Here is a 103,454-nt window from a genome sequence, read left to right on the forward strand (position 1 = left end):
GCTTTTAAAATTATGAAACTACCAGGATGATTCTGATGATCAGTCAGGCTTAGGATGTAAACCATTCATATGGTACTCAATGCCTCCTTTTAAAGTGTACATGTGTGAATATATCTTTACTCCCTAACTAGAAAAGCATATTATCTATTACATTTTGTTATTCCTACAGTTCTCAGTTCAGAAAAGGTACCCAATATTTTTGATGAGAATAATGCAGAAGCATAATTCCACTTATCTGTTATATTTCAACTAATGTGAAAGTGTTTTTAAAAATACATTTAACAGAATTATGAGGCAATTAAAAATACCATTTTCAATATATGAAGGGCTAAATGTCAAAAAGTGCCAACAATGATTTTTCTTTTTTAAAAGCTATAGGTATGGCTCGTCTGCAAAGGGCAAGTGGTTAAGTTCAAACCTAAGACTATAGGACTTACGGATGACTCAGACTTTAGAGTCTACAGGAATGAGTAAAAGTAGCATCTAGTGTAAAATAAAGTGTGTGGATAACAGATTCCAAAGAAGCCCCATTTTATTACAAGGAGCATACACATTCCTTTCCTTATAAGGAAAAGTACTGTTCCCCTTCTCCGGGCTGATAGATGTGCCTCTTCCACAGTTCCCAGCTTTCTCTTCTACCGATACTTCCCATGTCGATTAAAGTGTTTGTAGAGGTAGTTTATGCGTTTGTTAAGGTTGTGCAGGTCATCAAGGAACATCCTATTTCCAACCATTTTCTTCTTTCGGATACAACGTTGTAATTCATTCCCCTTCCAGCCTCGAAGCCATTTGGGGCCCTTGATCAGTTCTTTGGGGTGCATTTTGAAGTCTCCTGTGTAATGTGAGAGAACGTATTAGTTCCAAGACAAGAGGGAAGTGAGCCTCAACCCAGTTAAGCCTTCAGCACACAGTTGCACTTCCCTGAGCTACACCTACAGACAAGACATATTACACCACATGTTCAAGAGCACAGACTCTGGAGCCAGGCTCCTTGGGGTTCAAATTCTGGCACTGCCATTTACTGGCTTTGGGAAAATCACACAACGTCTCTGTGCCTCAGTTTCCTTGGCTGTAAAGTGAAGAAGTTATTATAAGGAATAACAGCACCGAACACAACCTAAATAGACACGTACGTGTCTGCTCTTACGATTGAGCACGGCACCATTCCTACACAGGTGGAAAAAAATCTTTACGGCACAAATGCCATTCTGAAATTCTGTGCCATGGAGTCGCGTCTTACCCAGGATCCCGATATTGTCATACACCCCGAACATGGCCCTCTTCTCGTTCCAACGATCAACCACTTTGGGAGGAGGGAGGGTGAGCCTTACGTGGAACATTCTAGGAATACCTAAGGATGGAGAAGAAATGGAATGAATATAAGCCCCTTACAGGCAAGCAGTTCTCGGGGCGTTTTTCTACATCAGCACTTACCCAAAGAGAAGCTTCTGCAGGCCAAGGGCACCCGGCCCCATAGGACCCTTCCTGCCCCCATAAAGAGGCTCCCTGCCATTGCTCTCGTCTCTCCCCCCACAACAGCACCAGCACAAGCATAAGAATAGCGTCGCACGTGGCCTTCAAGGAGCTGACAGGGACCTTCCACTCTAACGTCAGAGGCCACTAGGTGGAGGCAGCCATCTTGGGCCTCACCCCGCCTCGGCCCCTCCTTCCCCCGCCATAAGCCCCGCCCTCCGGGTTCCGGTGTACGAGGCCTTGACACCCTCCCGCCCCGCCTCGCCTCGCCCCGGCATTTCCGGTTCGCCCGCGGAAGTCGTGGACCGTCAGAAGTGCTGAGTCGCTCGTATCGTCGTTGCCTGGGATGCCCCCAACGTGAATTTCAAGAAAATTCACCCTTTCCTGGGGGGTCCCTCAACTGTGAGGGAGATGAAGGTGCAGACCCTGGAACCCTGAACTTCCTTTTTCTGTGCCTCACAGCAGTTTTGCGCTGTAGCTGTTTGTATTACCCCTTTCTACAGGGGAGGAAATCTAAGGCTCAGAGAGTGAAGTAACCTGCTGGACGTCACATAGCGGAGGCGATGGCGGAACGTGGATTAGAGCCTGAGCCTCCTAAACTCCCGGCTTGGACTTGCCTCCTGTCCTGGGAGGGTGACTGAGTGGGTCCCCAGCCCAGGGGCACTACCACTCCCGGGTTAGAAGGGCAGCAGAACCCGGTGGCCGCGAGGCGAAGGGGGCGGGTACTGGACCTAGGCCCCGCCCCTCCCTCGGCGCCGCTGCCCGGCTTCCCGACTCCTACGATGTGATTGGCCGGTCCCCGCAGTGAGTGTCGCGATTGGCCTCCTAACGGCCGTTGAGATTTGAACTCCACGTTTGTGGCTTTGCCCGCGCGGCGCCTGGCTGTGTAGCGGTGTTTTGCGTCCGCCTGCCGGGGATTGGCCGGTTTCTCTGCCCGCTTCCGAGTGCTGCCGTGCTCGTTGGTGCGTATTGTGCACTCCGTGTTTTTTCCTTCGTTTCGGCCTCACGACCTGAGTCGGAGGAGCGGCGGGTGAACTCTTCTGAGGTGTGGTGTTCATGGGCAGCGGGGAATGAAAGACTGGGCGTGTTGGGGACGGGGCAATATGACGCGGTATTAGGCCGCGTAGGAGAGGCGGGGAGGTTCCATGCGTATATCTTTGGGGTAAGATGTAGAAACAGTAAGTTTTACAGATCCGCTACGGAATATGGGCAAATCGCTTAACCTTTCTTAGCTTCAATTTCCTCATGTGTAAATTGGGTTATGTTATTATGCATTCCTTGAGATTGGCATTTGGAGAGCTATATCAGATATGATGTCCATTTTCGTATCCCTTGACTCATTTGATCCTCACAACAACTTTGTAAAATAATCAGAGATTAGTAACTCCGTTTTGCAGATGAGGTTCACGGGGTTATGTGACATGACCAAATGGCAGAGTCACAACTAGAATTAGATTCTAGTCCAGGGTTGATCTCACATCCTCTAAGATAATGTTACCAGCTTGATAGAAGTTTGATATAAGCATCATGTATTGGAGAGGGGAGGAATAATAGAACCAGATAAAAAGACAGGCCTTAGATATAGACCCTGACCTATTTGCTGTTTGGTTTCCAGCCTTGTGAGCCAGTGGGAGAAAGATGTCTCCCCAACTGTATGAGTTCCATCTGCCCTTATCCCCAGAGGAGTTGTTGAAAAGTGGAGGGGTGAATCAATATGTTGTGCAAGAGATACTGTCCATCAGAAATCTTCCATCACAGCTTAGAGGTAAGACTCCATAGCTGCTACTGTGCCTAGCACTTCGAAACAACCTTCCCACATGTAATTATATTGTCTGTCTGTTCCACTACACCACTAAGCTCCATGAGGGCAAAGAACTTGTCTTGCCTAGTCACTGTTTTTTTCCTAGCATTGCTTGGGATGTATTATATGGAGAGTATACACATTGACCTCCTTTCCTCAATTATTCAATAAACAGTCTGCGTGTATGTGGGTACTCTTTGGACAAAAACTTATTTTTGATCTTTACCTCTTATAAACTAAAATTAAGTTCTGGTGGATTTAAAGGTTATAGACTTTCTCAGAATGTGTGGGACTTGACCTGACTTGTTTCAGGTAATACTTTTTTAAAGTCTAGATCTCTTGTTTCCAAGAGTGCACTAATGGGGGGGGAGGGCGGACGACAAATACGTACAGCTGCAACACTGAACAGTGTATGGACAATGAAGGTTATCCATTGAAACCTACAGATGAACAAGACAATTTATACATTATCAGCGAGACCCCATAATATCACTATACTTATTGGAAGTGGTCTTCTATCAATTAGGTTGCTTTGGAGAGGTACATAGAGTAGAGATTTAAGACTCTGGAGCCAAGCTTTCTGAATCTGAATCCTGGCTCTACCACTTTGACCTTGGACAAGTTACTTATTCTCTCTGTGCGTCAGTCTCCTTGTCTGTAAAGATAGGGATAATAACTACTTCGTTTGTTATCTCCTACAACAAGAAGGGTTGGTTAATGCAGCAGCTTGATAATTTAACTCCAGCTTGTTTCCTCTTGGCCTTCCCATCATGGTTGCTAGATGGTAGCTCCTTGCTCTGATGTCCAGAGTTAGAAAAGGTGATCCTTTTTTTTTATCTTATGCTTTTTCTTTTCTTCTTTCCTTTTTTAAAACTTTACCAAAAGCCTCCCAACAGATTTAGCCAGAATTGGGTTTTGCCTGTTTCCCTGACTAATTACTGGTAAGGGAAATGGAATCACCCAGATTGTCTAAATTGATCAAGATTATTATCTAGGAGCCTCCCCAAACCTAGACATATCACTATTTGGTAAACAAAGAAGGCAGAGTGTGGCAGTCAATGGGTAGGTGGCTAGCCAACAGTATCCACTGTAGGGGAGAGGTAGACTGTTCTCTCCATACTGTATTGATATAGGCATCACCAGTTGCACAGGCTACACTGTAGTCAGTTGTCTTTCAGTTATTATAATGCATAATTTTTTAAATAATTACTCTAAGAGTTCTTTTCATAACAATTGCATTGCTTTTGGTGTTTAGAACCCTAACTATAAGTTCTGCAAGATCAAATCACTTGGGCGCCTGGGTGGCTCAGTTGGTTAAGCGACTGCCTTCGGCTCAGGTCATGATCCTGGAGTCCCAGGATCGAGTCCCGCATCGGGCTCCCTGCTCAGCGGGGAGTCTGCTTCTCCCTCTGACCCTCCCCCCTCTCATGCTCTCTCTCTCTGTCATTCTCTCTCTCAAATAAATAAATAAATAAAATCTTAAAAAAAAAATCTTTAAAAAAAAAAAAGATCAAATCACTTAATTTGTTGAACAAGTATTTACTGACGATACACTGTGTGCCAGGCACTGTTCTGGGTACTGGATACACAACAGTAGACAAAACAGACAAGTTGACAGAGTTCTTTCTCTCAAGGTTCTCAAGAAGGAATAAATACAAATAGGGGATTTATCAGATGGTTGCAAGTGCCAGGGAGAAAAAGAAGCAAGATAAACAAGATATGGCATGGTGGGGTAGGAGCTGCATTTCATGTTGGATGATAAGAGAAGGCTTGCTGATAGGTGATGTTCGAGCAGAGGCCTTAAAGGTGAGGAAGTGAACTGTGCCAATTCTCATAGGCATTCTAAGCAGAGAGAAAATCTAGTGCCGTGGCTCTGAGGTGGGAAAATGCCAATATGGTTGGAGTAGAGTAAGTTAGGGCAAAAGAGGTCAGATGAGAAGTGATGCAGATTTCTCTATAGTCATGCTCTTCTAAGTGTGGTCCTCAAACTAGCAACATTAGAATCATGATTTAGGAACTTATCAGAAATCCAAGATCCAACTCGGAACTACTGAATCAGAAAATCCATTTTTTAAGAAGATCCCTAGGTAATTCAGATGCGCATTTAAGTTGGAGAAGCACTAATCTAGAGTCTTGTAGGTCATGGTAAAGATTTAGCTTCAGTGTGAGTGAGTTTGAAAGCCATTGGGTTTTGAGCACAGGAGTGACACAGTCTGACATTTTAAAAGTATCCCTGTTGTTTTGAATAGAGTAAGGGGCAAGGGAAGAAGCGGCGAGACTAGTTGAGAGGCTAATACAGTAGTACCAGGTAGCTTGCCTGGGGCTGATAGCAGTGGAGGTAATCGTAAAAAGTTAGGTACTGAACATATGTTGAAAGTCGAGCAAAAAGGATTGTTGATGGATTGGCTTGAATTTATAGGGTTGGAGAAAGAAGAATCTAGCATGATGACAAGGCTTTTGGAAGAATGGAGCTGCCATTTACTGAGATGGAGCAGGTGTATTTACTTTTTTTTTAAGATTTTTATTTATTTATTTGAGAGGCAGAGAGAGAGGTTGAGAGAATGAGTGGGAGAGGGGCAGAAGGAGAAGCAGGCTCCCTGCAGAGCAGGAAGCCTGACAGTGTGGGACTGAATCCTAGGACCCTGGGATCATGACTTGAGCTGAAGGCAGATGCTTAACTGACTGAGCTACCCAGGCGCCCGAGAGGAGCAGGTTTAGTCTGTTGGTTGTAGAGTTCTGGAGTTCAGGGGAGAGGTGCCAGCTACAGTTATACATTTGGGGTTTGATATTCAGCATTGTAGAGGGCATTTAAAGCTATGAAATTTGAACGTAGATGGAGAAGAAAAGCAATTTAAAAACGTAAGATCTGAGACAGCTTCTGGTAGAAGCTGGGAAGATGAGAAAGAAACCAATAGGAGAAACTGAGGACCAATCATTGAGGCAGAAAGTGAACAAGAGGTGCTAACTGGAGGCTAAATTATGAGTACATTTCAAAAAGAAAGGGAGAGCTCAACTGCAAGTTAATGACTGGACTTCACAATGTGGCGATTGCAACCTTGGGGAAAGCAGTTTCAGAGGAGTGGTGGGGGCAAAAGCCTAATAGGAAGAGGTTTATGAGAAAATGGGAGGACAGTTTAGATAACTTATCGTGGTTGTTTTGCTTTAATGAGGAACAGAGAAAAGGGGTGGTGGTAGAGGAGGAGATAGAGTTGAGGGAGGATTTTTTTGTAAGATGGGTGGTATTGCATGTGTATGTGCTGAATGAATGGAAGTGATCAGAGAGGGAAAGGTTGATGATGCAGGAGGGAGAAGGGATGAGTGTTGGGGCAGTATCTTTAGTAGGTGAGAGAGTGTGTGATCTGGTGCACAGGGGGAGGAGAAGGTTTCATTAGAGCATGGGATAGTTTATCCACAGCAGCAAAAGAGAAGGCAGAGTACGTGGGCACAGATGCAGATAATGCAGGAAGATACGGATCTTGGGGCGGCTGGAAGTTCTCTTCTGTGTGATTCTATTTTCTCCATGAGATAGGAAGTGAACCCTTTAACTGAGAGGGAGCTGGGGAAGAAGATCTTGATCTTCTGAGCAGAGGAAAAGTATGAAATAATTGCCTAGAAGAAAGTGAGTAGGGCTGGGAATTTGTAATAGGCCTAGCAAGAAGTACTAAGGGTCTACTTGTGGTTAATGGGCATAAGTTTAAAGTGAGAATAGTTGGCATGATTGTGTATTTTTGTCAAGGCATTTTTATTTGTGTGGTTACAAGAATGGAGTAAGCAGTCAGTTAGATTTAATCCAGATTTGCCAGGGGAATAAATGTGTTGTGAATTTGGGGGGCGGCATAGCAGGGGGGAGGGGCAGAGGGAGAAGCAGACTCCCCGCTGAGCAGGGAGCCCGATACGGGACTGGATCCCAGGACCCTGGGATCATGACCTGAGCCGAAGGCAGACACTTAACCGACTGAGCCACCGAGGTGCCCTGTGTTGTGAATTTTAGTGGAAAAAATTAGAAATACCATAATGTCTAACAATAGGGGCACTTGGCTGACTCAGTCAATAGAGCATGCGACTCTTGATCTCAGGGTCATAGTTCAAGCCCCACATTGGGCATGAAACCTACTTAAAAAAAAAGAAATACCATAAGGTCTAATGATAGAAGAACAGTAAGTTAATTAAGATACATAGATTCAGTGGAATATTATGTGACCATTAAAAATTATTTACAGGGGCGCCTGGGTGGCTCAGTCATTAAGTGTCTGCCTTCGGCTCAGGTCATGATCCCAGGGTCCTGGGATCGAGCCCCACATTGGGCTCCCTGGTTGGCGGGAAGCCTGCTTCTCCCTCTCCCACCCCTGCTGCTTGTGTTCCTTCTCTCGCTGTGTCTCTCTCCGTCAAATAAATAAATAAAATCTTAAAAAAAAAAAAAAAGGACCTTTAAAAAAATAAAATAAATAAAAATTATTTACAGAGGTTTCATAATATGCTTATTGTAATTTTAAATTTTAAAAAGCAGAACAGAGAAGTGAATATGTGATATGGCCTCAACAGCAGAAATGCTGTGCATACAAAATAGACAAAATTTAGCCAGGTGTTAACAGTGCTTATGTCTTTCTCTTTTTTCCATTTTCTGTATTTTCCAGATCACAGAAAGAGGTTTGTAAGATTAGTTAATAGTTTACATATACTGAGTTACATTGTGTGCTAAGTATTGTTCTGATTGCTTCATGGGGATTATCTCTACTAAGCTTTACCAAAAAATTCTGAAAAGCCCTATAGGTGTGATCTTTTATTACACCCAATTTAGAGAAGCGGAAACAGACTTAGTAAGCTAAGTAGCTTGGCCTGGTAAATGTTCAAGTCAAATGTAAATCTAAAGCAGTCTGACTGTAGACTAGATCAGTGGGTAGTGCTTCAAAGAATTAAAGAGATATGTGGACCAAGAAAAATCATTGGTTGTAATGAAAAAATGGGTAGTTGGTAATCTTTGAGAGAATAGTTGTTAGATTGGTAAATCTCAGAAACAGATTTCAGGAAATTGAAAGAGGAGACACAATTTAAAAGTGATATGATAGCACGGTCAAATGAAAGGCATTGAGCATTTTTGTTTTGTTTGTTTTAAAGGGAGTCCTGGGTGGCTCAGGCGGTTAAGCATCTGCCTTCCGCTCGGTTCATGATCCCAGGGTCCTGGGATCCAGTCCCATGTCGGGCTCCCTGATCATCGGGGAGCCTGCTTCTCCCTCTGCCTTCTCTGCCTGCCGCTCCCCCTGCTTGTGCTCTGCACCCCCCCCCGCCCCGCTTCCAGACAAATGAATAAGTAAATCTTTAGAAAAAATAAAGGGAGGCCTGAGCATGTTGGCACAATAAGAGCAAGTCCTGGACAGGATAAAAAGCAAAGGTGAAAAAGAGGAGATAAATCTTCGGGGCAGTGGGACAGGTTAGCTTTAGAAGAAAGAAACTTTTTGCTTGAGACTCAGGTAAAGAATGGGAAGATGTTGGCAGAGACGTTTGTTGATAGGGAGGCAGGATTACGAGAGAACCTGTGCTTTGGGTCTCGTTCTTTTTGGTAAAGTGGAGAGCAGTCATCTATTAAAGTCAGAGAGGCATAGGGTAAGAAGTATAAAGGAAGAGGAGAATGTGTTATGATTATAGTGCTAGGGAGGCTGTAAGAACTGGAGGAATAAGACAGCTTGTTAAAAATCACAGAGGAGGGGCGCCTGGGTGACTCAGTCGTTGAGAGTCTGCCTTCAGCTCAGGTCATGATCCCAGGGTCCTGGAATCGAGCCCCACATCGGATTCCCTGCTCAGCGGGGAGCCTGCTTCTCCCTCTCCCACTCCCCCTGCTTGTGTTCCCTCTTTCTCTGTCTCTCTCTCTAGCAAATAAATAAATAAAATCTTAAAAAAAAAATCACAGAGGATGGGGCGCCTGGGTGGCTCAGTCGTTAAGCATCTGCCTTCGGCTCAGGTCATGATCCCAGGGTCCTGGGATCGAGCCCCATGTCGGGCTCTCTGCTCAGTGGGAAGCCTGCCTCTCCCTCTCGCACTCCCCCTGCTTGTGTTCCCTCTCTCGCTGTCTCTCTCTCTCTCTGTCAAAATAAATAAAATCTTTTTTTAAAAAATCACAGAGGATTTGTACGTAGTTGGACATCCTAACATTATAATCAGGTCAATGCCAGCAGTGATACTTGGAGTACAAGATTCTGGCTTTACTTTCAAGGCAAACCAACTTGGTATTGCAGAAAAGAAGAATTTGGTGGAATTCTTTCCTTCCCTGTCCTCAGAAAGAGCTTGATGTATAACTTGGGTCAAAACCTAATTCCCATACTGCCTTGTCACTCCTACATGTTGTAAGACATAATTCAACTCTACTCCCTTGATACTGAAGTGTTTATCTAGAAGCGGTAGGATCAGGATGAAAAGAGCACTGGGCCTGAGAATCAAAAGACACTGGGTTTTCAAAATGTAATATAAAGTGGTAACAAATACGTTATAAGTGTTTCACATAATCACATTAATGAGTCGGGAAGAAAAGAACTAACCTACGTAGCTTTGAAAAGCAGTAGTATTTTGACTATATACTCTGGAAAAAAGAACTTTACACAATTATTGTAAGCTAACTTAGTAAACATTTTTTTATAGGACTATAGGTTAGCAATTCTGAAACTTTTTTTTTAAAGGTTTTATTTATTTGACAGAGAGAGACACAGCGAGAGAGGGAACACAAACAGGGGGAGTGGGAGAGGGAGAAGCAGGCTTCCCGCTGAGCAGGGAGCTCGACGTGGGGCTCAATCCCAGGACCCTGGGATCATGACCTAAGCCAAAGGCAGACGCCCAACGACTGAGCCATCCAGGCATCCCCTGAAACTGTTTTATACTAGGATTAAGTAAATATGTAAATGAACTCATTTTTTAATATATACACATATAAAAATAGATGTAGGGGATATGTGTGCCTATACACATACATGCCTGCTATTCTCTACTGAGGGCCTAAAAACTATGATACTCCAATAGCAGTCAGCCTAACTAGTGCCTTGAACTTGGTTTCTAGATGCCTTACTTCCATAAAGAAAACCAGGACTCTGTTGAGCATGGTTGATTCCAGGACTGGGCCAGGGAAAGTACAAGATGAGCCTGGAATATCTTGTGGTACAAGAAACTGGGAGAGCGAAAGTAAAGGGAATATGTTGAAAGGACACAGGTCAAGTTGATGGCACTCCCAATGGTCAAGTATGGGATAATTTGAGCAACAAAATAGATCGTAGGAGGAATGGATTAAAACAGAATAAAAGAAATGTCCATGGGTCTACTCCAATTTGAATAAATAACTGAGGGGAGGGGCACCTGGGTGGCTCAGTTTGTTAAGTAGCTGCCTTCGGCTCAGGCCATGATTCCAGGGTCCTAGAATTGAGCCCCGCCTCAGACTCCTTGCTCAGCGGGGAGCCTGCTTCTCCCTCTCCCTCTGCCTGCCTCTCTGCCTACTTGTGCTCTCTCTCTATCTCTCTGTCAAATAAATAAATAAAATCTTAAGAAAAAAATAACTGAGGGGAAAGGGATAGCTCATCCTTCTAGTGACATTCCCATTAGTGTAGAAGGAATGCTGGAGATGGAAAAATCACCATATATGGGCACCGGGCTGGCTCAGTTGGAAGAGCATATGACTCTTGATCTTGGGGCTGTGAGTTCAAGCCCCGCATTGGGTGTAGAGATTACTTAAAAATAAAATCTTAAAAAAAAGAAAGAAAAAAGAGAAACCACTGTATAGTAAATACCTCAGTGATAATTGTGGCAATCAAGAATCATGGACAGATGCCTAAAATAGTGGGCAAAATGTGATGAGAGACAGGATATTTGCAGAGGTGCAAATATCTCCCCACAAGATGCTTAATTACTGCAAAGGGGAAAATAGTAACTTTACAGAGGAGATACCTACCTTTGACTACCAAGTGGTCAAAGTTAACATACTAATAAGGTATTGATATCATGTACTTCTTGGTATGATGCATTGAAAAGACCCAGCCTCCCTTCTGCATTCATCTTGCCAAAAATGCGTAACCTCAATCTAATCATGAGAGAATAGCAAACAAACCCAGACCAAGGGACATTCTACAGAATAACTGAATAGCACACTTTGAAAGTGTCAAGACTGAAAGGCAAAGATGAGAAGAGACTAAGGAGACATGACAACTAAATGCATTGTGGGATCCTGGATTGGATCCTGGACCATGAAAAGGACTTAAGTAAAACAACTAACAGAATTCAAATAAGGTCTGTAGATTGATTAATAGCATTGAGTTAATGTTAATTCCTTAGTTTAGAATAGATTCTTGTGCTGTAGTTATGTAAGATGTTAATGTTATTAGAGTGAAAAGTATAAGAACTTTGTATGAGGGCACCTGGGTGGCTCAGTCGGTTAAGTGTCTGCCTTCGGCTCAGGTCATGATCCCAGGGTCCTGGGATTGAGCCCCACATCGGGCTCCCTGCTCGGCGGGGGGCCTGCTTCTCCCTCTCCCCCTCCCCCTGCTTGTGTTCCCTCTCTCGCTGTGTCTCTCTCTGTCAAATAAATAAAATCTTAAAAAAAAAAAAAAGAAATGAACGGTCTCTTTTTGTGATTCAAACAATAAAAGTAATTAACTCGATTTTCTGCCGTGAATAGAATTTACCAAAAAGCCCTCTCCTCTTTATTAATTAGTTTCTTTCATCTTTATAGCATTTCAGGCTGCCTTCCGAGCTCAGGGGCCCCTGGCTATGCTGGAGCACTTTGATACTATCTATAGCATTCTACAGTAAGTATAAAGCACCTAGCTGGCTGGTACTTTTAAGAACTGTTCGCTGTCGACCCTAATTTTGCATGTTAGTCCTGAAATTCCAAGTTATAGGTTCACTGATAAAGGCTTTGGGTGCTGATATCTCTACTAATGAGCATTGACCCCAACTTAACACCACATTTATTCAGTTGAGCAGTTTCACAGATATTTTTAAGTATTAGATTCTTCAGGTTTGATCTGACCTAGAATGGGCTCTGCAGTTTCCTGTCTCACCCCCCCACACTTTCTTTCCCTCATAGTCACTTTCGAAGTATAGATCCTGGCCTCAAGGAAGATACTCTGGAATTCCTGATAAAAGGTGTTTATGGGTCAGGGGGTAGGGGATGGAAGGTGTTTGTCGCTGTTTGTTTGTTTGCTTACTGTTTCCTACATTTTATCAGCCACGTGATGATATCAAGGCTGTGGTGATTCAGTTGGTTTGGCTAAGCCCGGGTACCTTTGACCTATTAAGGTCTGTAATCTTGGTGGGCAGTACAGAGTTGTGTGTGTTCGCTGTAAGGGCAGACCAACAAGAAATATTCCCTACTTTTGAACTACCTCTCTTCAACAGAGGTGGTTCTTCCAGTCTCCAGAGAGAAACTGGGGTAGCTGGAGTGAGAGAGTGGGGACAGGGCATGTTCAGGGTATCGAGGTCGGAGGTCCCAAAGGACTTGGCTTGTGTTGTGACCACTGAGAGATGAAACACAGATCTTTGGTAATCTGATGGCTGCAATTGCCGGGTGTTTTGAAGTCAGGGTGTATGAGGAAAGTGAATGAAGCCGACTCCAGATTCTGCCCCTCGCAGTGGTGTCCCGTCATTCCCAGGAACTTCCCACTATCCTGGATGATGCAGCTTTGAGTGTGTCAGATAGGAGCGCCCACCTAAACGCTCTCAAAATGAACTGCTATGCTCTGATCCGCCTCTTGGAATCCTTTGAGACCATGAGCAGCCAGACAAGCCTCATGGACCTGGACCTTGGGAAGGTAATTTGAAGTTTCTGGCTCACTTAATATGGGGACTGGACAGATAGGGGGATGGATGGGAAAGAAGGGACTCCAACAATTCTGGGAGTCCCTTCTGTCCTTATTTACGGTTTATGGGAAAATACTCAAAAGTATCACAGCATATTCTTCCCTGACAAGAAACTCTTCTATATTTTGGAATTTGTTTATGTCTTCTTTGTTAGTTTCTACCTTGTCTCAATACTGGGTAGTTTGGGCACTCAGACTCGCAGATCTTGACCCGATTTGTTTTCTTATTTTTCCCTACATGTCCATATGGTCCTTTTTTAGGGAAAGAAAGCCCGGGCCAAGACAGCCCATGGCTTTGACTGGGAAGAAGAGAGGCAGCCAATTCTTCAGCTTCTAACACAGCTGCTCCAGTTGGACATTCGTCACCTGTGGAACCACTCAATAATTGAAGAGGAATTTGTCAGGTGGGTGGTTAAGATGGCTACGGGTAATTGTGAGCTATGAGGAACAAGTACCCTGTTGCTAGATATGTCTTCTTTCTGAATACTTCATTTCATGCCTCACTTCTACATAACACGTAGAAGTCCACTCATTAACACTGAATTAGGAAGTAGATGACAAATGTTAGAAACTGCCATGAATTTCTCATCTTTAATGCCCATTTATTCATTTATGACGTAGTATTTGCTGAGCATGGCTGGGTACATGGCTGGTATTATGACAGGCACTGGAAACAAAAGTTTCTGCCCTCTCAGAGTTTATATTATAGAGCAGAAGATGATTTTTAAAATAAGTAAAATAGGGGCCCCTGGGTGGCTCAGTCGTTAAGCGTCTGCCTTCGGCTCAGGTCCTGATCCCAGGGTCCTGGGATCGAGCCCCACATCAGGCTCCCCGCTCAGCAGGAAGCCGCTTCTCCCTCTCCCACTCCCCCTGCTTGTGTTCCCTCTCTCGCTGTCTCTCTTTCTGTCAAATAAATAAGTAAAATCTTTTTTAAAAAATAAGTAAAATATATGGTGTGTTTTATAGGTTATTACTGTGGAGAACAAGAGAGGAGGGGATGGGGAGTTTGATGGAACAGAGTTGTGATCTTAAACCAGCTGTTCTAGCAAGACCTCTTTGAGGTGGTGACATTTGAGCAAAGACCCAGAGGAGTCCATGTGAGCCATGAGAGGATCTGGAGGAATAGCAAGGGCAAGGAATGGCACAATGGAACAGCGGGTACAAAGACCCCGAGGAGGGCATGTGTCTGGCACGTACAGATGATAGCAGCGAGGCCAGAGACAGGGCAGTGGGGCAGATGAGAGGGACAGGCGGTGTGGAGCCGACTGTGCAACTGTTTGGCCATCATGGTGACTTTGGCATTTTCTCAGCGTGACGTGGGGCCACTTGAGGATTCCAAGCAGGTGAGGTGGTCTGACTTGGGCTTTAACAGGATCATCGTGCTCTGGCTACTGTTACATTACTAAGAAGGGAAAGGAAGAAAGCGGGACACCAGTTAGGGGGCTGTTGCAGTGACTTGGGCAAGAGATGGTGGGAGTTTAGAGCCAAGAATGGCAGTGGAGATGGGGAGAAATGCATGGATTCTGTACCTGTTTCCCGAAGGTAAAGCTTACAGGACGAGCTGACAGATGTGTGTGAGGTTTGAGGGAGAGTCAAGGATGACTCACGCAGGGTTTGGGCCTGAGCTTTCAGAAGAACGGAGTTGGCAGTAATTGAAATATGGGGAAGACTGTGGGGCATGTTTTCAGGGGGACAATTAAAAGTTCTGCTTTGGATATAAAGTTTGAGATGCTTATCAGACATCCAAGCAATGTTGTCCGACTCTGATGTTGAATATACAAATCTGGAGTGTGGGAGAGAGGTTTGAGCTAGGATACCCATTTGGGAATACAGTGTATTTATATAAATGGTATTTATGGCCCCAAGACTGAATGAGATTACTAAATCAGTAAGCGTAGCTAGAGGAGAGCAGAAATCCTTATTGTACCCTGGGGAGGGGAGTCTGGCATCTGGCCAGATGAAGTGTGTTTCCAGGAGAATGGCGTGATCAGCTGCATCCAGTGCAGCTAAAAGGTTGATCCAGATGAAGACTGAATTAACCATGAGAAGTCTTTGGTTACTTTCTCCTACCTTTTATCATATATTTGGGTTCTGTGTAGGCATCATAACTGGTTGAAAGTTGGTAATTTTGAAAGACAGAGTACCTATCTAGAGTCAGCAAAGCAAAGCAAATTGGCGTAGAAGGTGATTAGTGGAATGAAGAAAGGGACGCCTGGGTGGCTCAGTCAGTTAAGCGTCTGCCTTCATTTGGGGTCATGATCTCGGGGTCCTGGGAACTGGCCCCGCGTCGGGCTCCCTGCTCAGAGACGAGTCTGCTTCTCCCTCTCCCTCTGACCCTTCCCTCCACTCATGCTCGCTGTCTCTTATTTTCAAATAAATAAATAAAATCCTTTGAAAAAATAGAATGACGAAAGCTAGAAGCCCCTGTCTTTGGGGGCAGGAGAGGGAGAATGAATGAGGCAGGGCCCCAATAGAATGGGTTGCACACAGCTGACTTCATCATCTCCCTCCCTTCCTTCTCAGTTTGGTTACTGGCTGCTGCTACCGCCTCCTGGAGAACCCCACCATTAGTCACCAGAAGAACCGCCCCACCCGGGAGGCCATCACACGCCTGCTCGGTGTCGCCTTGACACGTTATAACCATATGCTCAGTAAGTTAGCCCTCTGCTTTGCCCCACGTTTTCCATTTTGCCTATGATTTCTCACCGTTAGTACGTCCACAGGTGCCACTGTGAAGATCATCCAGATGCTGCAGCACTTTGAACACCTGGCCCCCGTACTGGTGGCGGCTGTGAGCCTGTGGGCAACTGATTATGGGATGAAGAGCATAGTGGGGGAGATTGTAAGGTGACTCTTCTCTAAGTTTCTGATTCTCCTCTCCCTCAGGGGGAAGATACAGAAAGACTGGAAGTACATTCTCTGTGCACGGTAGATTTCTTCAGATATGAGATAGCAGTCTTACTTTTCCTTACTAGGAACTGAATTTTCTTGCCGTGGCTGTGTTTTCTTCCCTGCATAGAGAGATTGGGCAGAAGTGTCCCCAGGAGCTGAGTCGGGACCCTGCAGGGGCAAAGGGCTTTGCAGCCTTCCTGACAGAACTAGCGGAACGCATCCCAGCCATCCTGATGTCCAGCATGTGCATTTTGCTGGATCACCTGGATGGAGAGGTACGTGGTCCCCTGGGGATCTCAGGTTTTTCTGGGGACTTTTAAGTCCATTGCTGAAGGCTGTTTCTTTTAACAAGAAGATGGCTTTCCCATGAAGTCAGGTTATCTAAGCATAACTCGGTGGCAGTTTCTTCCTGCAGAGAAGCAGATAAATTTCATTGACTGAAGAGCCATTTATTGATCCCCATTTCAATATCAGTTGGTTTTATCCAGGTCTGATGGGGGGGCTGGCAATTCCGCACCTTAGGTCTAGTGAGAGTCACTCAGCTGTGATTCTGAGTCCCTTCCATTCCTCAGGATGAAGCCCCTTCCGTTCTTCCTACCACCTCGCTCGCCTGCACTCTAAACAATGCCATCTCTCAGTTCTTTCTGCCTGGCTGCCTTCCAGATTGATGCAGGGCACTTCTAGGTGAATGTCAAGGACAAAGATAGTCTACTCAGTCATCTAATCTACTTTAACTTCTTGTGCAAGACCCCATTCTCTGGCTTCTGGCCTGGCAAAACCCCAATCCTTATTCACCTGATTCTGCAGTGGACTTGCTTGGCACCCTAGGGCTTACTTGTGCTTCTCCATGTCTCATTTTTTTGTCAGTAAAATGTGAGATGAGGAGTGGGGGGAAGAGGGTGTTTTATTAGTAAGGATCAAAGGCTTTGAGGCCTCCGATGAAAGGTAGAAATGAATGCTTTTCAAATGTGTATAGATGTGATGAGCCTTATGGGGAAAAATTGTTTGGGGCTCTTGTTTATTTTTTCCCTGTGTTCTCTGAGCAGACAAGGCCCCTTCCAGTGACCTCAGGGGTGAATACGTAAGCAGCTGACCAGAAAAAGTCATAGTGAAGCAAACTTACCCTTAACTTAAGGCCTTGTCACTTGTGCCTCGACAGGCTCAAGAGTTTGGGGAAGGAGAGTTAGGATTGGAGCGCGGAGCCCTCAGACCAACTCTGGTTCTCTCCCTTAGAATTACATGATGCGCAATGCTGTGCTGGCAGCTATGGCAGAGATGGTCCTGCAGGTTCTGAATGGTGATCAACTGGAAGAAGCAGCCCGAGACACCAGAGACCAGTTCTTGGACACCTTGCAAGCCCATGGCCATGACGTCAACTCCTTTGTGCGGAGCCGTGTTTTGCAGCTCTTTACCCGAATTGTCCAGCAGAAGGTGAATAACCTGCATGGTAAAGACATACAGTACTCTGTGTACAGGCCAGAGAAAAAAGGAATCCAGTGTCCCACAGAAGAGTCCAGGATTCAGATTGTTACTGGCAGTAATAAAGGTCTTCCTCTACCAAGGACAAGAATGCCTGGCTCCGTTTAAGGATTACACTGTATCTTAACCACTACAAAGAGAAATTGTTTTATATCTCATAGAAAAGTTTCTTTAGAATGAGCGGGTAGTTATGTAGAGCGTACTTCAAGATCATCTTGAGCAGAATGGATGATGTGGGATGTGAACCCCTCCTTCTCTCCCTCCCCCACACAGGCTCTCCCCTTGATGCGTTTCCAAGCAGTGGTGGCCCTAGCAGTGGGACGTCTGGCAGACAAGTCAGTGCTAGTATGTAAAAATGCCATTCAGCTGCTGGCCAGCTTCCTTGCCAATAATCCCTTTTCCTGCAAGGTAAGTAAGCTTGATCTACCCAAAAGAGAAGGAATTAAATGGAAATAGGGATCAAATTCTCTAACTAGTGACCCTGCAACTCATTTGACCTTGGCAGCTTAGTGACACTGACCTCGCTGGACCACTGCAGAAGGAAACCCAGAAATTAAAAGAGATGAGGGCCCAGAGACGAGCTGCAGCTCCTTGTAAGTAGTTCCTGCGTAGGATTCCTCACCCGAGACATCCGGCTCCCTGCCGTCAGAAAGTCCGAGGAAAGAGTCTAAGTGAGACTTTCTCATTCAGCTGCAGCGCTGGACCCAGAGGAGGAATGGGAAGCCATGCTGCCAGAGTTGAAGTCTACTCTGCAACAGCTGCTAAAGCTTCCCCAGGAAGAAGAGGAGATTCCTGAGGCAATTACTAATACAGACACCACTGAAGATGTGAAAACACGCATCCATCAGTTGCTTGCCAAGGCTAGTTACAAGTATGTGAAAGATTCTCTAATGACCTTTTTATGCTTAGAATTAACTTTTGAGGAACTAGTGTTTCTTTAAGATGAACTTTACTTAGGGTATGCTGCCACCAGGTGATGGTAGGTGTTTTCATTGTAGTAATGGCCTGAACACCAGATTTATGCCAAAGGCATAGTCCACAATTAAGCCATGCTTTTCTACTTTTAGAAATGTTTAAAGAGACTTCACTAACAACTAACTGTAAATAACATTATAATTAAATATGCAAAAGCTCTCCACTCGAAGAAGAGAGCCTATAAGTATAATTCTAGTTCTGTAGTTTCAAGTAAGTTGCTTAAACTTCTTGGGCCTCAGTTTCATTATTTGTAAAATAAGAAATTGGTGAGGGGCACCTGGGTGGCTCAGTGGGTGGAGCATGCGACTCTTGTTGATCTCAGGGTCATGAGTCCGAGCTCCACATCAGGTGTAGAGATTACTTAAAAATAAAATCATTAAAAAAGAAATTAGACAGTACATTCACATGGTACAAAATTTAAAATTATAAAAAGGACATGTATTGTAAAGTGCCTTCCAACCCTATTTCCCATCCACTTAGTTCTCCTTTCCACAGGGAAGCAACATTCTGAGTTTATTGCATATTCTTCTAGAGATAACACAGACATGTTGTGAAACGTATGTTCTTTTCCTCCCCTCCTTACGCAGATGATAGAATTTTCTACCTGCTGGTCTACCACCTTGCTTTTTTTCACTGAACCATGTATCATAGTGTTTTTAATATTTATGCATAAATAGCTGCCTCATTATTTTTTATGGCTACACGGAATCCCATTGTATGGATGTACCATAAGTTAACCAGTTATTGAACACTTATTTTTTGCAAACTTTGACTTAGCAAAGTTTTTTATTGTTATGTTAATCACCATACATTACATCATTAGTTTTTGATGTAGTGTTCCATGATTCATTGCGTATAACACCCAGTGCTCCATGCAGAACGTGCCCTCTTTAATACCCATCACCAGGCTAACCCATCCTCCTACCCCGCTCCCCTCTAGAACCCTCAGTTTGTTTTTCAGAGTCCATCGTCTCTCATGGTTCATCTCCCCCTCCGATTTCCCCCCCTTCATTCTTCCCCTCCTGCTATCTTCTTTTTTTTTTTTTAACATATATTGTATTATTTGTTTCAGAGGTACAGATCTGTGATTCAACAGCCTTGCACAATTCACAGCGCTCACCATAGCACATACCCTCCCCAGTGTCTGTCACCCAGCCACCCCATCCCTCCCACCCCCCCACTCCAGCAACCCTCAGTTTGTTTCCTGAGATTAGAATTCCTCATATCAGTGAGGTCATATGATACATGTCTTACTCTGACTTATTTCGCTCAGCATAACACCCTCCAGTTCCATCCACACCATTGCAAATGGCAAGATCTCATTCCTTTTGATGGCTGCTTAATATTCCATTGTAGATATACCACATCTTTTTTATCCATTCTTCTGTCGTTGGACATCTTGGTTCTTTCCACAGTTTGGCTGTTGTGGACATCTTAGCAAAGTTTTTAAGCAGATGTTTGATGTAAGTAGGTTTGTGACCTTTAAAATTTGGAAAAGCCTTGGGCGCCTGGGTGCCTCAGTTGGTTAAGCGACTGCCTTCGGCTCAGGTCATGATCCTGGAGTCCCGGGATCGAGTCCCACATCGGGCTCCCCGCTCAGCAGGGAGTCTGCTTCTCCCTCTGACCCTCTTCCCTCTCGTGCTGTCTCTCATTCTCTCTCTCAAAAATAAATAAATAAAATCTTTAAAAATAAATAAGTAAATAAAATAAAATTTGAAAAGCCTTATTTGAGTTTCTTGAAGACTATATAGTAAAGCCTTGTCACTTGAGAAACGGGAAAAGTGTTTTGAGCTCTACCCTTAGTAGGTGCTTCTCAGCTTTGTAAGCATGAGAAGTGTTCCTTTTCTTTGGGGCAGTAGGTCTAGCTTCTTGATGGAACCATGAGGTAGGCTCCGTGACAGAAGGCTGCAGTGATGCTTTTGTGGGTCCCGAGTTGGTAACAAGTCAATGTTCTTCCAGGCAGGCCATCCTTGTCGCTCGAGAAGCCATAGGCCACTTCCAGGAGTCTGAGCCTTTCTGTCACATGGACCCAGAGCAGTCAGAGGAGACCAGGTTCCTGAATCTCCTGGAGACTGTCTTCAAAGGTAATTCCTTTTCCTTTTTCAGTTAGCAAACAAAACATTTCAGCTAGTATATGTGGGCCATGGACTTTATGCCAGATGCTGACCTGGCTAACAGAACCCAGTGCTGAAGAAATCCAGAGGAGAGTTTGCAGTGGCTCTGCTCCAGAACGGAAGCAGCCCAAGGGCCTAAGATTGATAGTCATACGCTGTGAAAGGATGTTTCCAAAACCGTAGAGGACTTTAGAAATCTTTATTGAGAAATGAACCAAGATGTTTTAGCGTAGGTTCTAAATGTGTACCTTTGGGGCGCCTGTTGGGCGTCTGCCTTTGGCTCAGGTCATGATCCCAGAGTCCTGGGATCGAGCCCCCACATCGGGCTCCCTGCTCAGCGGGGAGCCTGCTTCCCCCTCTCCAGCTCCCCCTGCTTGTGTTCCCTCTCTCACTGTCTCTCTCTGTCAAATAAAATCTTTAAAAAAAATAAATGTATACCTTCCCACTGTGGAAACAAATATCCAGGGATGTTAGAGCTGTTGGATTGCCCCATATGCCCTCAAGCAGTAACCATCCTGTAATTCTCTAACTCCTAGGCCCAGCAGCTTCCACACAGAATACCCAGGGGCCGGCAGGGAACATGGGCCCAGAACAGACAGACTGTAAAGACAAGCCCAGTGTGTCAGAGTCTGGGAAATCCCAGGAAAACGATGAACTGGTGAAGCAGGAGATGCTGGTGCAGTATCTGCAGGATGCCTATAGCTTCTCTTTGAAGATTACAGAGGCCGTTAGCATCATCAGCAAGATGATGTATGAAAATACAACAACAGGTATATGCCAGCGTCCCTCTCTACAGAGAGGGACTGGGCCTTGGGGCTGGAAACACCAGTCTTGTCCATATGTTACTGATGACTATTTGCTCCTTCAAAAGGCAGGGATTCTTTATTTCTGTTGACTATGTATAGCCCCATGGAGCATGCGCATTTTAACACACAGTATTTCACGATAGGGCCATCTGGGAGTTGACATTCTCGGGGAGAATGAGGAGAGCTGCCACTTCTAGCTTTAAGTACTGGGGAATTTGGCCAAGCAGATGGGTGACATTTGTGTCTGTCCTCTCAGTCGTACAGGAGGTGATTGAATTCTTTGTGATGGTGTTCCAATTTGGGGTACCTCAGGCCCTGGTCGGGGTGCGTCGCATGCTGCCTCTCATCTGGTCTAAGGATCCTGGGGTCCGGGAAGCCGTGCTTAATGCCTACCGCCAACTTTACCTCAACCCCAAAGGGGACTCCGCCAGGTATATGTGGTACTTTTGCCTTTGCCAGCTTTTCTGAGGTCAGCTTCTCATGGGACGTCTGGCAGGGATGGGGGCATCCTATTGGAGGAGTTCCAAATCCAGAGGCCTGTAGATCTGTAATGGGGCTCGGGGTGGGGCTGGACTTCCAGTCAAGCCCATCTTACATAGTTATCCGATGCTGTGGTCAGATAGCCCTAATAACCTGTGTGCCGGGTTCGAACTTACCAGTTTTTAATGACCTCTGCTCTCTGCTATTCCCACAGAGCCAAGGCCCAGGCTTTGATTCAGAATCTCTCTTTGCTACTAGTAGATGCCTCAGTTGGGACCATCCAGTGTCTTGAGGAAATTGTAAGTCTCCTTTCTTCTACTTTCTTCTACTTTCTTTCTCTTCTTTTCTTCCTTCCTTTCTTTCTTTTTTTAAACTTATTTATTTATTTAAGTAATCTCTACACCTAGCATGGGGCTCAAACTCACAACCCCAAGATCAAGTATCACACATTCCTCCAACAGAGCCAGCCAGGCGCCCCCTTACTTCTACTTTCTTTATTCATTGAACAAGTATTAGTGAGTGTAAGGTTACGGTGTGTTCAGCAATTTGCTCAGCCCCACAAAGTATAAGATTGTTTTCAAGTTCCCAACTTAAAAGGAATCAACCGTATAGTGGACAGCCAAACATAAAACATAGAACGATGTAGCACATAGGTAATTAGTGCCAGAAAAAGTGGCACAAGTAACGTTTATGGTAACATAGTAATACTTCTAATATCCCAGGCGCTGTTCTCAGCAGTTTGCTCGTACGAACTTCTGTGATCCTCACACAATCCTATGGGGTGATACTGTTAATGCACATTTTACAGTGAGAAGTCTGAGGCACTGAGAAGTTAAGGAACTTGGCTAATTACAGCTGGTGCGCCGGAGAGACTTGGGCAATAAGAGCTCTGGACAACATACTCTTAACTTCTGTGTTACTCTGATGAGTCCCAAGTGGGAAAGAGAACAGTGTGAGGTAGGTGGTAGGACTTAAGCAGGGTCTTGATGAGTATGATATAGAGAATCAGAGAAAGGAGGGAAGGACGTAGATGGGAAGCCAAGGAAGAGTACAGAGTTGTGGACTGAAGATCGTGTTCGGGCTGGAAATTGTTACCTGGAAAAGCTAATAAAGTGGGAGTGTCAGTTGGAACTGGATTGTAAAGGTCCGTGAAGGCCTTTCACACGTCCTGGACTTTCCTGGTGTTCGCCAGCATTTCACTGAGGCAGATTTGCTTGTGTGGCATTTGGACTGTGGGGCCCGAAGGCAGAGATGGTGCTGACCACTGGCCTCCACTAGGTGGAGTGTGATGCCGGCCGCCTTTCTCTCTTGCTGGGGGAAAGGAGAGCCTGCTGGCAGCCACTGGCCTGAAGTCTTGTAGGCTAGCTCCTGGTCCAGAGCCCCTACCGTAGGCAAAGAAGAGCTATTTCTACAGGATGAGCAGAGGTGTGGCATGAAGAAGTAGCTGTTTGGGAGACTAGTCCAACACAAACACACGGGTTGGTGGAGAGGAGGCTGCTGTAACTGTGCAGTGTCGGGGCTGGACGGGGTGGGAGGGAAAGCTATGGAACTGCACTTAATGGTAGATGGAGTTTAAAGGAAGAATGGGGGGTGTGCCTGGGTGGCTCAGTTGGTTGGGCATCTGCCTTCGTTCGGCTCGGGTTGTGATCCCAGGGTCCTAGAATCGAGCCCCGCATCGGGCTCCCTGCTCAGCGGGGAGTCTGCTTCTCCCTCTGCCTCAGCCACTCTCTCTCTCTCTCGAATAAATAAATGAAATCTTTAAAAAAAAAAATGAAGAATAGGTAAGACTACATGAGAAAAAAATTAGTTGACAGTGAAGTTCTAAGTACATGTGACTGAGAGTGCCGGTACTCTGGGAGAAGGCAAGGAAGGATGGAGCCTTCTGTTTTAGACACGTTGAGTTGTGGTAACAGTAACAAAACCTATTAGAAATCTCTCAGATGTGGTCAGAACCACGGTTCCACACACAACTGAACAAGGTTACTTTCATTATGTTGTCTTAACAAATGTAGTTTTGAGGCCATGTGGGTGGAAAAGTGACAGAGATGAAAATACCTCCCCAAACCCCAACTTCATGATTCGAGCCTCCTCCTTCCTTTGCTGGGCCTAAGTATTGCTTTTACCCACTTCAGGTTCTCTGTGTTCTTTTCAGAGAAGTGGACCAGGGAGGGGGCGAATCATTATTTTCTGGCCTGAGCCCTTTTTCTTTTCTTTTCAGCTCTGTGAGTTTGTGCAGAAGGATGAACTGAAGCCAGCAGTGACCCAGGTGCTGTGGGAGCGGGCAATCGAGAAGGTCCCCTGCTCTCCTCTGGAGCGCTGTTCCTCGGTCATGCTTCTTGGGATGATGGCGCGGTGAGGCTCAGGTCCAGACAGGCAGTAGGAATAAGAGGGGAAGGGAAGGCTCTGAGAAGGTTCCCTTCCCTTTGGCACCGGCAGTCAGGCCCGGCAGCTGTACATGAGTTGGCTACCTCAATGAAAAGTAAAAATAAAATAGTGCAAGTACCAGCCCCCACCACCCTCCCCCTGCCCAGCCCAGCAGAAATAATGGGATTCAGTCCAGCAAGAGGGATTCTGAGGGCCAGCCATATTAGAGCCTCTCCTGTAGTGCTCCAGGGCTCTCAGAAAGCCTTGCACCGAGTGCCATTACCCACTCCACTTGGCATTATCCCCTACAGAGTGCTGTTCCTGACTACCTCTAACTCTGTGGCTTCCTTCCGCTAGAGGAAAACCAGAAATTGTGGGAAGCAACTTAGACACACTGGTGAGCATAGGGCTGGACGAAAAGTTTCCACAGGACTACAGGCTGGCCCAGCAGGTGTGCCATGCCATTGCCAATCTCTCTGACAGGAGAAAGGTATGCGGGGGTCTCCAAACCAAGGAAAGTGGGGGGGTCCTCTTATCCACTCTCAACACATACCCACGTTTTGTCTTTGCTGTTCTCGGCAGCCTTCTCTGAGCAAACGTCACCCCCCCTTCCGGCTGCCTCAGGAACACAGGCTGTTTGAGCGACTGCGGGAGGTGATCACAAAAGGTGAGCTATCATGAAGGCCTTGGGCAGAATCGAGTCCTTTCTCTGCAGTGGGTAACTTCTCCCTTCTCCTCTGCAGGCTTTGTGCACCCAGACCCACTCTGGATCCCATTCAAGGAGGTGGCGGTGACCCTCATTTACCAGCTGGCAGAGGGCCCTGAGGTGATCTGTGCCCAGATATTGCAGGGCTGTGCGAAACAGGCCCTGGAGAAGCTGGGAGAGAAGAGCAGCACCCAGGAAGGCCCGAGTGAGTGGGCAGGCAACCAGATTCTACTGCTTTCCTTGTCAGGCCAGAAGCCGCTGCCAACATGGCTTCGTACAGCAGCCCGACCTGCCCCCAGACCACTCTCTGTCACTTTTGTCACTCAGATCGGACCAGTCGCTACCACCGCCCCCCACCCCCACCTCTTCTTCGCGGCTTTGCGTATGGCCTGTGAGCAAGGGGAAGAGCCTTCAGAACAGGGTGCAGGGTTCTGTGAAACCTGATTTTGTCTTTTTCTCCCTGCTTTCCCTCTCCCCTCCTGCAGAGGATGCCCCCATGCTCCCCACTTTCCTGCTGATGAACCTGCTGTCCTTGGCTGGAGACGTGGCTCTGCAGCAGCTGGTGCATTTGGAACAGGCAGTGAGTGGAGAGCTCTGTCGGCGCCGGGTTCTTCGGGAAGAGCAGGAGCAGAAGACTAAGGACCTAAAGGAGAAGGTGAATAAAGTGCCTGGGCATTTGGGTTTGTGTCCCAAGCCTTGCCCAGATTTGTTTCATGGCCTGTTGTCATTCACATTTCCTCTGGGGATCCCTGCTTTCCTACTGTTAAATAAAATGAGAAAGAGGCTCTGCTCCTTATTGTTGCTACTCTGCGAAAGATTAGTGAGAACAAAGATGGAGCAGTCCGTTCACCATCACCCAGGAAGGAAGGTTTTAGGGAAACACAGGGCACTGAGTTAGGGACCTCAGGCTGGCCCCCAGAGGCGCTGCTTATGAGGACGAGCACACCCCCGGCCCCCCCTTCCCATCAGCCTTCGTCACTGGGCCTGCCACCTGATGGGGACATTGTGTACTCCACTAGAGGCAGTGATGTCTTGCAAACCAGTAAGACACAGAGCCTTGCAGCCGTGGAATAAGGTCTGATCTTTGTGACCTTGAACCACTGTCCACGTGATCCGTCTATTGACCGTATACAGGAAACGACCTGCTTCCCTGAGGATGGGTTCCGAGGTGGAGGCATATGCTTTGGCAACTTGAATATAAATGCCATTTGTTCAATTTTGAATTTGCCAACTCAGATTTGGCAACGTGAAAACAAAACTACAGAGACCTAGTTCTTTTCCTCTGGAATTCAGGAGCCCTCCCTCTCCACAGACACATTTGGCAGTTGTAGGAGGGGTTGTGCAGCACCAGGCTTTCCCCAGATGCAGTCCTGCAGAATGAAAGATAGGCTGCAGTCAAAAACGCTGTCCCGGTTGAGCTGTGATGCCTGGTTTCTTCCCCACTAGAACGCCAGCTCTGAGACCACCATGGAGGAGGAGATGGGGCTGGTGGGTGCTGCTGCTGATGACACGGAGGCAGAACTCATCCGCAGCATCTGCGAGAAGGAGCTGTTAGATGGTAAGACTGGCTGAGGGGCTTGCTCCCCGGCCAAGATAACCCGTCCCAAACCGAGAGCTGTTCTGCTGACAGGCACACAGGTCCTGGCTGCCTTTGTTCCGCTTCTGCTCAAAGTCTGCAACAGCCCTGGCCTCTACAGCAACCCGGAGCTCTCTGCGGCGGCTTCACTTGCCCTGGGCAAGTTCTGCATGATCAGGTAGGTCCTGGGGGCAGGAGCGCCCGCTCTGAGAGGATGGGGATCGACGGTCTCCCTGATGGTCCTCTCCTGGCCCCCTAGTGCCACTTTCTGTGACTCCCAGCTTCGTCTGCTGTTCACCATGCTGGAAAAGTCCTCACTGCCGATTGTCCGGTCTAACCTCATGATTGCTACCGGGGATCTGGCCATCCGCTTTCCCAACCTGGTGGACCCCTGGACACCTCATCTGTATGCTCGGTAAGAGAGCCCTCATGATACTTCTATTTTTTTTTTTTTTTAAGATTTTTATTTATTTGACAGAGAGCACAGAGGGAGCGGCAGGCAGAGGGAGAGGGAGAAGGAGAAGCAGGCTCCCCGCTGAGCAGGGAGCCTCATACGGGGCTCAATCCCAAGACCCTAGGATCATGACCTGAGCCGAAGGCAGACGCTTAACTGACTGAGCCACCCAGGCACCCCCCTCATGACACTTTAGCAGGCCTCACCAGCTCTGGGAGGATGCAGTTCAGCCAGTATGAGAATCACTAAAACTGTGTTTGCTCTTTAACATTACCCTGAACATCTGCTTGATACTTGACCTGTACAGGCCCTGGCTAAATATGGCCCCAAAGGGATTGGCGCCTTTATCCAAAGCCTTGGCTACAAGCTTGGCCTCTTTCCCCAATCCATTTTCTAACTGCTTCTAGGATGTCACATTAAGAAGGGGTAATAGAAGGGCACCTGACTGGCTCAATCAGTAGAGCATAAGACTCTTTTTTTTTTTTTTTTAAAGATTTTATTTATTTATTTGACAGAGACAGTGAGAGAGGGAACACAAGCAGGGGGGGTGGGAGAGGGAGAAGCAGGCTTCCCGCTGAGCGGGGAGCCCGATGCAGGGCTCGATCCCAGGACCCTGGGATCATGACCTGAGCCGAAGGCAGACGCTTAACGACTGAGCCACCCAGACACCCCAAGCATAAGACTCTTGATCTTGGGGGGCACCTGGGTGGCTCAGTTGTTAAGCGACTGCCTTCGGCTCAGGTCATGATCCCAGGGTCCTGGGATCGAGTCCCGCATCGGGCTCCTTGCTCAGCAGGGAGTCTGCTTCTCCCTCTCCCCCTGCTTGTTCTCTCTCTGTCTCTCTCGCAAATGAATAAATAAAATCTTTAAAAAAAAAAAAAGACTCTTGATCTTGGGGTCATGAGTTCAAGCCCCACGTTGGGGGTAGAGTTTACTCAAAAAAAAAAAAAGAAGAAGAAGAAGAAGGGGTAATAGATTCCTGCTGAGGGCCTTTCCTGCCAGCGTTGGTCCCAGTGACTTAAGATTTCATTCTCAGGCTCCGGGACCCAGCTCAGCAAGTTCGGAGAACGGCGGGGCTGGTGATGACCCACCTGATTCTAAAGGACATGGTGAAGGTAAAGGGGCAGGTGAGCGAGATGGCCGTGCTGCTCATCGACCCCGTGCCTCAGATCGCTGCCCTGGCCAAGAACTTCTTCAATGAGCTTTCCCACAAGGTGAGAGGCAACCAGGCAGCTGCTGAGGGAACAGGCACACCACCGTCTCTCTAACGTAACTCTCTCTCCCAGGGCAATGCGATCTATAACCTCCTTCCAGATATCATCAGCCGCCTGTCAGACCCCGAGGGAGGGGTGGAGGAAGAGCCTTTCCACACCATCATGAAGTACGGTTCCCTGGGCCCAGGAGCACATTTTTCATGTAGCACATGCTTAGGAATCAGACAAACCTGTGTTTGAATTCTAGCTCTGCTACTTTTTAGCTATATGGCCTTGAGCGTTGACTTAACCTCTCTGTGCCTGTTCCTCCTCTAGGAAATGAGGCCTAGGATACTTGCCCCTTAGTTCTTGAGAGGATGCAGCACAATCACGTTTCTAACGTGGTAGTCACACAGTGGTCCTCACCATCCGGCAGCTGCTTTTTGTTATAAATTCCCATTCTCGGTGAACATGTCTCTGGGGGTGGGGCGGACCTTTTTCTGAGGGCACAGGAAGAGGGCAGGAGGAATGGCCAGGAGGGTGACAGAGGGCTGGTGCTGGGGGAGGGATGGCTGCCCCTGGGACCTCACACGCCCACATCTCCCCTCCCTCAGGCAGCTCCTCTCCTACATCACCAAGGACAAGCAGACCGAGAGCCTGGTGGAGAAGCTATGCCCGCGCTTCCGCACAGCCCGGTAGGCTGCCGTCCCCCTGGGGCAGCCCTGAGGCCGTGGGAGCCTGCCGAGGAAGGATGGGCCTTTGCCTCTCCGCCCCGCGGCTCCTCACGAGGCCCTTGCCGTCTGCAGGACTGAGCGGCAGTACCGGGACCTGGCTTACTGCGTGTCACAGCTGCCCCTCACAGAGCGAGGCCTCCGCAAGATGCTGGACAACTTTGACTGCTTTGGGGATAAACTGTCAGATGAGTCCATCTTCAGTGCTTTTTTGTCGGTCGTGGGCAAGCTGCGGCGTGGGGCCAAGCCCGAGGGCAAGGTGAGCCTGGCTGCCCGCCGCCCTCCAAACACTGGCCCAGCCCGCCTCACCTGCCCCAGCCCGCACTGCAGCCAAGTCACCGGCACCGCCTGAGACTGGCTCTTTCCGTCTCCAATTCCCGTTTGTTTCTTTTTATCTTTTTTAAAATAAACTTTATTTTCTAGAGCAGTTTTAGGTGCAAAAGCAAAATTGAGTGGAAGGTACAGAATTCTTCCATATGCCCCCTGCCCCCACACATGTACAGCCTTCCCCACGATCAACGTCCCCCACCAAAGTGGCACATTTGCTACAATTGAGGAACCTGTGTTGACACATCATTATCACCCAAAGTCCCTAAGTCACTCTTGGTGTGCATTCTCTGGGTTTGGACAAGTGTGTAATGCCCTGTGTCCATCATTCTAGTATCATACGGTGCAGTTTCACTGCCAAAGAAGTCCTCTTTGCTCCCCCACTGACCCTCTGTCCCCCCAACCCCTGGCAACCATTTATTTGTTTTACTGTTGCCACAGTTTTGCCTTTTCCAGAACATCCTATATTTGCAGTCATGCAGTATGTACCCCTCTCAGCTTAGGTTCTCTCGGTGATCTACATTTAAGTTTTCACCATGTCTGCATGGACTTGTCTCTTTTCCATCATAGAAGTAACTGTGTCTCCAGGCCTGCTCTTCGTCTCTTCTTCCCTTCCAGGCTATAATAGATGAATTCGAACAGAAGCTTCGGGTCTGCCACACCAGAGGGTTGGATGCAGTAGAAGACCTTGAGGTTGGCCAAGGGGGTAGCCAGAGAGCCCCATCAGCCAAGAAACCGTCCACTGGTATGTGAGACAGCCTCACGGGTGAGAGATCCGGCCCTCCTCTCAGAGGTTCCTTTTTTGGGGACTCGTGTCTCTGCCTTTTCCAGTTTCTAAGCGGCACCAGCATCTGGCTTCTGCAGCCTCATCAGACGGTGACTTTGTCACCCCCAAGCCCTGCCGTATTGCCCATCGGCATCAAAACACTCAACAGCGAGTTTCAAAAAAGAAACCCAGAATCGTCTTCTCGAGTGATGAGTCCAGCGAGGAAGGTATGATGCTCCCTCCCGGCCTTGGTCCAGAGGGGGCGTAATTTGGGGGGGTGAGGCCGGTTCTGCTGGGGTCCTGCTGTGTAGATTGTCTCCACCCCCTCCCCCGAGGTGTCTTCCCCGCACACAGTTTGGGTTTTGTTTCTGCTGCGTGGTCTGGGGCCGTCCCACTTGTTGCCTGAGATCTACTTTTCACCATCTTTGTGACTCAGCTTTTTCTCATTCCTCCAATCCTCTGAGTAGAGCTTTCAGCAGAGATGACAGAAGATGAGACACCCAAGAAGACCACACCCATCCGCCGAGCACCTCCTCGAAGGCACAGGCCCTAAGAGGTCATGTTGCCTGTTCCTGTCCCTGCTGTGCAGGGTGCCTTGTGGTGTGACCTAGAAGTCCATTGCTCTTGTAAAATACTTGTTTGCCTGTCTTCTTGTCTTTTTAATATATAATGGTCTTTATAATGTAAAGCGTCTCTCTTAAACTAGCCCAGCTGAACTGAATTGAGCTGCTTTCACTGGAATATATGTCTGCCAGTCTCCTTGTTTCCTAGTGAATAAATGTTTTTATATACTTTTAGACATTTTCCTAGGCTTGTCTGTTTCATCTTTCACATTGGACCAGATGCGGGAGGCAGGGAGAGGATTATCAATCCAGAAAGAGGAGCCCCAAAGTCCTGGGGCCTATCTCAAGATCGGATAAGCTCCATTCTCCCTCGGTGCCTCACCTTCCCCTTCTCGACCTCCCCACACTGCACAAGTGACAGGAGCAGCGAAGCACGCAGTGTCTAGTCTCCAGATCAACGCGCTCCACCTGGGGGCGGTTTTGCCCTCCAGGAGACATTTGGCAATGCCTAGAAATTTTTTTGTCGTCACAACCTAGGTGGGAGGGATGCTGTCTATCAGCATCTAGTGGGGAGAGACCAGGGATGTTGCTAGATAAGGTATCATGCAGAAGACAGACCCCACAACAGAATGATTCAGCGCAAAGCGTCAATCTGTGGTGCTGAGGTGGAGAAACCCCTCTAGACCAGGGGCTGGTCTCTGTGCTCCCCTCCCCCATTTGTGCTCCCCGAGTCCGACTCTGGGACAGGTGACTGACAGGTGACCACCAGGCCGATGGAAGATCAGGTCCCCTCCACCATCTCTGGAGACTGTCTGCCTACCAAGGCATCGCCTGACTGTTACGGGGTCTGTGGGAAGTCAGCACCTCACACAGGCACTGCTTTAGCCTGCCCACCCCCTCAGCTCCCCAAGTCTGCTCTGCTGAGTCACCTGGACCAGGAGGCAGCAAGTGTGCTCTCATGAAGACACTGGTGTCTTTGCTGTCATGACAACGGCAGACTGCATCGGTAATGCTCCATGGGCACCGAGCTCCCTTTTTGGCAGAAGACACTAATGAGAAAGGACATGCATGTGGCAAAAGGGGAGATGGGAGCTCAGCCACACATTCTAGGTAGTGTGGGAGCATGGAGGGGCTCTGAAGGGAAAGGGTTAATGGTCCTGGTTGAGCCTGAGCAGGAATGGAAGGTTAGCAGCTGAGTCCCTACCCCAGGCCCCAGCCCATTGCTTGTGGCGCTTCCCTTGTCCCATCACCATTAGGTGCCCTCTGGCCCTGCTCTTGGGGTTTGTGAAAAGCCTGGGAACTGACCATGCACATGGCTGCCAGGCAGACACAGATTTGGCTCTGGGGCCCCAAGGAGGGAGGGCAATCCCAGAAAGGGCAGGGACTGGGGGGTTGGAGTCGGGGTGCGGGAGAGCAAGCTCTCTGCCTTTTAAGCAAAGGTTATCACCAGGCGGGCTAAACTTAGCCGCAGACTCCAGCTAGAAAAGGGGGCTGGTCTCAGGTTACGCTGGGCCAGCAAAGAGGTCCCTGGATCCCCAGCCCCCAGCACCTGCTGATCGGCCATGTCCATTCCACCCCCCCCCTTCCAAACCCTCGTTCTCGGCTCAAGCATTCTGAACGGAGCCCTTCTTCCATCCTCAGCTGGCAAAACCGGCACAGCTGGGGCTCCCGATTGTTGGAAGAGAATGGATCCCTCCCTCTACCTCGCGTGGGGCTGGGGGCCGGTTCCCACCACGTGCCCAAGACCTCCCAATTCTTTCCCTCTTCTGGACTCCTCACCCTGCCCCCAACATCCCCGGGGCGCGCAGGCAGGAAAGGGGAGTCCCTGGCTCTGGGGCTGGCCGGCACGTCCCAGGATGGGGAGGGACTTCCGCCCTCACGTCCCCCTCTCTGGCCGGGGCTGGGGACGGTGAAAGGGGCACTGTCTCCCGGCCTGGGCAGCACAGCACTCAGGTCTCCCAGCAGCGACTCTGTGGGAGGCCTCCGGCCTTGCGTCCTCCCCCTGCGGCCCAGCCCCGCCTGGGGGAGAGCAGCTGGTACAGCTGGTGCACACAGGGCCTGGTTTGTCCGCCCCAATTATCAGCTCTCCCGGCTGCCCGAGCTTGCAGGACAGCGTGACCTTCAGTGCAGAAACCTCCCCCCAACCCCCAGCCACCTCCCGAGCCTCCTTCCTCTCCAGGCCCCCGGCCCAGGAAGGCGGGGAGCCAGGGCCTGGAGAGGGGGAAGTGGGGGCTGGGCAGAGCCCGGCAGGAGGCAGGCGGACCCCTCCCGGGCCTTTTCCTCTGCGGTTCCCCCGCCACTACCGAAGAGACTTGAGGAGAAGTTCCTCAACCTTCCCGCCTCTCGGCCTCTGAAAGAAAGGGGACGGGAAGTGGCCGCGTGCAACCGCGAGGGGTCCCGGCTCCGGCTCCAATTCCCCATCCCACCAGTTCCCAAAATCCTCCCGTTTCATCTGTGCAGCAATTTTGATGGCCCTGGCTCCCGGAGGCTTTCCGTTGTCACCAGGAGCCCGGTCCTGGGGTCCAAAGTCTCCTGCATGCCCACAGGATGCCCACGAGTGCCATTAGCGATCACCTCCTCCCCTTAGGCTGGTCTCAGTCCCCTCCCCCACTCCGTCACTAGCCCACACGTTTGGTGCGTGCACACGGGAAGAAGCGGGCGGGTCCAAAAAAAAAAAATTGGGCCCGGCTACTCGAAGCTTTACGGGCGCACGTAGCTCAGGGCCTCCGCGCCCTTGGGCCCCGACTGGGCGAGCCGGCGGGAGGCGGGGCCCGCGCCCCCACGCCCCCTCCCGCCCCGCCCCGGCGCTATAAATTGAGACTGCAGGCTCCGCTGGTGCTCTCTGCTCCTCCCCGTTCGACAGACAGCCGCAAATTCTGGTGCAGTGCCAGGTAAAGCCCGGCTAAGCCAGGCGGAGGAGAGCCGCGAGAGGCCTGGGCACGGCTCCGAAGGGGGCCCGGGGTGCTCGTGGACCCGGGTTGGGCTGCGCGGCCGCGGGTCGGGCGTGCCCGGCCGGACCTCCGCATTGCAGGGGCGGGAGGACGGACGTGCCCGAGCGCTGGGTGGGAATGGAGGCCTGGGGGGAGGGGAGGGCAGCGGCCGGACTGCAGCCGCCGTCCGCCCCCGCCCGCCCCTGCGCTCTAATGCTCGCCTTCCTCTCCCCGCAGCCGCGTCCCTGAGACACGATGGTGAAGGTCGGAGTGAACGGGTGAGTTCGGGCCTGGGGTGGGGGGCATCGAACCCTGCGGCCCGGGTGAGCGCGTGGGTGGGGGACGTGAGTGCGGTGGTCCTACCCGCCCCCCGCAAGGAGAACTCAAGGTCGGCGCTCTGACCTGAAGGAGTCTCCCGCCGCAAAGGGCCTCGTGGCCCCCACCCCATCCCCGGCTGTGGCGCCTCCCGCAACGCCGCCCCTGCCGGCTCGAGCCGCCCGCAGCCTTCCCCTCCCACCTGCCTCGGATCCGAGGGAGTGCCGCCCTCCCGGCTTAGGATACATCCCCTTAATCCCCCGGCCGGGGCTTCTTTCTTTGCTTTCGCGCCCTGCGGGGTCACGTGCCGGGGAGGCGCCCCTCCCCCCCAGCCTCCCCTCCCCCGCCACCTCGCCGGCGCGGCCCCGGGCTCCCGGACCTCGGCTGGGTGCGCAGCCCGCCGGGACCGCTCGTTTGCGGTAACCCAGCCGCCATGTTGCAACGGGGAAGGAAGTGAAGGAACCACCGTTAGGAAACCTCCCGTAGCTCTTTACTGTTCCTCCTTCCTCGTCTATGACTAACGCTCCTCGGCCTGCCTCAGTGGGGTGGAGTCGCCTCTGTCCTCTAAGCCAGGTGAGGCAAGGCTTCCCGCAGCCTTGCTCTCGAAAGAGCTGGACTTCAGAACTCTGACCACACACCATCCCCTAAGCTGCCAACCAGATTTCCCTCAGGGATGCTCTTCCTAGATGAGCCTCTGATGAATCAGAAACCTGGCTATGGGGGAGTCCTGTGTTTTTTTCTTTTTTTTCTTTATGCGGAGAGGTGTGGTAGCTGCAGCTTAGTGCCATGTTGGGGGAGCTGAGTCATGGGTAGTTAGAAATTTTCCACCACAAAATGGCTCCTGTGGTGGCAGCCCCTGCCATCACACTGGCTCTCCTCCAAGCACCCTTCTTCCTTCGATGCCTAGAGCTGACCCAACCCTAAGGGCCAAGGCTATAAAGGTCACGGGGAGGATTAGGTGTCTGTGAGCCGTGGGCATCCTGCCCTTCTCCCCATTCCATCTTCCGGAAATCAGATCCCCACTCCACTCTAATCTGGGGTTAAATATAGCTGCCTGACCTTTCTGCAGCTGGGGGCCTGGGCTTCTACTCTCTTTTACTTCTCACAGACACACACACACACATCTGTTGCTTTTGCTTCTGATTTTTAGAAGAGGGCTTGCGAGGACAGGTAGCTTCGCACGCTAAAGCCCTGAGATTGGGGGTGGGGAAGTGCTCCTTTTACTCCTCTTTCCGTTTTGGAGGAAGGGATGGGCTTTCCCCATCCAGTTAATTTCTGACCTTTACTGTTGCCCTTTGAGCTTGGTATTGCTAAGTGTGCAAGTCTCTGCTGCCTGCCCAGAGGGTGTATCCTGAAGCTGCGCCAGACCGGCATAAGCATTCTCCGGGCACAGATAGTGGGGGTGGTAAATGCCCAGTGGCCAGACCATGTCCTGCACTGCTGTTTCTCCTGGTAGGACTTGAAGACGCTGGGGAGTTGGGCAGGTGTTTGAACCTAATCACCTCTTGGGCAGGCTGTAAAGCCAGGCTGTCCCGGCGGGTTTCGCAGGATAAAATTAGATCTTCTGGGACTTTTCTGGTGCCCAGGAAGTGCCATCCTCTAACCCCTGAAAGAGGAGGAGTTGGGCTGCCTCCATGCCCAGGAGGATTCCCCCCCCCCCCGCCCCCCGCCTCATTCCTCCTCGCCCCTTGTCTTTCTCAGATTTGGCCGTATTGGGCGCCTGGTCACCAGGGCTGCTTTTAACTCTGGCAAAGTGGATATTGTCGCCATCAATGATCCCTTCATTGACCTCAACTACATGGTGAGTGCTGCCCCTGCAGGCGTCGGAGCTCTGCAGAGCCTGGCTGAAGTGCCGCCCCTCACTGCCCCTCCCCCTCCCCGCCCTCCAGGTCTACATGTTCCAGTATGATTCCACCCATGGCAAATTCCACGGTACAGTCAAGGCTGAGAACGGGAAGCTTGTCATCAATGGAAAGTCCATCTCCATCTTCCAGGAGTAAGTGTGGAAGACGGAACAGAAGAACTTGGCTTTGAGGGAGGTACTAGGTTGGGAGGACCCCCTTGGGTGCATAGTACCTCACGTCCCTGAACTGGGCGTCTTGCCTGCCCTTGTAGGCGAGATCCCGCCAACATCAAGTGGGGTGATGCTGGTGCTGAGTATGTTGTGGAGTCCACTGGGGTCTTCACCACCATGGAGAAGGCTGGGGTGAGTGCCAGGGAGACTTAAAGATGGGAGCGGTGACCCTGGGATTTGGTACAGCGGGAAGCGTGGGGACTGCAGGCTCAGACCAGGAAAGGGAGGGCCTGGATTGTCATTGTCATGACTCCTCTGCTGCAGGCCCACTTGAAGGGCGGGGCCAAGAGGGTCATCATCTCTGCTCCCTCTGCCGACGCCCCCATGTTCGTGATGGGTGTGAACCACGAGAAGTATGACAACTCCCTCAAGATTGTCAGGTAAGCTTGGCAGAGGGGAGAGGAATGGAGAAGTGGCCGGAAAATAACTGTGTGTGGCAAGATGGACCTGCTCGCCCTTGACGTGCCTCCCTCTTTTCAGCAATGCCTCCTGCACCACCAACTGCTTGGCTCCTCTGGCCAAGGTCATCCATGACAACTTCGGCATCGTGGAGGGACTCATGGTACGAGTGCTGGGGCAAGCGCGCAGAGCCCATTGATTTCTCACCCAGGATTACGTCTTTCTCTCTGCTTAGGACACGGTCCTGGGCTGGGTGGGGGGCTGGCCACGGGGCCCTGGGGGTTCCAAGGTCAGGTCACTCTGCCCCTTAATTCTTCCCAAGGGTGGGTGAGGTGATAAGTACTGCACAGGCCCTCACTCTTTCTCCCGCGCTTGCAGACCACCGTCCATGCCATCACTGCCACCCAGAAGACCGTGGACGGTCCCTCTGGGAAGCTGTGGCGCGACGGCCGAGGGGCTGCCCAGAACATCATCCCTGCTTCCACTGGTGCTGCCAAGGCTGTGGGCAAGGTCATCCCTGAGCTGAACGGGTGAGGCTCCTTGCTGCTTTCCTGCTCCGGGGGTCTTGGGGGGGGGGGGTGGGCGGAGGACTGGTGCTGACCCCGTTCTCCCTCCTCCCCCCCTCCCCCCCCATCTGTAGGAAGCTCACTGGCATGGCCTTCCGTGTCCCCACCCCCAACGTGTCTGTCGTGGATCTGACCTGCCGCCTGGAGAAAGCTGTAAGTGGGGGTTGGAGAAGGTGGTGCGCTAGGGATTGGCGTCTGGGGGAAACGGGCAAGATTGGAACCTGAATAACCATCTCGGTTGTACCTTGTCAGGCCAAATATGACGACATCAAGAAGGTGGTGAAGCAGGCGTCAGAGGGCCCCCTCAAGGGCATCCTGGGGTACACTGAGGACCAGGTCGTCTCCTGCGACTTCAACAGTGACACCCACTCCTCCACCTTCGATGCCGGGGCTGGCATTGCTCTCAACGACCACTTTGTCAAGCTCATTTCCTGGTATGGGGCCGGGTGTGGAGCAACACCTCAGGATGTGACAAGCGTCTGGCGCCCTCTGGTGGCCGGTTCGAGAAAATAGCCTTTCACTCTTGATCTTTCCAGGTATGACAATGAATTCGGCTACAGCAACCGGGTGGTGGACCTTATGGTCCACATGGCCTCCAAGGAGTAAGAGCTCCCTGGACCACCAGCCCCAGCGAGAGCAAGAGGAAGAGAGAGGCCCTCAGCTGCTGGGGAGTCCCTGCCCCAACTTACCCCGCAAAACACTGAGAATCTCCCGACCTCCACCGTTTCCATCCCAGACCCCCTGAAGAAGGGGAGGGGCTTGGGGAGCCCTACCTTGTCATGTACCATCAATAAAGTATACTGTACCCAGCCAACTCTTTGGGTTTTCTAGCTTATTCCGAGGTCTGGGATAAAGGGGAGGGGAGCTAGGCTGGGTGCCCAAGAGAAATCAATCTTGCGGACAGTACCCAAGAAAGGCCCAGCATACCCCAACCAGGCATAAGCTCCACCGGACGTCTTGGGCATAACCGAGAGCATCCCTCACAAAGGTGCGTGCACTGCACTCACTTCTAAGAGCCATTGGGCTTGGTCTTCACTTTGGCTTAGTATCCCCCCAAGGCCCCTAGGTGCTACATGGCCCAACGTGACCACATCAGAGGGCAAGTCCATTTTGTCACCAGATGACCTGGCTGCCTCTGTCTGAAAGCTGTTCTATCTGCAGCCACCTGGACGGTAACCTTGGCCCAGGAAGTCGGGCTCTGGAACTGGGCTAGCAAGTCCTGCAGCCTGACTGGCTCCCTGGCTGCCAATGGGCAGCTGCCGGGATGCAGACTCCACTCTGCCTCACAGTGGAGAGGTCTGCACGGTCACTTGCTTAGTGTGCCCTAGTTCCTCCTATCTGGGAAATGATAGGCCAGGCCCAGCCCCTCCGGGTCCTCTAGAAGGATTCTATTCGCATCAGCTGAGCATTGTGTAGCCCGTGATCAGGAGCACGAGGGTGACCCCCACTGCCAGGACTTCTGGGGTGTGTGAAGGGGAGCCAGCATCTGTGGGAGGGGGCTTCAGGGGCGGCTCACAGGCCGCCACCAGCCATGTGGGCAGAGGCCCTGCATCTACTGTCTACCTGGGGCTCAACCTGGGGCTCAACCAGGGCAAGTTACTTACAACCTCCCCAGCTTCACTTGGCACCTGCTTGTGTGTCAGGTGACGAAGAGCAGGGCCTTACCCCCCGGAAGGGATCAGGTAGCTGCCACCAGAAAGTGCTTGAAACAGTGACACAAAAGTGTTCGATAAATACTCTCCAGTTTGATTATTATTAAAGATTCCGTTCCAACGTCAGCCCAGCCTCCCTCAAGACAGGCAGACTGATGTGATGTGTCCTCGTTTGCGCGCCCCAGGTTCCCCCAAGCTTTTCCAAGTCCGGACATCTTAGCCTGTTGCTCTCAGTGCGTGACAGACACGGAGGAGGCACATCTTCAGCTGATACTTGAAGAGATGGAGACCCTGAGCGCACACGCACGCACGCACACCCGCACGCACAAGTAGCTTCACCTTTTTCTCTGCCACTCAGCGCTGACTGGGAAACAAGCAGGGGCTTCCATCTCCCTCCACGACGCTGCACCCAGTCATTCCCAGAAGCCACCCAGAACGGAGGCACTAAGGGCCCCCGAAGGCAGGCACTGCCCGGGGGAAGGGCGGCCGCCACATCGCTGCTGTCCCCAGTCCCCAGGCAGATGGCCGCGAGCACTAGGCCGACGGAGGGAGGACGGAGGGCACTGCCCAGTCCGTCCTCCCACCTGCGCCAAGGGGGGGGGGCGGCCCTCTCCCACAGCATGTGTTGCATAAGCCATGCAACCTCCAGCCTCACCCACCTCATACCAGTGCCTGGGCCAGGTAGCACCAGTACAGAATCAGACCATAAACTGGCTGAGGCCACAGAAACGGAAGGAAGATCTGACGATCACATTCCTTACTCAGTGGAGAAAGTAAGGGACCATGATCGCTCTGGCAGCATTTTAAAGATGCGAAAGTAGCAGCCACCCACGCATGAAGGCAGGAGAGCCCCAGCTGTGGTGGGAGTCACCTGGGACGGACGGGCTAAGCCTCGCTCCAGACACCTTAGAACCCTGGAGGCCAAGGTCACAGGCAGGAAGCCCGAGGGAGGAGCGCCCCAGTCCCCAGGGGCGAGGCTTGGTGCGGCGAGACGGATGATGTTCCCCTGCTGTGAACCCCCCCACCCCTGCCTCGGTGACTTCCCAGCACGGCGGGGCCCCAGGGCGCTGGAGGCAGGTCCCTATCTCATGGAGCTATCAGATGAGACATCGTGATCGGAGTCCTCAGCCTCGCTTGGCGGCGGCGGCGGCGGGTCGCTAAGCGGGACCGCAGTGAAAGCAGGAGACTTTCTAGAAAAAAACACCAGTTGTCACCCTGGGGCAGGCAGGCATCCTGATGAGGAGGGCATTCCTCTCTCCCGTGGCCTTAGTCTCGGGCAGGCCGGTGAACACCATCTCAGGCAAGGACAGGAGGGCCCCCTGGGTGAGGGTGGACGCAGGGTGAGGGAAGCCGGGAAGGGGAAAGAAAGCTCTCACTCCCCGTCCTGATGGGGGATATGGTCTGTGTCTTTATCTTGGAGACTCTAGGAGGCTCGGAGTCCAGAAATATCTCAAGTCACAGGGGCACACCTGCGTGGCTCAGTCGGTGCCCACATCTGACTGTGGCTCAGATCATCTCGGGGTCTCGCTTCTCCCTCCTCCTCTGCCCCTCCCCCCACTCGTGCTGTCTCACTCTCTCTCTCTTTCAAATAAATAAAAAAAAAGAAATATCTCAAATCGCAGTATGAGAGATGTTACCCGAGCCCGACCGCACAGGCTTGATGGCCCCAGCTTTATGTCTATCTGTAGTATTTTTGTGACTTTTTAAAATTGACTTTTTTGTAGAGACAGAACTTACACAGGGTCAAATGCACCAACTGCGGGCCTGACTTTAGATAAAAATCTGCCCCCACGCTTCTGTCCCTTGGCAGTTTTGAGCTGCTTCTAACCAGGGGAACCCCAGAGCTGGCGGCACTGGGGGGTGTCAGCCCGTCCAGCCACGAACGGACACCCACCCATCACCCCACTGCTGAGGGAGAGAAGGCTGCCGGGCTGGGCCAGACACACCAGGTGCCCTCCCACAAGAGCCCCACGTCGAGATGGGACTGAGTCTCGGGGTGCTCAGGGCTTGCCCACCGCGCTCCCTCCCTGCATGCGCCCCCGGAGGAAGACACACGGGGGAAGGTGGGCCGGGCCCCAGCCCCCAGGAGAGGTCCTCACCGGTCTCCCGACTGGGTGATGAGCCGGCGACAGGTCTCCATCTGCACGTCCAGGCCGCGTTTCATGCTGCACATCTCCATGTACTCGTGCAAGTGGCGGTTCATGTCATTCTTGGCCGTGGCCAGCTCCAGCTGTGGAAGGGGCAGGGCAGGGCCGAGCAGGTCAGCAGGGCCCTGGCCCCGCACCCCCAGGAGGCGAACACACCAAGAACACCGCCAGGCGGGGGCCCAAGCAGCCGTGGGCAAGGGCTCAGATCTAAAAACCAGTCTGACCAGCCAGAAGGCACCCCAGTACCATCATTCCTCCTAGTTTTCCCGGGAATCTTTGCCTTCAGAGGAAGGCGGAGGTTCTGCTACAGGCCCGCATTCTTACAACAGAGTCTCCCTGAGGAGAGGAACCGAAGTGTGGGCAGGACAGAGAGCCCGCGGCGCTCCCTCCCCAGGCTTCCCGCGGCCCACGTGCAACGCTGCACTCCCTCACTCATTTGGGTGCTTCTGGAAGGCCGGCCACGGCTCTGACTCATCTCTGCCTGTGCAGGCCCAGCACCACGCTGGGAAATGACTTCGTGAACGTCGAGAAGTGGCGACGAGCCTCCCGGCACAAGGGAGACCTGCGTGCCTGCTGCCAGAGGCTCGACCCTCCCCTGATCGCTTGTCTATCGTGTGAGCCCCCAGCGCCTCACGGAAAGACTGCTGCCGCGCCCAACGTCAAACAGCTGAGATGTATCCCAACTCAAGAAATGTTCCGTGTGGGAAACGTGGCCTCAGAATCAAGGAAATACGGCCTCCCTCGCAGATGCAGAGCTGAGAGAGGCCGAAGGCGGGAAAGATCTGGGCCAGAGACAATCTGCTGCCTCTCTTTGTTTTGGGTACAAAGGACAGGGGCCAACCGAGAAGCTAAATAAAACTGCTTGGAGGTGATTTGCTTGACTGCCTGGGAGCAAAGAGAAAGGGTAGGAAACTACCCGTGAATAATCCGAACTGGATAGAGGAAACCACCCAGAACTAATCCAAACTGGACAAGGAGAGGATGGGAACTCAGGGGAAAAAAGTCACGGGGTCACAGGGCCAGACGTTAGAGATGGCGGCTGGGAGGGGGGGGCTCGGGAGCCCTAGCGGGGGCAGCTTGCACAGCAGCTCTGGCTGCAGAGCCGGGACGCGGGAGCGAGCCAGGGCAGCAGGACGTGCGACTGCTCAGCCGGGAAGACAGGCGGAGGTCCCCCGCTCCTGTGCAGCCTGGTTGCTGCCCCCACCCCAGCTTCTCCAGCTCAGGCGAGCCAGAGGGGAAGGGGCTAGCTTCCGGAGCCCACCCCTCGCGAGGACGGGAAAGACGGAAATGAAGCAAATCTATTCTATCCAAAGACGAGGCTAGGACCGGCACCCGTTGCCTCTACACATCTGTACATGTCCCCTTCCTTCACACGCGAGGGAAGGCGGCCACCGCATGCTACAAGGTACCCAACAGCCTCCCCTGAAAACCCCAGCCTCGCGGTGGGACCGGAGGCCCGGGGAGTGCCGGGACTCGATGGAGAGGAAGGAGACAGGACGGCAGGAACTCCCTCCCACCTTGCTTCCACCTGGGCCCTGGCTTCACTGCTGATAATGGGCAACTATCAGGGCCAGCAGTGCACCCGAAGCCCCCTGCTAGCTCTCCCAACACCTCCTAAAGCCATCCTCCTGCAAGACAAGAGGGAGACCGCCAGATGGGTGTCCGGGAGCGGACAGAAAGCTGCTCCCCCCTCCCCTCTCCTCAGTGGGGAGCAGACACCCCGGCTGCAGGCCTTTAAAACTCAGCCTGTCTGCCTGGGCAAGAAACAAAAGCAGGTTTAGCTTCAAGGAGCAGGACCGTGTGGAATGTGCAAGTAGGAAAATCATCTGTCAACTTCCTTCTCGAAATGCCCGGCAGTGCGAGAGCAGCAAGGGTATAAACAGGCCATGTGGGCTTGAAGAGAGGCCGAGAGTTACAGAAGCCCACGCAAGCCGGGGCACTCGGGGCTCAGAGAAGGGCCCTCTCCAGGGCCAGGAGGCCGCCGAGAACCGTGTCCCGCCCGCCCCACCGCCCCTGGGCCCAGGGCGCCACAAACCCACCACCCACGGCCCTGCAGACCTAGCTCTAAGTTAGAGCACCAGCTTCCCTTGCCCACCCAGGAAGCTCCCTGCAGGCTAGGGAATGACAACAGAGGGTCCTCCATCCACTGAAAGGCTGAGCTGAAGAAACAGCAAAGTTCGAGTCCACTTCTTAGTGGTCTCTGCTACGGCACGGACAGTAAGCTTCCCAGGAGACAGGCACTGCCTTCATCGGATATCAGGCAAGCCTGTAAGGGACGTACGATTAAGATCCCACCTGACAAATAAAGAAACAGGCTCAGAGGGGGTAAGCAGCCCGTTAGAAGTTGGAGGCGACAGGGCTGAGGCTGGAACCCACATCTGTCCGCCCCCCCCAACCCGCCGCCAGAGCCTGAGGTCTGAAGGCTCCACCCCATGAGAGAAAGGAGAAGGCCTGGCGTCTGGGGTTCCCGGGACCGCAGCTTCAGAGACCACCAGCCTTACCTCTATCTGGTCAATGGTTTCCTGATATTCTTTCTCCCGGGTTTTGAACAGGGACTCCGTATCTTTAATCACCTTCTCCAAACTGTCTTCCTGCTGCTGGTGCAGAAAAGGGAAGCAAGGGGGAGGCCAATGGGGAGGGTGGGATGGGGGCATTCCACAGGGCCGAGGTGGGGAAGAGAGAGAGAGTCCGGTTAAAGGAGACTGGAGAAAGCCCAGAGAAAGAAAGGATAAAGGAAGAAGGGAGAAGCAGGTGGAGGGTGGAGGCCACAGAGGGAAAGCAGCAAGGAGTGCAGGGAGGCGAGGGAGGGGACGGGGAGTCCGCAGGACTGGCGGGGGCCCTGAGGCCGGGAGGGGCCGTTACCTCTCCCTGCGCCTCTGCGGCTGCCATGGCATAGCCTGAGAAATCCTCCCAAAGCAGCAGGGTCTCCTCAGTCTCCTCCCAAGTCAGGCTGTCACAGTCGTCCTCAAAATCATACTCCCTCCTGAAGACAGGGAACCCGCCGTCAAGGAGGGCGGGGGGCCTTTCTGCCGGGCTGGGGGGGGCCTCCGGCCTCGGGGGGCGGGGTGTGCTGCTGAGGGCTGGGCCTGCGGGACTCGGGACTCACAGCTGGTTGAGCATGCGCTGCATCTCCTCGTTGATGCTGAGGGCTGTGCTCTCCTCCTCATCCCCATCGGGCTGGCGGGGCCCGTCACTCTCCGACAGGGAGGTGTCCTCCTCGATGGCAGCCTTGCGCTCCCGCTTCCGCCCCCCCATGGATGGGACCTTAATGGGAGACAAGTGCAGAGACTACAGAGACGAGGCCGGGTGCGTGAGGAGAAGGGCGGGTGGGCGCCGGCAAGGCGGGGGGGGGGCGCGGGGGGGGAGGCAGAGAAGCGTGAACCAGCGGCGGGGGGGGCGGACAGAGAGAGAAGACACAGTTACGACAACAGGAACAGAAACCGGAGTTACCGAGAGACAGGCAGACACACACGGATGGGGCAGGGCTGCAGACTGAGGAGGAAGTAAAAGGAGAAACCGGGAAAATAGGGCGGTAAGATCAGGGGAGAAATGGCCCGGGGTGACCACATCAGATGTGCATAATGGCCACAGAAGATTTGTTTTCTTAAAAAAAAAAAAAAAAAGCCTTTCTAACGAAATGACTGAACTAAAAGGAAAGTTTTAGGCTGCAAGGAGGGGGAGGACGCAGCATACACAAAGGAGAACCTGAATCACACATCCAGATCTGGGGAAGCCAGAGGAGAAGGTGTAGAAAGAAATGAAGCAAAGAGGGAACAAGGTAGAGAAAAGGGGGAAGAGCAAGGAGAACGGAGACAGGAGAAGAACTCGGGGCCCAAAAGCCCAGCAGGTCAAAACTGACGGCCAAAGGCCCGGGTGTGGCTTAGAAACTGGGACTGGGATGTTAAAAAGCTTGCATGAGAGCAAAACTAACCAGCTTCTTCTGGGGAGAAAGCAAGAGAAGATGAAAGGAAGAGAGGAGAGGAGGCGGACAGAGGAGAGGGAGAGGGAGGGAGGGGAGAGACGGTGTTAGAGGCAGCTTCCGAACCTTCTCTTCAGAGGCTGTTCCTTGCCCCCCAGCCGAGTCCCACTGAGGGCCCCCAGTGCCAGGGTGAGGCTCCCCAAGAAGGAAGGGCCAGGGCCTGCGCCCCCTCCCGTGAGGAGCTGAGGCACTGGGCAGGCGTGGGCAGGGGCCCGGAGTCTGCGGGCAGCCCCGTCCCCTCACCTGGAACATCTTGATCATGTCCTCACAGTTGCGCTGCTGAGCCACATCGCACAGCTTGGCGGTGATGTCGATGCGGCGACAGATGTCCATATCTACCTTCATGGCCTTCTCCTGGATCTTTGTGTCCAGCTCAGACAGGTTCTGTCCAGGGAATGCGGGGCACAGTGAGGCGGCCGCCGGCACCCCAGACAAGACCAAGACCCTCATCCCTGCAGTCGCACACCACCGCTGCCCCCCTTTCCTGGATGCCCTCCCCACAGCACTCCTGGGCTGCTCAGGCCACTGGTCAGACGGGGAGCCCCGGAGGGCACGGCCCAGGACCTGCAGGGGCTCCCCCCTGGAACTTATGCAGGGAGTTACAAGAGTGGAGGAAGTATTGCAAGAAGAAGGATGGCCGACACTTATTCAGCATGAGGTCTGGGCCAGCACGGTCCTAAGTGCATTATCATCTCCGCAACCAGTCCGCCTCTGCCACGCCAAGACTTGCGCACTGGTTTGCGGTGGACGCACGTCTAGTGAAAACCCTAGTCCGATGCAGCAGACCCTGCCTGTGGCCAGGGGGTGCCTCTTAGCTGCTTGTGGTCCTAGTCTGGGAGTTCTGGAGCCTGGGAGATGCCGCTTCTAGTTCCCAGCCACCGGATGAACGGATTTCTCCTACTCTGATTTCCCTCGCCCTTGGGGTTTGGGTGCCTGGGACCCCCAGGGTACATGCCTGTCCGGTCCCATTCCACAGAAGAGGGCACAGAAGGCCTTCACCAAGGCCACCCTGCAGGCAGCTTGCAAAGCCGGGGTCCGGCCCCTTAACTAACCGCTTGACAGGCCATACTGCCTCTCGCGTATGACACCAACACCCAAGCATTTGTTCCTTCCTTTCCTCTTGAATGAGGGTGGGGTGGGGGGCCGGCCGGGGGGAGACGGAAGCACAGCAAGGTGGGTGAGGGCTGTGGCCAGGAAATCCACAGGCCCAAGCCAGAAAGGCCTGCTCTGCCCGGTCGCAGGCGTGAGGGGGCTGCACTCACATTGCTCATGAGCCCCTTGAAGACCACCAGCTCAGCTTTCAGTTGCTCCACCTTCATGGCCAGCTCCTCTTGGCAGGCATCGGCCTCCTGGGCTTCCTGCAGTCAGGGAGAAAGCCCCGTGAGCGGTGCTGCCCACGCGGGAGGCAGGTGCCGGCAAGGAAGGACCCGGAGAGGCCCGGGTGGGGGGGTGCAGCGGGGGTGGGGGGGGGCCAGCCCTCACCTCCTGGAGCTCGTTCACTCGCTCCTGCAGCTGTATCCGCACAGTGTACTCCTCTTCCCACCTGGCAGACATGGGGGACAGGGAGGGAGCCTAGGTGCAGGGTCCCGCCCCGGCGGCTCCCCGCTCCTCACCCCTCCGGCTCAGGCCTCTCTCCCACTCTAGCTCTGGTGCCCGGGGTGCACAGGGGCCATGGGTAAGGACCAGCCGGCCCGTGGGTGGCCAGCCACAGCTGTCAGGTGGCTCCACGCTTCCTGGCAAGTGCAAGCCCGCCTCCTGCCTGCCCGGCAACTCTGGGCCGCGCCCCAGGAACCGTGTAAGACTAACTGCTGCCACTCTCCTCCCTTGCAGCGCCCATCCCGCTCGGGCCCTGGCTCAGCCAGCTGCCCAGCTGGCCTCCTCCCCGCTCAGGCCCGCACCAGACCCCCAGGCCACCTTCAGGGGCACAGATCCGGTCTCCCGCCTCCTGCCCACACCAGCCCAGGGCTCCTCCCGTGGAGCCGTGTCACCCTGAGAGGCAGCTGCAGGACACACACCACATCAACAGGGTTGGTCAAGAGCCTGGTAGGAGACACTCAAAGTCCATCCCCCCGCAAGCTCCAGAAACTGCCCTCCCGGAGCCCCGTCCAGGAGCCCTGGAGAGGTGATGGGGCTGCTCCTGAAGCATGAAAGCAGTGGGAAGCAGGAGCCTGGGGGTCCCAGGCACCCAAACCCCAAGGGCGAGGGAAATCAGAGTAGGAAAAATCCGTTCATCCGGTGGCTGGGAACTAGAAGCGGCATCTCCCAGGCTCCAGAACTCCCAGACTAGGACCACAAGCAGCTAAGAGGCACCCCCTGGCCACAGGCAGGGTCTGCTGCATCGGACTAGGGTTTTCACTAGACGTGCGTCCACCGCAAACCAGTGCACAAGTCTTGGCGTGGCAGAGGCGGAAGGGCCGAGCTGGGGGCAGCACGCTGCTGGGGGATTCAAGACTCTGCGAGGGTGCCCGGGCTGGGAGAACTTCTCAGACCCCATTCAGACAACCCATCACCTCCTGCCACTTCTTCCAGGCTGAGAAAGGAGGGCACGGGACCACAAGAGAAACCGTGGGATCAGAAAGGTGGCCAGAAGCCACAAAGAGGACAGCAAGGAAACGAAAGCCTGACCAAGCAGATTCTGCAGACGTGGGACTCTGTCCTCCCTCCCCCGCCTCCATCTCTCCCCCACCTCGCCCTCCTCTCTCCTCTGGGCTCTGACCACAACCTCTTCCCTCCATGCCCTCCTGCTCCTCACTGGGCTCTGCACTGCAGTGTTCCTAATAATAACTCCTCTGCGTCACCCACTGCCCCTCCCTCGTGGGCAGGGGCGAGGCAGCCAGCCCGGCCGCCACCCTGCCGGCCCGTCATGCAGCCCAGGTCCTGGGCCCGTTGGCTCTCTGCCCACCCTTCCTTGCTGCCCCCCTGTCCTTCCTCCTTTTGCTCTGGTATTCTCCATCAGATGGCTGGGGCCGGTGAGGGGCCCTAGCAGCATCAAGTTATATATTTTCGTAGATAAGACATATTTATCTTTTCTGGGTCTGTGGTTTCTTCATCGACAACCTGAAGGCATGGGATGTGGTACCCTCATACCCCTGAGTCTGTGAGTCCCTGGAGGAAGCAAGACTGGCAAGGGGACAATGACCCTGGGCAAGATGCATCAGGAAGGGTAGGAAGCAACAAATTCAGGTAGAAATTTAAGTAAGGAAGTTAGGGGAGGATTGAGATGAACAAAATCTTACAGAGAAAAAAAAAAATCTGAAAATAAATCATCTGGAAGCTTACTAGAATTCTTTAAAGTTTATTTATTTATTTATTTTTAGTAATCTCTACACCCAGTGTGGGGCTCAAACTCACGACCCTGAGATCAAAAGTCACATGCTCTCCTGACTGAGCCAGCCCGGTGCCCCTGGAAGCTTACTAGAATTCTACTTGTTCTCCAGCCAGACTTTCCCACAAATAGGTTCCTTCTGACCTCCATTCAAATCTGGTCTCACTTACAAGGTTCCCTTGACATGAGTAGGATTTGAGGAATTTCCGTGTATTCTACCTTTACTAAAGACCTCCCTCCCAAATAAACGGTATCCTTGAGCAAAGTGAGGAAGCAGGGTCCATTCCTACACTGGAGAAAGGGAGGCCAGGAGGAAGAGATCCACCCAAGGTTGCACATAGCAGGGGAGCTGAAAACAGAACCCAGGAGGCCTCAGCTCCTTCCCAGTTTAGTGCTCAAGCTATCCCCATGCCTTCTGGGCCACGGACAGGAGCCACGGTGTTTTAAAGCGAACAGAACGAGGGCACAGGATCTGGGGTGGAAGAATGAGTAACTGCCAGTGTCACGTACCATACAACTCTAGCTGCGGGGCCCTCTGCACAGCAGCATGCTGCAGAGCGATGAGCTCATCAATCCCCAAGGAATAACTCTCTGCTGCCCTGGACAGCTGGACCAAGGACAAACACTCTTTCAGTTAAGAAAAAACAAATACCCGAGAACAGCAGTTGTTTCTGTGGTTATGGATGCATTCCAGAACTGTCCGTGTTCTGCTGCTGACCGTGTTAATTAACTCCTACAGGGGCAGGGGCTGGGGCAGGCTGGTTCTGGGTGGCATCTGAATGACGGCTTTCAGAGAACTGGGACTCCCAGAGGCACTTATAACATGGGCTACGGAGAAGGGAGCCAGCCCGAGGACAGGACTCACCCTCAGAGAGCCTACAGATCTGAGACCTGCTGGACTCCGGCAGACCCAGAGGCAAGCTCCTGGAACATGCAGCCAAGCCCCAGCCAACGCACCGGCGTCCGCTACCCAGGGCTGCTAGGGTAGTTTCCAAGCCTGCCCACAAGGGGTCAGAGGAGCCCATTAAGAGGTTCAAGCTGATTGCTCCCAAAATAAAGCCTCCTTCTGACCTGTCATCTCCCTCCTCAACCATGGCATCCGTCACGGAGTCTACAGAGAGCTGGCTGTGCTCACGCTCCCTCCTAATGGCTGGGTTATCAGGCCTCTAAGGGAGCCACTTGGTATACAGCCAGCACCGGCATCACACGTCCCTTCCCCTGGCCCCCTGTGCTACCCTGCCAGTCCCCTGCAGAAAGCCAAATCCTCATCCTCGGAGAGCACTGGGCCTGCCCCCCAGCTGCCTTATCCTCACAGGGTGTGTCCAGATTCTCAACTTTCCCCCACTCAGTTCCTCTGCTGGCTTCACCCACATTTTGTCATCCTTTGGCTCTTTGCACATTCAGAGATGCCCCCAGCTTCCACAAGCCCTCTGACAACTAGCAGTCCCTTCCCCTTTCCCTAGGGAATCCCTTTTCCCTTTTTTCTTTATTTTACTTTTCTTTTATTGACTTACTTCAAGCAATGTTCTGAGGTCCCAGAGCCTTTCATATGGAACTGGAGTAGGTACCCAGTTTCCATCGACATCACTTCGGGAAACCCGGAGCAGTGGCAGGATCGCCCACTGCCAGATGCAGCGCCCCTGCCCCCCTCACCACTCCCTTCTAATTTCACTTAGATTCCCAAATGAAAACGATTTATCCCTGGTCTCTTACTTTTGATCAGTAATGTGGAGCATCTATCACAAAACTGCTCTGGGGGCTGAGCCTGGAGAGGCAAAGTAGTACCCCAGATGTGACCTCTCAAACGCGTGTCCCTTTCACACGGCACACAATCCCACAGTGAACACAGTCATCCAAACACTGCAGCCTAGATGAGACAGAAAGAAAAGCCACAAGAAAAATATGTATGCCCCACAGTACTCCGCTCCGAGTATCGTTCTTCCTGTCACGAGTGCGACTTCTGCATTCCCTATGGATCCCCCGTCTTCCTGTACCCAACTCCGTCTACTTCCAAGCTCCTCCTTACACAGCAGGCACTTTACTCTCATCTTATTCCTCCCTGATTCTTGGGCCGCACTGCTCTCTCTCTCGGATCCACACCTGATCTTGGCCCCACGTGTGGCATGACACTGAACCCCGTCCCCACCTTCCCGGTCCCCTACCTCCGCTTGTACTCGTCCCGCTCGCGCTTCACTTTAGCCAGGACGTTGTAGAGCGCGCGGATCTCGGGGGTGATGGTGTCGATCTGGACGCCCACCCCGTCGGGATGCACCCACGACAGGCCAGGCCCTTGCACCAGCGTGGGCTCCAGTCCCGGACCGAGACGGCGGGCGTGAGAGAAGGACCAGATGGTGCCGGGCATGAAGCGGGCTGACGAGGAGTAGGAGGTGGAGGTGGAGGTGGAGGGCGACGAGTGGCAGGCCGCGGAGGGCACGAGGGGGCCGGCTGGCGAACGCGCGGGCGAGCCCAGCACCCGCGCCGAAGGGGTGCAGACGGCGGCGGGCCGGGCGCTCAGGGGCAGCCCCAGGGGCCGGATGGGGCTGACGAAGCCGGTCTGCACGGCCTGGTCGCGGCGAGCCAGGCCCCGCCGGCCCTGCTTACCCTCCTCCAGCGCCTGCTGCAGCTGCTTCTCCAGCAGCCGGTTGCGGCGCTCCAGCTCGTGCACCTTGGCCAGGAAGCAGCGAAACCGGAGGTTCAGGGTCTTGAGCACGTTGATGTTGGAGCCCAGGTCGTTGCGGAGAGCCATGGCGGCGGGGGGCGCCGGGCCCGGCCCGGGCGGCGAGTAAGCAGCCGGGCCGGCCGGGGCGAGCGGCACCGGGGACACGTCCCCTCCCCCGGCGAAGTGGTCGCCTCCCAGAGGGTCCCCCAGCGGCCCGGCCAGGCCTTGCTGCTCCTGCTGTAAGAGGAAGAGGTTGGGGCCGAATAACGGATTCATGGCTGCGTCTTCTGCTGGGAGACGGAGACCGCTACAGGAGCAGGGATGGAGGGCGAGGGAGAAGAGCCAATGAGGCGCCAGGGGGACGCGGCGCAACCAATCAGACGGCTCGACGGAAGGGACAGAGGTCAGGAGGGCGGGGCAGGGCAGAGAGGAAGCCAATGAAAGGTTCAGTTGGAGGCTGGCACCTGGACCTTTCCGGGTCCGACGCCGAGCGGACCCCAGTCCACATGCCCGCATGCCAGGGTGGCAGAGAAATAAAACCCAGATCCCTCAGTATTCCATGGGTTCTGGTGGCAGGATGACCATCCTCCCTACACCCCTATTGCCCTCCTCTCCCCAGAGTCCAAACACCCTAAGCTGACTCCAGGACTCTCCCTCCCTGGGACCCTGGGGAGACCAAGGGAGCCCAGGAGCCTGAAACGGATTTCTCAGTATACCAGTTTCCTCTCTTCCGAGGGGCCCTGTCCCACCCTCCCACCACTACCCTTAAAGCAGCAAAGCCAGTACCCAGTCCCTCAAAAAACACAGTGGCCAGAGATTATAAAATGTGTATTAGTTTTCATATACACAGTGGGGATGCCAACCTCACAGAGGTAAGAGTTCCAACCCAGTGCCCACAGCAATGAGCCACCCCAGTCTAGTTTCAACCATTCATCTAAGACAACACTGGATGGCTGCTGCCTCTAGACTGAGACTTTCTCCTCTTTGCTGCTGGGGGCCGGCTGGAACCACGGGAGGACATGGTGGAAGTCTCCAGTCCCTTGGGGGTGCCATTCTGTTTCTGGAAGGCAGCTCTCCTGGAAGGCTGTTCTGGCAACTGCTGCTTTACCTTCTCAGCCCCTTTGGCGTTTTGAAGGGACTGATCACAGTCCTCAGGCTTGAGAGTGGCCTGGGTCTTGGAAACGGACACTTCTGTGTCCGTGCCCTTAGGACCATTCTGCTTCCGGAAGGCGACTTTCTTGGAGGACAGTGGCGTAGCTGACTTTTGCTTTAGTTTCTTAGCCGCCTTTGATCTCCTGATCACTTCAGCTTCTCGAGCTGGCTGCCTGCTGTCTTGGACCTTGGAAGAAGCTTGGGACTTTGTGTCACAAGATACAGGGGACAATCCTGAGTCTGTCCCTTTGGAGATGCCATTCTGCTTCTGGAAAGAGGCCTTCTTGGGATGTTGCCGTTTCTCCAACTGCTGCTTTGCTTTCACAGCCACTCTGGCCTTCTTGGCAGGCTGGCTGCTGCCCTCAGGCTTGGGGGTCACCTGACCTTTCACCTCAGGCAAGTCTAGGTTTGTAGGGGTGGATGCTGCAGAATTTCCTGGGTTAAAATTAAACATGTGGCTTAAGAAAATGGGCCTCATCACTGGGACTTGATCTTAGTGGAGAAAGTAAGCAGCGGTATCAAGATAGGGAAACTGCCTGACTACTGTCAGCCAAGTGTGCCACACAGTTGGGGTAGTACCTAAGAGCAGACTACCTACATTCATATTACTTCATATCACTTGGCCTTTATTCAAGTCACATTTGAACCTTGTATTAAAGAGAAAGGGACCAAAAAAGTAAAGAATGAAAGAGAGAAAGAAAGAGAGGGGAGGGGAAGGAAGGAAAGGAGGGAAGGAGGGAGGGAGGGAGCGAGGGAGACCATTATTGATCCTTGGGCAAAAAGTTTTCAGAGGAAGCTGTGCCCCCTTGAGGACAGCAGGTCACATGACACTCTAAGGAGGTGAATCCTGAAAAATCCTAAAGCACTGGGCTTTCTTTTTAAATTAGAGTTTTTTGTTGTTTTTTTTTTTTAATGTGGATTTTGATGAGATGTGAGAAAAGAAGTCACACACAGCAACTAGAAACAGGCCAGTAAGGCACAAATGAGAAATGACACTAAATACGTACTTTTAAAGGTAGAGTGGAAAAAAGTTACAGCAAATTTTGCCAGTTCTTAAGGTTTCTCTTAATATTCAGATGTGACTTCTGTGAGGAACATTATTTATAAAGAGAAAAAAAAAATCAGGGTGCCTGACTGGCTCAGTCCGAAGAGCATGCAACTCTTGATCTCAGGGTCATGAATTCAAGCCCCATGTTGGGCAGAAATTACTTTTAACTTTTTTTTTTTTTTTAGATGTTATTTGACAGAGACACAGCGGGAGAGGGAACACAGCAGGAGGAGTGGGAGAGGGAGAAGCAGGTTTCCCGCTGAGCAGGGAGCCCACTGTGGGACTCGACCCCAGGACCCCGGGACCTGAGCCGAAGGCAGACGCTTAACGACTGAGCCACCCAGGCGCCCCTTAAATAAATAAACTTAAAAAAAAAAAAAAAGAAATCAACTCAGTAAGTCACAGTCTGTATTCAGAGAAACTCGCCTCTCCCTCTTCCAACTAAACCCAGGGTTCTATCCCAGCATGCAGAACCGCGACGCCTGTTCCAGAAAACCCTACCCTTCCAGAGATTCAGGCCAGACTCAAGATGGCTGAGAAAAAGATCTGCAATTAGCGTGATGGACTCAGAGAACTGCTGATGGTTCCGAGGAGTCTTGTGCCAACCTGATGCTGACAATGCTGGACCAGCAGAGGTCCGTTACCAGGAAGGCAGCCCTTGGCCAAGAAGGAAAAGAAACCACAACTGCACTGGGAATGCATTTAGTGCTTAAAGACTGCAGCCACTTGGCTGAATCAAGCAAAAAGGTCCCCATCTGTACGAATGCTTTCCCATATACTAAAATGGGGTACAGGCTCAGGAACGATTCTAAGTGGGATGAAAGAGGCCTCTCATCCAAGCATGCAAAGGCTAGGATAAGGGAAGCAGAAGTCCCTTCCTTCCCTGCAGTCAGACGCCTCCTGAAAGGTAAAAAAAGAGCAAAGGTGGTGATGAAGGGCAGAAAGAGCAGACTGCTTACCTGTTTGGGATTGGGGGAGAGAATTAGAGAATTTCTTGAACTTGGCAATAAAGAAACCATCCATATTGTGCGTGTGAGGGTAGAAGCGGCGGGTAGAACGCAGGGTGGGGTGGAAGCGCCTTTCTCGAAAGCGAGTAAAACCCTCCTGGCCAAAGTCTAGACCTGTGGGCACCAACCGCACGTTCCTCTTTTTCAGGGCATAGTCTACCACCCACTCATTCTCTTCCACCTGGACATGTGGGGGAGACAAAAAGAAGGAAAAGCAGAGCTGGAGCTGAAAGGAGCTCTAAGGGGCAAACAACCTCCTAGCCCTGTCCCCTCAGCTCTGCCACAACAGAGGCCTCACCATGATGGAACAGGTGCAGTAGACTAGGTAGCCTCCTGTCTTGGACGTGGCATTGACAGAGTCAATAGCACTCAGGAGCAACTCCTTCTGAAGGTGAGCACAGCGCAAGATGTCCTTCTCATCCTGTCCCAAGGAGAGACGGATGCAAGGGTGTCAAAATTTCAAAAAGACAGCCTCAGGAGAAGAGATGAGCTATTAACTGCTCAGAATGCTCCTCCACCTCCCATTCCAGCTCCGTAAGGCCCAGCCAGACCTCTCAGCTGGTCCTGAGCCCCACTCCTAGCCCCACCCCCAACTCCTCACCTTGTTAGTCTTCACAGCTGGGTCTTTGGAGATGACCCCAGTGCCACTACAGGGAGCATCCAAAAGTACTCGGTCAAAGCCCCCCACCACCTGGGGAAAAAAGAGTATAAGGTTAATTAGGCATTTTTGGCAATCTGAACCACACCATTAAATTTCCCAGGGGCAAGTCTAAACCTGTGAGGTCAGGAAGGGGACAGTGAATTGGAAGACGCACAAGACAGACGCACAGAGGGGAGCCGCACCTTGGGAAACTGGCGCCCATCGTAGTGGCTGATGATGGTGTTGGTGACTCCCAACCGGTGCAGATTTCCCACAACACTCTTGAGCCGCTCAGCATTGGCATCGTTGGCAAGAATCACACCTGTGTTCTTCATCAGCTGGGCTGAAGAGAGAGGCACAGTGCTCACCAGCCAGCTCCTCTGCCCCCACACCCGCCAGCCACCCTCCAGCCCAAGAACCCACAGCTGAATTCTCACCACTGCAAAGAGACTTCACTCCCAATAAGCCTCCTCCCCACTGTCTACTGTACAGGTCTGTCAACCCGCACCCGCTGAGGAGCGTGACTGCCAGTGTGGTTTGTTTTGTTACTGAGCACCTTTCTGGTCCTACAGACTAACTTACTTCTTCTAAGTCATAACAACTTAATAAAATGGTTATGACTAGTTATGTGCCAAACACTTTGCTAAGGACTTCTAAAAGCTTATCTCTCAACCCTAACAACCCAGGTACGATATAACCGCCAAGCCAAGCACAGTTGCTACCCCATTTAAAAGAAGAAGATCAGGGGCTTGTCCGAGGCCATACAGATAATTGGTGGCACATGGGGCTGGAACCCAGGCCAACTCCAGAGCCTATACTCCTCCCCACTCTGTGAATTGCTTGTGCACTGTTTTCTTGAGCACTAGAGAGGCAGTGACCCCATTTACTTCCAGAAGCAGAGAGCCAAATGGTTCCTCCTCCTGCCTGCCCTTCTCATACCTATGTAGCTAGTCTTTCCTCCAGGGGCACAACACATGTCCAGGATCCGCTCGTGCTCCTGGGGTGCCAAGGCCATGACCGGCAGCATACTGGAGGCTCCCTGAAGCATATAGTGCCCAGCCAGGTACTCGGGGGTTGCACCTGTGGAGGAGGACCTGTCTGACACGCTGGGACAACGGCAGGGGCAGAAGGGGCTATCGGGCCGGGAACACTTACCAATGGGCACAGAAGAATCATATACCACCAGTCCAGTCTTTGACCACTTGCCCAGGGGATCCAGGTTAACTCCACGATTAATCAGCGCCTGAAGATAAGAAAGATAAAGATTTTAAAACTTTGTAGGCTACTATACCCAGAAAACAGGTGGAAATATGAAAATGTGGTTGTACTGAGGCCCATGGCATGGCAACTTCCAGAGCTTGTAGTTACAACACAATCATCACAGACTCTTTGACCTCAGCCTCTCCCACACCATCCTCTGATGTCCTCTCCCTTAGCCTCAGGCTCTAACTCAAGGTCTGAACTCTATCCCAGTGGAGCCAGACCGCCAGCTCCTATCCTTTTGCTTCTCGGAACTGAACTCTGATTTTCCAATAGACTCAGCCCCTTACCATCCTAAAATGTAATGTCATTGGCTATACCACATGAAAGATCAGGATCAGGTAGGTTACCTTCGCACCCGGAGAAAGACTACACGTAGGGCCACACCACTGACCACAGAACAACAAGCAGTCCTTAACATGGGGTCCCTGAACCCTTGGAAACGATGAGTTTAAAATACTGTTTGTGCATGTGTATCACGTCTTTTTCTGGGGGCAGGAATCAGTTTCACCAGCTCCTCAATGATCTAAAAGGCAGACAACTCCCATTTCATTCTGAGGCAGAACTTTTATCCTGAAACAGTGTCTCAACCCTGTCACAGGGAGCAGAGGCTGAAGGGACAAGTCTCCCACTTCAGAGAGGTCATCCTGGGCCCCAAGCCAGTCAGATAATTCCAGCATGACACTAGGCCTACCTGGGTTTGCCTCTGGATCATGCTTGTACCAAGAAATGCTTAGGTACTAAGACCCTACTCCTCATCCCCTGCATCAAAGTGAGACAGGGGTGTCTCTGGGGTTAGAATCCCTGAGATAAATCTCAAAATCCACCCCTCACCTGAGCAAGGTCTCGGCGCCGGGTTTTCAAGGTATTGGTCCTGAGGGTGATGGGTCGAGGCACCTCATTAGCTTCTAAGAACTCCACTAGCTGGGAAAGCAAAATGGCAGGGAGCAAGTCAGGCTGGCCAAGGAGCTCAGCCAGATGACAAAAGAGTAAGGAGGCTGACCACCTTCCTCATATAGCGTCCAATAAAGAAGGTGAGAAAAGAGAAGCAGAAGTGGCATTAAATTAGCAATTCAGTACCTCAGACAGAGGAAAGAGGTCCATGAGCTTGCCAAGCAGGAAGTCTCCATAGGAGTAGTAAGTGGCCAGATCCTTCTGAAGCCGGTACAGATACTCAGAACGAGACCGACCTTCCTCCCGCTGAGTCCCAAAATCACGCAGCACTCCCACTATATCCTGGATGCGCTTGTGAATTCGTTGCAAGTCTGGAGCCTGGGCATGTGGACGTGTTAAGGAACTGTTTCATGAGGCCCCAGGGCCTGAAAATCCGCTCTCCCAAGCACCTGCCCCCTACTCCTCCACCCAGCACTGGAAGGATATCCTGCTCCATCTCCCCAGCAGGGGGCAGCACAAAGGGCTCCTCCTCATCCACATTGATCTGTAAGCCCCCATCTGTCTCATCATCCTTTTGGGGGCCTGACTCAGACGACCCTTTCTCCTCTTCCTCCTCCTCCTCAGTCTCCTCCTCACTCCACTGGCCCCTAGGAACAGGTTCAGAAACAGTGATTCACAGATGAAAACAGACACCGGCTCCTCCCTCAATTCCTTCATCCCAGCTGCTGCCTGGTCCCCACCCTAAGAGTTTCAAAAACTTACCCAGCCACAGCTTCCTGGGCCTTTTGCTTTCGAGCAGCCCTCTCAATGGGCAGTAGCTGAAAAAAGAGACAAGGGGCTAGTAATGCAAAGCCTGCCCTTCCACCCTCTCAGATAGTATTTTATCTCGGAATTTTATTGTTTCCTAAAGGCAAACGAAACACTCTCAGAAGAAAGTATGGAACTTAAAGAAGCTAATGTAAGATTGGCAAAATACTGACCACTGTTGAAACTAAGTAACAGATTAAAAGTTCAGAACGTGGGGCACCTGGGTGGCTCAGTCCTTTGAGCAGCTGACTCTTGATTTCGGCTCAGGTCACGATCTCAGGGTTGTGAGACTGAGCCCCTGCAACGGGCTCCGCGCTCAGTGGGGAGTCTGCTTCTCTCCCTCCACCTCTCCCCCTGCTCGTGCGCACGCGCACACTCTCTCAAATGAGTATTTTTTTTTAAAGATTTTATTTATTTATTTATTTGAGAGAGAGAGAATGAAAGAGAAAGAGAGCACATGAGAGGCGGAAGGGTCAGAGGGAGAAGCAGACTCCCCGCTGAGCAGGGAGCCCGATGCGGGACTCGATCCTGAGACTCCAGGATCATGACCTGAGCCGAAAGCAGTCGCCCAACCAACTGAGCCACCCAGGCGCCCTCAAATGAGTATTTTATTTATTTGGGAATGAAACAGAGAAAGAGCACGTATGCACAGGCAGGGAGGGGGAGGGAGTAGTACACTCTCCTGCTGAGAAGGAAAATGCAGGGTTTGATCACAGGACCCTAGGATCACAACCTGAGTGGAAGGCAGATAGTTAACCAACTGAGACACCCAGGTGCTCCTAATTAATCTAATTTAAAAAAATTCAGAACATTAATATGCCCCCATGTGTATACGTATACCATATGTATACAGAGGGGACAAAAATTGTCCCTGGACATCCATTTTGACACATTTCTTCCAGACATACTATTTTTCACAAAGTTAAAACTGTGATGCATTTTCAAATTTGTTTCCTGCCTTTTCTCATTCACAGATCACCAGCATTTTCACAGACACAATGGCCAAATATTAACTCAGTGTATAAAGGAACTATAATTTACTTAAGCATATTTGTTATTTTGGCTGTTTCCAGAGTTTTGGGCATTATGGCCCACAGGGTGCCTGCAAATCTCATAATAGCAACTCTGTATAGAAAAGGGCAAACTGGGAGAAAGGGTGCAAATGGGAACTTCCTTTTCATCCTATACAACCCCGTATTGCCTGAGCTTTTTTTTTTAATATTTTATTTATTGATTTATTTGTCAGAGAGAGAGTGTGAGCGCGCGCGCGCCCAAGCACAGGGAGCAGCAGGCAGAGGGAGAAGCAGGCTCCCAGCTGAGCAAAGAGCCCGATGCGGACTCGATCCCAGCACCCTGGGATCATGAGCCCAGCCAAAGGCAGACGCATAACCCACTGAGCCACCCAGGTGATTTTTTCTAACATACTCATATATTAACTGTATACTAATATAAATAAATAACTTTTTTTAAAGTAATCTCTATATCCAACATGGGGTTCAAACTTCAAACCCAAGATCAAGAGTCACATGCTCTACCGACTGAGCCAGCCGGGTGCCCCTACGTAAGAAGTTTTCTTACACCTCAGTAAATGAATCTCTGTCCACATCCTGCATCCTCTTCTGAAACAGAATTACTAGGTCAAAAGGAAGAAATCTTCTAAGGTTCTCAGATACCAAATGCTTTATAAAAGAAAAAAAATGTGTACACATTTCTATTCCCCTCAGCAAGGGCACTCAAGTCTCCACCTGACCAGATCCTCACCAGCACTGAGCAGTCTCAAATTTCAAAATGCTCTACCCTGGGCGCCTGGGTGGCTCAGTTGGTTAAGCGACTGCCTTCGGCTCAGGTCATGATCCTGGAGTCCCGGGATCGAGTCCCGCATCGGGCTCCCTCCTCAGCGGGGAGTCTGCTTCTCCCTCTGACCCTCTTCCCTCTCATGCTCTCTCCCTCTCATGCTCTCTCTCTCAAATAAATAAATAAAATCTTTAAAAAAAAAAAAATGCTCTACCCTACAGCTTTTCTACACTTGTGTGTGCACTGAGCAAACACAGATGACAGGAAAACAGTGATGGAACACTAAAACCCCTTTTCTCTACTCAGCTCATCCTTATCACTGAGGGCTAGTCTCAAGGACTTGGAAAGACTAAAAGGCAAGGATCCCTTCCTAAACACCCAGAGAGCTAAACCTCACCTCTTCACCTTCATCCTCGTCCTCCAAGTCGGAGTCAGCGCCATAGTCATCTATCATGTCGGCATCACTGTCCTCGGAGCCCCACAGGTCTCCCTGGCTCAGCACACCATCCTCTTCAGAGTCTTCCTCCTCCCCTTCCTCCTCACTGCTATGGGCTGGTGCTGGACGCTTCTTGCCTTGAGCAGCATGAAATAAGGACTGGGCTCCCATCCTTCCGGGGGTCTGGACAGCTCCTCCAGAGATTCCTAAGGGTTTGAAGAATTCTGGACTGATGGTAGCCACACACCGACAGAGCCTGCGCTTTCTACCCTTAAAAATGTCCTCTGGCTGTTTCTTTCACTCCAGAATGCTCAGCAAGCCCTTCCCTACCCAGGACACAGAGGACTCTTCATGTAGCACACAGCTCCTATATTCACTGACCTTTGGGTAGCTTTCCAGGCAGTGGTTTGGCCCCAGGGAACTTCTGCGTCTCAAGGGCTTCAGCAGAACCCAACCTCCTCTTGGCTGCCCTGAAAAGATATAAGGAGTGAGGAAATGGAACATACCTCTAAGGCTCTGCCACAAAAATGGGACAGTCCCCAAACAGCCCTTCCCATCAGTATGAGCACATGTGATTATGTGACTAAAGATGAGCAATACCCATTTAATCTACGTAAGTCTGGACATCGACACTCACCTTTTTCGAGCACGACTAGACAGCCTCTTAGAATTTTCATCACCAGCTGTATTAAAGAAAAAGAGAAACAGAACAGTATGTCACAGGGAAAATGAAAAAGAACATTAGAAGAGAAAATAAAAGTAGAAAAAGAATACACTAATTAAAGGGGGTAGAATGTAACTCGCTCCACAGAGCTTTATGAGGAGCTGGATGAGAGACGTAAAGGAGATGATCTCTATGTGGTTGTTCATCAACCAAATCCAAACTGGGGGCCTCCCTCCAGACTTCTGATTTAAATAAATAGCATTACCACAATCCTGATAACAAGAGAGATTCAAAATTCTTCTTTTCTCTCTGGCTTTGGACCTGGTTTGTGGCAACATGGCTAAACCCACCCTCAGGAAAATAGTGAAGAAAACTGAAATAAGCCAGCATGCCACATACACTTGCTCCTTCTGTGGCAAAACCAAAATGCAGACTGAGCTATGGTGGGGCGCCTGGGTGGCTGGCTCAGTCGGTCGGGCACCTGACTCTTGATTTTGGATCAGGTAGTGATCTTGGGTCATGTCATGCACTGGACTCCACACACTCAGCAGGGAGTCTGCTTGAGGATTCTCTCTGTCCCTCTCCTTCTGCCCCTCCCCCTGCTCGCACTCTCTCTAAAATAAATACATAAAATCTTAAAAAAAAAAAGTCGACAACTGAGCTACAGGAATCTGGCACTGTGTATAAAAACAGTAGCCAGCAGTGCCTGGACCTACACCACCACTTCTGCAGACTGAAGGAATTGAAAGACCAGCAGAAGCTCCACCACTGCAAACACTGCTAGTCTGTAATAAATGGATTTATGTAACAAACAAAACTGTCTTTTCTTCTGCTTTCCTTTACTCTCAATTTAATCAGTAACCAACCACAGATTCTACCTTTGTAACTGCGGTTTTCCATACATTCTCCAAGAAATAAAAGGCTTATTAAATCTCAGCCCTGTCACTTACATGGCCAAGTTGCTTAACCTCTCAGCATTCATCTCCTTTACAATGTCTCTCTCACAGAGCACTAAGAAAATGAGGTAACATAATGTGTCCAAAGGATTCAGTATAATGCCTAACACTTTTTTTAAAAGACTTATTCAAGACAGAGAGAGAGAGCATGGGCGCACACAAGGAGGAGGGGCAGAGGGAGAGAAAGAATCCTCAAAGCAGACTCCCCGATGAGTGCAGAGCCCCATGCTGGGCTTGATCCCACAATCATGACCGAGATCATGACCCGAGTAGACATCAGGAGTCCGACGCTTAACCCACTGAACCACCAGGCACCCAGTGCCTAGCAAGCACTTTCTAATACCTCAAAAACCTGCATCTTTTAACTAATGCCCAACACAAACTACCTGTCCACTCTTCTCTCCCACCCAGCCTTCCATGCAGTAGACTATTAACCATGTGGGAACCAGATCTGTGCCTTCCCATGCCCACCTCCTCCACAATGTAGATGATGGTGACTGGTCTGTTCCCTTCCCAAATTCCACTTACTAAAATGTCAACCATTTTCCAAAACCCAGATTAAAATCTTTTTAAACTTGGGCCCCTGGGTGGCTCAGTCGGTTAAGCGTCTGCCTTCAGCTCAGGTTGACCTGAGATGAAATCAAAAGTGGGATGCTTAACCGACTGAGCCACCGTGGCGCCCCCATTCACACTTACTTTCTAATAACTCATACAATATATTCTGGTTTCTCCTCAAACGTATAAATCTGATAACTCATCCAAAGAAAATTCCGCTCCAAAAGAGAGTGAACAGAGAGACTAAAAACGGAGGAGCATGTGATACAGGTTTAAGAATGGTGCAAAACCTGGATAACTGAGGGGGAAGACACGCCTAACCCTTACCTGCAGGCAAGAACCTTGCTAGTTCGGTCTCAGCACCCTTCTGTTTCCGGGCCTTACGGCCTGGCCCGCGCTTCTCCTTCTTCGTAGGGTCCAACTTGCGCCCCATAGCACTGGAGAAAAGAAAAATGGGAGAGGGTAGAGTCGCGCGTGTTGGAAAGGGCAACGAAGACCGCAGACTTAGCGTATTAGAGTGGGAAAGAGGACCGCCTCGAACCTCGACTCAGCAACCCCCAAAGCCCCTCATAGCATGACCAAACCTCCATTCCACGCTCGACCCGGCCCTTGGATCCCACGCCATTTGTACTGCGTCCCCCTCCCAACGCCCCAGTCTGCATCGGTGCAGTCAACCTTCCCCGACTTCTTCCACACCCACCCGAGGCCTCGGCTCACCTGAAAAAGGGTCCAGGCACGAGAGACCCCCTCGGTAAGCGGCGCGGCACTCCACGTGCACGCCGAGGCTATGGTTCGGACACCACACTCCAAGGTAACGTTCCACGCAGGCGCACAGAGGCGCGCTCGCCTCGCGGCCCCGCCTCTTCCGGTCGCTTCTAATCGGCCGCAAAGCCGGAACGGACGCTCGGCGGGAACGCGCGCAGGACTGGCGGCGGGGGCGCCGGAGGAAATTCGACGGCGGACCGCTCCACTCACTCCCCGAGGGCGGAGAGAGCAGTCAGGACTGAACCGTTTTCAACTTCCCCGCCCTTCCCGCAAAGCGTTTGGCTTCTTGCCTCACTGCAGTCTTAAGTGGGATAAACTGGTACCTATAACCCGCGGTCCTCCTTCTGGCACTCTCCACCCTCCATCTAGTCTCAAGATCATGGAATCCCATGCCATCCACCTCCTCCCAATCCTTTCATTAGGAAACCCGCTTCTTCGACCCTACCGACCCCTGCTCAGCCCGTCAGGTAAGGTCTCTGCCTGGCTTCACATGCGTAGAGGCCGGAGGAAGACCTCCTGTGTCCTAATTTCACACAAGTTAAAAAACTTCAGCCTTCTTTCAAATAAACACTAAGGTTGGTGCTTAGTAGCTGTTAAAAACTTTTCCAAGCACTTTACTAGTTTTATCTTCCCAACTCTATGAGGAAGGTATCTTTATGAGAAATCTACAGTCCAGGTAACTTCCTCAGATCACAAAGCCATTAAACAGTGGTACAGGGTATGAACCCAGGTGTAGTTTTGGAGCCCCTCATTTTCCAAGGGGTGGTCATCCTTGGTCCCAAGCACAGAAGGCACATGCACACAGAACATGGCTCCTCTGTAGGATACCGGCACACAAGTTAACCCCCTTCGTTTTCAGGTAACACATTTGCCAGAGCTGCCGTCCATACACACTCATCCACCTGCACCTACACCCACACTGAACCAGAGCACTAAAATACAAGGAAACTTTTATTTTCAATTTTCATCAAGAAATTTGCTGTGGTTTTTTATGCTTTTGGTTCTTTTCCTTTTTTTTTTTTTTTTTCCACTTTATTTCATTCTAGCTGCTCAGTGGCTGGAGCCGCTGGGTTCCTGGTATTAAAAAGATGCCAACAGAGGTAGCTGTGTCTCGCCCAGGGGCCCGGCCCACTCTGAATACCCCAAAAAAGGAGAAAAGAAAACACAAAATAAACCAACAAAATAAAACCAAAAGGAGGAAGAAGTTCAGATCATTTTCTTCAAGCCTGGCGGGAACCCACAACAGTCTGTGTGTAACAGGCGTTACAGTGGGGAGAAGCCAGGGCCCAGAAGAAGGCCAGCCCGCCAGCTCCCTGCAGATGGCGCCGGCGCTACTGCTGCATGTCTCTCCAGCAGGAAGGGCACCACTGCCCCTCGCTCCCTCCCCTTCCCCAGTACACGGGGGGGCTGTTCCTTTACAACACGGAAGATGGGGCAGAAGGAAGGAGAGAGAGGGTCTCTCAGGCCCCCAGGGGAGAAGCTGGGCAAGGGAAAGTGAGGAAGGTCACTGCTCAGCGGTGGAGGTGGTATCATCGATCCGGGTCTTCACTGCTGCTGGGCTACCTGGAGGAAAAGAGAGCCAAGGGAGTCAGAATCCCAAACCAAGGGAAACTACCCAATCCCAAGGGAACTCCCTGGTAAGAGCCCCACCTGCCCAGTATATGAAACTCAGGGCAGACAGCAAAGTTATGAGTTCCAGAATGGCTCTTCTGAAAAAGCTGGCCGGAAAAAAAGGGTCTACCTGCTGTGGAGTAGGTTCAGGTGCTCGGTTTGCCAGGCGGCTGAGAATGTTGCGCTCTGACATCTGTAGCCTCACAGCAACCGGGGGAATCCGGGCAATAGTGGCTGGGAGTCGGGTCACGTCGGCTTTCATGTCACTCAGCAGTTCTTCTAGCTGTTTCAGAACTGCACAGAGGGAAAAAACAGGCGGTGAGCTGTGGTGGTCAAGACAGATCCTTCTTACCTCGGTGAACCCGGCCCCTCGTTTATTCTCAGTGACCAAGCGAGTGATGTGCTGGAGTGCTGAGTATTGTTTTAGTCACTGAGTCGCCTGACCCACCTCGGCCACACTCGTTCCTATTCCTCATATTGCAGTTCCAACTGTCCATGATGCTATCTGTTTTTACATCCCCTAACCCTCACTGTACCTTGCTCCGTACTGTCTATTTTCTCCACTCCCTGAGAGAAGATTTGTTTCCTTTTCTCACCCTCTTGGCTTTCGGAACTGTCTTCTCCTTCCTTTGAACCAGGCTCCTTTTCCTCATTTCACCCTCCACCCCCCTCATCATGTTTTCATTTTAATTAGAAATGTTGAAAGGGGTCTAGAATTTGACGGGATCTTAAGTTACCAGAGGTTACCTCTGCAATATCCCAGATAACACTGTATTATTCTGCTTTCCTTTCCACCTCCAAGAACCTGAATATATTGAGTTAAAAGAGGCAAAGAACTACTGTCCTCGACTGCCTGCTAAGGTATTAGCTTTCCGAGGAAGAAGGCAAAGATCCCCAGCACATCCTAAGTGCCCAGACAGAGGGGCTCTGAAAAAGGTCTAGAAACCAGCAGTAACCGTGTGTTTGGGGAGGGAGGGGGTGTAGCGGAAAAAGGCTGAGTCAGCAGGAGGCAGGGGAGCCACTGGCTACCTTTGTGCAGGACCGCATTGGCTGGCTTGTTTCCGGCCATTGACTCCTTGGACAGGTGCTGGTGACTCTCCGCCAAACACTCCACCTCAGCAAAGCGCGTGTTTAGGGCCATGGAAGGGTGAGAGGGGTCCTCTGACATGTTCAGGTAAGCTGCCCGGCGCAGCTGTTCCTCAATCACCAGGGCTTGTTCTAAGAGCTAGAGAAGGACAAAGAGGAGAGGGGAGCTGCACGGACATCAGCTTTGCTTATTTCTGATGGGCCTCTCCCAATCGATAAAGAACCTTACTGATGACTCCCCCACACCCAAGCCCTTCAACATCGCGTTACTTTGTTTACTTCCATTTAGAAGTTCATGTTTTTAAAACTCTTTGCCCTTTATGGATTCGCTTATACAAAAATGATTAAAAATTCAGTCTAGAAAATAGATCGTGTAAAAAATTAATATCACAAGTAATTGCACCTCTCAGAGATACTGTTAACATGTTGAGGTTTTTCCTTACATCTATATTTCTTAAGTAACTGAGGTCACTCTATATACCTGTTGTGTTTTCACTCAAAGTTCCATGGCAAAAACCTTCCTTTATTATAACTGCCCTTCATAAAAGATGATTCTTAATGGTTGCGTGGTAGTCCGTCCTATGGATATACCTACCACATCGTATTATTTGTTTTACTTTTTAAAAGTATTTATTGTTTCTTTTGTCTCCATATCTCACTCCCGTTCCTTTCCGTCCCCAACAGGCAATGTTTCTACTATACTTACTGCGTGGCTTCGTGCAGCTGTTCTTGAAGACTGAGTTTTGTTTCATGTGCACTTTTCTAATTTACAGAATGTTGTTCTGTACACATAAAAAGGCTTTTATCCCTTTCTCCACTTCAGATCTTTTCAAAACGTTCAATTTATGTTGTTCTAACACATCTATTTCGTTCCTTCTAACTGTTGCTTAAAATGCTCCATGATGTGAATCCACATTTTACCTATCCACACTCCCAGTCAATGTCCCAGGTGAACAGCTAGGTTACCTCCGGGCCCCACCCCCCAAAATCATACTGCAATGAACACTTACACAAGTCACCTGACGGAGCTACGTAAAAGGTTCTTTGCAATATATTCCAAGAGACAGAATGTTGATTCAGAAGTTATAAGACTTAATTTGCTCAAGTATCCATCCACTGGTTCTTAAAGACAATAAAGCCATTAGGGGTCAGGAAATAGGACAGTATGAGAATAATGGGCTGTTGTTTCTTCCACAAGACATGCTCCATCGAGCAGAGTAATTTATCCCCAGACTGACCAAGCATCTACTTTCGATCTACATACCCTGTCTCCTTCACCAACTGCCTCCTCCTGTCCCAAACTATGAGCTTTCTCCAGGATCATCGGCCCTTGGCTTGCTGCTGTTCTTTTAAAGAACTCCCTTAAGTGATTTCTCCTCTCCCAGGTTCAGCCAGCCCCTCTGTGCAAAGGGATCTGATGCTTTTCGAACCTGCATTTCAAGCACTGAGTGTTCTGATCCCCCTCATGTGTGGTTGATCACTCTTTGATCCCACTTGTTTATGGTGTGAGGGGGTAGGTAGTGGAAGGATATTAGTTAGGACTTTTCTAAACTTGAACTTTACTCTTTCTACAAACTGCTCCCTCTCCTCACTTCCCTGATCTGTCAATAATTTTTCTCAGTGACTCAGGCTCAAAACTTAGTTTTGTATCTCAAATCCATTGAGTCAAGAGTCAGCAAACTATGGCTTATGGGCCAAATCTGGCCCACTGTCTGTTTTTGTATGGCCCAAGAGCTAAGAATGGTATTTTTACATTTTTAAATGGTTGGGAAAAAAATCAAAATAGTTTGTGACACTTTATAAAAAATATATGATGTTCAAATTTTCCTGTCAACAAATAAAGTTTTATTGGAACACACTCATACTTCGTTTAGAACCTGTGGCTGCTTGCACCCTATGACAGAGTATTTGCAACATGTGTGTCCCACAGGGCCTGAAATAGTTATTATCAGGCCCTTTAATAGAACAAATTTGCTGGCTCTACAATAAAGCAGTAAATCCTATCAATTATTTGGTCTCTTGCCTCCTCTACCTTATCCTTTTCATTTTCTACAACCAGCATCACAGCCCAGCCCTTACTACCTCCTGACCACTGGACAGTTCTATAATCTTGTGAGTGTTTGGTTTCCATTTCTCTTGTCGTATTAAAACTCTTCATGAACCTTGAATGGCTGCCCGTTAACTATACGGTAAAGCCCAAACTCTTATCTGGTGCCAAAAACCCACCTATTAACCTCTAGCCCTTACCTCACTCTCTAATCTACCTCCCACCATCACCCAACACAAATGTTTTCTACAGCCCAACTGGGCTACCTGCTGCCTCCAAACACCATAAGCTCTGCTGCCCCTAGGCCTTTGCCCTCCTTAATCCCGTTGGTTCAAACAACCTTCTATTTCTATCCAGCTATCTCTAGGACATTAATTAAAACTTCATTCCAATACCATCTTCTCCATGAAGCCATCTGGGAGCTCTCTCCAGGCTCCCCAAATTCCCCCGGAGAACTTCCGTATGGATCTCTCCCAATACACAGAGTGGCATTCTTTTGATCACACATTTACCTCTACCTTAAATCAAAAGCTCCTTGAGAACAGGCACCACGCCTTATCTTTGTGCTCCTCGTTGCTTGGCACATGACGTTCAAAGGTTCACTAGTGTACATTTCTTATCCCCCCAATGATACTCAGTTTAAAACTCACATGTCTTGTCTTTGTGGTATCCCATTTTGATGGTCTGCCCACAGTTGCCCTCAACATATATTTGCTGAGTTCCAGACTGAGACTCCCCTCAGTCCTGGGTTTACTAACCCTAGTGATTCGGAGAATGAAGCTCTACCTTTGCATCTCCTCTTTGCAACCACCCCTACCCCCTATCCACGCAGGGGCTCTCAAACCCACTGACAGCCCTCCCTCTTCAGAAGTCCGATTTAATCCCACCTCTGTGTCTTTCCTGAATACTCTAACCTACAGTGGTTCCCGACACATACACTGCATGTCTGTGTCATTTATTAGTTTTCATTTACTTATTTTTAAGTAGGCTCCATGCCCAATGTGGGGCTTGAACTCACAACCCTGAGATCAAGAGTCACATGCTTTACTGAGCCAGCCAGGTACCCCTTCATCTGTTGTCATTTATCAGGCATGGTCATCTTCCACCCTTAAAGAGCTGGTTAATTTTCAACTCTGTATGTCTTGATTTCTTTTTTACTTTTTTTTTTTATTTATTTTACGTAATCTCTACCCCCAACACAGGGCTCAAACTCACAACCCTAAGATCAAGGGTCACATGCTCTCCAGACTGAGCCAGCCAGGCGCCCCTGTTAAGTCTTGATTTCTAGTATTTAAGATAGTTGGGAGCACAGCCCTTCACAGAATACAAAGAGTTAAGTCAAGTACACTGGAGAATATACTAGACAGTATATCTGCACGACCAGACTCCCTCCTCTCTAGTCCCTTCTGCATTTCAAAGACTGTCACTTCAACACCATATTCCTCCCCACCCTGCTCACCTTGAACCTTCGGGCTAGAAATTTATTCTTGATCTCTAAGAAATTGCCACGATTCATTTCACCCTTGAAAGGTTCATTGAGGATGGCATAGCGTGGGTCATTCTGGATGTCCTGCCACCGGGCATAGCCATGGCTATTGGAAAACTGTTCAGGAAAAACAAAACTAGGAAAAGTGGGAACCTCACACAGTGGGACCTTTAGAACCCTTCACTGAGAATCTCAGCCTAGACTCAGGCAAAGGATACTTTATGATGCCAGCCAGCAGCCAGTAGTCATGCCGCCGATGCCAGATCTCATAAGTCTTCTTGGTGACAGTGGCTGCCCGCTCCTCATTCTGCCAAAGGGAGTGCAACTCTGAAGAGGAATTTGGGGAAGGTTGAGGAGAAAAAGAAAGGCAAATATCTGTGAGAATGCAAAAAGCTATTTATTCCTGCCCCCACAGATGCCATCTTAGCAGTACACCTCTGGTGTACTGGGGAAGGTGCGATCAACTTGGCAGTCCCTCATCTGGTAGAGGTGAAGTCTTTCTACCCTTGCTTTTGACTAGAACCCTAATTTCACTTCAGATCCTTCTAAACCCCAGTTGGTCCCTCATTGTCATACCAGTAAAACCACCATCTGCGATGTTGAACATAAAACGCTGTTTAATATTTTTTTTCTGCTTCTCATCATTCAGGTCCTTGGGGGTCTCTCCATTCTGAAGCATCACCTCCTTTTTCTCTTCTTCTTCTTTCTTCTCTTCTATAGGATATGCAGGGAAAAAAAAAAAGTCAGCTCCGGGCAGAAGCATAGCACCTGGCCCTTACCCACAGCATTCTATGCTCTAAGTATCCAGCCACCTCCACCCTTTCTCCACACAGGTATTTCTCAAACCTGGAAAAAGGTGCCACTGGCCCATGACAATCATATGTAGGGACAGATGGAGTCTTTAAGCTTGGGATAAAATAACTATCCAGGTGTGGATGGGGAGAAGCCAGCAGGGTGTCCCAGAGATAAAGCCCTTGCATGTAGTTTGAGAGTCCTTTACAATCACAAGCAGCTTTCTCCAAACACTCACCTTTGTCCTCTACCACAATGGGGGTCAGATCTACTGCTGACTTCTCCTCTACCTTCTCCACGTCAGCAACACCTGGGGGGGAAGAGATGGCATTGAGAGTGTATAAAGAAGAAGGTTCTGGGGTGCCTAGCTGGCTCAGTCAGTACAGAGCATGCAACTCTTGATCTTGGCGTTGTGAGTTCGAGCCCCACGATGGGTACAGAGGTTACTTAAAAATAAAATCTTTTAGGGGCGCCTGGGTGGCTCAGTTGGTTAGGCGGCTCCTTCGGCTCAGGTCATGATCCTGGAGTCCCAGGATCGAGTCCCACATCGGGCTCCCTGCTCAGCGGGGAGTCTGCTTCTCCCTCTGACCCTCTTCCCTCTTGTGCTCTCTATCTCTCATTCTCTCTCAAATAAATAAATAAAATCTTTAAAAAATAAAAAATAAAAAAAAATAAAATCTTTTAAAAAGAAAAAAGGAGAAAAAGGATGTTCTCCTCTGTCCCACACCGTAGCCAACTGGAACAGTCTTAACCCTACATCAATGATTAATGTCATAAAAGATGTCTTAAGGGGTTAAAAACCCTCAATTTAAAATCAAGGGTGGAGGATTCTCCAGTGTGTCACTTCCTCCTGATATGTCCTTAGCCCAGCTAGAAGTCCAAAAGCTTCACAGGGATCTGGATGTAATAACTTCAAAATGTGGATACCTTTGGGCTCTGTCTCCATCGGTTCCTCCGTTCTCTCCTTCACCTCTGCCTTTTCCACTTTCTCCTCTCCCTCAGGAGGTTCAACAAGGACTTTTTCGTCCTCTGAGGCAGGGGCAGGGGGTTGTGTACACTTCAAAGGAAAAAACACAGAAGCTGAGGCAGATGGACCAGCAACCGAAAGGATGAGTGGGCTTATCCGTTTATTCTCGGTATGGCATCCAGTCACCCCCTAGCTCTTACCTCAACAGTGGCCTCTGGGGCTGCAGACTTAACCTCCTTCTCTCCTTCTGCACTCTCTTCCTCTTTAAGGCTATTCTCTTCTATTTTTATCCCATCCTCTGCAGACCAATAGAAGTCAATTAATTAGGAAGAAGGTTCTACATCAGAGAGAAGGTCACACCTTCTCAGCTGGTCTCATCTTCAATTGTCCTCTCGTGCCTTTAAGAGCCAGCCCTATTCTTAGGACGGCTCTCCTAAACTGAGAGGGAGATTGCTGTGTGTCCTGCCAGACTCCCCTGTCAGAGCTGAGCACAAGAGAGCAGAAAAAGCACTGGCAAGGACAGAAAAGGACAGTACAGGCAGACTCACCAGCAGGTGGAGCAGGTGCAGGGGTATTGGGTTGTGTGTCCCCTGGAGTGGAGGGTGTAGGAGTCTTTGGGGAAGGCGAGCCTGGCTGAGACATTTTCTTGTTTTCTTCTACTTCAGCAAGTTCAGGCATGCTCCAGCGCCCATTGACATGTTCAAACTCCTGAACCTGTAGCAATGGGACAAGAAAGTAAAGATCCAATTCCAGCCTAGGCTCCTTTCCTGTTAGCCCTCTAGTTTCCCCTAGAAACTCTGAACAATGCAGAGGGGCTCACCTTCTTTCGAATCAAGGACATGACACCAATCCTAGTAAGGACATGCTGGCGAGACAGGCCTTCTCGGGGGACACCATCAGCAAAAGTCTCAGCCCCATCTGCTCCTGGCTCACATAAATGTCGCATGAAAAGAGATACATAAGCCCTGTAGTAAAGAAGTGAGAAGTGAGTTAAACAGCAATAAGGCCAACTCCTAGATGAGATCTTTCCCACTTATTCTAGACAATAACTCTGGCTCCATCTTGACAGAAAGCCTGCCATCACACTGAAGGCCAGTTCTCCAGACCCCACACCACGCCCTAGGTTCTCCTCCAGGGAAGCTAGGAACACAAAGAACCCCATTACTAACAGCTACACCTGCCAGCTTCAACAGAGAAACTGCCAATCTCTGCACAGCCTGGACTAATACCGTGGAATGACCACAGATCAAAAGCTCTTGCTTAGGGTGCCTGGGTGGCTCAGTTGGTTAAGCGTCTGCGTTCAGTTCAGGTCATGATCCCGGGGTCCTGGATCGAGCCCCGCTGAGCCCCGCATCAGGCTCCTTGCTCTCTCTAGCTATCTCTGTCGTTACCTCTGTCTCTCTCTCTCAAATAAATAAAATCTCAAAAAAATAAAAATAAAAGCTCTTGCTCTCCATCAGTCATTCCAGCTCTCAACTTACTTGAACTCTTTCTCTGATTTGCCTCGCAGATCTCTCACAAGCCACTGGGTGGTGAAAGCATCCTGAGGTGGCATCCCATATCGCATAATTGCATTAAGAAAGGCTTTTCGCTGACGAGCATTAAAGCCAAGTACCTAGAGAACGAAGGAGCACAGGTGAGAGAGAGCAGGCCTTACTCCATCAAAGACCAAAAATTTAGCACTCACCACCCCCTCCTTAGACTTAGATGACACTTACTTCAATATTCCCACCCACACGGGCCAACAGAGGAGGCAATGGCTTATCTTTATCGTTCCGCAGGCCCTTACGACTGGGCCTGCGGGGAGCTGTAAGAAGAGAAGAATGCATGAGTGACACTGGTAGGGGTGTTAATCAAAGTGATGTTTAAAAAGCTAGCAGAAAGGCAAAGCTCTCACCTTCTGACCGTTCATCAAAGTCTTCATCACCTTCCTCTGAGGCCACTGAATAATCGGACTGGTTGTCGGACTGGTCGTCCTGCCAATCTGGAGGGAGAGAGGGCAGATGAGCGGGGCCCACTGCTCTAGTGGAACGGCCCATGGGTGGGGGGCGGGGCCGGCCACACACACCTCGGTCCTCCTGGGAGCCATCATTGTAGTTGACCTGTTTACGGATTCTTTTTCCTTTGCCCAGATTTCGGGCTAGATCTTCTTGCTGCTGCTCATAATGGTGCCGCAGCAATTTCTCCCAGTAGTCAGGATCCACACTTTCTTCCTGTTTTATGATTTCTCGTTCTACCTCCTCTTCCTCCTGGGACAGAGGGAGGGCCAGGACTCAGAGGCGCTGAAGTCAGCACCGCCAGCTACCCCTGGTCCTCACAGTTCCCATGCTGCTAGCTCCTTTTCAGGACTGGACTCTGAAATACTCAGTGTGCCTGCTTGGACCTAAGAACTTAAGAAGAAATTTAATGCACAGGACATGGCTCCTCATAATTACATATAGATTAGCAGTCAACATAACTAAAGAAAAACACGGGATGACGCTGTTATCACAGAAGAACGAAGAGACAGTATGCTTTCTTCTAACCCCTTTGACACCTACACCGTTGGGAGACAGCAAAATGTAGAAAAGAGAGGTTAGATAGCAAGGCAGAACGGAAGGGCTTCTGAAATGCTGCAAAAGATTTCTTAAGACATAAAGTAGAAGGGCCATAAGCTCTTCTGTTCACTACTTCATAAAAGTTTGCCAACTATGTGCAAAAAAAACAAAAAACCCGAACAAATTATACATATACATCCTCCTATGTCCCAGTAATGTTTATGCTCCTCTGAAATTCTTACATTTTTTTCATATACTTCAGGACCAGTAATTGATTCCAAATCCCTCACATTAGAACTAAGCCACTACTAACAGCATAACAGAAACAACTTAAATGTCCATCATTGGGACGCTGGGTGGCTCAGTCGTTAAGCGTTTGCCTTCGGCTCAGGTCGTGACCCCAGGGTCCTGGGATCGAGCCCCGCATCGGGCTCCCTGCTCCACGGGAAGCCTGCTTCTCCCTCTCCCACTCCCCCTGCTTGCGTTCCCTCCCTCGCTGTCTCTCTCTCTGTCAAATAAATAAATAAAATCTTTAAAAATAAATAAATAAATAAATAAATAAATGTCCATCATTATGGAACTAACCGAACAAATTCCTGGGAGTGGGGAGTGGGCAAAATGGGTGAAGAGGGTCAAAAGGTACAAACTTCCAGTTATAAACAAGTCCTGGGGATGCAATACACAGCTTGGTGACCAGTTAATAACACTGTATTACATACTGGAAAGTTACTCAAAGTAGATTTTTTTTTTTTTATTTGTTTGAGAGAGAGAGCGAGAGAGAGAGAACGCACGCACATGAGCAGAGAGAGAAGGAGGCTCCCCACTGAGCAGGGAGCCCGATGTGGGACTTGATCCCAGGACCAAGATCATGACCTGAGCCAAAGGCAGACGCTTAACCGATTGAGCCACCCAGGTGCCCTCAAAGTAGATCTTAAAAGTTCTCATCACAAGAAAAAAATTGTATTTAGTATGCATGGTGACAGCTGTTGACCAGACTTATCATGGTGATCATTTCACAAAATATACAAATATTGAATCAATTTGTTGTACACCTAACATTAATGTTGTCTGTCAATTATACCTCAATCTTAAAAAATAAATAAGTTACAGTACTTCCAAACAAGGACATATAATGCAGCAAGAAAAAAGGAAAGGGGAACCTGGGCTGGCTCAGTCAACAGAGCAGGCAACTCCTGATCTCGAGGTTGTAAGTTTGAGCCCCACAGTGGGTGTAGAGATTACTTAAAAAAATAAAATCTTTAGGGGGCGTCTGGGTGGCTCTGTCTGTTAGGCATCTGCCTTCAGCTCAGGTCATGATCTCAGGGTCCTGGGATCGAGCCCCCCATCGGGCTCCCTGCTCAGCAGGGAGTCTGCTTCTCCTTCTCCCTCCGAAGCTCCCCCCCGCTTGTGCTCTTTCTCTCACCCTCTCACTCGCTCTCTCAAATAAAATTTTTTTAAAAATAAAATCTTTTTGGGGGCGCCTGGGTGGCTCAGTCATTTAGCATCTGCCTTCGGCTCAGGTCATGATGCCAGAGTCCTGGGGTTGAGCCCCGCATCAGGCTCCCTGCTCAGCGGGAAGTCTGCTTCTCCCTCTCCCACTCCCCCTGCTTGTGTTCCCTCTCTCACTGTGTCTCTCTCTGTCAAATAAATAAGATCTATTAAAAAAGTAAATAAATAAAATCTTTTTTAAAAATTAAAAAAAAAGGGAGGGAGGTCTTGGGCGCCTGGGTGGCTCAGTTGGTTAAGCGACTGCCTTCAGCTCAGGTCACGATCCTGGAGTCCTGGGATCGAGTCCCGCATCGGGATCCCTGCTCAGCAGTGAGTCTTCTTCTCCCTCTGACCCTCCCCTCTCTCATGCTCTATCTCATTCTCTCAAATAAATAAATAAAATCTTTAAAAGAAAAAAAAAAGAGGGGAGGTCTTTATGTACCAATGTGGACTAAATCTCCAAGATTGATTGATTGAAAGATTTTATTTACGGGCGCCTGGGTGGCTCAGATGGGTGAGCGTCTGCCTTCGGCTCAGGTCATGATCCCAGGGTCCTGGGATCGAGTCCCGCATCAGGCTCCCTGCTCCTTGGGAGCCTGCTTCTCCCTCTGCCTCTCTCTCTCTCTCTCTGTCTCTCATGAATAAATAAATAAAAAGTTTAAAAAAAAAAAAAGAAAGATTTTATTTACTTGAGAGAGAGAGAGAGCAGAAGCAGAGGGTAGTGGCAGAAGGAGAGAGGGGAGAGGGAGAAGCAGACTCCCCACTGAGCAGACAGCCCAATGAGGGGCTCGATCCCAGGACCCTGGGATCATGACATAAGCCAAAGGCAGACGCCTAACCACATGAGCCACCCAAGCACCCCTTATTTATTTATTTTTAAAAGATTTTATTTATTGAAAGAGAGTGTGAGCAGAGGGGGGAACAGGGGCAGGGAGGGAGAGAGAAACCCAACAGACCCCCTACTGAGCTCAGAGCCTGGTGGGGGGAGGGGGGGCTCGATCCCACAACCCTGAGATCATGACCCGAGGCAACATCAAGAGTCAGATGCTTAACCAACTAAGCCACAGAGACACCCCTAAATTTCTAAGATTTATTAAGTGGACAAAAGCAAGGTACAGAATATTATGCCTAACAAACCACTTTATGTTTAAAAGAAAAAGGGAGGGGCGCCTGGGTGGCTCAGTTGGTTAAGCACCCAAGCAACTAACTCTTGATTTCGGCTCAGGTCAAAATCTCAGGGTTGGGAGATTGAGCCCCACGTCGGGCTCCATGCTAGGCCTGCTTAGGATTTTCTCTCTCTCTCCCTCTTCCCCCTGCCCCCCTTTGTGCTCGTGTACTCTCTCTCAAAAAAAAAAAAAAGGAAAAGGGAAAAAGGTGTTTGTGCGTGTATGTGAGCACATGCACATGTGCACATATATGGATAGATATACATATAATTTGTATGCACATAAAATACCTTTAGAAAAACATACAAGAAACTGAAAGCATCAGTTATCTCCAGGGAGGGAACTAGATGGAAAAGAAATACCTTGTATCTTTTGAATCTTGACCATTAAATCACTCTTTATTCAAAAAATATGATTTATAAAAGGTAAACAGCAGCTACAGTTACTTATGAGAGAGGGCCACCTGTATACCTGAGTAGCTGAGAGCAGAGGTTATCAATGGGAGGACCCCCCCGCCCTTCCCCCAACACTCAGCATGTGCTGCCCCAGCCAATCACCCCCATGCAGCCACAGCCCTGACAGAAACCCAGAGCACCTTACAGGAGGGCTGCTGCAACGGAATACCACTGGTCCACAGACCGAGGTCAGAATTTTCAGCCACAGTTACACACAACCGAGGCTGGCAGCACCACCTCCCGAGGAGAACAAAGATAATGGGTATATATGAGAAAAACATAGCAAGGGGGATGGTTTTGAGTGAGAAGGATGACAAAAGATGGCAAAGACTACCAGAAATCTCTACCAATTCAAAGAACACTGAGTTGAGGGGTCTAAAGGGGGAGAGCAGAAGAGAAAGCAATTTTGTTTTTTTCATTTTATACTTCACTTCTAGGGGGGAAAATTCTTAAAGAAGCCACACATTTATCAGTTTTCGATTTTTTGTTTTTGGTAAAAAAGACCCAGAAAAGGAAAGGAAGAGAAAAAGGGAAAACAATTCTAACGTTTTAAAAAGTACAGGGAAGTAGGCTGCTTAGACATGTATCTCATCTCTTGCCTTTTCTCCAAAGAGACTTGAGATAGCCATCAGAAGTTTATTTGTAGGGTTAATAAAATACGTAAGCAAAAATGAGATTCTGATAAGGAAGAGCTAATATAGATAAAAGTTTTGAGTGTGAAATTTGGCTGTGAGTTTCCGGACAGCCACAGCAAAACTGAGAGCATGACTGCCCATATGTGATAGTATTTATTTTCAAAGGAATAGATATATCAATTCATCAACATACTTACTAACTTACCTACAGATGTTTTCCTCTTGTCTCAAATACCATCCTGGTCTCAATAACAATTTCCAGACCAATCACCAAGCACAGCATTGCCTTGGACTCATACTCACCCCCATCTCTTCTTCCCGTACCACGTACTGGGCCACTTTAAACGAGCTCAAATATTCATTCATGCCCTGCAATTCTGTGTCTTCTGTCTCATCCTGATTACGGTCCAGAAGTCGCTCAATGGCCTTGTCATCATAGTGGATAACACTGCTATCTTCTCCCTCTTTGTTGTCTCCTCCTATAAAGAATCAGAGGTCCACACCCTCAAAGTCAGCTTCAGCAGCTGCAGTGGTAAAAAATCCCACAGGACCCTAGGACCAAGTCTCAGGACACTAAATATCAAATATATCCTTTCGAGAGGCCAAACCCTACACCAAAACAAGTTTTCCTGCTAGCTTACCTCCATCTGTGGCTTCATCCTTAAATAGTTCCTCAGTGCCAAACTTGAGGATGTCATCAAGCTCCTGTTTGGACATGGATCCAGTCTTGGAGCCCAGACCGGGCCGAACCACTAGATGCGTCAACATCATCTTCTTCTTTGCCACCTGCGTGATGCGCTCCTCCACTGACGCACGGGTCACAAACCGATATATCATCACCTTCTTATTTTGCCCAATACGGTGAGCTCTGCTAAAAGCCTGAAGTTGGGCACAAAACAAAGTCAGAAACTGAAGTAACCATATTTTCCGGCTTCTGCTCTTGCCCTGACGTCCACATAATAAGCGAGATCCAGCACAAGGCAGCTTGCTTTCACATAAAACGCTAAAACTCACCCCCCCGCCCCGGACCCCACCCTCTATCATGTTACTCCAAATAAGACCACAGCTAACCCAAACTCTCTGGCTCACAATAAGATAAAAGACATAAAAAGAATCTAATGTTTCCCCCTGAAACAACTAATTCCAGATGGTGGAGACTTCGCAGAGATCACTTGCATTACCAGTGGGTTACTGTATACGAAGGCCGCTACCTCTGCTCACCTGGATGTCATTATGGGGGTTCCAGTCAGAGTCATAGATAATAACTGTGTCAGCAGTGGCCAGATTGATTCCAAGGCCCCCCGCTCGAGTGGAAAGCAAGAAGCAGAACTGTTGAGCACCCGGTGCTAAGAAAGGAACCAAAACACCATTAGAAGTGTCTCCTGAGGGGTGCCTGGGTAGCTCAGTCGGTTAAGCATCTGCCTTCGGCTCAGGTCATGATCCCAGGGTCCTGGGATCAAGCCCCGCATTAGGCTTCCTGCTCCACAGGAAGCCTGCTTCTCCCTCTCCCACTCCCCCTGCTTGTGTTCCCTCTCTCGCTGTGTCTCTGTCAAACAAATAAATAAAATCTTTAAAAAAAAAAAAGTGTCTCCTAAATTCCAATTAATAAATGTAGAAGGCATGTCAAAAATATAAAACATCATCAGGCAAGCACCACTGTAGTAATCACTGTAAGCAAGGTCCATAGATGGATGCTGAAATCAATGTGCAAGTTTAAAGAGAAATGGTGCATGCCCATAGTCTCGAATACCTCCCTCATCCAGTTATGGAATGGGTAAGTCATGGGGGTGAAGGGCAGAGCACAGGGAACAGTCAGTGATACTGTAATAGCGTTGTATGACGACAGAAGGCAGCTACTCTCATGGTGAGCCTAACTCACAGTTGTCCAATCACTACCTTGCACAGCTGGTACCAATGTAACACTCGTGTCAACTATACTTCAATTAAAAAAAAAAAGACATTTATCAATATCAATTCTAATGGGAAAACGAGTAAGTTTACCGTGGAGAAACTAAGCAGATACCACCCGAACTGAGTGATCAAGGTTAACATCCCCAGTAAAGGGACATTAGCAACATCATGTCCTCCCCCTGATAGGATGCAATGAAAAGAATACAGCATTGCTTCTATGGCATTCTTGCCCAAAATGTCTACTAAGCTCAACCTGCTATGAGAAAACATCAGACAAACCCAAACTTAAGAGACATTCTAGGGGTGCCTGGGTGGCTCAGTCGTTAAGCATCTGCCTTCAGCTCAGGTCATGATCCCAGGGTCCTGGGATCGAGCCCCGCATCAGGCTCCCTGCTCCACGGGAAGCCTGCTTCTCCCTCTCCCACTCCCCCTGCTTGTGTTTCCTCTCTCGCTCTCTGTCAAATAAATAAAATCTTTAAAAAAAAAAGAGAGAGAGTGACATTCTATAAAATAACTAACCAGTGATCCTCACAAGTATCAATGGCATGAGAGCAAAGGAAAGAATGAAGAACTGTCACATGTAGGAAAGAGACACAACAACCAAATGCAATGGGGGATCTGGTATTAGACCCTGAAATAGGAAAAGGACATTAGGAGGAAAACTGGTAACGTTCAATTAAGATCTACAGTTTAGTTACCAGTATGCCATCAATCATCATTTCCTGCTTTTGACAGTTATACTGTGATTATGTAAGCAGTTATTATTAAGAGAAGCTGAGTGAAGAATATATATGAACTCTGTATTATTTTTTGCTACTTTTAAGTCCAAGATTATTTTATTTTTTTATTTTTTAAAGGTTTTATTTATTTATTTGACAAAGAGAGACAAAGCAAGAGAGGGAACACAAGCAAGGAGAGTAGGAGAGGGAGAAGCAGACTTCCTGCTGAGCAAGGAGCCCAATGCCGGGCTCGATCCCAGGACCCTGTGATCACGACCTGAGCCAAAAGCAGACGCCTAATGACTGAGCCACCCAGGCACCCCCAGAATTATTTTAAAATAAAAATTAGGGGGGTGCCTGGCCGGCTCAGTCGGAAGAGTGTGCAACTCTTGATCTCGGGGTCATGAGTTCAAGCCCCACAGTGGGGGTAGAGATTAATAAAAAAAATTAATAAATAAACTTTCTAAAAACTAACTTAATCAAATTAGAAATAAGAAGGAGGGGGAAGATGGGGAGGAATGGCAGCTATGGAGACAGGTATGCCACGTATTTGCGAACTGAGCTTGGTAAAGTCTTGGTCCCTCTGTGGGACTCAAGATACAACGAAGAGGGTTAAATAAAATGCTCTTCGTGTGGCAAAAAAGAATGAAGACTCCAAAGGAAAAAAAAAATCTGCTAGGAATAGTCCAATACATTCTTTCAATCAAGGCATTCAAAAGCTTTATTCTTCCATTCACAATTGACAAAAACCCTAAAGAACCATACAAAAAAGCAGACAGACAAAAACAAGTGATCCAGGGGCGCCTGGTTGGCTCAGTCATTAAGCATCTGCCTTCGGCTCAGGTCATGATCCTGGGGTCCTGGGATCAAACCCCGCATATGGCTCCCTGCTCGGCGGGGAGCCTGCTTCTCCCTCTCCCACTCCCCCTGCTTGTGTTCCCTCTCTTGCTTTGTCTTTCTCCGTCAAATGAATAAATAAAAAATCTTAAAAAAAAAAAAAAAGTGGTCCATGCAAAGACATGAGTAAATGAGAATGCATGGACTGAAACCACTCCCTCCCACTTACCATTGAAGCGGTCAATGGCCTCTTGCCGCATGTTCCCAGTGATCCCACCGTCGATACGTTCATATTTATAACCTTCATGTTCCAAGAAATCCTCCAACAGGTCCAGCATTTTGGTCATCTGGAAAAGGAGCACAGTTCAATGAAGGGGGAGTCAGATGACAGTTGCTTTCCTCGCGTCGCTGAGGGCGGTCTACTGCTTTCTCCTCAAGCTCCCAGCCCAGCCCACACAATACCTGAGAGAAGATGAGTACACGGTGCCCACCCTCCTTAAGGTTCTTGAGCATCTTCTGAAGCAGCAATAATTTCCCCGATGCTCGGATGAGGGCACTGCCATCATACATGCCATTAGGCATTTTAGGGGCTTCCTGAGAAAAGAAGCCAAAAAGAAACAAACACTGAGCCAAATGGAGCAACTCCAGCGCAGTGGGGGGGGCGAGAGGAGACAGGGCGTACCATCGCAGCCACGGGGAAGAGGTATGGATGGTTGCAGCACTTCTTCAGATCCATCACCACATTTAGCAGAGAGACCTGGTTGCCACCACCTCGAGCATTGAGGGCTTCAAAATTTCGAGTAAGAATGTACTTGTAGTATTTCCTACATGGACAAGATGGAGAATGAAGTCAGACTCGAGAGTCTTTAGAGGACTCCTAACCTTTACGTGACTCAAGACACAGTCCCAAGGTCTGAGATCTTCCTTCCAACATATCTCACTTTAGGACCTAGCACCACCACCAGCACCACCACATGAAGTAAGGTATTTAACTACATAAGAACTATGGCATGAGGTTTCTGTATGATCTCGCTTGCTCCCATCACCAGATGCCTGGAAGCAAAGTACAGGAAGGAATGAGAAACACTCTGCAGACTAGTAGGTGTCTAACTACTTTGACAAAATGGAGTCAACACTTCTATCCCTTCTGACTCACTTCTGCATAGGGCTCAACTCCACGCGCACAATCAGTTCTGTCTTGGATGGCATATTCTTGAACACATCAGCTTTGAGTCGCCGCAACATATGAGGGCCCAGCATGTCATGCAGTTTTTTAATCTGGTCCTCCTTGGCAATGTCGGCAAACTCCTCCAAGAAGCCTTCCAAGTTGCTTCAGAAAGAGAAAGGAAAGTGATATAGGAAATGGGCAACAGGAAGAATTAGAAGCAGAATTATCAGCTGATTACGGAGAAACACACACTTACTGGAACCTCTCGGGAGTGAGAAAGTTGAGCAGATGAAACAACTCTTCTAGATTGTTTTGTAACGGAGTCCCGGTCAGCAACAGCTTGTGTTGGAGTGAGTAACCATTTAACACCCGGAAGAACTGGAGAAGCGTATGGAGAAGGTGAAATTCAGCGAAAACAGAGTTCTGAGAGAGGACTGCAAACCGGAGCTGTTTCACTGCGCAACGGTTAAGCCTCCACCCCGCCCCGCCCCCATCTCCATCTCCCTTTTAAGGCCTGGCCACCAAGGGGAATCACAAGTGAGGAGGGAAGGCAGACACCATTTGACCCTTTCCTCTCCTCCCAGGTCCTCCCCTTAAGGAGTAGGTGGTACTAGAAAACTCAAACTGGGGGCGATAACCTCCTTCCCTTCACTCTTACCTTTGACTGATTGTTCTTGAGCCGATGCGCTTCATCCACGATGAGGCAGGCCCAATCAATGGAACCCAAGATAGCCATGTCAATGGTGATCAACTCATAGGATGTCAGCAGCACGTGGAATTTCACAGATGCCTCTTTCTGCACAAAGAGGCAACCTGGTCACTAACGTTCAACCCCTCCAGTGCAGGTTAACCCAAGGGACTTATGGGGTTTTCCCTCCTCCCGACTGTTATCCTTCTGCCTCACCCCAGGGACTAGAGTCAGAAGGAAGCAGACTAAGCCCGCAGCAACAACTCCCTCTAGGGTGGTCCCCTTCCCACTGAGATACCTTCATGCGAGAGGCTTTCTTGCCACCACGAATGGCATTGTCTTCAAAGGAGAACTCGTTCTCTCGGATGATGGCACGGCTGTCTTTGTCACCCACGTAGGTCACCACATACATATCTGGAGCCCACATTTCAAACTCCCGCTCCCAGTTGATGATGGTAGAAAGAGGGGCACTCACTAGGAAGGGGCCTTTGGAATGACCCTTGGAGAAAGAAGAGAAGTGGTGGAGTAAGGACTGTGGGCCCCAGCACCCACCTCTACCACTGCCCCCAAGGCTGGCTGAGGACTGGCATGTGTGCTGCTACTCCTCCCCTCACCTTTGTCTACGCGTGAGAACGCCCTGCCTACTCCTTCCCACAGCACACCCACCTTTACAGAGAGTTTAACACCCGACCCCATCCTGTAAGTCTTCCTGTGCTAATTCCACTCACAACTCTGCTTATCTCAACAGGTACTTGTTCCCCTAAGACTAAGGCTCTATGCATCCACCAGTGATTCTACCCAGGGCCCCGTCCCTTCAATCTACCTCTGTGTACGTGTGTCTACCCTACTGTCATTCAACAATGTTCTTCAAGTTCTGTGACCAATTTTTTCCTTCCTTTTTCTCTCTCAAGAGTGTGAAAAAACCACAAAATACGAAATACCCACACACAAAACAACTAACAGCCCAGCGTTCCTACCTCCTTATAGAGAGAATAGAGGAAGACTGCTGTCTGGACAGTCTTTCCAAGGCCCATCTCATCAGCCAAGATGGTGTCGGTGCCTTGAGCCCAGGAGAAGCGCAACCAGTTCAAGCCCTCCATCTGATAGGGGTGCAGGGTTCCACCCGTAGCATCCAGGTACTCTGGCTGTCGCTCATACTTCACTGTTGGCTGAAGGATGAAATGAAGGAAGTCAAGAGCTGGCAAGGAACTCCCTTCCTTGCATAAGACAGCAGATGCTTGCTCCTCACACATCCTCACTAGATCCTCAAGAGCCACAAAGAACTGTGGGGAAGAAGATCCTCAACGGCTACTGTAACTTTGCGTTTGATTTAGGATCCTCCAGGAAGCAGAGCAACTAACCCATCAGACCGACTGAGATCTTGGTCCTACAGATCTCTGACGGAAGACAGCATCATATAGCCTCCCTAGCAATGCAGTAATTCTGCTAATCAAGATCCACCAGGTCAATAAACCTATGTTCCTCCTAGAGTCCTCTTTAAGATTTTATTTATTTATTTATTTGACAGAGAGAGCCAGAGAGCACAAGCGGGGGGGGGGGGGGGGGATGGCAGAGGGAGAAGGAGAAGCAGGTTCCCTGCTGAGCAGGGAGCAGGGAACCCGATGTGGGGCTGGATCCCAGGACCCTAGGATCATGACCTGAGCCAAAGGCAGATGCTTAACCAATTGAGCCATCCCCACAACCCTAGAGTCATTTTTTTAACCTTAACAGTCCTTATGTTATATTACACAAATTAAACCCAGAGGAAATAAGCCATGAATTAAGAGTCAGAAGACCCAGGTTCCAGTACAAGTTTCATAAAAGCTTAGTTGTGTGACCCATCCCTAGGTAACACTTCCTCAACCATAGAAAGTACCATCTCCTATGTTTTTATTTTTCTGATGACGCAAAGAGAAAAGGACCATAGCATCTTCCTTGTTTAGAGATGTGGAGAAGTGGGGAAGCATTCTAGCTCTGAAACTACTACTGGCAGAGCCTCACTAAAAGCACCACCTGTAGACTGGAGCACACAAGACATAGCGTCCCACCCAACATATTGTACCCTCCTTCCTCTGCCCCAACTCACATCAACTGTAGGAGTTTCAGGAGGCCTCTCCAACTTCCTCAGCTTCACCTTCTTGAGCTTCTTGCCTGGTCGTCCTTCCTCACCCCTCATTAACTCCCTAAAGAAAACAGACATCACACAGCTACCCAAGGTCCTCCTCAGTAAGAACCAACTCCACACCTCAGCAAAGCCACCCACCTGTGGTTCCAATAGCTCTGCTTGAACAGGTCGTAGTCCTGTATCTCCACATCCTCGCTCTCCCAGGATGCCTGATCGTAGGGCAAGTCCCGCCACTTGATCAAGTAGTGGACGTGGCCCTTCTTGTCCACACTGAAAGGTCAAGGAGAAAAAAATCCTCAGAGCCAGACGGCCACTTCTCACTCTCAAAAAGCGCCCACAATGTATGTTCCAAACTAGACTTCTGGGAAGGCCAGATGCCACACATATTCAGAATCTCTACCACACCAGTCTCTGGACCTAAAATTACATCTAATCGGTAGTTTTCTCCTCTGGCTCAAATACCAGGATTCAGTCAGATAATAATAATAAAATGACATATCTCTTTCAAGTTTAAATCACCGGTGACATCCATTTTCTTACGCCCTTTGGCAGCAGTCTCCCAATGGATATGCTGCCTGCCTCCAGTACGCCCAAGACCAACACCAGTCTGGCCCAGCTCCACTGGTACCTGTGGTTGAGAATTCGGTGGATCATCATCCACTCAGGTTTTATCCCATAACGATAGAAGCGTTCCTCCATCTCTGCAAATTTAGGGTCTTTGTTCTTGCGCTTCCGGCTCTTCTCTTCATCACCACCAAAGTCCCCAGAAGGTGGTTCGTCCATATCATTCTTCCGCTGATAGTTTCGGAACATCACTTGACAGTGCAGCTCCAACTGCAAGCAGGAAGAGACATCAGCCACCATGGAGTGGCATCCGCTCCTTCCAGCCACGAGGCCGTTTCTCATGACCCCCTTCACTGCAGCCCCCAGATGTCTAGCCTATCCCAGATTACCTGCAGTTCAGACACCCAGGAGCAGTGCCAGTAAGACATGCCTTGCCATTTCACAAAGAACTGCCGCTCTGGCCGCCCCTCCAGGGGCTTGGGAGACGGAGTACTGGGATCAGCATCTGGAGGCCGAGGCACTGGTGTGGGAGATGGTGGCTGACCCCATTTCCAGATTAGAATCTTCTGAACTTTGCCCTTAAGAGCTGGACACTGAGAGGAAAAACAGGATTCAACATCAAATCATTATGGAGAAGAGGAAATGATACAGCCCATAAGCCTCAACCTTATCAAGGGATTATTAAAATCTCATTTCAAGAGGTGCCTGGGTAGCTTAGTCCATTAGGAGTCCAACTCTTGGATTCAGCTCAGATCACGGTCTTGGGGTCATGGGATCAAGCCCCGCATCGGGGCTCAGTGTGGAGTCTGCTTGAGATCCTCTCCCTCTCCCCGTCCGCACCCACCCCCGTTCGTGCTCTCTTCCTCTCCCTCCCTCTTAAATAAATAAATAAGTCAGTCAGTAAGTAAATAAATAAATAAATAAAATTCTTAAAATCTCATTTCAAGAAGAACCATTCTAGGTAAAGAATAACAGAATTCCCTCTCCACTTCTGGACTTCATCCAGAATTTGAGTGACACTATCACTCCTATCTGTTTAACAGAGCCTATAGCTAGACTTCAACAATAACCCAGAACAAGGAAAGCACAGAAAACCGCCAGACCTGGAGCCCAGAATTCCTCTCGTAAGCAACTGAAAAGCAATTAAGTGACCCTATTAGCCATTCCAAACTACCAACACCCCAAGGCTGGGTGCGAAGACAGAATGGATGCCTTAGGCTGGAAGAACACTGCTTTAAGAACACCCCTTAAAAGGGCTGGCAAAGCATCAACTCTGTCCAAAGTTAATCCTGCATTTTCCCAAAGCTATCCCCAGACTACACGAGAAAGGAAAATAACCTGTCTCAGGGCTAAAGACAGAGTTTTCCAATGACCTCTCCTGCACCCCAGCCCCCCAAAGCCTACATATAAAAGAGGTATACCCTTCTGCTAGACTACACTCCCCACACCTCCCACCTTGGCTGGGGTCAGTCACTCACCGTACAACGGGGACAGAGCCATTCACCATTAGGGATCTCTGGAAGTGGGGGGTTCAGGCAGTGGATGTGGTAGGATGAAGGACAGGTGTCACAGCAGAGCAGCTCCCCACCATCCTTACAGACACGACAGAATTCCATATGGTGGTCATCCTCCTCTTCTGGGTCTCCTCCAACCTCTTCCAGGATCTCCTCACCCTCTGAATTGTCCTCCTTAGCCTCCCACTGGATGCCTTCCTTCTCCTTCAGTAAAGGACCACAGTCAGATTATTACCACCCCCCACCCACCCAAGTCAGAACCATACCCAACATTCTTTTGAATGCTTCCCAAAGTCCACACCAGCAACACTACCCAGGCCCAAAAGATCTCTATCACCCCACCCTTCCTCTTGAGGGTTCCAAAGGGCCACAGTGGCCAGGTACTCACGCAGTGTGGGCAGCTCCACTTGCCCTCAGGAGCCTTCTCCATATCCGGATCCAGGCAGACCATGTGGTAAGCTCGGGGACAGGTATCACACAGGATGATCTCACCGCCTTGCTGGCACACCTCGCAATAGTCCTGGTGGTCTGTCTCATAACCATCCACAGCAGTCACCTCCTCCTCGCCTGGGCAAGGAAGAGGGAAAGCCCAGTTATTAGAAAAAAACTACCTCCCCCCACCCCTTCTAAAATAAACCCAACCCCGATCTCCTTAGGGAGATTCTTCCCCAGTCATCCCCACCCCATCCCACCACACACAGACCCAAAAAAGAAACACACCTTTCTTTTTCTTTTTAGCGGTTCGCAGTTTCTTGCGGCTGCGGCTACTGCGGCTGGTGGAGCCGTCAGAAACGGAATAGCTATTGATACTGGCGTCATCGAAGTCAGACTCCACATCTAAGTCATCATCCTCACTCTGGCAGGATGAAAAGAAAGAAGGTTAGAGCTTGAAGCCAAAGGGAAGGAGAATGCTAGAGAAGAGATCACCTCTTACTAGGGGTGCTAGAATCCCAGCAAGGATGGTCACGTAAGAAGCCTAGTCACCGTGTCCTGGGGCCAACAGTCCCCACTCTTAGGTGCCTACCGTGAAGGCTAGACCCGGACATAATGTAACATCGTACCAGATAGGGCACCCTCACCACAGGGGTGGGCTGGGCTCTCACCGAGGATCTCTTACGCTTAGAACCAAAACCTCCCAGCTTGATTTTCAGGGGAGCTACTTTCTTGGGTTTAGGCTTCTTGGCATCAGGTACCCGAGGGCTGCCCTTGGGCTTCCTCCGAGCATTGGGACCTAAAATCAGACGAGCACAAGTAAGATCATATAATCCAAACGCACGACAAGGCAGAAGATTGGGAAGATAATACAATGTTCTCCACCTGAGCGGGTTTCCCCATGGCCCAGCTTCCCAAATTTCCCTCGTAAATCCAAGATTCATTTCCCCCTCACACTCCTCTATCTTGAGGATGACAGAAAAGCATCGCCATGCTTCCTCTGTCTTCAACATCCCACGCCCACACCATCCCGCCTCACAACGGGTCCCATTTCACCTTTGCCCTCCTTGGTCTTGGCCTTGCGGATAGGCACCTCCACAGGGGGAGGAGGTGGGGCAACTTCAGTGGCCGTCACCATGCTCTCCACCACAGCCACTGCCGCCGCCGCCGCCGCCGCCACTGAAGCCCCAGAACTGCCTTTGAAGGGATTGTTCGTGCTGAACTCACGCCACTTTGCACCCAAAACCATCATCATCTTGGAGACAGCAATCTTGGGGTTTTTGGCAGCAATGAGGGGTCTGGTGGAAAAACGGACAGGAACAAAGAGGAAAAACTTTAAGAATAAAAGAGAAAGAGAAGCAAGAAAATACTATACAAGCACTCTCCTCCCCGGGGCCCAAGAGCCTCCTGTTTACCGGACAAACTGGCTGAAGGCCTTGTAGTTGGTGAGGGTGCGGTAATCCTCCTCTGAGAACACATGGTCAATGTCTTCCATGCCCCAGTCTTCCAGGAGTTGGGCGGAGGATTTAGGCTCCTGCAGAGAGAGCAAGGTCAGGGACCTGACACCTAGTGCCCACGTTTGCTAAAGGGAACCTGAGCTGAGACAAAGGCTTGCAAGCCCAGGGGAGGGGAGCGGAGAGAAAATCATTACAAACGGCGAGAGAAGACACTCGAAGGGGCAATGCAGTATGTGGGGGACAAAGGACAGGGCTGCTGACAGCAAGCACGGAACACAGGACAGAGGTCGAGGCACCTTTGAATCATCGTCATCGTCATCCTCCTCCTCCTCTTCCTTCCGCTTGGATTTGCTCTTCTTTTCTTTCTTAGGTCCAAGCTTCTTCTTCTTCTTCTTGCCAGGGGTATAATCGCTGCCCTCACTGTCTGAGCGCAGAGCCACCTCTTCCTCCTCCTCCACAAACTCCGGCCCCTCCCCAGAGCTGTCCCCCAGCTGCCGGCATAAGAGCATACGCTGGAGCAGGGAAAGGGGAGAGGGAGACAGACACACACATGCTACACACATGCTGACCTCAGGACAGCCCTGAGGCTCATCCCCAGGACCTGGGCCCACCACTCTAGAAGAAGAAACAAATGCCCCCCACCCCTCAACCGTTCTCATCAGAGCTTCTCCCTTCTTCTTCTTATTCCCCAAAACATCCAGTCACCCACTCACCTCCTTTTTTTGGCGCTTGCTCTTAGGGATTTTAGGGTCCCGGGGTTTCTTAGGCTTTTTCTTCTTCTTGAGCTTTGGAGTCTCTGCTTCTGACAAATCCTCTTCTGGGTCCTCTTCATTTTCTACGTATATTTGGCAGAGAGAGGCAGGTAGAGAAAAGATCAATAGCAAAAGGTTAGAGCCTAATCCAGAGGCTTTAGACTATTCCCCCACCTCTTGTCCCAGATTCCACTGAAGAGAACTGCTATACTCACCACAGAAGGAAGCTGATACTCAGGACAAAAACAGACAAAGAGAGAGCTGTATATACCCGAAATAGGCCTGTCAGGCCAGATCAGGCCCACCTCGGGCAGCTGTCCAGACCCCTGCCTCCTTTCCCTCATCCCTAACAGGAGTCCTCTATATGTGCACCAGGGCGGCTGAAGCAAGCTGCTTAGAGTTAACCAAATAAGAGAAATAGGTCTAGACCTTCCTCTAACTGTCCACCAAACAGCCTACAAACCAGGGAATGAAAATGAAAGGTCCTACCCATAAGGCAAAAACGAGAGAATACACCTTCACTACATTCCCAGAACGCTATCAATGTCCAGGGGTCCCAGAAACCACACCCTTCACTACCCACTTTGGGTCATCATTGCTTAAAACCACCAGAATCCTCAAGCCCCAGGTTCAGTTGTCAGCCCAGTATCACACCCACTCCCAAACATAATTTCCTTTCCCCATCTCCAGCCCCACTGTTCCTCCCCAGCTTCTCCTAGGTCAGTAGCCTCTTCTCCCCAGGGGCCCAAATCAGCCCAGCTGTCACCATCTCCTCCACACGCCACCCCCCCATCCTCCTCCCATCTGGCTCCACCTCCTCCCCTGGCTGGAAGCACACACAAAGCCTGGGGTAATACTGAGAGCTCCTGGGCAGGGATAGGTGGGAAGGGGCACGAGGGGGGGGAGAAGGCCAGGACGCAGCTTCCTTTGTAACTAACACACATTCACACCACCTCCCTCCTCCCTCCTCTCTCTCCTTCTTCCTAAGCCACCCCCGCCCAGGGAGGGGGGGAGTGGAGAAGGGAGTGGAGAGAAGGAGGGAGTGCCTCACCCACTGAGGAGAGGGAAAATGGCTCCTGACCGCAGAAGCCAGCCCAGGGCACCCAGCTGCCAACATAGGACAGGAAGTAGCACGGGAGGGGGGTGGGGTTGAGAGAGGTAGCCGAGGAAAGACTACCCTCACAAAGACTTCCCAAATTACTACCTGGCGCCAGGTCCACATGACACTTCTCCTAACACCTATTCTGGGATGACACAGTTCTCAAGAGGCCACTCTTAATGTCCTAGGCAGGGAAACCCAAGACAAACATGAAGGGTAATACAAGAGGGACTGGGTTACTCCGTCAATCATAATTATTTCTCCAATCATCAGGGCTAAGATTTAACAAAGGCTCAGTGGAGCTATGGTCAGAGCATACAACCTTCTCAAATTTTTGATATCCAGAAGATTTACCTTGAGGAACGGGAGCCCACGAGAAGTCTCTACAACTCAGTTTCCTCCTCACCACCTACCTCCCGAAGAGTCCAAGCCATAGATCCTAAACCACCTCTCACAGATGAGAAGTAGCCACCTAGCCAACATACGGGAGTGATGTCTACACCAAGAAAAAAGGAGCAGCACCTGGACAGTGCTGGACAACAATATGCTTCCTTCAATCCTACACATGCTCTTCGCCCCTGACCCCAGAACTAGCCCTAAAATGCTTCTGGCTCCGCCCTTCCTGAGCAAGGCAGATACTAGGGAACATGAGACATTAAGCTTGACAAAGCACCATCAGCCTCCCCCCACTCAGCCCAGGATCAGGCCAGGCATAAGAAAGCCCCTCCCATTCCCTTGGGAATGGAACACCAGCCTGGATCTCACCAGAAAGAACCATTTTCTTCAGGCTTCTCCCCAGCAATCCCCATGTCGTCCCCCTCACTAATCAGTTACAGCTCTTGGTTCCTCGTCTCCCTCACCTCCATAAAAGCTGGATATAAGGACAAACCCATGCAGGTGGAGGGGACACCCATCCTCCTAAGACCCCCAAACTTCTCAAGCAGATACTGTGCTAAGACAACATGCGGCAAAGTAGCTGAGACTTAAAAGATTTGGGAAAGGGGCAGGAATGGGGTGTGGCAAGTGGAAAAACTGGGTCATGCTACAGCTTGGGGCAGAGTTCACCCTGGGAGCCTGCACAGCTCCCAATCAACACGGCGGCAGCCCCAGACCAAGGAGCCAATGGGAAGCCAAGATGTGGAACCAACATTGGCTGGATAGCACTACTACTCCTTTGGCCCCTCACAGAAAGGATCAGATCATATTACCTATACCCCCACCCCACCCCCACCTTGGGGAACAGCACAGAAATTTGCCACCTGGGCCTACACAGTGATGAGACCCAAACCGAAGTTTCTTATCCCAACAACTGAAGACTCAGTAACAAGACTGACCCCTCTCCTAAATGGCCTCAGTTTCAAACGAAGACTTCCAACTTAGAAGACGCCAAATGTAGAAACATCTTTCCCAGACCACCTCAACTTGCTGCTAAAGCTAAGGAAAGAGAAGGCAGAAGTGAAATACGTTTGATGGGAAACAAAAAACGGGACCGGAAAGCTCCGGAATTAAAGGAAAAATAAATATAAGCAGAGGATAAAAAAGAGGCATGAAAAAAAAAAGCTCGAAAAAAGGTCAAGGAAACAAGTAGGGGACTTAGCTAAGGGCTCTTTAAAAGGAAAGACAGCCGAAAGAGACATCCACTTAGATGCATGACATCAATCACCATTTGAGAAGAGACAAGGGCTACTCCAATCAGGCAGGGTGATTATAACCATACGGGTTTGGCCAGTCCAAGGAGCCACCCCCAAACACAGACAGAACAACCCCCAACACACCTACACAAACACTTCATGCCACCAGCCCAAACCCTAGGCTCCCTGCACCGAGGCAGAAGCCTCTAGGAAAAAAGCCTATATTACGTCCACTTGCCACGGGAAGGGGGGGGGTGCCCAGGGTGTCACCTCTGTTCCTTTGCCCCTCCCTAGTACATCCTTCAGGCTGTGACATCCTACCCCTAGCCCCCATCATTTCCCCACTTGAAACATTCCAGCAATCTGCCTGGCTAAAAGCGCTGCACATCCCAGCTGAGGAGCGCAATTCAAACTTCACACAGTTGAGACAGCACAGAAAACCGGTAACTGATCAGAAGCTAAAAATAATCAGATAGAGAGTAACCAGCACTCCCTCTCTCCTTTCCACGCCAGCAACCACAGGATCCTGCTAACACAGATGACCTGCTGGTCTCCAACATGCAATCCTCAACACCCACCCCCCACCCCCACCCCGCCTCCAGGGGTCCCAGCCACCTGCATTCCTCCATGGACCCACACAAGGTAAGGTCGGCCAGCCCAGAGAGCTCCCTCAACCGGGAATTGCATAGCATTCCTGAAGACAGACAGTGCAGCAAGCTTGCATCTCGGTCCCAGAGCCCAGGAGGCACATGGCTTCCACCCCCTCCCACAAGAGCTCCGCAGAAGGGAACCACTCCCTTCGGATGCCCTCCACCTCAGACTCTGCACAGAGAGAGAGAGAAACTCAACCCTGCCTCACCAGAGTCGCTAGGGAGGGCCCAAATGCCTCCTTCCTGCCCTGGGCCCTTGGGGAAGATGTTACCTGGGTGGGGTGGGGGCAGGCTGTTGTTCAAAAGTGCATCCATATCTTCCTCCTCGCTGCCCGCCGAGCAGGGGGACGGGGAGCCCAGGCCCGACGCCATCCCCTTCCGCTCCCGGCCAGGGAATTGGCCCAGCTGCTCCTGCCTGCGGCCTGGGGCCCTCTACACTGGCCCGAGTCACTGTGCGGGGGAGGGGGGAAAGAAAGAGAGAACAGTCAGTGACGCGCACTGTCCCCCTCCCCCACACCCACCCGCTCTTTCCGCCCACCACCACCAGCGGCCCCCCCACCCCAGCCACCCTAGCAGGGCACCCGAGCCACTCAGGCTGAACTTAGTTCCACACTCCTCGAGGGCAGCCCGGAAGCCGGCTCCCCAACCGGAGCCCCCCAGATGAGCGGGAGCGACGCCCCCGAGGGCAGGCTGGTGCAGGCGTGGGGAGGGGGAGAAACCAGGCTGGACCGAGCAGGGTGTGACGGGGGGTGGGGGAGGGAGAGGGGTCCGAGTGGCCACGGCGCGGGGGGGGGGCCGGGGGAGGCGGCAGGCGGCGAGGCGCTCGGGGACACAAGGTCACTTGGGGGTGGGGGGGGCGCCTCCCTGCGCCTGGGGAGGGGCCAGTCCCCAGACAGGGCAGCTCTCCAAAGCCTGTCCTCTGGGACAACTCAGGTTCTCCCGAGGAGCTGCGGGGCCGAGGGGGCGTGGAGGCTCGGGCGCTCCAGGGGGCTGGAGGCTGGGACGCGGGGGGCAAGGGATCGCCCACCGGGCAGGGGGCCGGGCCACGTGTCCCGGGGGGCAAGTGAGCAAAGGGCGAGGGGGCGGGCGCCGGGCATTGTGGGAGACCAAGCCCGAGGTGGGAGTCGCGGGGAACAAGACTCGGGCCGGCTTAGGGCGGGGGTGGGGGGGGCAGGGCGCCCTGCAGGCAAAGGAAAGGAAGGGTCGGCTCCTCTGGGCAGGGGGCGGTCCGCGAGTCCGGGACGTCTGAGGAAGGGGTGGGTGGAGGGATGAGCCTGGGGGCTGGTCGGGCTGAGGGGGGCGTCTCTTTGGGAACCCCGCGCTCTCCTCACCCCGGAGCCGCCGCAGGTCGCGCTGGGTCCGGCCCGGTGTCACTCCCGCTCCGGCTCCTCCTCGCCGCGGCCGAAGGGGGGAAAATGGCTCCGGCTCCGGCGTCGCCTCTTAAAGGGCCCGAAACACCGGCCGGGAAATCCCACCGCACAGGCCCCGCCCCCCCACGGACAGCCCATAATAACCTCAACCAACTCCAACCCCCCCCTCCACTACCGCCACCCTCCTCCCTAGGTCTCCCGGGCAACCCCCGCCCCCTCGTCGCTCAGGCAACCATTTGCCACGCCCCCTTCGAGCGCGCGCGCGCGTGTCACCCGGGCAACCACCCACCTCCTGGCCATCCCATAATACACACGGACACCCCCCCACCACCACCACCACCCCCCCACACACACTCCATACACCTATATGCCAAAGCTGTTGACATCTCATAATATTGCAGACCTTTTGCAACTAACCCTTTCCCCACCTCAGACATCCCATAATAGCCATCCTTTGCCAACTTCTTCACTCTTGGCCCCTAATGCTAACATCCCATAATAATTCGTCACCTCTCCTTCCCCATGGCCATCCCATAATAAGCACCCCTCCCAGCACTTCAGCCTCACAGCCCATAATACTCATCCCCATCCCCCACAGACATCCCATAATAACCACTCTTCATCCACCCCCAGTTTGATATCCCATAATAGTCAGAAACTACCCCCCCCCCCACATTACAACAACGGACACTTCGGCCTCCTCCCACACACATCCCGTAATAATCAGTTTCCCACTTTCTATACTGACATCCCATAATAACCAACCCCCTCGCCTGAGCTGCCCTCAGCCCCTGCACGCTAGGGTCTAGATCCTCACACCACCACCCTCAGCCTTCATACATTCATTCTAACTCCACAGCCCATAATAACCACTTCTTCTCTGTCAAAGAGATATCCCATAATGATCCGCAGCCTTACTGCCACCCTACAGATGGACATCTAATCTCCTTTTCTCTAAACGCTGGAAAGATATCCCATAATTTTACTCCCCCACCCACACCCCGATATCCCATAATAATGTCAAGGAGCCCATGGTCCACCAGACATACTATAATACTCCCAGCGCAGCCCAGTGTCACATCCCATAATGCTTCATCTCCAGCCACCACCCCTATACCTACCTTTCCAGCCAGGCATCCCTTAATACTCATATTCAAACCTCCCCCACCCCCACAGGCTGTCAGTCTATTCTAACACCCAGAGCCACAAGGGTGAAGCAGGCTACCCACACTGCCCTGTGCCGGCCCCAGCTTGTACACACCTTTATCCCTTTCTGGGCCAAAGCAGTATCCTGGCATAAGGCCTCTTGATGTCTAGAACAAACCCTACCTTCCCTCATCCCATCATTTCCAGACACTCAGGGACTGAGAGTCAACCTAGGATCCCACCCAATCCCACCAAAATCCAGTTATTCTCCAGATGCTTACCTTCAGCTCTTAAGTTTTGAGTAAGGCCAACCAAATACCATGCTGACCAGATGAGCCATTTACATGAAGTTTAATTCAGCCACAGTATCCCATAATAATTATAAACTCTTATCTTTAGAAAGGAGTGTTTAGACTATTTCTCAACATTTCAGCAGCCCTTCTCCCACGTCACCCTGCCTCCCCAGGTCAGGTGGTCCAACACACCTGGGCCACTCCCATGGATGGATATCCCACCATGATGTGAAGTGAGGATCCTGCTATACATATGCCAAGAAACAAGACCCGCTCTCCCTCTCCTCACTGCTACTCATGTTCATTCAACAGATGCTGCCAGGGTACCTAGGAAGGCACCAAGCTGGGCACCACAGGGAATGCAAGGACCACAGGTGCCTCCCTTCAAGAAGCACAAACAACCCATCAAACTATGAGACAAGATAGAATGTCTGATGTCAAGGGAACACTGCTGAGTGCTATTTCCCAATTTCCTGTTACAGAGAATAAAACAAATCCCAACTGGTCTCAAGAGAGATCAGATCCCAGTAGAGGTTCTTGATAGTCCTTCTAGAGGCTAGAAGGCATTCCAAAAGGACTTATGATATAAATGGGTGGTCAAGATATCTCCTATCCGTTCCCTACTGCACTAAGGGATTTTGATTGGAAAGCAATGTCCATCTATCCAGTGTTTCTAATACTGAATTCCCATAATATCATCATGTGCCTCCTTCTTGAGAGACACTTAACATGCCAGGATTGTTATCCTCATTCTTGAACACCAAATTCTGCTCACCCTCAATGTCCAGTATTTTTTAGCCACCTTCTTGCTTATATCCTGAAGTCTCATACTTCCAACTGCCCCCATTCTCATCTTGTTGGGGCCCCATTCTCCCTCCAAAAAAACCCTTTGATGTATATAATATTCACCATCTTCCCTCCTCCCATGTACAAGTCAACACTCCAGGATGCCTCCTTCATTCAATTATGCTACAAGGTAACCTTTCAATGTATACCCTCCCCTTTCCAGACTGGGCCTATCTTGCAGGTACCTTGGGCACCCAGTCGTGGGAAGTCCAAGAGCCCAGTCTTAACACCTGTTAGCCCTCAGAGAGCCTGATCCCATAAAACTGTCACTTTTCCCTCTTCCTGATCCCCAGGGAACCAGGACCCAAGTGAAAACCAATGTCCCAGCACCGCTGTCTTCCTGCCCCCAACCCCCAAGGCAGAGATAATGTCTTTCTTTGCTCTCGTGTACCTTTTTCATACAAATACAAGACCTATGGCAGTGGCACAGGTGGGCGAGAAACCGGAAAGTCCTCCTACGAGGAGCCTTCCTGATCAGCAGTGAGTAGGATGAACCTCACATGGTCTCTGCATTGCTCTTTTTATCTCCCTTTCCTAGAGAAAGGGCCTGGCCAGAGGACTCTGCCCTCCCCTGGGAACCCAGGGCTGGAGATGTGGCGAGGAGAAATAAATTCAGGAGAGGGAAGAGCTTGCTTGCCTCAAGAAGTTACCATCCCTTTGCTTCCAAGCAGAACACCAGTGATGCTGATACATCTTTTCACCCACTCCTACCTGACTGAACTCCCTGGACCACCCTTTTGGCCACATCCCTGTGGCGTGCAGGCCGTTTCCCCCATTCTGCAAGGCTGCCATAGTCTTCCTCGTTCAAATCTCATGATATCAAGATTGGGCCCCATTCGTTTGTGCAAACCGTCCCCCATGACTGTTCTGAGTACTAAGGATGAACCTTGTACTCCTCACTTAGGGGAGAGAGGCAGCTCTTTTAAGATACCATAACGTGGGTATACCTTCTTTCAACAAGATTCTCCTTGGCATGTAGACCTGCTAGACACCTATTATGCCCTCCTCTCTCCCCTTTGCTCCAGGGAACCCAGCCTGCCTATGGGCCTCAAATTCCCTTCTGTGATGTCTCCATCTGCCCCACAGCCCTTTCTTCTCATCTATATACCCCATTACTAAGGTGATTCATAATATAAACCAGGAAGAGAGTTTTATAACTGGGTTGTCACAGCTCTGTGCCCGTGATTGTAAACACGGATCACTTTTGTCCCCCACAGTCCTCTGCCCCGAGCCCTGCCAGTTCTACCCACTTATCCCCTGCCTCATTTACTCTCCACCTCTCCCTGCTCCCAAAACAAGGAGAATGTTAGAATCCCTTCCTCTCTTCTTGAGTTCCAGAGAGGGCTAGGATATGTGTGTTTATGTATTGCTTTTGTGGTCTTTATGCTTCTTTGCTCCCCCACTCCCTACCCTGGCTCCATGCTACCCTTCCAGATAAATTACAAATAAGCCACTGGCATGATTGGCCCACAGAGACTAAGGGTGGGATAATCTCCTGATTAATGCACCCAGGGGGACAGCCTCTCTAGCCGGTTACCTTAGAGTTCTGTTTCCATCCCATGGTACAGAAGAACCTAGAATAACCCTCAGAGTGGGTTGTCCATGGAGTTTTCAGCACATGCTCTCTCTACATCTCTTTTCTCTGTGAGCCCCAGAAACTCTGCACATAAGAGGTCTAAGGGACTGGTGTTCTCCTGCTTTGTCAGAAAAAGGGCTTTGGAAGGACAACCTAGGGAAGAAAAGCCACACCGACAGTGCATTGTGATGGCTAGACAGGATGCAGGTGGTGTAGGGCCTGGGGGTGGGGGGGTGGGGTGACAGGCCAGGCATTTGTCCTTCAGGAGCCAACAGAGCCTCTGTTCCCTGGGTGTGACTGCAAGGGTGCAAAGCCCCCCTGGCCCAATCCGGCTACCTGAGCTGTGGTCCCAAGGCTCAAATCCAGGAAGGCAAAGGGGGGAGGAGAGTACTTGGGTTCTGTGGTCACCCAGGAGCACTACTGCCTTTGGTGTGCCACACAGCCGGAACCCAGGCGCTCTCACTGCCAGCCCAGCTCTGCAGACCCTGGACTCAGCAACCCTGCAGCTGACAAGCTGCAAAAGATCCCAGGTGTCCCGGGTTCAGATTTGACCAGCTCTAGCCTGCCCCAGGGGCCCCTTCAAACAGCTGTCCCAGAAGAACCTCTCCAGCCAGTTACTCTTGCCAGGCCTCAGGTCTGGCTCCAGGGCTCACCCCACCCTCCCCAGCTCCTTTCCCTCCCTCTTCCTTCCTTTCCTTCCTCACCACCACCCCCCCACCAACAACCTCCCCAGAGCTTCACCTACCCAGGACAGCCCCACCCAGCTGTGCAGGGCACATCCCATAATAATCCTTCTCCTTGCTAGCCCCCACCCCCCCCAAAAAAGAGAGGCGGCCATCCCATAATAGCCACCCACAAGAGACATTCCGCGGTGACCGCCCCCTCCCTGCAGAGCTGCCGGGAGCAGCCATCCCATAATAGCTGGCCGCCTGTTTTACTGGTTACGGCTGTGGAGGGAGCTGGAGAGGAAATGGAGGGGAGGGGGGAGGGGAAGAGGATCAGGGGGCCCCCACTTTGTGGAGGGAGCAGGAGGAGGAGAGTGGCCCAAGGGGATTGGGAGCCAAGGGGATACCGTGCAGGTGGGAGGTGTGGTCCACTGGCCACTACAGCCCTGCTTTAGGGCTTTCTCCCCATTCCCCAGGGGCTGCCTTTCCCCCTGAGCACCCTGGAGGTGTCTGCTAGTTAGGGGAGATGCCCAGGATGGGTTGAGGTGCTCAAAGTGTGTGCGTGTGGGGGGTGGATTTCAGGTGTTCCCCTTGGGCCGTTTGAGAGAGAAGGCAGACCTTAGAGAGGATGGCAAGAGAGTAAGGAGTGGGGGGGTTGGAGAAGAGCTCCTCAGGCCCTCCCCATTCTGCACCACCATCCCATAATAATCCCCCCAGCCCCACTCCCCCTCCCACACACGACATCCCATAATATCTTCTGGAGAAGCAGTCCCCGCAGTAGGTACAAAGAGCTATCCCATAATATGCTCCCCACCCCCACTCGCCACCCCCCCAACTTGGCCCCCCCCTCAGTCACATGCAGCCGGTGCCATCCCCCGCTGCTCCCCCCTCTGGCCACCGAAGGCCTTGCCAGCCCATAATACTCTTGCCTCTGGTCGCAGGAGGCCTCCAGCCCATAATATTCCCTTCCACCACCACCCCCCCCTTCCCGCCCCGCACCCCTTCCTCCCGCCTCCAGTTGGATCCGGGCCTCACCAGCCCATAATATTCCCCAGTCTCCTAAGGCTGTTCCAGCCCATAATACTCTCCCTGTCTCCTAAGGCCTCTCCATCCCATAATACTGCCAGACGCCTGACCTGTGGGCCAAACCCCAGCCCGTTCCACACATCGAGGCTGTGTCAGCGCTGCTGGTCTCCCTCCCTGTCCCTCCCTCCTCCCTCCTCGGCGCTTTCCCTCCCGGGCTCTCTCTCCCGCCCTCCTGCCCTAGGCCCCCCTCCCAGCCCCACCCTGTCTGGGCCCTTACTTCCCCTCCAGCCTCCTCTCTTGCCCTTTCTCCTTTGCTTGGTTCTTCATCCCATGCCCCCTTTCCTCTCCCTTTCAGGCACTTTTCTACCCACTCCTCTGTCTGTGGGATGGACATTAGGCCTAGTGGGGAGAGAGTGCCCCCAGAGGGCAACAGGCCAGTCACTGCCCCTGAAAACTGTCTACTTGACCTAGCACCATGGAAACTTGCCCAGCCTGCCTTGCTCACCCATCCCCTGGCCCTGGTTCTGATCGCTGGCAGAGCTCTGTCCGGGTGAGGATTCACCTTGAAGCCCTTGCTGTCTTCCAGAAACACTCCCCTTGGGCATCACAAACAGACTTTACCAGTAGCATCTCCTTCCCACACTCTTGTTGAAAAGAGAGCTCCCCCTTTTGGGATTTCTCTCAGGTGCCTTTCCAAGGTGATATCTTTGACCTCACAGCAACCCAACAAGGTAGATACTATGATCCCCATTTCACAGAGGAGAAAACAGAGGTTCAGAGTGTTGAAGTAACTTGCTAAAGTCACATTGTCAAGAAGTGACAGAGCTGAAATTAGTACCCGCCCAGGTTGGTTCTGAGAGCCTTTGGGATTCCCCAAGGCCCGTGTGAGAAACTTCACTTTTCGGTGCTAAGGATATAGCATGGTGAGAACTACCCAGCCTCCCTCTGTCTCCAGGGTCTCCTGAAAGAATGAAGAAGGGAGGCCTGTGGTGTGAGATTTAAACCCCCCTCCCCATTTCCTCCATGGGAGCCCAGGAGGCAACCCAGTGGGGATTTCCCTCAAGACGGTTCAGGGCCGAGAGAAGCATCCCTGCCCCTCTGTGACCCCTTACTTGTCGCCCTGGTCCTCCTGAATTTGTTCTATTTCAAGACCAATGATTGTTACCCTTCTCCAGGCTATTCTCACCATGGGGAGGGCCCATCCTACCGAGGAGGCCGACTTTGAGGAGAACCAGGGGTAGGTGTCCTCTTCAGCTTAGTCGGTGGACAAGCAGGAGGGCTGCCTTGGAGATGCTGGGTACCTCCCGGCTAAGGGACGGGCATCATGGCCAACTGCACCCAGGCTGAGCCACCCTGCCTGGGTGTGCCACCAGCTAGCTACTCCCTTCTAAGGCCTCGATGGGGTATGTTTTGGGGCTTGACACAACTGGAACCGCGAGTGAGCCCAGTTCTCTGTGCTGACATAGCTGCGTGGTGCTCTGAGCAGGAACCTGGGGCCGGTGGCGGGGGAAGGGGCAGGTGGGGGGGGTAAGTGGGTTAGGAGTATGGAGGAAGTAATGGAGCAGAGATGGTGCAGCAGATTCAGGGTGAGAGAAGTAGCTGGAGAGGTGGCCTGGGTGAGGAGGAGAAAGGAAACCAGGGAGGGTGGACGGGACAGAGCCGGGAGAAGAAGGTGGGAAGCCCCAGGAAGGGGAGATATGGTGGAATGTACTGCAAAGAATAGGAGTTTGGGAGCCAAATAGAAACCGTGCCTCTTCCTGGTTGTGTGACCTTCAGACCGCAGCTTCTCTAGGGTGCTTCATCTGTAAAATGGGGATAATAATCGTCCCTAACTCAGAGGCTTATTATAATAACCAATCACTAAATAATATAATCAATAGTGGAGATCCTGACATAGGGAGTATTTCCAAAACTTGTTAAATGTTCTTCTCCCTCCATCTAGGATGTTCTCGTTTTCCTCATTTGGATTTTCCTAAACCACAAATGGGGTCACTCTAGGACGCGGGGTGAGGGCTCTGGATCCGCCTAACAGCTCGCGTCTGTCCTACTGTGCCCTCAGTCATTGGAGAATCCTGTGAAAACGGCAGTGGTTGGCTACAGGTGTTCTTAAACTTCCCCAGCCTGTTACTTGTCAGCTTCTTCTGTTCATTCCCCCTCTGCCTGCCATATCTCCTGAATCTATTCCTGCCTCTCTATGCTCGTGATAGAAACTCTTTGGTTGTACTGAATGCGCCCCCAGAGCTTAAACCCCAGAGATTTCACATGCAGGTGACCCATTTCCATCCACCTCCACAGGCCATGGTCACACCTCTCCTTGACAGTTTTAACAGCAGCCTGACCAGTCTTCCTTTCCCGCTTAGACGCCCCAACTCACTTCCCTACCCCACACTGTATGTCAGGGTGAGGAAAACCTCACTCAAGAACCTTTAGGGGCTTCCCACTGCCCACGAAATTAACTGCCAACACCTTACTCTGCATTCTTGCATCCTCTGTCTTGAATGGTAATTGTTGCCTTGTTCCGTGGTCCCCCACGAGACAGTAAACTACTGCACATCAAAATTCAACAATTCATCATTCAACAAGTATTTATTAAGCACTTCTTTTGTGCCAGGAGCTGTTCTAGACGCTGGAGATACATCAGAGAACCAAGCAAACAAAAATCCCTGCCCCCAGGGACCTTACATTCTACCTGGGGGGGGGGGGAGGGGTGGAGAAACAGACAGGAAACTATAAAAAATATAAAAATAAATAATTATATAGTATATTAGAAGATACTTGCTCTGGGAATTTTCATCACTTTGGAATTCATTCACATATCAGAATACAAAAATACTCAAGTAATTTTTAAAAACTGTGTTCAATTCAGTTTGGATAGGGCAAAGTTCTGAGACTTTGGACTACCACCACATTTTATGCTCTCGGGGCATGGGTCTTGAACCCAAGGATGAAGCAAGACGGAGCAGGTGCTAACCATCAGGCCTCCTCTAGAGCTACAGGAGGGCCTGGCCTGGGGCTCTATCTTCCCACCAGATGGTGGAAGGCTCTACTTGAAAGCTATCGCTGAGGAATCTGGGTCAGTTCTCCACTTTGGCCACCAGGGGTCATTTTACCCCTGTAAATCACCATCTGGAGCAATTCCTTGAAGACACACAAAAGGCTTAGTCCAAACTAAAACACATAGAGACACACACAGGGAAACCCTGACACACTCTCTCTCTCTCTCTCTCTCTCTCTCACACACACACACACACACACACACACACACACACACACACACACACATATCATTGAGAGACCTAGCGACAGAAATGCATACAGGACACACGCATGGCAGCAACTTCCTCACTTATGCAGAGTCTCAAGAAGCCAACTCTGCAACCCCTCCCAGCCCTACTCCGGTAAAGAGGGAAGGAGGAAACAGTAGGTGGCCCTTTAACCAGTCTTCCATTTCCTTGCCTCCAGCTTGCTAAGAACAGAGAGCCCATTCCTGTCTTCCCATCGCACTCCTTATTTCCCTGGAAACTTCTTCCCTGGCTGTGGCAACAGTCCCCTTTTCCTTTCCGTGGGAAAGAGAAGCCCCCCCCCCTCAGAGTGTTTGTGTGCCTTGTTCACCCCCACCTCAGAGCTGCAGCACCCGCACCAAGAAGCCCAAAGTAATGTTGCATTGGGTGTGCAGCTCCTACCTGCCTCTGCACACCCTCAAGCCTTTGGGACTACAATTAGCAATTGATTTGTGGAGCATTGCCCTGTCCCCCGCAGTAATAAAAGACAATGTATACATATGCCCTGGGAAGAAGTTACGCGTGAACTCTAATACTGACTCTTCCAGGATGTCCACAAGGTCAAAGTTATTTTCCGAATACTATTACTCCCACCATGTTGTTTGTCCTTTGCAATCTCCTCACTCACAGGTATAGGGTGGAGTTTTCCAGAGGCTTCCTGAAGTGTGATGACATTATTGCTCTCACAGCTAAGGGAAGGTGTGCTTGTGTGTTTCTGTTGTTACAACTTACGAGTTTTAATTTCTAATATGGTTAAGTATCAAAAGAATAAAGTATAAGCAAAAACTCCTTGGAATCCTCGATTTTTAAGAGTTGTAAAAGGGTCTGAGAACAAAGTTTGAGAACTGCTACTTTAGTACAAAGAATTTTCTCCTTAATT

General features: G+C 50.7%; 6 protein-coding genes and 2 non-coding genes across 17 annotated transcripts; 3 read left to right on the forward strand and 5 right to left on the reverse strand.

Moving 5' to 3' along the window:
- Nucleotides 1-514: 514 nt before the first annotated feature.
- MRPL51 (mitochondrial ribosomal protein L51) lies at nucleotides 515-1,650 on the reverse strand. Its single transcript, XM_028121146.2, has 3 exons — nucleotides 1,435-1,650; nucleotides 1,241-1,351; nucleotides 515-832 (listed from the first exon to the last, which is right to left on the reverse strand). Exons 1-3 carry the CDS (start codon nucleotides 1,511-1,513, stop codon nucleotides 636-638), a joined length of 387 nt encoding a protein of 128 aa, XP_027976947.1. The 5' UTR covers nucleotides 1,514-1,650; the 3' UTR covers nucleotides 515-635.
- Nucleotides 1,651-1,768: 118 nt separating this feature from the next.
- NCAPD2 (non-SMC condensin I complex subunit D2) lies at nucleotides 1,769-30,764 on the forward strand. 2 transcript variants are annotated; one of them, XM_028121147.2, is made up of 32 exons: nucleotides 1,769-2,518; nucleotides 3,089-3,238; nucleotides 11,976-12,051; nucleotides 12,333-12,391; nucleotides 12,878-13,056; nucleotides 13,366-13,508; nucleotides 15,628-15,755; nucleotides 15,828-15,951; nucleotides 16,124-16,271; nucleotides 17,230-17,427; nucleotides 17,749-17,883; nucleotides 17,981-18,068; nucleotides 18,166-18,346; nucleotides 20,410-20,534; nucleotides 21,101-21,334; nucleotides 21,627-21,801; nucleotides 22,065-22,149; nucleotides 24,069-24,202; nucleotides 24,572-24,704; nucleotides 24,797-24,881; nucleotides 24,958-25,125; nucleotides 25,406-25,575; nucleotides 26,367-26,478; nucleotides 26,551-26,674; nucleotides 26,756-26,911; nucleotides 27,987-28,164; nucleotides 28,237-28,331; nucleotides 28,758-28,838; nucleotides 28,950-29,133; nucleotides 29,820-29,946; nucleotides 30,033-30,194; nucleotides 30,435-30,764. In XM_028121147.2, exons 2-32 carry the CDS (start codon nucleotides 3,112-3,114, stop codon nucleotides 30,518-30,520), a joined length of 4,200 nt encoding a protein of 1,399 aa, XP_027976948.1. In that variant the 5' UTR covers nucleotides 1,769-2,518; nucleotides 3,089-3,111; the 3' UTR covers nucleotides 30,521-30,764. The 2 variants fall into 2 exon arrangements, with proteins under 2 accessions (XP_027976948.1, XP_027976949.1); XM_028121148.2 differs by having other exon boundaries at nucleotides 1,769-2,435.
- On the forward strand, nucleotides 12,473-12,801 carry LOC114222627 (small nucleolar RNA U85). Its single transcript, XR_003611980.1, has one exon. It is a non-coding gene; the product is annotated as a small nucleolar RNA U85 (small nucleolar RNA).
- Nucleotides 30,765-35,481: 4,717 nt separating the features above from the next.
- On the forward strand, nucleotides 35,482-37,633 carry GAPDH (glyceraldehyde-3-phosphate dehydrogenase). Its single transcript, XM_028121022.2, has 9 exons — nucleotides 35,482-35,576; nucleotides 35,665-35,771; nucleotides 35,891-35,981; nucleotides 36,114-36,229; nucleotides 36,330-36,411; nucleotides 36,627-36,778; nucleotides 36,889-36,967; nucleotides 37,067-37,248; nucleotides 37,351-37,633. Exons 1-9 carry the CDS (start codon nucleotides 35,574-35,576, stop codon nucleotides 37,418-37,420), a joined length of 882 nt encoding a protein of 293 aa, XP_027976823.2. The 5' UTR covers nucleotides 35,482-35,573; the 3' UTR covers nucleotides 37,421-37,633.
- A 906-nt stretch (nucleotides 37,634-38,539) lies between these two features.
- On the reverse strand, nucleotides 38,540-50,892 carry IFFO1 (intermediate filament family orphan 1). Of its 2 annotated transcripts, none has more exons than XM_028121021.1 (9): nucleotides 50,080-50,892; nucleotides 46,075-46,135; nucleotides 45,855-45,950; nucleotides 44,836-44,976; nucleotides 43,720-43,877; nucleotides 43,476-43,596; nucleotides 43,115-43,207; nucleotides 40,566-40,696; nucleotides 38,540-39,656 (listed from the first exon to the last, which is right to left on the reverse strand). In XM_028121021.1, exons 1-9 carry the CDS (start codon nucleotides 50,850-50,852, stop codon nucleotides 39,548-39,550), a joined length of 1,683 nt encoding a protein of 560 aa, XP_027976822.1. In that variant the 5' UTR covers nucleotides 50,853-50,892; the 3' UTR covers nucleotides 38,540-39,547. The 2 variants fall into 2 exon arrangements, with proteins under 2 accessions (XP_027976822.1, XP_027976821.1); XM_028121020.1 differs by having other exon boundaries at nucleotides 43,115-43,210.
- A 497-nt stretch (nucleotides 50,893-51,389) lies between these two features.
- On the reverse strand, nucleotides 51,390-62,621 carry NOP2 (NOP2 nucleolar protein). The gene is made up of 16 exons (XM_088025882.1): nucleotides 62,507-62,621; nucleotides 62,117-62,226; nucleotides 60,252-60,297; nucleotides 59,996-60,084; nucleotides 59,576-59,820; nucleotides 57,340-57,395; nucleotides 57,062-57,224; nucleotides 56,764-56,961; nucleotides 56,518-56,607; nucleotides 55,579-55,666; nucleotides 55,363-55,503; nucleotides 54,627-54,766; nucleotides 54,385-54,474; nucleotides 54,082-54,204; nucleotides 53,736-53,964; nucleotides 51,390-52,163 (listed from the first exon to the last, which is right to left on the reverse strand). Exons 2-16 carry the CDS (start codon nucleotides 62,220-62,222, stop codon nucleotides 51,511-51,513), a joined length of 2,457 nt encoding a protein of 818 aa, XP_087882008.1. The 5' UTR covers nucleotides 62,223-62,226; nucleotides 62,507-62,621; the 3' UTR covers nucleotides 51,390-51,510.
- An 866-nt stretch (nucleotides 62,622-63,487) lies between these two features.
- On the reverse strand, nucleotides 63,488-93,809 carry CHD4 (chromodomain helicase DNA binding protein 4). 8 transcript variants are annotated; one of them, XM_028120987.2, is made up of 40 exons: nucleotides 93,703-93,809; nucleotides 92,644-92,821; nucleotides 88,953-89,074; nucleotides 88,536-88,730; nucleotides 88,198-88,316; nucleotides 87,839-88,080; nucleotides 87,454-87,581; nucleotides 87,071-87,206; nucleotides 86,739-86,917; nucleotides 86,315-86,554; nucleotides 85,226-85,429; nucleotides 84,901-85,106; nucleotides 84,411-84,542; nucleotides 84,234-84,330; nucleotides 83,125-83,316; nucleotides 82,446-82,646; nucleotides 82,118-82,255; nucleotides 81,716-81,837; nucleotides 81,448-81,621; nucleotides 80,974-81,115; nucleotides 80,754-80,885; nucleotides 80,521-80,638; nucleotides 78,046-78,170; nucleotides 77,466-77,703; nucleotides 77,128-77,303; nucleotides 72,612-72,792; nucleotides 72,441-72,527; nucleotides 72,262-72,350; nucleotides 72,025-72,158; nucleotides 71,364-71,508; nucleotides 71,092-71,257; nucleotides 70,744-70,841; nucleotides 70,504-70,633; nucleotides 69,815-69,886; nucleotides 69,361-69,498; nucleotides 69,003-69,111; nucleotides 68,758-68,890; nucleotides 65,195-65,390; nucleotides 64,296-64,459; nucleotides 63,488-64,117 (listed from the first exon to the last, which is right to left on the reverse strand). In XM_028120987.2, exons 2-40 carry the CDS (start codon nucleotides 92,741-92,743, stop codon nucleotides 64,100-64,102), a joined length of 5,718 nt encoding a protein of 1,905 aa, XP_027976788.1. In that variant the 5' UTR covers nucleotides 92,744-92,821; nucleotides 93,703-93,809; the 3' UTR covers nucleotides 63,488-64,099. The 8 variants fall into 8 exon arrangements, with proteins under 8 accessions (XP_027976788.1, XP_027976787.1, XP_027976789.1 ...); XM_028120986.2 differs by having other exon boundaries at nucleotides 65,192-65,390; XM_028120988.2 differs by having other exon boundaries at nucleotides 65,192-65,390; nucleotides 86,739-86,878; nucleotides 88,536-88,751.
- LOC114222625 (small Cajal body-specific RNA 11) lies at nucleotides 70,927-71,066 on the reverse strand. Its single transcript, XR_003611978.1, has one exon.
- Nucleotides 93,810-103,454: the final 9,645 nt, after the last annotated feature.

The sequence above is a fragment of the Eumetopias jubatus genome, unplaced genomic scaffold (genome assembly GCF_037043125.1).
Source record: "Eumetopias jubatus isolate StellerSeaLion01/CBP00866 unplaced genomic scaffold, mEumJub1_p1.0 scaffold_8, whole genome shotgun sequence".
NCBI classification, from domain to species: domain Eukaryota; kingdom Metazoa; phylum Chordata; class Mammalia; order Carnivora; family Otariidae; genus Eumetopias; species Eumetopias jubatus.

Coding starts and splice junctions, on each gene's coding strand:
- IFFO1 (XM_028121020.1), bottom strand. CDS start 50,852: ATGAATCCGTTATTCGGCCCCAACCTCTTCCTCTTACAGCAGGAGCAG. Junction 40,697..43,114: donor AAACCATTGACCAGATAGAG/GTAAGGCTGGTG, acceptor CCCCTTCCACAG/CTGGAGCTGGCCACGGCCAA. Junction 39,657..40,565: donor ATCACCCAGTCGGGAGACCG/GTGAGGACCTCT, acceptor GTTTTTTTCTAG/AAAGTCTCCTGCTTTCACTG.
- CHD4 (XM_088025883.1), bottom strand. CDS start 92,743: ATGGCGTCGGGCCTGGGCTCCCCGTCCCCCTGCTCGGCGGGCAGCGAG. Junction 87,207..87,453: donor CTAAGCGTAAGAGATCCTCG/GTGAGAGCCCAG, acceptor TCATCCTGCCAG/AGTGAGGATGATGACTTAGA. Junction 80,639..80,753: donor GTGTACTCATCTTCTCTCAG/GTATTGTGTGGG, acceptor CTCCTTTTCCAG/ATGACCAAAATGCTGGACCT.
- MRPL51 (XM_028121146.2), bottom strand. CDS start 1,513: ATGGCAGGGAGCCTCTTTATGGGGGCAGGAAGGGTCCTATGGGGCCGG. Junction 1,352..1,434: donor CTGCAGAAGCTTCTCTTTGG/GTAAGTGCTGAT, acceptor CTCCATCCTTAG/GTATTCCTAGAATGTTCCAC. Junction 833..1,240: donor TGACAATATCGGGATCCTGG/GTAAGACGCGAC, acceptor CACATTACACAG/GAGACTTCAAAATGCACCCC.
- NOP2 (XM_088025882.1), bottom strand. CDS start 62,222: ATGGGGCGCAAGTTGGACCCTACGAAGAAGGAGAAGCGCGGGCCAGGC. Junction 55,667..56,517: donor GGCGCCGAGACCTTGCTCAG/GTGAGGGGTGGA, acceptor TCTTATCTTCAG/GCGCTGATTAATCGTGGAGT. Junction 54,475..54,626: donor ATGGGCGCCAGTTTCCCAAG/GTGCGGCTCCCC, acceptor TTTTTTCCCCAG/GTGGTGGGGGGCTTTGACCG.
- NCAPD2 (XM_028121147.2), top strand. CDS start 3,112: ATGTCTCCCCAACTGTATGAGTTCCATCTGCCCTTATCCCCAGAGGAG. Junction 12,052..12,332: donor ACTATCTATAGCATTCTACA/GTAAGTATAAAG, acceptor TTTCCCTCATAG/TCACTTTCGAAGTATAGATC. Junction 24,882..24,957: donor GCGGGAGGTGATCACAAAAG/GTGAGCTATCAT, acceptor TCTCCTCTGCAG/GCTTTGTGCACCCAGACCCA.
- GAPDH (XM_028121022.2), top strand. Junction 36,230..36,329: donor AACTCCCTCAAGATTGTCAG/GTAAGCTTGGCA, acceptor CCCTCTTTTCAG/CAATGCCTCCTGCACCACCA. Junction 37,249..37,350: donor TTTGTCAAGCTCATTTCCTG/GTATGGGGCCGG, acceptor TGATCTTTCCAG/GTATGACAATGAATTCGGCT.